At 40.0% G+C, this 144,179-nt stretch overlaps 3 protein-coding genes across 3 annotated transcripts; all 3 read left to right on the top strand.

Annotated features, from left to right (window-relative positions):
* The first annotated feature begins 3,392 nt into the window (after positions 1-3,392).
* On the top strand, positions 3,393-9,566 carry LOC136876869 (pro-resilin). Its single transcript, XM_067150629.2, has 3 exons — positions 3,393-3,447; positions 7,023-7,244; positions 8,940-9,566. The coding sequence occupies exons 1-3, from the start codon at positions 3,433-3,435 to the stop codon at positions 9,234-9,236; spliced, it is 534 nt and encodes a 177-aa protein (XP_067006730.1). The 5' UTR covers positions 3,393-3,432; the 3' UTR covers positions 9,237-9,566.
* Positions 9,567-52,953: 43,387 nt separating this feature from the next.
* On the top strand, positions 52,954-59,588 carry LOC136877670 (uncharacterized). The gene is made up of 3 exons (XM_067151883.2): positions 52,954-52,968; positions 58,153-58,326; positions 59,265-59,588. Exons 1-3 carry the CDS (start codon positions 52,954-52,956, stop codon positions 59,586-59,588), a joined length of 513 nt encoding a protein of 170 aa, XP_067007984.2.
* A 5,760-nt stretch (positions 59,589-65,348) lies between these two features.
* LOC136877669 (uncharacterized) lies at positions 65,349-88,703 on the top strand. The gene is made up of 4 exons (XM_068228697.1): positions 65,349-65,501; positions 73,684-73,836; positions 83,150-83,332; positions 88,256-88,703. The coding sequence occupies exons 1-4, from the start codon at positions 65,349-65,351 to the stop codon at positions 88,616-88,618; spliced, it is 852 nt and encodes a 283-aa protein (XP_068084798.1). The 3' UTR covers positions 88,619-88,703.
* Positions 88,704-144,179: the final 55,476 nt, after the last annotated feature.

Genomic DNA, 144,179 nt, shown 5'->3' with positions numbered 1-144,179 from the left:
TGAAATATATACAAGCACAAAGAAATAGTGGTATAGCATTTTACTTTTGAGAATGAGTATCATTTAATTCCACGTCTGGCAAATAACCTTGGTGACTCTTATATCACTGAAAGTGTGAAGTGTTTCAGTTAATATTTAAAAATTACTTACTCCTACAATACATGGCCAAATTTTATTAAATATGCGCAATTAGTTACATGAGTGCAGAGAGCAAATTCATTTACACTACTTGTAAGTTTTTTACGGAGGACTTTTATTTTACATTTCATGGCATCTTAACGTGGTTTTTCCTTAATTTTTTGACCAGTATTGCACGTTAATAATAATTATTTCTGTGTTGCACTTGGTAGCAGTTCACTTTATGGCACATGCAGGACCAAATTTTAGAATTAATGAAACCGTTGCTGCTATGGATATGGCATTTTAGAATTATTCCTAATAAACTGGGCCAATTTATTTCAGATCATGAACGTGATCGGTGCTATTAACGAGATAGGATTATCTGTAATCTGTAAGAGAAACCAGTCTGATGCGTTAAGATTCGAGGGCTATGGAAAAGAAGCAGCATTCCAGAAAGGAGTGAGGCAAGTCTGCAAATTGTCCCGAATCTTGTTCAATCGTTACATATAACAGACGGTAAAGAGTGGAAATCAGAACTCTGAAACTTGCCGTTGATATTGTTATTTTATCTGAGTCTACAGAAGATGGGAAGATATTGCTAAATTGTTTGAACATAGTCTTGGAGAAGGAGTAGAAGACGAAAATAAGAGAAGTAATGGAGTGCAGTCGAACGAAGTCAGGTGATTCAGAAAATACTAGATTAGGAAACGAAGAAGATGAATATTGTCACTTGTATAGTAGAATAAGTAGCGATGGCAGAAATAAGGAGGATATACAATCCAGACTAACACAAGTAAGGAAGAGAACAGAGCCTTTTGCAATTTGATGTTAGAAAGAATACAGAAGTTTAGATGATGGTGGTGGTGGTGATTATTGTTTTAAGAGGAAGTACAACTAGGTAACCATCCTCACAGAAGTTTGTAGATCGAATCACGAATGAAGAGATACGGATTGGTGAGAGAAAGATTGAGTGAAATTTGACCAGAAGAAGAGAGAAAATTATAGGGCACATCTTAAGACACCAGCACTTGTTCAGTTAGTTTTTGAGGGAAGTGTAGGCGGTAAGAACGGTAGAGGTAGACCAAGGCATGGATATGACAATAGATTAGAGCAGTAGTAGTTACGGAGAAATAATATGAACAGTTGCACCAAACGAGTCTATGGGCTGAAGACCCAAACAACAACAATTTCCGTTATAAGTTCACTTAAAAATAAGCGACTTTTACGAGCTACATAGAATGTTATATTATTGCACGTTAAAAATATCCAAGGAGAACAAACATGCACTCTTGACATAAATATATGTCTTACGGCTGGGGGCCATGCAAGTTGTGTGACGCGATGTTACCCAGCAACCGTGCAGGGATGGAGGGCCATGATTTAGAAACATAGAGAAGGCTCTTTTATGAGCTCTAGACAACTGATTATTAGTTGCGAATGGACTCGCGAAGACTCGAGTCTGGGATCGTAAAACTCGAGGTACTCGAGTCCGGACTCGAGGCCGAGGACGCTGGCAGCGTTATCTGCGAGCCGTGTATGGAAACAACACGATGCTTAATATTTTAGGTAGGGCAAGGACAAGTATTGGGTCCGTTTCCAAATAATGCACAGTGATATAATGTACAAACTGATGTACATTATGCCGTATTTACATGAATGTATAGGCCTACACAACAAAACCATATTGCAACGTAAACTAAGGAATGTATGGACACAGGTGCTTATGAGCTACAGTCCGGCTCTACGGCTAAATGGTTAGCGTGCTGGCCTTTGGTCACAGGGGTCGCGGGTTCGATACGCGGCAGGGTCACGAATTTTAACCATCATTGGTTAATTTTGCCGACGCGGAAGGCGTGTGTGTGGGTGTTGTCTTCATCATCATTTCATCCTCATTATGACGAGCAGGGCGCCTACCGGTGTCAAATCGAAAGACCTGAATCTGGCGAGCCGAACATGTCATCGGACACTCCCGGCACTACAAGCCATACGCCATTTCACTTTACCGGCGCACAGTGTGAAATTGTAGAGATCAGGCAGGACAAACGTACATTTTCGACTAATCTGTTTATATTATAAAGGGCATTATTGTACGCTCGTGACTATACAAAGAATACCTGACCGCAAAGCTTTTAAAGCTGTGTGTGGTATATCTGATCTCTACAATTGTGTGAACATTGCGCCCCTTACCGAACCTTGCGTCTCGCACTGCCAATTGTCTGCAGTGTGTTCAGATGAATCTACGTAACTAGCGACTGTGTTAAGATATTTTTAATGTGAAATAGGGATGGTCCGCCTCTGTGGTGTAGTTGTTAGCATGATTAGCTGCCACCCCCGGAGGTCCGGGTTCGATAGCCGGCTCTGCCACGAAATTTGAAAAGTGGTACGAGGGCTGGAACGGTGACCACTCAGCCTCGAGAGGTCAACTGAGTAGAGGTGGGTTCGATTCCCACCTCAGCCATCCTGGAAGTGGTTTTCCGTGATTTCCCAACTTCTTCTCCAGGCAAATGCCTGGATGGTACCTAACTTAAGGCCACGGCCGATTCCTTCCCTCTTCCTTGCCTATCCCTTCCGATCTTCCCATCCCCCGCCAAGGCCCCTGTTTAGCATAGCAGGTGAGACCGCCTGGGCGAGGTACTTGTCATCCTCCCCAGTTGTATCCCCCGACCCAGAGTCTGAAGCTCCAGGACACTGCCCTTGAGGCGGTAGAGGTGGGATCCCTCGCTGAGTCCGAGGGAAAAACCGAACCTGGAGGGTAAGCAGATTAAGAAGAAGAAGAAATAGGGATACAGCTAGATTGCTTTCTTTCTTAATCTATTAATAATAATAAAGTAATGATATTGGATTTAAGTGCCACAAAATTACTTTTTCGGTTTTCGGCAAGAAATTCCTATTATTTTCGGCCATTCTACTCAGTGCGCCACCAGTCACTTTATCCATGAGATATGTTCAACGTCTGCTGAAAGGAAGGAAAAGAGATACTGTAAAGTGACTCATGGTAAGTGCAGGGGCATTGTCTGCCCGCTACTGTTAAGTAACTCCTCGTGTCCGCAGAGTGGACCTCCCCAGAACAAGGATGAGGCGGTGTGAAGCAACCTCGAGTAGGTGAGAGGCCGCAACTTGCATCCATTCTTGACCTTTGATCCCTGACTTGGCGCTTTCGTTCCGGCCACGTTTTTCGATGTTACACTTGTCGCTCTTTGATAACAGGGAGGATGCTACAGTATATAAACATGAGAGGCTCTTCTGCCAAGCATCAGTTAGCTCCGGGCTTCACAGAGATCAGCTCCTCGAGAAGCTCAAGACATCAGCATCATGACAGGCATCAAGGTATCACATTCCATACAGAGTGGGAACATTCTTGTTAACAATCATTTCTAATATCAAATCGCAGGCATACATTTAAAAAATAGTTAGTCATAAAAATCTCCTGAGCTCTTTATAAAATTTACCGTACCATATCTAAATCAGTAAATGAACCAGAAATAATAGTAACAAGATTAATCAATATGTAGTTGTACTAGTTTGCTTTCGAAATTGTAGTAGCGTATACATTGGATATATTTTTAAAAATATTTCAATACTTCTAAGTTGTCTTCAGCATTTTTTCAAATGTAACAATTAGAATGAATATCACCATCATTCAACTCCATTAACTCCTCAACTCAAGTTGGCGTCAGGATGGGCATCCGACCGTAAAATATGCCATATAAATTAATTTCACCCCTTCCTCGAACTCGTATCAAGAAACGATACTAGGAAGTAGACAAGCAGCTAACAATTTTAATTAATATCTTACAAAAATATAGATCTTGTAAATCAAAATTATTTTATATCGACTCTAATATGATAGGATGAACCGTTTGGGTGATATATTTGTAGATTTACTTTTTATAATAATTTATCTAATCAGCCTCGCGGTCTACGAATGGTGTGTTGGCGTGTCTGCACCTCACCGGCAGGCCTCGGGTACGATACCCGGCCAGGGCAAGGATTTGTTTTAGCAGGATCTGAGGGTTAGTCCGAGGTGTAGTCAGCCTAGTGATTTCAGTTGAGGAGCTATCTGACGGTGATGTGGCAACCCCGATCTAGAAAACGAAGAATAAAGAGCGTGAGGATTCGACACACTGACCATGCGTTACCTCGTGATCTGAAGGCCTTCGAACTGAGCAGCGCTCGCTCCGTAGGCCAACGCCCACGTGTTTTCACCATAAGAGGAATATTAACGGAGATAGTTGCGATTATTATATCTCACATAAAATTACAAACATATTATATATTTATACAAAAAAAAATATGTCTGAACACTTCAAACATTTGGCTCAGAATTAGTTTATACCTCGGGGAAGGTATACAAAATCACTTCTGTGATTTTCTCTTAGACAGCTTGTTTGTTTGTTTGTTTGTTTATGTTTGTTTGTTTGTTTGTTTGTTTGTTTGTTTGTTTGTTTGATATGAGATCGCGTGAAAACGGCCAAGTTTTAACAGAATTTCTGGATGCTGGGTATTCTCGTTCAAAGATAGCTCGTTTGTTCCGTAGTATATATATATACATTATTTGATTAATATACAATGGCATAACAATATAAAGGGGGCCAATTCAGGGAATATAACATCTCTACGTGAATATTAGTTGATTCCTAATGAAAGCTGTACAAAATGTAATTTCCGGTCTTCTTCCAGTTCACTTCATTGTTAGCATGTTAAAGACTCTCCCTCAATAGCACCGTATTAAATTCAGTTCACTCAGTCATAGCAGCAGTCCCATTTTTTTTGTAGATATCAGGCCAGTGAGAATGAAATATATAAGCACTGGCCCTACGATTATTATTATTATTATTATTATTATTATTATTATTATTATTATTATTATTATTATTATTATTATTAAGTGCCGGTTATAATAAGAGTATTAGTCAAGAATTTGTGTAAAAGAATAACTTAGTTTAGAAATTAGAAATTAATGTCCTGTACGGAGTTGACGTTACTCGTTTTGCTTTTACTAATACGCTATGTTTAACTGAAACCTATTGGTACTGTCTAGCTCTTTGGATGAATGGTTAGCGTACTGGCCTTGAGTTAAAAATGATCCGGGTTTGATTACCGGTCAGGTCTGGGACTTGAATGACGTCTGATTAATTCCTCTGGATGGGACGCTATGTGTTTGTGTTCCCCTGAACACTTCTTCATCTACACACAACACAGTAAACCACCACAGGAACGCTCAGTAGTAAATACATCCTCAGCGTACAGTTGGTATCAAGATGGGCATCTGGCCCTAAAAATAGGATTAATCGACATATTGTACCGATAGATAATTGGACAAGAACCCAGGAAAGCATGTTAGGACTTTTCCGATAGTTGATCTCTTCTTGTCAGAGTAGTAAGGTAATTTAGTATCCCGCAGAATATGTTTACCATAAACTCGGGCGAGAGAAAACAATTGTTGTATAGTTTTCTTTCTGGAGCATTTTTTCAAAATCCGTATTCGTGTTTCTAAAAATTGTACAATTTCAGGATAAAATTTCTTAATAAACTTTCATTTACGGAGGATACGTGCACTGAATGGCGAATGCCTACTCCACAGTCCCACAAGAATTTCTGTTGAATACAATGATAATGATGTGTAAAGCACCGTGGTTGCATGGTTAGCATACTGGCCTTCGGTTCGGAGGTCCCGAATTCGATTGACAGTCGGGTTGGGGATTTTAATTCGTATAATAAATTCCCCTTACTCGAGGAATGGGTGCTTATATTCACATAACACAGTAAACTACCACAGGGCAAGCAGTAGTGAATACATCCCTCCTCAATGTGTTAGCGTCAGGAAGGGCATCCGGCCATAAAACGCGGCCAATTCTCAAACACTTTCGACCCAAAGAATTTAGGAAAACATCCTAGGAAAAGAAGAATAAAACGACCATGTAATGATGTTGGACGCACTTGTAGACGGTCGTTTCTTTAAAGAGATATTGTACTTAAAACTACACAGTATTGGAAATCGATCAGTCGAAACTCTCAGCAGAGTTGCTGTAGGTTTCTCAAATTTAGTAAATCTTCAAATGTGTAAATCACTCAACTGTTTGTAGGAACGACACAAAGTAACGTACTGCGACTTTCCTCATGGACGTTTCTGTTAAGACTTCTCCATTTGCTTCTATCCTAAACATCGTTCTCCGTTAACTGTTTCTCCCCCAGGCGTATAACTGTCTTCTTCCTGGCCTTCCACTTCTAAACCAGGCACTCTCCTTCCGTCTTTCCTGCACGTTACTTGATCACATCCGATCTGCCGCCTCTTTTCGAGTGTTCATTGTTATTTCAGTCACTTCATCAACTGCCGCTTGTGAACATGTTCTTGTTAAGCTCCATTCTCGAAACATTACACACACAGCGCAGCATTTTAACCTTGGTGACGTCCAACCTCTGGCATTACCACTTCCCTGTTACATGCATCTCTGCTCCATATATCATAGCACATCTCACAGTGTACTTATACGCCCGTACCTTCAGCTTTTCTTGAGCACTACTTTTTTTTTTTTTTTTTTTTTGCTAGTTGCTTTACGGCGCACCGACACAGATAGGTCTTATGGCGACGATGGGACAGGGAAGGGCTAGCAGTGGGAAGGAAGCGGCCGTGGCCTTAATTAAGGTACAGCCCCAGCATTTGCCTGGTGTGAAAATGGGAAACCACGGAAAACCATTTTCAGGACTGCCGACAGTGGGGTTCGAACCTACTATCTCCCGAATACTGGATACTGCAGCTATCGAGCTCGGTTTTCTTGAGCACTGTTCTATTTCCTATTCATAGTCTAAGGTTATGTCCACTCATCTACGTCTGTTGCTACATCAGTCACGCAAAATTCAAACGTTTAACAGAGAGCAATATTGTGACTTGTATGTTACAGGCTGTCGGTTTGACCCTGGTGGTAGCACTTATCGCCTCAGACATCGCTCAGGCTGATATTGGTATCAGTCTCGGTTACGGCAGAGGGCCTGCTGGTGGAGGCGGTGGTGCCGGTGCCGGCGGCTTCGGAGGTGGAGCTGGAGGCGGTGGTTTTGGAGGTGGAGCTGGCCGTGGTTTCGGAAGCGGCGGCGGTGGTGGAGCAGGCAGCGGAAACTACGGACCTGTAAGTTACTCACATAAGGTGCAGAGGCCACCTAGCTCTTAGATTTACGAGCTGAAAGATATGTTTAATTTTCTAGTCCTTCATGGCTCATTACTTGAATTTAACCTGAGATTTTTATGATGATTTTTAAGTAGGTTCTAAGAAGCAACATATTTTCGCAAAATTATTTATATTATTAATCATAACCAATTGTGTCATTGAGTTATTTCTAAAATTGAATTTGTTAAGGCGCTGGCTTTCTGTGCCCAACTTGGCAGGTTCAATCCTGGATCAGTCCGGTGGTATTTGAAGGTGCCCAAATACGACAGCCCCGTGTCGGTAGACTTAATACACGAAAAATAAGTCCGGCAGGACAAACTTCCCGCACCTCGGCGTCTCCGCAAACCATAAAAGTACTAAGCGGGACGTAGAAACAATAACATTAATAATATTATTAGAATTGAATTTCTCTCGCATCAAATTCTGTCCTCCTCCTATCGTTCCCTTAATTCTCAGGATTTCAATGCCGGATGTACTGCCATGTTATCCAAAAACTGCCGTGCGATCAAACAGAACTAGAACTCCATCGTGTATGAACCACGAATGGTGGAGTAGTACAGACAACGTGCCCCTCAAGAAGGACAGATACCCTGGTCCATTTACTCGTCAGTTGACCACGTTGTTGATGACGGCCGTGCCATGGGGATGTTCAACTGCCCACGTGTGTATGCAAGTTCTAATTGTGGTCATGTTGGTGAACAAAACTGACGAAACACGGCAGAGAAGTCAGTATGGTAGTGGTAATGTACAACGCCGGAAAGTCAATATCAAAGCACTGTAGGGCATATGTTCCTGGGAATATGTTTTCTTGTTTTGGTGCCAGATGTCACCACCCTCCAATTATTACAAATGACTAAATACAACCTGCAAATCATTATGCAGCTTACACCGTCATTTATGGGCTCGCGTTTACAGGATGTGAACTTGATTTACGTCGCTCCGACAAAGATACGTCTTATGGCGACGATGGGACTGGAAAGGGCTAGAAATGGATAGGAAGCAAGAGTGGCCTTAAATGAAGATACATTTGCCCGGTGTAAAATGGGAAACCACGGATAACCATCTTCAGGGCTGGCGACAGTGAGGTTCAAACCCACTATCTCCCGAATGCAAGCTGATAGCTACGTGACCCAATTCGCGCTGCCACTTGATCGGTACGATATGAACCAATCATGAATGCTCTGGAAATAACATCGCACTTGATTTTCCTGTCAGTTCTTTAAGAGAACACTTCATTGATGTCACCACTAAGATTGTCCGCCTCCGTAGCGGTAACGGGTCCGGGTTCGATTTCCAGCACTGTCAGAAATTTAAGAATTGCAACAGGGAGCGCTGGTATGTGTTCAAAATTGTACATGAAGCTCACGTCCTTTGGAGATGTGCGTGAAATGAACTGCACCATCTCGGGATAACAAGCTCAGTTTTACCACTGAGATTGTTCACTGGCTGAAGAATCTTCATTGTCAGCCCTGAGGGCTGCTATCATACAGTCCACTGAATTCTTTCTGAAGCTTTTTGTAGCTCATTTTCAATTCTACTGTGTCTGTAATCTACAGGCAATATGCTTTGTGTATTTTATGCGCTAAATAAATAAAATTGTTTCTTGAAATACAGTATTCGGTTAGGTTTTGACTTATTTAATGTTACTGATTTCAGCCCCAGCCATACAGCTTCCAGTACAACGTCGTGGACGGACCCAGCGGGAACAACTTCGGCCAGCAGGAGAGCAGCGATGGTGGCAACGTGCGCGGGGAGTACCATGTGCTCCTCCCTGACGGTCGCAACCAGGTCGTCACCTACACCGCCAATGACGCTACGGGGTACGTCGCAAACGTGCAGTACGATGGAGCGCCGCGCTTCCCCTCCGGAGGATCCGGCTTTCCTGGAGGCTCCGGCGGGTTCGGTGGCGGTCCAGGAGCACCTGGCACTTATCTGCCTCCCGCAGGAAAATAATCCGGAGACGTCACTATCCACCGCCCCCGTACAAACCCCCGTCCCAACGAGATTAACTGCTACTGCCTTTGTGAAGAAATACTTCCAAGCTAGAAATATTGAAATCATAAGTGTTCTTTCGTCGGTTACACTTTCATCACATTATTGGTAAATTTCGTCTCCTATAGGTGAAAAGAATTCAAGGTTTTACTTTTGGTATTCCTGTTCCGACGAAAACAAGGAAGACATTTCTAATTTGAAACGAAGGCAACGCAGAAAGTTAAGTTCCGTTTTATGGAAGTATTAACATATTCATAACCATCTTCGTACCATTCTCGTTGTTGTTGTTGATAATTGTGTGTGTTACAGTGCATTTACTTACATTATAATATTTGCATAATATAACGCTTCTTTTAGATTTTTTACTTTTTTATAGCAACATTATTTGATTAATAAATCGTTATAGAAAACAAATAACTCTAGTCTGCTCATTTTCTATTGGTATTGTGTTTTCTCCGATGTCCTATTTCCAGTGCTTGTGGCACATTCAGGTACGGCCTAGCTTTACGTCACTAGCACCCTCCCAAAAGTGTGTTATTGAACCATCTTCCCGTTCCATTTATAATCATTTAGTTCTCAACATTATCGTCGACCAAATCCAGTTGTCCGTGTGTGGTGCATGAATACCCTACACCTCTGTCTGCCCGTTAACCATTCTTCATTCACAACTCTCCCCTTATCTTGTCCATTCTCCTTTAAATCTTTTTTTTTCACTAAAACTGTCTCCTTTTCTCTAAGTCTGCCCACTGGCCATCTTCCCTTTCATATGTCCTTCTTGCAGTCTTCTTGGCACTCATCCCTTTACGTTGCTAGGCAACTTAAGTTTTGCCTTCCGGATCCTTTCCAGTAGAAAGTCTCCTATTTCCATCTCTTCTTGAATTATTAACAAATGCATCGCAATTGGGAAATATCTCGGTGCCAATGATCACTTACACTAGTGTGATAATAATGCAGAGTTGAAACAACAACAACAAACACAATAAGAGTACAACAAGCAATTCCATGCAAAGAAACTATTACAAGAAATACTACTAGTTTAATATTCTTAATCCAGCATCATCAATCACACACAACTTAAGTATTTCCAGTGCTTAAAACTGTGGCTTACAATACTATAGTTTGAGCTTACTACTAGCTTGCCGGCCCCGTGGTGTAGGGGTAACGTGCCTACCTCTTACCCGGAGGCCCAGGGTTCGATTACCTGTCAGGTGAGGTATCTTAACCTGGATCTGAGGGCTGGTTCGAGGTCCAATCAATTGAGGAGCTAATTTGCGGTGAAATAGCGGCCCCGGTCTAGAAAGCGAAAAATAACGGCCGAGAGAATTCGTCAAGTTGACCACCTGACACCTGGTAATCTGCAGGCGTTCGGGCTGAGAGCGGTCGCTTGGTAGGTCAAGGCCCTTGAGGGTTATAGTGCCATGGGGTTAGGTTTTTACTACTAGCTTAATATTACAACAGAGTCATGTACAAATTCACACGTACCTTAAGTATTTCAAAATTTTACACAATCACTTACAGTAGATAATTACTATCATCTCAGCATTGTAAATATAGCGCGTTCCTATACAATTCATACATACCTTCAATAATTCGTATGCCTTAACCCTTTGAGTCCCAAAAGTACAGAAAATGAAAAAAAAAATTCAATTTAGACCTTAAATGTTTTAAATACCATTCAAATAAGACACACAAGCAATATTTTCAAAATACAACAATTCCAAGTACCCAGTTTTTTCATGGTACTCTGAAGTACCTTCAGTCCACTAGTGACCGGGAACACAATCTATCACTTGAACCTTTAAGTACCGAGCTCGATAGCTGCAGTCGCTTAAATGCGGCCAGTATCCAGCATTCGGGAGATAGTAGGTTCGAACCCCACTGTCGGCAGCCCTGAAAATGGTTTTCCGTGGTTTCCCATTTTCACACCAGGCAAATGCTGGGGCTGTACCTTAATTAAAGCCATGGCCGTTTCCTTCCAACTCCTAGCCCTTTCCTGTCCCATCGTCGCCATAAGGCCTATCTGTGTCGGTGCGACGTAAAAGCAACTAGCAAAAAAAAAAAAAAAAAAGATCCTTTAAGTACCGTCAGTCCTCTAGTCACCCCTTACATATAAGTACATCAAAACTGCTGAAGGACAATTTTTTTTTAGTAACAATATTCTCATAATGAATGGGAATCAATACCAGTGATATAAAATTTGCAAATCATTATAAAATGAACATAATAAAGAAGTAAAATGAAAGTCAATCTGACTAACAAAAATGCCAAATGGGAATGTTCAAAGTGTTCTGCAAGTCTACTTGGTGGTATTCCACAAAGCAGTTCTTCTTCTCGTTGACACAGGTACCTCGTTGACACCTTTGCAGTGGCTGCATTGAGAATGTAGACGTGACTGGAACTGCTTCACACTGCACTCCTCATATTGCCCCCAAATCTCCACAAATTTAGGCGAATGAATACCCCTGTTTTCCATTCTGACATCTTTTGGGACAGAGTGCTCCATATTCTTTCTTTTTGCAGGCAGGGATGGAGGTGACCCAATTGTTGCCAAGGATTTCCTCTTTTTTGGGGGTTTTTTCATTGACAAAAGTCCTTTTGCCACCATCCTTCAAAACTGGAGTACCGTTGCCTTACCGAACATTTTACAGCAAATTACATAGATATTTTCACACATTATGTCAAGTAACCCCCAGAAGAGCCTCAGCCACCATTTCTTCGACTTCCTGCCAACATCACACAGGGTTCTAAAATGGTCGGCAAGGTCAACTCCTCCCATGTACAGATTGTAGATATATTACAACTACTATAAACTGCACCTGTCTGGATCCATTTTTCTGATTTTGTTGCATATGAATTTTTCTGACCCATGGTAATTGGATGCAAAGTGTACAGGTTTTTTGTCTTGCCACTTGAGAGTCCAAACCAGTATTCGAAAAGCTGTAATCGTACTCTCTTTTTATCGGGCTCTTCTCAGTTTTAGATTTTGTGGACAGCCTTGCCTGTTAGATCTTTCTGTGCCACATATCGAGGTCTTTTATAGTTTCAGGCTTTCCAAAAGTCGAAGATAGATAAAATAATTGTCAAAAAGTACAATTTTGTTCTTGCCCCACAGATGTTCTGTCAGAGACAAAACCACCCTCTCACCTAACCTGGCTCTCCGAACTCTTCAAGATACCCATTCTTCCCCTGATAGATTTGAAATGCGAGAATGAATCCCTTCTGGTCAGCTAAACACCAGAGTTTGTAAGCCCTCTTGATGGCCTTGGCAGGATTGTACCGTTTTAGAGAACTGCATCCTTTGAATCGCACAATAGATTTGTCCACACTTACCTCCCGAGTCCATTCATATACAAATTGAAACTTATTATTATTAAGATAGGTCTTACTTTGTGTACTCTATCTGACTTCTCAATTGACACTGCACTGTTATCATTCACATGCATATATGATATGACCTCTTGAAATCTTGCCCTCGTCATTGTATCCGCAACCAAATCCACACCAAGGTCTCTGACTGATGAACAAAATTTTTTGTAAGATGGTAATCTGTGGTAACCCATCGTAAAATTAAGACCTCACTGTCCTTATTTATTCTGTCTAGACCACGCGATTTACTTAGTCTTTTCATCACTATTGCAATCATATCAGATAATGCTCCATTATCCGTTATTCAAGCCAGTAAATCGCTAATGTCATCCACTGACCTTATGTTTACTCATGATATCCTGTTATACTGTTCATGTATAATTAACACAACACAAAACCATATTCTGCAACAATCACATCTGATCAACATAAACAAACCATGGTTACCAAAGAGAACAAGAAGCATGGAACGCCTTTAGTTCTGTCGGTACTTAGAAGTACCTACTACATTTCTAGGAATAAAAGATAGTCCAAGTGATTCTACAGCACGCTGACTGTTTAATTGTATACTTTACAATGTCTCACACAATAATATGAAAAATATTGACATATTTATGGCTTCCATCAACTAAAGGGAAACGAAATGTCAGTGCTTGGATATGAGATGAAAGTTTGAGTAACTCATGCTGATTTAGTGCTTCTCTCTAGTGTCATTATTACGAATCACACCACAAAAGACACTCTAATGTCTTCTGTAGGTACTAGAGAGTACCCACAGAATACAACACAACTATCCTTGGTTACTATAGTTTTATTCAGGACTAAATATGAACCGGTACTTGAAAGTACCGGAAGGACACAAAGGGTTAATACTAGACCTACAGTTTACACTGGGTTGAGGTTTGCATTAACATATGACACCATCACATACAAATTTACACACAGTTTACAGGATGCTGAAGTCTACTCTTGAAGCATCTTACATTTTCAGGAAAAAGGCTCTAAGACAGCTGCATCATCAATTCCCCGATTTACAAACGAATGTTTACCATAATTTTCAATCCTAATTTGGAGTTTCCTAGTCTTATGGATAGTGCGATGGAACTTGATTTCTGCAGCTAGCAATTCCGTGTGTCATTTTTTCTTAATGTGAATTTGGGGGGTAAATAGGATTTAGATAGTGTCACCTGGTTTTGAGCGGTACTTACGTATCCCACAGCTGCTGTCTAACTTGGTAGGAAGCTGGCCATGGTCCGACAACGTGGTTAGCTGGTTCGAGTCTCGTTTGCGGGAAAAACAAAATCACCAGAACGTTGGCCAGGAGGGGATTTCTAATCACTAGATTGCATGCCAAGAGCTTTGGCTCACTTCCATACCTCTGCGCAATGTTTATGTGGAATGCGGGCATATGACGATGTTGATAATGATTCATCAGTCCGATGGAGACGTTAAACCTTGAGCAGACTCCTCGGTTTTATTCGACAAGAGTAGGCTACGTGCCGACAACCGGTTTCTCCATCTCCCCACTCAATTATCATCATAATCACACATTCATTCGCTAGGTTCCCCATGGGCGACAACTTGAAAGATCTGCACCAGGCCTCTGCGGAGACCACACATTATCAATCAATCAATCAATCAATCAATCAATCAATCAATCAATCAATCAATCAATCAATCAATCAATCAATCAATCAATCAATCAATCAATCAATCAATCAATCAATCAATCATACATTAAAGTTTTTTGCAAGTGGTGTAACGTCACACTAGCGCGCGCAATGTTTTTCCGCGACACAAGGGTGTGAATTAGCTAGGGTTGGGAAGGTAGTGGCTGTGGCCTTCCTTAAGGTACATTTACCTGCTGTGAGAATGGTAAACCATCTTCAGGGCTATCGACAGTGGAATTGGAACCCGCCACCTCACAGTTACATCTCCATGTCTAATTCACTCCGTAATTTGTAAATGTATTAAAGGTATAAAGTAAAGTGTTTCCACGCTACTTTGCTTAGAAATAGGATTTGATTTCAGAACATCTCGGATTTTAGCCCAACTAAAGACTTTTTCTATAGGGCAGAACTAAAAATAGTTTTAGGCTACTTATTTTGTCTTTAATAATACCGTTAATATGTTTATTATCAGCTGTTAATATTTTTGACATTTGTGTGCAGAGCTGAGTGGCTCAGACGGTTGAGGAGCAGGCCTTCTGTCCCCAACTTGGCATGTTCGATCCTGGCTCAGTCCGGTGGTGTTTGAAGGTGCTGATATCCGTCAGCATCGTGTCGGTAGATTTACTGGCACGTAAAAGAACTCCTGCGGGACTAAATTCCGGCACCTCGGCGTCTCCGAAAAACCGTAAACGTAGTTAGTGCGACGTAAAGTCAATAACATTATTATTAAATTTGTGTGAATGTACGTATTTCAGATGTCTGAGTTTTGGAGAAAATACATATCCGGCTGTTGAGCTTATGAAAGCACAAACAGACCAAAAAACGAGTTGTACAATGTAAACTGAGAATTTATTCGTTTCGCCTTTTGTAGTAGCTGGAAGAAAGGACTATGAGAACAAAGTGGCGTAGGAATAGAAATTGACCGTGCGGTTAGGGGCGCGCCGCTGTGAGCTAGTATTCGGGAAATAGTGGATTCGAATCCCACCATCGGCATACCCGAAGATGGTTTTCCGTGGTTTCCCATTTTCGAACCAGGCAAATAGTGAGGCCGCGGTTACTGACTTCCCAACTTTAGCCTTTTCCCATTGTTCTGTCGCCGAAAACCTTGGATGTGTTTTGCGATTTTAACCCAATAGCCATATATTGCAAGCGATAGCCTAAAGGGTTCAATATATATGCTAAAGGGGTAAAAGAGGAAACATCACAGTTCTTCGTTAATATTACTTGTATGAAAAACCTGAGTATAACAAAATTTGTAGGAACGGCCACTTCGATCATTTATGCCTCATTCACATTCACTGTGTGAGCGATCATGGAGGTATCCAAGTGTCTCAACGCACCAGACTGTAAGTTCCGCCCGCCTTACATGCAATAGGGTTTTCCGATACATTAGAATGATAACAATGTAAGATAAAAATCTATAGTAATAAATAAAATGTTTGAAACACAGCGGATATCCACCAGTACTAATTAAAGTGGGATTCAAAATTAGTCGCACATCGCAGGGATCGAACCGTGGGTAGCATGTAACAGAGTACACAACACAAGGACCCGTGATACCTAACAACAGGCTGTGTTTTCCCGAACTACACTGCATAATGATAGGAATAATGAATTGTTCGTCGTGGGGATCGTTACACAGGTACCCGAAACCCCGACTATTGCTTGATCCACCACCATAGAGGAGCAGATTGTCACTGTATTAGTACCATTAGTGGATGATGCCCATCTCCATGTCTATATCGTTAGCATGCTGGCCTTTGTTCCAAGGGGTCCTGGCTACAATTCGCAGCGTTAATTGGTTACTTCGTCTGGCTCGGGAGCTGTGTATTTGTGACGTCTTCAAAATTAGAGATAGCGACCCCGGTCTAGAAAGCGAAAAGTAAGGGCCGAGAGGATTCGTCGAGATGAGTACATGACACCTCGTAATCTGCAGGGGTTCGGGCTGAGGAGCGGTCGCTTGGAAGACGAAGGCCCTTCAGGGTTGTAGTGCCATGTGGTTAGGTTTTATACTACAAGCTTAATACAACACCGTCATATACAAATTCAGACTTACTTTTTAATATTTCAAAATTTTACATTATGACTTACAAAAGCAACAAAAACAACAAGACCTGCACCAGGCCTCTCAGGAGGCCATTTGTCGTTATTATTATTATTATTATTATTATTATTATTATTATTATTATTATTATTATTATTATTATTATTATTATTATTATTATTATTATTAGTCCGCCTCTGCGGTGTAGTGGTTAGCGTGATTAGCTGCCACCCCCGGGGGCCCGGGTTCGATTCCCGGTTCTGCCACGAAATTTGAAAAGTGGTATGAGGGCTGGAACGAGGTCCACTCAGCCTCGGGAGGTCAACTGAGTAGAGGTGGGTTCGATTCCCACCTCAGCCATCCTGGAAGTGGTTTTCCGTGGCTTCCCACTTCTCCTCCAGGCGAATGCCGGTATGGTACCTAACATAAGGTCACGGCTGCTTCCTTCCCTCTCCCTTGCCTATCCCTTCCAATCATCCCATCCCTCCACAAGGCCCCTGTTCAGCATAGCAGGTGAGGCAGCCTGGGCGAGATACTGGTCACGCTCCCCAGTTGTATCCCCGACCAAAGTCTGAAGCTCCAGGACACTGCCCGTGAGGCGGTAGAAGTGGGATCCCTCGCTGTGTCTCCGAGGGAAAAGTCGACCCTGGAGGGTAAACAGATGATGATGATCATGATGATGATTATTATTATTATTATTATTATTATTATTATTATTATTATTATTATTATTATTATTATTATTATTATTATTATTATTATTATTATTATTATATTGGAATGATATATTACGCTACTGTAAATATCGATGTTAGTAATATCCTGCAATTTTTGTACCCATTGGTTGTTATTAGCAGTAGTATAATTGGATGGATCTGCCGCCACCACCACCAGAGGCTCCCAGAGGCCTCCTCCACCACCACCACAGCCAGAGGACTCCCAGAGGCCTCCTCCACCACCCGCGGGAAATTTGAATTGGTAAACAAAGCCACGTGCTTCTTGACAGCTATCATCGACAACAACGCATCGCTAACCTCACTGCTGCCATCTTGACGGGCCCAAACCTCAGTAGTACCAACTTAACCTAACTAGCGCGATTTGAATAGGTAAACAAATCCACGTGTTTTTTGACAGCCACGTGCTTTATGACAGACAACAACGTATCGCAAACCTCAGTACTGCCATCTTGACAGGCCTAAACCTTAGTGCTACCAATTTAACCTGACCAGCGCGAGATTTGAATCGGTAAACAAAGCCACGTGCAGCTGTCATCCGCCATCTTTAATCCAGAGAGCACCGTGCTGCCCTCTTTATCGTAGTAGTTGCAAATTCGTCACCTGTCATCCGCAGTGCTGCTATCTTAACGGGCCTTTAATCTTTAATCTATGGAACACAGTGCTGCACTCCTTAGCTACTTACCCTTGAAATGTGGTGGCGGATAATTTGAAAAATGCTTTTTGAAAGCAGCCATCTTTAATCCATAGAGCACCGTGCTGCCCTCTTCAGCTAGATACCTGTGGTGGCAAGCAATTCCACGTGACAGCAGCCATCTTTAATCAAGAGAGCACCGTGCTGCCCTCTTTGTGGCGGTGGCAAATTCCACGTGATTTAAAAACTCTCGTGCTTTTTTCTGACAGCTGTCATCCGCCATCTTGCATCACAAACCTCAGTGCTGCACTCTTTAGCTAGATACCTTTGAAATGTGGTGGTGGCAATTTGAAAAATTCTATGTGCTCTTGTTTGGAAACAAAGCCACGTGCTTTTTTGACAGCTGTCATCCGCAATCTTTAATCCACAGAGCACGGCGCTGCCCTCTTTATTACATGTAGTAGAGGGCAATTTGAAAAGTTCTGTTAGCTGTCATCCGCCATCTTTAATCAAGAGAGCACCGTGCTGCCATCTTTAGCTAGATACCTTTGAAATGTGGTGGCGGCAAATTGAAAAATTCCACGTGCTCTTGTTTAGTAAACAAACTCACGCGCTCTTTGTCAGCTGTCATCCGCCATCTTTAATCTATAGAGCTCAGTGCTACACTCTTTAGGTACATACCTTTGAAATATGGTGGCGGATAATTTAAAAAATTCTATATCAGCCATCTCTCGACGCTAATTGCACAAGATGGTGGATATACATGACCCCTTAAAGGTGCTTATGCAAGATGGCCGCTATACATAGGTTCCTATGAGACGACCTTGCGATGCTTGCGCAAGATTACGGTTATACAAGGCTCCTTATGAGACGCCCTACAGATGCTTGCGCAAGATGGCGGTTGCTCTTATGAGGCGGCTTAAGGGTCCTTTGCACAAGATGGCTAGAGATGCCCTAAGGATGCTTGCGCAAGATGGCGGACGCAAGATGGCGGCTATACACGACTCCTTATGAGACGCCTTAAGGGTGAATGCGCAAGATGGCTGCTGCTCTTATGAAGAAAGCTAGCTTAGAGGCTAACGTGTCGTGCTAGTTCGATTCATTAAATTTGGGGCTTAAATGCAAAATGTTAAATATCACTTTGGCATTAGCTCTGTTTCAGCTTGTAATGAAGCAAGTCTTCGCAACATGATCAAGTCTAGCTATGGTAGAGAGTATAACGTGCCGTGCAGGTTCGATTCATTAAATTTGGGGTTTAAATGCAAAATGTTAAATATTTCGAAAACGGTGCATCGTAGAGCAAAACGGACAAAATTTTTCTACCTAATACCTAGGTTTGCAGTATCAGGAACATGATAACATTAGAAAAACATAGTCTAATGATGAGATCGACGGTTCGATTCCTACTTAGGCTCTTTGGCATTGGCAGCTATCTATTTCTACAATATGGCGGCTATACACAGCTTCTTATGAGACTGCTTAAGAGCGCTTGCACAAGATGGCTGCTGCTCTTATGAGACTCCCTAGGGGTGCTTGCGGGAGGTAGCAGCGACAAGACGATGACTATACACAGCTGCTTATGATACGGCCTAGAGGTGCTCACACAAGATGGTGGCTGCTCTGATGAAGAAAGCTAGCTTTGCATCGTGCAGGTATTTTTACAGCACTAAACCTCATACCTTTGAAATGTGGTGGCGGGCAATTTGAAAAATTCGACGTGCTTTTTCTTCACAGCAGCTATCTTTAGACAATAGCGGCTATACATAAGCTGTTAAGGCCTCCTCTTATGTCAAGGCATAGCTCTATCGAACAAGTCTAAACCTGCATCGGAATAGCTAGAGTAAGCACGTGCTGCAGTGATGACGTCATTAAGCATGTTTAGACTTGCAAATCACAAAAGATACGTAACAAGACTAGAATCGAACACTGCACTCTATGCCGTGAACTTTATCATGTGATCGGAACATTGATTGAAGTGTTTAGAACACTAAATAAGTAATCAAGACTAAAATAGAACACTGTACTCGATACAACATGTGTTTAGAACATGTCAGGGGATACCTTTGTTCTAAGAAGATTAGATTACCGCACATTCCTTGTAGGGCTAATAAGCTAATTGGCAAAAGGGCTAATGGGCTAAAAGGCTAATATGCAAAAGGGCTAAAGTGCTAAAGGGCTAAAGGAGCAACAACCTCATCGATCGCTATCAGCAAGAACGCTTGTACTTTGTTAAGTGTAGAAAATTAATCTTTATTTGTAAATGGTTTCATGTTCAGAACAAGGAATGGAACCTAGGGGTTACGTCTGGTAAGACGAGGTGCGATGAGTTACGTTACGTTTTTCGAACTAGTGTTTGGAACACTGAACTTTTGAAGATGATAGCAGAGAGTTTAGCAATATTCTGTTGTTGGATCATAAATTCCGCGCTACAACATGCATAAGGTGGCAGTCTTGAGGTTTACCGCCGTAAAGACGACAAGAGTGAGGTTAGCAATGTTCCGTTGTTGGATTTTAAATTCCGCGCTAAAACATGAATAAGGTGGCAGCCTTGAGGTTTACCGCCGTAAAGATGGCCGGAGTGAGGTTAGCGACGCTCTATTGTCCTTCAAAGTGAGGTTAGGGTTCGTCAAGAAGACAGCTGTCAAAAAAGCACGTGGCTATGTTTACCAAACAAGAGCACATGGCTGTGACATCACGGTCACGTACCATGCTGTCTCAGCATGCAAAGTTCAATGTCTACACCTACGTAGTTAACATTCTGCTATGTTCACAAGATTTTTTACACATAAGTATTCTTTATGCTTTAAGTTCATGTACATAGGTTATGTTAAGATAGCAGCCGATACAAGCGATGGTCACATGCTCTAGTGGAAGATGCATGCATTATCGAAAGGTGGTGTGTACACGCTTTTAAACCTTGCTATTCTTACCGCTGCCATGTTCACAAGATTTTTAAACATCGCTATTCTTTGTACTTTAAGTTCATGTACATAGGCTATGCTAAGATAGCAGCACAAACACATGCGAACTTTGTACATTCTAGTGGAATAAGTTTAGTACTGCGTGCATCATGGATACATGATGTGTACACGCATTTAAACATGGCTGTACTTAATGCTGCTGCTTTGTTTACAAGATTTTTATACATTGCTATTCTTTATGCTTTAAGTTCGTGCACACACAAGCGATAGTCGTACGCTCTGGCAGGAGAAGATTAGTACGATATTGGATACACACATTATCGATAGGTGATGTGTACACGCTTTGGAACATAACTCTTCTTTGTGCTTTAAGTTCGTGCACATGGGTTAGGGATACACAAAAGCGATTGCTATATGCTCTAGCGGAACAAGCCTAGTACGATAGTCGATGCATGTAAAATCGATAGGTTATGCTAAGATAGCAGCACACTAACACGATTTTAGCACAATCTAGTGGAAAAAGTTTAGTATGATAGTCGTTTCGTGCAAAATGATTAGGTAATGTGTACACGGTTTGAAACAAGGCTACTCTTTGTACTTTACGTTCATGCGTACAGGTTATGCCAAGATAGCAGCACAATCTAGCGCAAGAAGTTTACTACGAGAGTCGATGAATGCAAAATCAATAGGTGATGTGTACACGCTTTGAAACGTAGCTATTCTTTGTACTTTAAGTTCATGCGTCTTAGTTATGCTAAGATAGCAGCACAATCTACCTGAAGACGTTTAGTACGAGAGTCGATGCATGCAAAATCGATAGTTGATGTGTACACTCTTTGAAACATGACTATTCATTTTACTTTTAGTTCATGGGTATAGGTTATGCTAAGATAGCTGCACAATCTACCTGAAGACGTTTAGTACGAGAGTCGATGCATGCAAAATCGATAGTTGATGTGTACACTCTTTGAAACATGACTATTTGTTGTACTTTAAGTTCATGGGTATAGGTTATGCTAAGATAGCAGCACAATCTAGCGGAGGAAATTTAGTACGATATTTCATGCATGCAAAATCAATAAGTAATGTGTACACGCTTTGAAACATGGCTATTCTTCGTACTTTAAGTTCATGTGTATATGTTATGCTAAGATAGCAGCACAATCTAGCGGAAGAAGTTTAGTACGATATTTGTTGCATGCAAAATCGATAGGTGATGTGAACACGCTTTGAAACATGGCTATTCTTTGTACTTTAAGGTCATGCGTATAGGTTATGCTAAGATAGCAGCACAATCTAGCGGAAGGAGTTTAGTACGAGAGTCGATGCAAGCAAAATCGATAGGTAATGTGTACACGCTTTGAAACATGGCTATTCTTTGTACTTTAAGTTCATATGTATAAATTATGCTAAGATACCAGCACAATCTAGCGGAAGAAGTTCAGTACGAAATTCGATGAATGCAAAATCAATAAGTAATGTGTACACGCTTTGAAACATGGCTATTCTTTGTACTTTAAGTTCATATGTATAAGTTATGCTAAGATAGCAGCACAATCTAGCGGAAGAAGTTTAGTACGAGAGTCGATGCATGCAAAATCGATAGGTAATGTGTACACGCTTTGAAACATGGCTATTCATTTTACTTTAATTTTATGGGTATAGGTTATGTTAAGATAGCAGCACGATCCAGCGGAAGAAGTTTAGTACGATTGTCGATGAATGTAAAATCGATAGGTGATGTGTACACGCTTTGAAACATGGCAATTCATACTGCTGCTCGGTTCCCAGGACTTTTAAGCATAGCTAAACCTAATGCTGCTCTTAACGACGTCGAGCTAAGGATTGATTACGTGACCGTGACGTCACAGCCACGTGCTCTTGTTTGGTAAACATAGCCACGTGCTTTTTTGACAGCTGTCTTCTTGACGAACCCTAACCTCACTTTGAAGGACAGTAGAGCGTCGCTAACCTCACTCCGGCCATCTTTACGGCGGTAAACCTCAAGGCTGCCACCTTATTCATGTTTTAGCGCGGAATTTAAAATCCAACAACGGAACATTGCTAACCTCACTCTTGTCGTCTTTACGGCGGTAAACCTCAAGACTGCCACCTTATGCATGTTGTAGCGCGGAATTTATGATCCAACAACAGAATATTGCTAAACTCTCTGCTATCATCTTCAAAAGTTCAGTGTTCCAAACACTAGTTCGAAAAACGTAACGTAACTCATCGCACCTCGTCTTACCAGACGTAACCCCTAGGTTCCATTCCTTGTTCTGAACATGAAACCATTTACAAATAAAGATTAATTTTCTACACTTAACAAAGTACAAGCGTTCTTGCTGATAGCGATCGATGAGGTTGTTGCTCCTTTAGCCCTTTAGCACTTTAGCCCTTTTGCATATTAGCCTTTTAGCCCATTAGCCCTTTTGCCAATTAGCTTATTAGCCCTACAAGGAATGTGCGGTAATCTAATCTTCTTAGAACAAAGGTATCCCCTGACATGTTTTAAACACATGTTGTATCGAGTACAGTGTTCTATTTTAGTCTTGATTACTTATTTAGTGTTCTAAACACTTCAATCAATGTTCTGATCACATGATAAAGTTCACGGCATAGAGTGCAGTGTTCGATTCTAGTCTTGTTACGTATCTTTTGTGATTTGCAAGTCTAAACATGCTTAATGACGTCATCACTGCAGCACGTGCTTACTCTAGCTATTCCGATGCAGGTTTAGACTTGTTCGATAGAGCTATGCCTTGACATAAGAGGAGGCCTTAACAGCTTAAATATAGCCGCTATTGTCTAAAGATAGCTGCTGTGAAGAAAAAAGCACGTCGAATTTTTCAAATTGCCCGCCACCACATTTCAAAGATATGAAGTTTAGTGCTGTAAAAATACCTGCACGATGCAAAGCTAGCTTTCTTCATCAGAGCAGCCACCATCTTGTGTGAGCACCTCTAGGCCGTATCATAAGCAGCTGTGTATAGTCATCGTCTTGTCGCTGCTACCTCCCGCAAGCACCCCTAGGGCGTCTCATAAGAGCAGCAGCCATCTTGTGCAAGCGCTCTTAAGCAGTCTCATAAGAAGCTATGTATAGCCGCCATCTTGTAGAAATAGATAGCTGCCAATGCCAAAGAGCCTAAGTAGGAATCGAACCGTCGATCTCATCATTAGACTATGTTTTTCTAATGTTATCATGTTCCTGATACTGCAAACCTAGGTATTAGGTAGAAAAATTTTGTCCGTTTTGCTCTACGATGCACCGTTTTCGAAATATTTAACATTTTGCATTTAAGCCCAAAATTTAATGAATCGAACCTGCACGGCACGTTATACTCTCTACCATAGCTAGACTTGATCATGTTGCGAAGACTTGCTTCATTACAAGCTGAAACAGAGCTAATGCCAAGGAGATATTTAACATTTTGCATGTAAGCCCCAAATTTAATGAATCGAACTAGCACGACTCGTTAGCCTCTAAGCTAGCTTTCTTCATAAGAGCAGCAGCCATCTTGCGCAAGCACCCTTAAGGCGTCTCATAAGGAGTCGTGTATAGCCGCCATCTTGCGTCCGCCATCTTGCGCAAGCATCCTTAGGGCATCTCTAGCCATCTTGTGCAAAGGACCCTTAAGCCGCCTCATAAGAGCAACCGCCATCTTGCGCAAGCATCTGTAGGGCGTCTCATAAGGAGCCTTGTATAACCGTCATCTTGCGCAAGCATCCCAAGGGCGTCTCATAAGAACCTATGTATAGCGGCCATCTTGCATAAGCACCTTTAAGGAGTCATGTATATCCACCATCTTGTGCAATTAGCGTCGAGAGATGGCTGATGAAGAACCTAAAGAGTGTAGCACTGATGTCTATAGATTAAAGATGGCGGATGACAGCTGACAAAGAGCGCGTGAGTTTGTTTACTAAGCAAGAGCACGTGGAATTTTTCAATTTGCCGCCACCAGATTTCGAAGGTATCTAGCTAAAGATGGCAGCACGGTGCTCTCTTGATTAAAGATGGCGGATGACGGCTAACAGAACTTTTCAAATTGCCCGCTACTACATGTCATAAAGAGGGCAGCGCCGTGCTCTGTGGATTAAAGATTGCGGATGACAGCTGTCAAAAAAGCACGTGGCTTTGTTTCCAAACAAGAGCACATAGAATTTTTCAAATTGCCACCACCACATTTCAAAGGTATCTAGCTAAAGAGTGCAGCACTGAGGTTTGTGATGCAAGATGGCGGATGACAGCTGTCAGAAAAAAGCACGAGAGTTTTTAAAGCACGTGGAATTTGCCATCGCCACAAAGAGGGCAGCACGGTGCTCTCTTGATTAAAGATGGCTGCTGTCACGTGGAATTGCTTGCCACCACAGGTATCTAGCTGAAGAGGGCAGCACGGTGCTCTCTGGATTAAAGATGGCTGCTTTCAAAAAGCATTTTTCAAATTATCCGCCACCACATTTCAAGGGTAAGTAGCTAAAGAGGGCAGCACTGTGTTCTATAGATTAAAGATGGCGGATAACAGCTGTCAAAAATCACGTGGATTTGTTTACCGATTCAAACCTCGCGCTAGTGAGGTTAAGTTGGTAGCACTAAGGTTTAGGCCCGTTAAGATAGCAGCACTGCGGATGACAGGTGACGAATTTGCAACTACTACGATAAAAAGGGCAGCACGTTGCTCTCTGGATTAAAGATGGCGGATGACAGCTGCACGTGGCTTTGTTTACCGATTCAAATATCGCGCTAGTCAGGTTAAGTTGGTAGCACTATGGTTTAGGCCCGTCAAGATGGCAGTACTGAGGTTTGCGATACGTTGTTGTCTGTCAAAAAGCACGTGGCTGTCAAAAAACACGTGGATTTGTTTACCTATTCAAATCTCGCGCTAGTTAGGTTAAGTTTGTACTACTGAGGTTTAGGCCCGTCAAGATGGCAGCAGTGAGGTTAGCGATGCGTTGTTGTCGATGATAGCTGTCAAAAAGCACGTGGCTTTGTTTACCAATTCAAATTTCCCGCGGGTGGTGGAGGAGGCCTCTGGGAGGCCTCTGGCTGTGGTGGTGGTGGAAGAGGCCTCTGGGAGCCTGTGGTGGTGGTGGCGGCAGAACCATCCAATTATACTACTATTAGCCTAACTGATTATACTTTCTGTGATCTGTAGGCCTATATGTTTAGATTCTATACCTACGTGTTTGTCATACGTAATAAGATGCATTTGATAATATTGCTTTGTATATTACTGATATGTAAAACCACGCAACCAGAAATATCATAATGTTACAATGTTTCGTAATACAGAAATCATAATTTGCTTAAATTTAACTTTAGCCACCACATATATTATTCAAGATAACGAGTATAGGCTGCTCCACGGCACATGTATCTACAGTATATATATATATAATCCCTATTCTGTCTGCCATTCACAGCGATACTGAGAAAACCGGAATACTTCAAGAGTTGACATTGTAGATTGTTACGTCTTCTTTAGAAGAAAAATGCAATGAACCTCTCACGACCAAGACTTTTATACTATTCTAAAACAAAATACGGTTCTGTAAGAGGACTTATTGTTTCATCGCCATAATGACGTAAGTTTGAACTACGTACATCCTGACTGCTGTTACCTTCCAAATGGTACAGGTTTGCTGCAATGCTGAACTTGATACTGTTTAGTGAAAATCTATCTTTTAGTAAAATAAAATAATCATTATTTTCATTGTGCGGTATCAAAACACAGTATCTCCATCGATAAGACCAAAAGCAGTACAGTGTATCTGTGGGCAAAGTTGTTAAGGCACTAACATTATCGTCTCACACAGTGGTTAGACGGTTCCAATCCCAGTGTTTGAAAAATTTCTTACCATCTGAAAGTTAGCCGGCAAGGTACTGTAGGTGGTGATATACAATCTCTAATCAGTAGAATGCGTGCCAAAAACCTGGTTTAAATTCCAAACCTGTCCGCATTGCTCATGTGGACCGAGGGCACCTAACGCTGTTGATGGTGATTCGTTTTGGACAGTTGTATGTTGCTTTATCAAGAGTACTCCATTCCAGTGTCGTATAAAACCTGGAAAGTGTAACTTTTAAGACATATTAGTCCATATAGAACTTCCAATTACTTTATAGATAGTAATTTGGACTATCGAAGACAGGCTTATATACTAGTTATAATATAAATATTATAATAGGCTAACCTATCAAAACAAACTTTCTAACCTCTTAAATAAATGACACTCTTTCTATGCCTTGTATACATCTGAATAATTATGAGAGATCTTATGTCAGGTAGTCACACTCTGAATATAACAAGTATTGATATATACTCTCACCGTAGGCCTAAGCGAAATAACTAACTCTTCGTTTCTTTATTGAAACAACGACCATACAACTCTCTTTCATCTACAGGGTCACCCAATTAACGCAGAACTAAGGGCTCTGCAGTTTAAAAGTACTCGCCCGTGCACTAGATGAGATAATGGAACTGCCTGCCTTCGTTTTCGACATATAACTGGCATCTTCACATGATACTACCAATTAGTTCTCTTAACTCACTTTAACGAATCGAACTGAACTGGCGAATTTTATCTTCAGTTCATATAAGGGGTGCGAGTTCGTTTTATACACTTTATACGAGGGGCGATCAAAAATAAACGGGATTTTATCTTTTATTTAAATTAATTTATTGAAAAACACAAAGCAATTACAATTTATTTTTCCACATAGTTTCCTGCTTCGGAAATGCGTTTGCCCCAGCGTATGGGCAGCTTTTTGATGCCCTCATCGTAAAAAGAACAGGGTCGTGTTGCTCACACTCTCGTCATCTTCAAATCGTTGCCCTCCTAGAGCTTCTCTGAGTGGTTCGAACAAATGGAAATCGCTGGGCGATACGTTCGAGCTGCAAGGAGGATGATCAAGTGTAGTCCAGTGCATTTCCTGTACCTTGGAGACAGTTAGAGCTGCAGTCTGGGGCCGTGCATTATCGTGGAGGACGAGGATCTATCGAATCGGCGATATGCAATCCTCGCCTTCTTCAACAGCTCGCAGTAGTAAGCAGCATTGATTGTGCATCGCTCACGCAAAAAATCAATCAGCAAAATGCCTTGTTAATCGAAAAAAAATCGGTTGCAAGAACCTTGCCAGCTGACAGGCGAGTCTAGGCTTTCACTGGTTCTGCCTCCCCTTTCCTCCACCGCTCCTTACTGGCTTGTTTGGTTTCGGGAATGTAGTGGTGGACCCATGTTTCGTCGCAGGTGACGATCCGACCCTAAAACGCATCACCTTCTTCCGCAAACCTTGCCTTTGACAGACTTCCAAACGTCTCAACTTCAGATTTTCGGTCAAAAGGAGAGGGACCCATCTGGAACACACTTTACGGAACTGTAGGTCGTTTTTGATCATTGCTTAACAGCTCCCATAACTGATTCCGACTTGTTCTGCAATTTCTGATGTTCTCGCCCATCGATCGTCGTCAATAATGTCTTTAATCGCACAAATGTTTTCATCTATAATGCTGGTTCGAGGATGGCGGTCGTGTTACTGATTTTCCACCCGTTTTCGTCCTTCCTTGAACTTTTCATGCCAGGCAAACACACGCATCCTTGACAATGTTTGATCACCGAACTGTGCAGTCAATCTTTGGAAAATGTATACCCCTGTAACTCCTTCACGAGCAAGATATTTTATAACTATGCTCTGCGCAATGGTGGGGTGCACATGTTGCTCCGACATCGTGAGCGTTACTGATGAAACGGCGGGAAATATCTAACAGCACGCTCTCCCCACTCCTAACGGTCCCGCCTAACCATAGAAGAAGAGGGGCCAGTCCTACCAACTGTTGATGTTCAGGAACAAAAATCCCGTTTACATTTGATCGACCTTCGTATTTTAATGTTCCCCAGAAATAATACTAGTAGGCTGTTAACTCAGAGAGTCGTAGGGGCCACATGTTGTTGCTGATAACTCTACCACTGAACACCTGTCGACGTTCCTTCAATGAAACATAGGCTCTATGAACCATCCCCGAGTTCTTCTAAACAAAACGTGCTAGTAAGTTCTCAGTTAATCCAGCAAAGAAAGTTCTCAAAACACTGTTCACAAGTTCGCCGGAAACTACACATCACACCCTTAATTTCTTGTCCTAAAGCGGTTATACCGGCACTCCAAAATCGGCTTGTAGCCGAAACCACACTTCGTCTGAGAAAATAGTGAGATTGGAAACAAACTTTCTCCGTCATGCACATTAACCTAAATCCGTTCACTAAATCTAATCCTACAACACAGGATCACCCGGTTTAAGATCTTGCACCACAGCACATTTACAGGGTTTTAACTTAAGGAAGTTCGTAGCCCGTTGTACGGAACCGTAAGGAATTCCTGTTTGCTAAGAGTGAGAGGCGGTGGTGGTGGTTTTTGTTTAAAGACAAGTACAACTAGGCAACCATCCACTATTGACACTAATCAGAGGGGAAAATGGAAGATATCCGACACTTCAAAAAATGAAGGTATCAGTCAAAGAAAAGACAAGGGCCACGATGGGCGTGTAAATGAAAACTTCCTAGGCCTCTAATGCTCTAATACCAATGGGGTAGGAATAGAACAAGAGCTGGCTAAGGGAGATCGGAATTGGGAGAAAGGTCAGGTCTTAGATAAGGGCCGAGTGGTCGTCAACCCACTTTCCCAAATGAAGAGCCCCTAGAGCTTTGCTGAAAGAGATTTCTAAGAGATTTCTTAGGAGAATTTTTCAGGTTATGTCCATTGTCTTCAAGGTTTTCTTTAGTTAGCATCGTACGTCGCCTTGTTCGCTTCATGTCATTAATATTTCCCGTTTCACGAAATGTATTAACTAATGTGTGAACCGTCGCTCGACTTGGAACTCGTACATCTGGGAATTTCTCTTCAAATTATTTGCTGATAGAACGATCAGATTCTGCACGGATATTCGAATCGCAAATAAACACTCGATGTAGAATAGACTTATTAGGCCTTTTATTATTATTTTCCATTTATTTCCACTTAACTTTGCGCAGAGGTGTTGATCCCGCTTAAGCACGAAATAAACTGCGTTGTGAGACAAAGGCTCAACCTGAAGTCCCCACAGGTTTCCCTCTGTCCCACGCAGCTGCAGGCTAAGTTACTCCCAGTCGCCGCTGCTGTTCCAAGATAATTGGATACTTGGCTAAAACATGGTGACTGAACCGGACTTGGCAACACTGTCCATGTACAGTCACTTTAGTTTGTAAGAGTGGTGGTGGTGGTAGTGGTGATTATTCTTTTAAGAGGAAGTATAACTAGGCAACCATCCTCTTAGTTTGTAGGAACCGTAGTAGAAGCGACTGTATACTTCCCATCAGTTGCACAGCGCGGCTCATTTATTTGGAGCGAGCTCTATGGAGAGAATTCCGAAAGTAATGAGGAGCGGAGGAATTCAGTGGACATACTGCAACATGGTCTGTAAGAATGGTCAGCAGAAAGGACAGGGACGAAATAGTTTCTAAAAAGCAAGAAACAGCAAGGAAGGCCTGGAACAAGGTATTTTCGTTAGTGCTTTTCTCCTTCGGACGGAAAGTATCTTGCTATGATGCTGAAGTCTGCCACGTTTATGTGCCTAGCGGTTAACAATGTTAAATGGCTAGATAGTAATTTTCTTCTGGATGAATAAGGACTAGATATAGGCTAGAGCAAATAGAGTTAGCAAAACCCCGTAGCAAGTCAAGGCAAATTATTATTGATATCATTTAGCGTTTCGTAGCAGATCAAATTGATACGTTTTAATAAGAAATGCCAAATGGAATACTATCTATATAAATAAAATCGTAACGCACGTGTGTCTGTACATTGACTATTTTGGCGAAATTTTCATTCAGTTTTCCTTTCCAGGAGCAACAATGACCATCTGCATACATTCTAGCCTCGGTGTTTGTTTGTCTGGGTGCTTATAACTTGAAAAATACTGGACATATTTCTGCCAAACTTTATATTTAGAATCCACCTGTCCTTGAGTAGGTTTTAGGGCCAATATTGTTTCTAAATTCCTGAGTTTACTGGGTTTTTATACGAAACCGAAACTGTGATTTTGCACTCTCACAAAATATACGCAAGCAAACTTAATGGAAATCTAAGTGCATTATTGGAAATCAATTTCTAGAACTTTTTTCTCATGTGCATCAGTTCGATACGGAGATTAATAAGGGAGATATCTTTAATAGACCGTTTTTGAGTCTAATTTCGAGCAGAATTTTTTTTTAAAGAATTTGTCGATTTATCTGTTCGTCCATTTCTTGAGTTGTTATAACTGGGAAACTGCTGTATATATTTCTACCAAACTTTATATCTGTCGTTGGGTAGGTATTAGAGTCAATATTATTTTTAAATCCGGGATTGCTTTGGAGGTTTATTGGAAGTCGAAATAGTGACTTTACTCTCGTACAAACTATACAGGTACCGAGCTCGATAGCTTCAGTCCCTTAAGTGCGGCCACCATCCAGTATTCGGTAGATAGTAGGTTCGAACCCCACTGTCGGCAGCCCTGAAAATGGTTTTCCGTGATTTCCTATTTTCACACCAGGTTGTACCTTAATTAAGGCCACGGCCGCTTCCTTCCCACTCCTAGCCCATCCCTGTCCCATTGTCGCCGTAAGACCTGTCTGTGTCGGTGCGACGTAAAGCAACTAGCAAAATATACATGACCAAACTTAACTGAGAACAACCTGCCTTAAAGGAAATCAATTTCTAAAAAGTTCTTTCTTATATGCACCTTTTCGATAGGAGGAAAACAAGGAAGTTTTCATTAATGGACTGTTTACAGGTTGTCATGTCATTTCAAGTTGGGTTAAATAGTTTAAGTAAACAGCCATTGTATTCATTTCGATAGAACAGATAATAAGAGAGGTTATCGTCAACGATTGGTTTCACGAGACTTCAGCCACAGTACCACAGCCGGTTTCAGATGAACAACAATATGTGACCGAGAAATAGGGAGAATTACACACAACTTCAGACCAGGAACTGTATCACTCTGTGATCTACCCCATTCTGTCTCCTCTTTGTTCAGCTTCACGTTACGGCCACGTGCTTCCGTGGAAGCATATCAGTTTAACATGCCGTATTAAACGTTTGAATACAGGTACGTAACTTCGCATAAATTCATGAAGAAATCGTGAAACCGATTTCAATTCCCGTGCGAAAGGAACGGGTAAATACGGTAGTACAAACATAAAGAAGTAGGAGTAATTGTGACTGTAAAATGCAAAGAAATTTAAGTGCTTCGTCGTGTGACTTCAGGAAATCGGCGGGGTTCGGCCGTAGCTTTTGAATTATCTGTCAAATGATTCCATGTCCACTCCAAAGCCACAATTCGGTGATGGTATTTTATTCCAATTGTTATCGAAGAGCTACCGTTTTGTTCAGGCCTGATCAGATCCTGCGCGGAAGATCGAAGGCAAGCGGTTTCCTTGAAAATTACGGCAGAATTTTTTGGTTTGGAAGGCAGGTAAAATTAGAAAAGAAAAGAATACATCCATCCCCTGCGGTTCCCCTGAAACTGGAGAGAAGAGCATTAATTTTTTACAATCGTATTGCAAACTTGTCTGTTACAAAGTTAAACAATATGCTTACACCTGGTAGTGTTTATATTCAATCCACTTATTATCACATTTATTTTATATTTTTCCCTGTATAGCATTCTGTGTTACATATTCTAAGACAAACATGTATCCTACGCTTCATTATTTTTGTTAGTGCTTTTTTATTTCTTCTTCTCTTCTCGATTTTGGCCATCTTAGAACTACGCAAAGTAACCTGCTGTATTAACTACCGTTCGTTTCCTGCTACTCGTCTTGCTTTCAATTGTTCTTCATTATTTCACTGTAGTTTTGATTCCTCCTCCCTTCTCTCCAGATCTTATTCCGCTCCTTTGCTGTTTTGTATCAATCTCCTAAAAGTTGTTCTGTCCTATGTTATCTCTCTTTATACTTTGTACCGACCGATTGCCATTCTTACTCTTGTAGACATGATTCAAATGTGCTTTATGAGTCTGGCATTATTTATCCTAATTATGCGACCGAAGAACTCAACTCTCCTCATCCTGATCTTATCAAGCATTCTTTAAGTTTCTTTATTTTTGTAGCGATATTTATTCTTCCTGTGTTTCAAGTCCCCATTTTCAGTCTTTAATAATCCGCAGATTTTCCTTAGAATCTTTCTCTAGATCTTCAATTGGGAACATGCATCAATTTCAAAAATATTTTTTTTGAAAAGTACACCAATGAAATAGTACGTAAACGTATTACATTGTGGTATGTTGCCTTGTTTTCTACCATTAAAAAAATATTTAATAGTGCCTTTCCGCAAGGCGAGTGAAACGGCTTCTGACGTAAGCGGCGCGCTGTGACGTCACGATCCAGTACCGCATGGAGCTCTACCAGCCGTTGTGCATCAGCCGTTGCTAAAAGCCGATTGTTTATTATTCATGATCGCGAATAACTTCAAAATGACAGAAGAAAGGTTCAAAACAGCACAATCAGACAATCTATCATGTGTAAATGTCATCATTCTTGAAAAATAGTGACTTTTGTGGCCGCAGAAATTCGCGGATAACAAGCAAGTTTGTAAGTGGCGTCTTTTATATACGTGCAATGTACTGTAACTCATAGTATTAGGATAACAACGAACCTGGATAGATATCACATCAATTTCAACATTTCCTTCTAGACTAATTCCCCTATTAAAGAATAACATTACATTTTCGGGCTTTCAGCATTAGTAAAGTAAGAAATCGGATTTCAGCACTAACATAAACATATAGGTAGCATTATAGTACTAGTCCGCTTCTGTGGTGTAGTGGTTAATGTGTGCCACTCCCGGAGGCCCGGTTTCGATTCCCGGCTCTGCCATAAAAGTTGAAAACAAATAGTACGAGGGCTGGAACGGGGTCTACTCAGCCTCGGGAGGTCAACTGAGTAGAAGGGTTTCGAATCCCACCTCAGCCATCCTCGAAGTGGTTTTTCGTATTTTCCTACTTCTTCTCCAGGCACCTAAGGCCACGGCCGTTTCCTTCCCTCTTCCTTGTCTATCCCTTCCGATCCTCCCATCCTCCAACAAGGCCCGCTGTTGAGCATAACAGGTGAGGCCGCCTGGGCGAGGTAATGGCCCTCCTCACCAGTTTCATCACCATACTCAAAGTCTCACGTTCCAGGACACTGCCCTTGAAGTGGTAGAGGTGAAATCCCTCGCTGAGTCCGAGAGAAAACGAACCCTGAAGGATAAACTGATTAAGAAAGAAAGAAAGAAGGAAAGGAAGAAAGATCATAGTACTATAGGGCTATAATCTATCATTCCCCAAAAAATATATATATATATATATATATATATTTATGGTTGGGACAACTGGCCTACCCACTTCCGGGGCCCATGAAAGAGAATTAAATATCTTTGTGGAGGGAAAAAGTTAAACATGATAAAGATAAATATGACTTCATCTAGTTTTCACAAGTCGGGCTGAGTGGTTCAGACTGTTGAGGTGCTGGCCTTCTGACCCCAACTTGGCAGGTTCGATCCTGATTCCGTCCGGTGGTAGTTGAAGGTGCTCAAATACGTCAGCCTCGTGTCGGTAGATTTACTGGCACGAAAAATAACTCCTGCAGGACTAAATTCCTGCACATCGGCGTCTCCGAAAATCGTAGAAGTATTTAGCGGGGCGTGAAGCCAGTAACATTAATTATATTTGGCTTTTAACAAGCTGAGCATATCAGGAAAGAAAAGTGTCCTGGTGACATTTTAGTCGTTCAATACAGGAATGTCTTTGGGTGCTGTGACTTTTACTTTTTTTTTTTTTTGCTGTTTGCTTTACGTCACACCGTCGCATATAGGTCTTATAGCGACGATGGGACAGGAAAGGCCTAGGAATGGGAACAAAGCGGCCGTGGCCTTAGGTACAGCCTCAGCATTTGCCTGGTATGAAAATGGGAAACCACGGAAAACCATCTTCAGGGCTGCCAGCAGTGGGGTTCAAAACCCACTATCTCCTGGATGCCAGCTCACAGCTGCGCGCTCCTAACCGCACGGCCAACTCGCGCGGTATTTTTACCCTTCGGTTTATTGACTTGGCTTGTATAACCTAAAACTTAGGCTAAGTTTGATAATATTTTAAACACCTACATCACTATTTTCACCTGTGTGCAATTATGTTATTTATTTCATTAATATTATGATAATTATTATAATTGAGCATTGTTAACTTATAAGACCCCAACAGACAAGCATTGGTTTTGTGTAGAGTTATACATTTGTTAAATTCACGTTGTTTCCTTTCATGATGTACACGCCTATTCTTTGTTACATTATAGAGTATTTAGATATAGCCTAAATTTCTTTACCAATTAAGCTCTTCAATAAAGACATACATAACTGCCCCATGCCAAGATATATTGGTAGAATTAGAGCTGTCCAAATGGTTCATCCCCTTTGATTTATTATCTTGACATGGATCACCCAAAACATAGGTTAGGTTTGGAGAATACTTTAATAATCAGCATTGTTTAATGCACTGTTTATTACTTTCATATTCCAAGATGTAATTGAAGCATTTAAATAAAGCATCATACATTAAAATTTAAAGTTTTACCACTAGAACAGCTGACATGGAAAAGTGATTTCAAAATTCAAACAAATTCATCTTACGTTAAAATCTTCAAAACAATAAACTGTAGACTTTTCCGATATATCACCAGCATTTCTCCACCTCGCCAAAATCGATTTCTCCCTAGTTTTAGCGTCTTTGGAACGTTTATAAACAATTTGTTTGGTATGGTATGCGATGTGCTATTGCACATCGGGACTCTACACCATTTATAAGTTTTCTGCCTCACTGTCTGCGCAGGATTCATTTGAAGTCTAAAATATACCACTCAGATTATTATCCAATGTATAAACCTCGAATTTAACCATACTAGACACTAACGTAAAGTAGAAATACGCGAAGTGTATCCTGCTTCTCACAGCACACTATGTGTTATTTCGTCAGCTAATTCAGTCAACCTGTACGATGACGTCAGGCCAATGAGATCGCGTACTTGCGTGACGTGACATTTTCGTAGATTTTTATCATGTTTGGAGTTATTATTTGTACATTCTGATCACATTTTTGAATTCTGCATGAAATTTTGAATCAGATTAGCATATTTTTAATTAAAACCCCGGATCATGCATGTTCCCTATTGCCCCTGTGTTCACGGAGAATATGCACTCTGTAGTAGTGACGGGACTATCGAATGAAAACTACTGAATTATTCTATAGTCGTCAATTCCGTTACAACCGATTGTTTCCGTTTTCATTCAGTTCTTCATTCGGATCGCAAATTGAAATTGCTTCCCCTTGTCGGCACTGAAATCGGACTCCTCTTTCGCCATGGAGTAAAATCAGTTGATAGCAAACTCTGTAGTCACTGGCATGAACCCATTGACTGGCGCGAATTATGATGTAAACAAAATATTAAAGCGAATAATATGTTCGAATTTATTTCAATCTTGCAGACTCTGAAATTTTATTATTACACACGTTATCAATAGGTAGTCATGTTATCGTTTTTTTAAGTACTTTCCATGTACTAACCATAAACCTCTAATGATTGAAAAATAACCTTAACTGAATGGAATGATTTTTAAATTAATAAATACAGTATTACTTGGTCCTAAGAAAATATGTTGTCTTTTCATTTAGTTTAAGTTGCTGTATTCACATTAGTTTAATAAGGGGTGTCATTACAACAAGGTGAAAACCTAACCTTCGTCCGAAATTACTCAATATTTGTTATTTTATGAACAGACGATCATACATTCATTAACTTGTGGTTAGGGAAGCATAATGACCACAGTTACTTTAAGCGGGAATTTTTATGTTATTTTATAGTCCGACGTATTTCAGTTTCCAAACGCTTCGTTCGAACGTTGTGCAACGTTTGTTACTAGTCTCTATATTTCCGCTTATATCACTATTAACAAAACAAATAAGCTGTAAAAATCGGTAGTATAATTCAACAATCCAAATTTTCAACATTCGATCTTTGCAGCAAATGACTTATTACTAGTTACTAGGAGTCAAGCACGGCAGTACAAAAGGCATTTAACTACTTTGTAACCAGTTTCAAACTGAATGAAAACTATCGAATGTCTTCATTCGATAGTCACGCTTCACAATCGGCAGTCTATCGATAGTTTTAAACATTTCATATTCCATTACTACTCTGTTGCATAGAGACATTCTGCTTTTTTAAATTTACAAAACTTCCCTCAGTTAAAAGTTGCCACAATTGACAAAGCATAATGAAACAAATGACGTTATAATTTTGGTTTACAATAATTTTGTTCATTACATTTTTCTCGTAATGTCTTTGAACTATAAGAGCAATGATTTTGGGGTATTGAAATGAAATGGAACCTCGTAAAGCTAATACAGATATAGACTGTAGTTCCGCAACCTCTAAATTAAACTGCTTCGAAAAAATTCACAATGGGGCCGATGACCTTCGATGTTAGGCCCCTTTAAACAACGAGCACAAACAAGCATCAAAATTCACAATGAATCGAGGAATAGTCCCTCGAGCTCCTATCACTTTAATATCCTTCAATCGAAATTTATCTTTATAATAAATTATTGTCAGTTCATAGATAAGCGTCTTTATTTATCCTATCAACGTCTTCTGGTTGGTATGTGGAGATTTAAATACGAACTGTGGGGTCTGTTATACAGATAACACTCTCAGATTCCTTGTAGGCTATGATGACAATTTTTCTACTGCTACCGTTATCGTCAAGTCCGGATACTTCTTCGGCCACCCTATAATTTTCCTTTCTGAGGGAATTTGCTATAAAGGACCGAATCTTATTGTGTCTGGCGTTCAGCAGAATCTCTCCATGAGGACACAATCCCAAAACATGAGGAAGTGTTTCTACCTCTCTTCGGCAATGCCAACAGAGGTTTTCGTTCTGGAAACTGCCAGGAATTAGTGTTATAGTGCCTGATTTCAGTTTTGAAGGATAGAATCTTCTCATTACAGGTACCCTTGGTCTGTTCGAAAGCTGGCCCCAGTTGTTTGCTCTCGATTTATTTATTTGCTTCTTTGTCTCGACTATTAATTTGAATTTGTTCCCCCAAGTACTTAAATTTTCTACTCTGTCGATAATCATTTACTGTATTTACATTGTAGGTGAACTTCCAGAATTAGCATAAATTTGGTCTTCTCAAAATATATATGAGGATTAACTTGCTCAGCAATTTATTTCAAAAGTTTTGCCTGGATTAGTGCTGTTTGTATATTCTCATAAAGAATTTCAATATCGATAGCGAAAGCCAAATAACTTATAACTACCCTTTAAATTTCGACCCTAGCCTTACCTCCTCGTGGATTCCTCTTTCTTTGAGCTCTGCTACTCATACTCTCATTACATTCTCCAAGGCATAGTTAAAAATAATCGGGGATAATCCATCCCCCTGTCACACACCAGTCGCCGCCGACCAGCGAACAAGAAATTTAGAAACATTTATTTGCCAGCTTCCAGCGCGTTGGTGCTTCTTTATCTCGATAAGAGACTGATGCTTGCCGTTTAAAGGGGCCTAACATGTAGATCATAAGACCGATCCTATGAAAATAATCCGCCCTGAAACTATATTAGCATTTTGTAGTAAGATTCAAGGGGTACTTGGAGTTTGCTTATCCACCCAGCTAGGATTCACTCGAGCCGTTCCACAACTCCGTATTCTTCTTCGTCAACGTCAACAGCCCACGCTGTGCCACTGGGAAACGACCTGCCTTTTATAAGAGGAACCTTCGACTATCTATCAGCACCTTCCAATGAAACAGTTTTTAGCGCCGATAGTCTTAGAAGTGTGAACAAATACGTGTACTTTATGGTGTGAAAATAATGTCTTCAGTATTTTACTCATACGTTAATTATGTTCGTATAATTTTATCTCATATTTTTTACAGATCAGTAACATATAATTGGCAGATCTCCGTGCCTCAGGCGGTAGCGCATCGACCTCTCGCAGCTGGGTTCCGTGGTTCTAGTGCGGGTTACTCCATGTAAGATTTTTGCTGAACAAAGCGGAGGCGCGACAGGTTTTTCTCCGGATACTCCCGTTTCCCCCGTCGTCTTTCATTCTAGCAGCACTCTCCAATATCATTTAACTTTATGTCAGTCATTATTCATTTCCCCAGGGGAATGCGGCAGCCGGCACAATTCCTATCCTGGCCGCTAGTCGGGGCTTCATCCATTCCATTCCTGGCCCGGTCGAATGAATACCGTATAATTCTGCGTTGCAAAGAAGGATAGTACAAATACTCACCTTAAGCAAATGACTAGTCGCTCTTCCGGAAGGATCGGCTGATTATTCCAGTTGATTCGCGTGTAATTAGAGAAGTCTTAAGGTCCTTTTTCAGTTGCGGGATAAGGTGATGGTACTCTCCAAATTCTCGACGTCCAAGATTACGGTAATTTCATAGACTCCTACTCTCCTTCTACAAGCAATTTTAAAATCAGTGTTGTCTAACAGAAACAGTTCCCCCTCACTCGAAGAAGACCTTTTTTTTTTTCTTTGCTATTTGTTTTACGTCGCACCGCCACAACAAAACGGCTGATATGATGAAAGACGAGCTAAGTGTTTACCATAAGTGATATAATTCTTAATTTAGCTAGGATATGCATTAGAATAGAATGTTCTAAGTGTGAAATATTTAAGAGTGCAAGTGAAACAGTGAAGTGAGGTGCATTACATTTAAGCTGCTAATATTATATTAAGTTAGTGTATAATTAGATGGATATCTCGTGGAGTATGACTATGTATGAAATAAGTGGATCACCGAAGTAGTTGAATATACGAGTAGGAAGAAAAGTTATCCAACAGCTGAATGCAAAGATTGTCATATGGTGAATAATATCTATGAAACTCGCGAAACCATTCAGTCAACGATTACGTCACAGGTGGATCGCATGTAAGAAGTGAAAGATATAGTCAAGTTATTCCTTGTAAAGTAATGTTGTTAAATGCACGAACGCAGTATTCAAGGTTAAGCATCGTAATTTTGGAAGAGAATTGATCAATGTAAAGGAGTATTTACATACAGAAGAATGTTATATCTTAGTAATTGCAATTATTATGAAAGAGGTTATGGATTATTAGAAATGGTATTGAGAGAGATGAAATGGAATTAATTGAAGGTTTTATAAGGTAGTAAGAAGATATATGAATTGATTTGAATAAGATAATGTGCGTTATTCTAGTTATGAGACATATACATGGATGGTAGATGCTAAATATGAATATATTGGATCAGTTAGGCGATTCAAGCACAAGGGATGAAATACACCGCGGGAATGACATGAAATAAGGTATGAATGGTGAATAGTCATATATAGTTGAGATTTGAGAGGTGGTGTAGCGTCAAATACAGCTGTTATTATGAAAATATATGTATCTTATGACGTAAACTCGTAACATATGTGAAGTGTAAGGTACGTTAAGCCAATATGAATAATAGAAGCGACGTATATGCATAGTACCGAGATATCATAACGTAGATACTTATTGAATTACTTTCACATATGATACGTTAGAGATAAATGTAACGAATGAATGCATATTGAGCCGTATAGCAGTAAATTGAGAATTATTTAAACAGAATAATGAGATAGATTATTTTATATTTTGAGTGTTGTTTTATAATTCATGTTACAATTTTTAATGAGAAGATAGTAAATTTGGAGCCGTGATTTAAGAGGCAATAGGGATGGGAACCTTAGCACGTCAGTCATCATAATACAGTTTTTCGCCAATGATGTGCTACATTAACGAAATCAGATTTCATGATTTCAGACTTTATAAATTATAAGAAGGAATTCCAATTTTTTAAAAATTATTATGTAATTGTGATACAGTGATGCATGTGAATGACTGTTTTTTTCAAAGATGATTATATATATGGAAACTTGAGTTCATTTCAGAAATACTGAATTCATTATATCATATTATTTTGTTAGTAAGTCAGCGCTGACTTAAATGTTGAATTTACGAATTATTATTGATTTTAAGCAATGATTCTGGAACATTATAATAACACGAGTTTCTAAATTCTTTCTTATTTTTCCTTAGTTTAATAAATATGTTTTCTTATTATTTTATAATACTGTGAGTGATAATTTGTAGTAGTTGTGAGTAGATTAACTTAGTTTGTAAGGTATTTATCATGCGATTTGCGTTAGAATTATGCGGCAAGTGATGAATTTACACTTCTATGCGATATTATGGAGACGTTAATCGGTGATTATCGCGTACGGTCCCTACGTTTTTCTCTGAATTCACGTAAAGCCTAACCTAGAAGAAAAATTAAATATTTTTCTTAAGTGAAGAGATACCTTGAGATTACATCTGACTGTCTGGATTTTATGGCTGTGTCGTACCTGGACGTGGGAAGGGCTCAGTTACATTATTATTATTATTATTATTATTATTATTATTATTATTATTATTATTATTGTTACGGAGTTATCCGTGGAAGTCAGAGGTGAAAGAAGGTGCGGGCTGGAATGGGTCTAACTACAAGTTAGAAAGATGAATTAAAATTTCAATAAAGGTTATATTTTCAAAACTTAACAATGGTGACATAGAATTTTGAGCGTACAACAAATAATAAGTTAAATCAGGTACACAATCAAGAAGTCCAAACTTAAACCAGTTTCCACTAGGGGAAATAATAAAATCGGGTACCAGAGTAGATTTACAAGAAAAGCCAGAGTTTCGGGTTCTTACAAGTTCTGGGCTTCGTGCCCCAAGTTACAATTCCTGAGCTCTCAGCTCATAACCACAAATTACCAAAGGGCAGAAAACCCCTAATTGCATGGAGCACTTGCTCCCAACTTTTAACCTCAAGCCTCCCAGAGGCACCTTTCACACACAAGAAAGAGCTGACCCGCTCTCAATATTTCAAGTCTATTTAAGAGGCCATAAACTGACTTTGCACTAACTGCCCTCAAGGCACACAAGGAAACAGGGGTATTTAATACCCAACCTACAGGGCCTTCGCATGACGAAAACAAAACATCAGGTTAAGTTAATGGCCCAAAGTACAGAAAGGACTGGAGGCGTGAACTTGCACTCCTAAATACACAATTTTAAAACCTAAGTGGCTCTAGGCCGATACACAGGGGCTAATCCCAAGCTAGGGAGGTGACTCGTATGAAAAAACTTTAATACATTAAGGAAGAGAAGAAACGCTCATGAAAACGTAGTCACCTCAATTTCAAAATGAAGGGGAGCTCGAGAGGGTAAAGCACTCTCTATCCCCGCTTTACGGTAAAAGAGATTTGTAGTTTTTACATAGACTGAAAAGGAATTTACATTTTAAAGAGATGGGTTACATATTAAAGGTTTCGAACCCTCCCCGAGAGTTAGACTGCTGAGCTAGCAAGAAATAAAGATGTTAAACGGCCATTACCTTGTTGAAGATCTGCTGTCTGAAGAACAAGGCGCTTCCCGCCCCCTGCTACATATCCACACACTAAGCTAAATGTTTTTGAAGTGGCCCGGAGACAAGAAAATTAGCAGTTTTTATACCCTCGTGGAAAATTCGAGACCTTTCAAGAATGAGTCGACACTCCCCCTCAATTTTATTGGTAGACTATGAATTACACATGTAAATTTGAAGAAGAAAGCTATGATTGGAGGAAAATTAATCACAGAAATTAGTGATTGGTTAAATTCAAAACAGGCGGAAAGAAAGGATTAATATTACCAACCCACAAACCACAGAACAAAATTTAGTAAAGACAAAACTTATGAATACAAAATTTCTTCAAGAGATTTCATTCCATTGCACCAGAGTGTATTACCATAGTTTTTGGTCGAGACATCTGTTAGAGAATGTCCACACTTCTTGATCAATGAAAACCAAAACCAAATCAAAAACACACAGTGACATCTTCTGATAACCAGTAGAGTTAGTTCAGTTTTTAAAGTTCAGAGCTTCTCCTGTAGAGGAGTTTCAATTGGCGCAAGATTTGAACTTGCGTCGTAGAGGTGTACCGCCCGGTACAATTATTGTTATTATTATTATTATTATTATTATTATTATTATTATTATTATTATTATTATTATTATTATTATTATTATTATTATTATTATTATTATTTGGAATTGGTGGCGTTGAAGTCAGTAGCGGTCATCACGGGTACATGCCCCTCGAAGGCAATTTTCTCTTTTGTGAGTCTATCATATCGCTGACTATGGAAGTTGGAAAAAAGAAAAACACAATGTTTCCTAAGCCAATACGTTGGTTTCGAGGGCTGAAATAAAAATCCACAGTTTTGGTAAGACCGACTCCAATCCTCAGACCGTAATATTAAATGAACATGGCGGCCGAAGTAGCCGGACTCCTGGTATTGGCTAACATAAAAATATCACATACATATTATACCAACGCCAACGGCCGCAGTCGTGTTGAAACACCGGATCTCGTGAGATCTCCGAAGTTAAGCAACATTGGGCGTGATCAGGAGTTGGATGGGTTGCCACGCGCTGTTGGTGGGGGGGGGGGGTAAGGGAATGGAGGAGCGGAATGGAACTGGCCACCCTACCGCACGTAACCTCCGGCTCAGGAACACCTCTGCGGAGGTTCGGACCTGCCTTCGGGCAGAATAACCCTTACCTACCTTACTATACCAACGGCGGTAATTTAAAATGAAACAGGGAACATCATAGGGAATATAACTTTTTCGCGTATGAAAACTCTCGCCAACAAGTACGCACCACATATAATCAACTAGAATCACATATATTCTGCTAGAAATTATAACAACAAACTGATTACTTAGAAATTTCATATATTCAAGTCACATTTTCTCACAGATTTCACTTGCTGGATAGATGAAAATACATGATAAAACTGGTAAAAATGATTTTTATAGAATCATTTAGAATGTTTAAAAATAAACTAAGGTGCGAAATTCCTCATTTTATTTGGTCATATGAGAACTATGAAACAAAATTTGTTGTCTTAGTTTTGATGTGGTGGACAATTTCTTATGATGAGCACCCAATGAAAGGGAAGTACAGTACACCCGAAATAATAATGTCATTGGCAGTACGTCCCACTAACTACATTTTTACGGTTTTTGGAGACTCCGAAGTGCCGAAATTTTGTCCCGCTGGAGTTCTTCTACGTGCCAGTAAATCTACCGACATGAGGCTGACGTATTTGAGCACCTTCAAATACCACCGGACTGAGCCAGGATCGAACCCGCCAACTTGGGGTCAGAAGGCCAGCGTCTTAACCGTCTGAGCCACTCAGCCCAAGTACACCCGAAATGATTATGTTAGCCCAATGAACGGCTAATGTTGACATATGGCATAGCAGCACTTCCCACAACGATGGTAATGAAACGTTCAGATGCTAAAGATATAATAGGTGTTTACCCAATAAAGAACATGAGCGTAAAAACTCTATTGACTCTAAAGATTGGTATTTAACCACATGGACGAGCTTCAGTTCGGTGTAGTCTGCTTGATAACAGATAACCACAGCATGAATCGGAAGGTGTTGGTAGTGTAAAACCCTGCGTTACAAACCCCGTTAATCCCTCCAAGTCACTATTTCTTCTGTGTAACAGTATACAGATTGCACCATCTGTCACACTTATAAGTGTTGTTCTACTCCAAGATCCAGCCAAACATTTCCGCAGGCAAACACAGATTATTGTAAAATACACAATATCGATTATATTCTATCTAAATTAATATTTTTCGAGGAAAACGAAGAGGTTCACCGTTTGTAATTAGAGAAAAGTCTTCCCTAACCTCAGACTTTTTCTCAAAATGACATATGCACACTACAGTTTTCTCATCGACTTCAAAATAATCACGATGTATATTCCTAATTAATTTCTCTATTAAATGTTTTATTCCGGAGGAAACTTAAGAATAGATGTAGTTAAGTGTAAGAGAGGGCCGTGTGCCCTAACTTCGCCACTCGAAAGAAGCCATAATAAATAAAATAAATAAAATGAGAGGCATTCTCACTTTACTGCGTATAATTACAGATCCTAGGTGTCAACTGACTCATATAAATCCACTCGCACACTTATATTATACAAAGAAACTACCATTTAGTCAACTGTCATGAAATTACACCGAGTACATACGATAACAACAAATCAAAACAAACCCACGTTTCCAACATATCCGGCTACTCGTTCCGCCATCTTTGGACGATCTAGGGTAGCATTAAGGTCTGAGGATTGGAGTGGGCCTTGGTTTTAAACCTTCAGGCAAGCAACTCATTGTTGAAAACATTCTAGGGATATGAGCTACGAAGTTTACGTAGGCCTAAATAAAATAACTTTTAAAAGTATGAGAGTATATTCTTTATTTATTCCTAGAAATTGCAATGCTATTCTTAATCGTCGTTATCCGGTCGATTAGATTAGAAGTTTGCCCATTTCTACCACTATGAGCGCTGTGAGTCTATGCAGAGTTTCATTTAAGCCCTTATAACTACATTTGGTTTGAACATTTTTCAAAACAATCAAATAATGCCTGAGAATATTGAACCAGGGAATACATTAGAGAAGGAGTTATGTAACTAACTTAATTTGGATAGGATTTAAATCAAAAAGAAAACAAGTAAAGAAACAAGCAATTTTAGGCTTTTTTTTTCAGAACTGCCTTTAGGCCGGAAGTGATTTTCGAAAGTTTTCTTTAGTTTTATAGAGCTATCCAAGACTCACAGTTTGAAACCTTTTATGACCCTTTACCCCTTCAACTTTCGGCACAATTGAGGCAACCGCTTAATTGTACGTTTTTTCGTAGTCTGGGGAACCCTACTTTGTCTGCTAAGGAATGTTTTTAACATTAAAATTTAGTCAGAGTACACAGCATCTGAACATTCTGTTGAATGTATATTTTTATCTCTACCGCACATTCGGTATTTATTTGGTATGACTGCTTGTTTACACCTCCATTGTAAAATGGCTATGTAGGAAGGAAATTTCAAGAATAGTTCCATATAGTCGATAAAATTCTGGCTTTTGTCTTTCACGTAATGCGAAAGACTTTATCATTCACCCTATAAAATAAAATATGTAAGCAACGTATGGTAATAAAGGTTTTATGAGATAATTTTATGTCCAAGTCACGAGAAAGGTGATCGTTATAATTATTGTTGTATTCAATAAAGTCGATCTCATCTTGACCCCGCGGCTAGCCATGCCGCTCACCCAACCATTAAAGAGAGGTCACTGCGTTAGGTGAGGCTCGGGCTAAAATTAAGTCATTCTTCCCACACCTCGTCACGAACACATAATATTTATGTTTCTCGCAATAAAATTTCACTTTCCTCTTCACTCTCCCGTGATTGATACAAGTGAGAAGTGAATACAAACTTCCGCAAGCCAATATCTCTGTCTACGAGCAGAAATCAATTTATTGAGGTTGAATCATGAAGGAATCAAATATTCTACTAGCTTGGTTGGAAAATGATTACCGTGTAAATATTGTGTTAAATTGTTTCTGAATTATTAGATGATAAAAAAGTTACTCGTATTATTTATTAACACATTCCCATTTATTTGCTGGACATTTAAATATCCCCGTATCTGCAGGATTTAAAGAAAATTGGTCATAGTGACAACAGTGTATTAAAACGCAGTAACTTCACATTTTTCACGATAATTTTCAATGGTTTCAAATGTTAAAATCTCGTACATGTAATACGAAAGATGTTTCCCTCATCGAACATTTCGAGACTTACCATGTAGTGAATAATTGGTAAAGGAGTACAGCTTCTCCAAATAGCTGCAACCATCAGATGACTTCACTTCAAATTCCAACAATCATCCACCGTATTACAATCCACTTTTTGGCTACACGTTTAACTCACATGCCCAGTCGTCGAGTTGTAGAACACTTGCTTTTATCGCTTAACACACTTCAATATAAATTGAAGGCGCGTGTGGGGATTCCAGAAGTATGCTGTTGACATACAGTACGTTTATGGCATTATAGGTCAGGCAGACAACATTGGGAGTGGTAAAAATCTGGATGGGTGACCCCTCAAGTCCACCAGATACCACATTCCGTAAAAGTAAATCTGTGCCAGTCATGTTACGAGCGAACATATTTGCGGCTCTATTTACATTTAACAGCATAGCAAAACGCACAAACACTACACAAATGTTAACACATTAAATTACCTTAAACTGAATCTCAATCGTAAACTTACAAACACACACAAAATGACCGACAGAGGAGCGCATAAGCGAACCGGCATCGGTACAACACACATCCTCCCCCCACCCCACGGTATTTCCTGCCTGTCGTAAGGGGGCGAATAAAAGGGGCTCCAGGGGCTCTTAACTTGGACCGTGGGTTGGCGACCACGGGACCTTTGGCTGAATCTTGGCATTGATTCCTCTTACTTGTGTCACGTTCCTCACTTTCATATATCCTGTCCGATCTCCTTTGGTCAACTCTTGTTCTTTTCCTACCCCGACGGTATTAGATGTCGAGGCGTAGGGAGTCTTTCATTTTCACGCCCTTCGTGACCCTTGTCTTCCTTTGGCCAATACCTTCATTTTTCGAAGTGTCGGATTCGTTTAATTTTTTTCTCTCTGGTATATGTTATATCGAGGATATTTGCCTAGTTGTACTTCCTCTTAAAACAATAATCACCACCACCACTCTTCCCCCTCACAGTTCAGATAGGGTCACTATATGCCAGACAGTACGCTAACGGATGGGAATGGGTCAACTAGGTCCATACAATATTAGAAGTTCAAGGACCAAAATACATTCACCAAGATATGCACATTATTTGTTTCCTATAGATTCATTTTTAAAAGTTTTTGTCCGCGGGTTTGCAAGCGTGGAAATAAACTTTGTGGCTATTTATAGAACTGGACGCTGTATCAAAATGAGCTCAATAAACTGCGCCATGTTAACTTATGTTGATGTTCAGAAAGAAGAGAGATGTGGGGAATATACTACATCAATCGATAGAAAAGTAAACGAGCGAGTTGGTCGCGCGGTTAGGGTCACGTACCCATCGTACCAACCCCACAACCCTGACGATGGTTTTCCGTGGTTTCCTATTTTCGCACAGTAAAAATGAAGAGAGAAGCATGATTGTTATGCTTTTCAGCGCTCAATTTGCTAGGCTCCTAATTGCACTGTATGTACATGTTGCTAGCTCTATGACCTCGTTTTGTTATTTCTAGTCCCGAGGCACCTATCTAAGTCCTAGCCCTAATAATTATAATACGCACGCTACTAGAGTCACCACATACTCAGTTACGCGGGAGAGATGGTCTACAATGGCACACATTATACTATCAATTGCGTATTCCCTCTCCGAGGCCACCCATCTCCGCTATATTACAGTATACCAGCATTATTACCGTTCGATGCATTCATGGCAGAAGTTGAAAAAATAATATTAAAAATAAATTAACAAGGTTCATACACAGCGGGCTAAGAAAACCCCACAAAACTTAAAATTCCGTATGTCCTGAAATTGTGCGAGTACTGTTGGAACTCAAAAATAATGACTTCTTTATTTTTTATTATTGCATTATTGTATTTCTAAATTTAATGGAGGTTAGCAGAAGTCTGTCTGCTAGAACAGCAGGCCGAAGGCTGGTTAGATCCTGAAACCAACAGCGGCGTACTAGGCAGGATGGGGAGTGAAGTAGTTAGCGATTGCTTTCCTCACGGGGCCACAAAGTGCTATTTCAGCGCAACTGACCCTTTTTGTAACACTCAGATGCAGCACAAGCCGTGTTCCCAGCCATGCCTCACCATCTGCCATTTTGTTACAGCCATTAATATGACTGGGACTTCGGTGGAAGGTCTGCGTCACGAGACACGTGAAAATAGACTACAGTAATCAAAAAATAGCGCAACAGACGGCGATAGCATAAATAAGGAGGACATAAACTGTAGACAAGCCAACCCGAGGATAGCTATTCTTAAGAAATTTACTCTCCTAAAAATAGCCGTGCGTATTAAAAATAAATATGCACCTCACCCACAACGCATTGAATATTGACTAATCCAATTTAGAGTTCTTGTCAGTTTCAACCAATCACGGTCGACTATAAAATATTATCGAAATAAGATTATCGCAACTGGTAGGCAACAGTTTCGAAAATATCGAAAGTGCTTCGCGATACTCTCCGATTTGTATCCTAATGCGGAGTATTTAGAAGGTAGTGAATACATCAAATACGGCCATCCACAAACTATCTACGGGTGAGGCTGAGGAGTTAAGACAGAAGTGTGTGAGACTCATAAGGTCCGCTGTTATACCCGCGTCCAATTTAACAAGAGGCGAAAGGAAAGCTCTGAAAGAACTTAGATATGATTCTGAACTGACCAATCTCTCAGCTGATAAGGGTAATGCGACAGTGGTTATGGACAGAGCCTGTCTACAGACTGAGCTCACGTAACCCCACCACTCGTGTGTCCAACGCCACCGTGAAGCTCTTAAGGCAATCTTCAATTCCAAAAGAGGAGTCTAAACATCTGTTCCCGGAGGATGCAGTGCCACCTAGATTATATGGACTGCCTAACATCCATAAAAGAGATTTTCCCCTCAGACCTTTTGTTAGTGCGATAGGTTCTCCTACGTATGCTCTGGCTAAATTGCTTCAGCCACACATAGGACGTACAGTACTTAAACATATACTAATAAACTCGTACTTTACCACAACGCTATGATTATGACCCTTATTAAAGTAACTGTTTAGAAGTTAGAATACAGTACATACATTCCGACTCATTGGCTGAATGGTCAGCGTTGAGGCCTTCGGTTCAGAGGGTCCCGGGTTCGATTCCCTGTTGGTTCGGGGATTTTAATCGCCTAGGATTAATTCTTGTGGCCCGATGACTGGGTGTTTGTGTTTGTCCCAACACTTTCCTCTTCATATTCACACAGCACACTACACTACCAACCACCACAGAAACACGCAATAGTGATTACATCCCTCCATATAGGGTTAACATCAAGAGGGGCATCCGGCCGTAAAACAGGGACAAATCCACATGTGCGACACAGTTCACACCCGTGACCCCAGAGGTGTGGGAAAAGCGATAGACAAAGAATACAGTACATAGAGTAGTGAAACAAGGTATATACACGTGAAGAGGTCAAAAGGCCAGGAAATTGAAGTTACTTCGAGATACTCCGTTAACTACTTCGGAAAAAATTCGTTAGTCTTTTCAGTTTTTTACTGTTAACCTCTTTTGCTTCCACATACTTTTCAACACTATGAGAAACACTATCATTTATATTCGACTGACTGTGTGTACGTTCGAAATATGCAGCCAAGGAGCTTGTCATTCACGACTGCTGGGGTTGCTTTCGTACGTGACCAGTAATGAATTCACACCCGAAAAACAACAAGGCTTTGCCGATTTTCCGATCACTAGAAGTGTGTTTTTCGGTAACCGTTGTATTAGCTCCCAGCATCACTGTGAACCTTTCCTTACTTGTTAACTCTTCTTCACAAACCACAAAGGCCGTATTGCACAGTCAATGTTGTACAAAATTCGAGTTACAGAGTAGTTTTTGCTTCGAGGGAGGAAACGTTTGCTTCGTGTAACCGAATTTCAAGTAATAGAGATGTAAATACACGTGAAGAGGACAAAAGGCCAGGAAATTGAGTTACTTCGAGATACTGAATATTCGAGTAACGGAGGTTCGAGATATCGACTGTAGTTCATGCAATATTGAAACTTAGATGATGAAATATTGTTATAAAGCTGTTTTTCTAGGCACAACGACGATGTGGTAGGCAGTGACGCGCTGTTTAACTGTAATCTGAAGAGAGAAGAGAAGTGATCTTCACCCTTTGAAGAATAAGTTTCGACAAACGAAAGACGTGAAAATGAAAGCCTCTAGTACGGTCGATGTGGGTGAAGTAGGGAGTTCCGATGGGAAAGATAAGTATCCAGGCTGCACATGTAAGTAATAGATACAGTGTCAGAAAAAGGTTTAAAACCACCCCTTCAAATAAATTTATTTACTGCCCGTACCTACCATACTGCTTTCTATTTCACTTTCTTGTTAATTAGGTAATAATCTGAATTACAGTACAATAACTTTGATACAAAGATACTTTAGCTGAAACGGCTCAAAAGTTATAAATGTGTAAGTTTTAAGAAATAACATCATCATCATCATCATCTGTTTACCCTCCAGGGTCGGCTTTTCCCTCGGACACAGCGAGGGATCCCACCTCTACCGCCTCAAGGGCAGTGTCCTGGAGTTTCAGACTCTTGGTCGGAGATACAACTGGGGAGAATGACCAGTACCTCGCCCAGGCGGCCTCACCTGCTATGCTTAACAGGGGCCTTATGGAGGGATGGGAAGATTGGAAGGGATGGGTAAGGAAGAGGGAAGGGAGTGGCCGTGGCCTTATGTTAGGTACCATCCCGGCATTCGCCTGGAGGAGAAGTGGGAAACCACGGAAAACCACTTCCAGGATGGCTGAGGTGGGAATCGAACCCACCTCTACTCAGTTGACCTCCCGAGGCTGAGTGGACCCCGTTCCAGCCCTTATATCACTTTTCAAATTTCGTGGCAGAGCCGGGAATCGAACCCGGGCCTCCGGGGGTGGCAGCTAATCACGCTAACCACTACACCACAGAGGCGGACAAGAAATAACATAAAATTGTATATTTCTTCTTGAAATAAACTTAATGGTTGAAAAATGGGATGAAATAAAACTACGATTTTTTGCTTTTCTAAGAAATCTTACAAGGGGTATTTCAACGCAAGCAATAGAAAAATACAAAAAAATACCAACTTAACTTATTTGGAGTTTAATGTTTTCGAAATTAGTACCAAAAGGGGCAATGTCGGAATTTTGCTTTCCGTGCATTTCAAAATCCCCGCCTTCCATATATGTTGGCGACATATGTTTCTTCTGATGTTAAATTTTGTAGGTAAGCCAATTGGAACCCCTGTTTGATCAATTATTACCATTTTGTAATGCATTGAAAGAAAATTACAACACTGCCCGCTTTAGGCCGAAATTTAAAAACATTATACGCACAAAAATTTAAGTGGATACTAATTTGCATTTTTCCATTGCTTGTATATTTACAAAGGTGGCCGAGCGTAGAGCTATCCAATCTACGCCATCAGTGCCGAGGTTACGGGTAGTGGAAGCCTTTACCTTCCACCCCTCCAAGTTATAAATGTGTAAGTTGAATCATTTACGCCCGTAATTATATTAATTTTGTGGTGTCGATGGTGATTATTATTTTAATATGAAGTACATATCGCATATCTACGCTGTGAAGACTTTTAGAGAAACAAAAGTCATAGTTTTATATTATCCCATGTTTGAACTATCAAGTTTATTTCAGGAAGAAATGTACAATTTTATATTATTTGTTAAATTTTTAAAAGTACATAACTTTTGAGCCGTTTCAGCTAGAGTATTTCTCCTTATACCAGACTCATTAAGTTATATTGTAGTGGAGATTACTTCCTAATTAACAGAACAGTAAAATAGAAGGAAGTATAAGACCGCCAGCAAATAAACTGATTTAACGAGGTGAATTTAAGTTGTTCCAGACACTGTAATATCGCGCTCAGCTACCGACCCCGTGGTCACCACTCTAGCTTCGGGATAGAGGAATTAAAATGCATGAGTGTATTTGATATTTTTGACGGAAAATGTGACTAGCGAAAGTTCAAGGATATATTTGGGTTTGATATTGCAGCCATTACTGGGAATTCCGACAAACTTTTCGTGCTCGACTTCGTAGGTGTATCATCTGAAATGACAAGGTCACTGTCTCCTCCTGCCAGACAGTATCCGGTCGTGGCCTCTTCACACCCTTGCGGTAACGGTAAGGTTATGCATTTGGCATTGGACTGACAGGGAGGGGTAGGGCTGATGGGTGGGTCCACATCCTGTCCCTTTTCTCACCCTTTATGATGCAACAATCAGGTTATGAAGCAACAGATCTGGGTGAGAGGCGTGACGTTATGGACGGTCCGCTATGCCTTATTCTTGACCCCTGACCCATCACACTATAGCCCTCCAAGCAATACTGCTCTGATTTTTAAAAAATAAAAAATTGAAACACTTTTTTTAGATACCATCGTTCCTGTCCAAACCACTTATTGACTAACACTTCAAGGATATTCCAAATTCCAGGAGCCAACAGAATGTAGTATAAAAGGTACCGTGCATGAAGGAATGGTATCAGTTGTCTCCAGGTGTTCAGCTCTCAAAGAACTCAGTCCACTGGCAAGAATGAGTAACATGAAGGTAAGTAGTAAAATTCCAATTATTATTGAGGGTAACAGTGGCTTTACAGCTATTATTATTATTTTCAGAAGATAGCATTGTTCATAGCTTTTATCATCTACATCTACGCAATGTAGTGTTAGTGTGCCTGACTCTCTTCCAGAGGCTCAGGGTTCCAATCTCGTCCAGTCCAAGAATGAATCATTTACGCCCGTAATTATATTAATTTTGTGGTGTCGATGGTGATTATTATTTTAATATGAAGTACACCTAGACAAACATTTTCTCTCAACACTAATTAGAGGGAAAATAGAAGATTCCCACATTTCGAAGAATGAAGGAATCGGGCAAAGAAAGAGAAAGGACACAAAGGGCATGACAATGAGACTCCATAGGCCTAGATAACGAATACCCTCGGGATTCGAAAGATATTTTTTAACAATCTATTTTATATTGCACCCACACAGATTTGTCTTACGACAAGAGTTGACCAATGGGGGTCAGATAGGAAAGTCGCCTGACGCCCGACACCGTGTTCACTAACTCATACTCTCAATTTCAGCCACCCGTGGGTCTCTTCTAGTTGACTTTTGGGACTGGCAGGGTATACCTTGGATGTTTTTCTACCCCCCCCCCACACACACACACGGAGGATTGCTTAAGGAGAGGCCTGGTGTAGGTCTTTCTAATGTAAGCTCATGGACGTCTGAATTTATGATGACGGTGAGGTAAGGAGAGGCTGAAGTGACGGCACGTAGCCTACTCCTGTCTAAGAACGCCAAGGTAGGGAGAGACTGAAACCCAGTGACGGCACATAGCCTACTTGTGTCTAAGACCACCAAGGTAGGGACAGGCTGAAACCCAGTGACGGCACTTAGCCTGCTCATGTCTAAGAACACCAAGGTAGGGAGAGGCTGAAACCCAGTAACGGCACATAGCCTACTTGTGTCTAAGAACGCCAAGGTAGGGAGAGGCTGAAACCCAGTGACGGCACATATCCTACTCGTATCTAAGAACACCAAGGTAGGGAGAGGCTGAAACCCAGTGACGGCACATAGCCTACTTGTGTCTAAGAACGCCAAGGTAGGGAGAGGCTGAAACCCAGTGACGGCACATAGCCTACTTGTGTCTAAGAACACCAAGGTCGGGACAGGCTGAAACCCAGTGACGGCACTTAGCCTGCTCATGTCTAAGAACACCAAGGTAGGGAGAGGCTGAAACCCAGTAACGGCACATATCCTACTCGTACCTAAGAACACCAAGGTAGGGAGAGGCTGAAACCCAGTGACGGCACATATCCTACTCGTATCTAAGAACACCAAGGGGCCTGCTCACACAAGTAACGAAATACGCTCACTTATATGGGTGTACATAGGAAAGAAGAATTTGAATCTCTTAATCGTTGAAACTCAAACCTTAAAGTCTCAGACTCTCAAAAGACGGCCATTCTCCTCTACTGCTTCAATGGTTTATTTTGCAGTGGATCATGGTCGCACTCATCCAGACGGGTCTTTAGGCGGATAATGGGATGAGGGGCTACGGCTGGCAAGGAATTGGCCGTCGCCTTAGTTAAGGTTCAGCCCCAGTATTTGTCTAGTACGAAAATAGGAAACCAGGGGAACTATCTTCAAGGCTGCTGATTATGGAATTCATACCCGCTAGCTCAGCAAGTTACAAGAGTCGATCCTGGTTCAGAACGGTAGTATTTGAAGGTGCTCTTATATGTCAGCCTCGTATCGGTAGATTTACTGGCACGTAAAGAAATTCCTCTAGGACTCGGGTCCTCGGCGGCTCCGAAAACCATAAAAGTAGTAGTTGGGACTTATACCCCAAGAATATCATTACACAGCCAACTCACTCTGTATCATAATTACCTTATTACACTCAATTGAGTATGTTCGGCCCCTTGGCTAACTGGTGAGCATAGCGGCCTTCGGTTCAGAGGGACCCGGGTTCGATTCCTGGCCTGGTTAATTGCTCTAGTTCGGAGGTTACACATCTCCACCACACTAGAAACCATCGTATAACTTATGAAATGGAAAACACATCCCTGCACATGTGGTTGGCGTCAGCATAGGCATCCGGCCGTAAAACTAGATTTAATTAAGATAAAATGCCGACCCTTATTTACTGGAAAATGGCGACGAAGGTGACGACAAATTTATATTCAGGGTTTCAGACGTTAGAGTAAAGCTGATGCTCATTGGTCAAATTTTGGGCAGCGTCTTGAAAATACAGTTGTAAGACGCTTGGACCGTCATGACGCCTCCTAGCCAGCAGATACTGGAGTAACGACTCACTAGGACTGGTGCCCAATCAAATAAGTGTCGTGGGAAATTGAAGCCATACAGGCGGCTGGCTGTGTAGATACAATTTTAATTTGTCCTTTGTTTTTATTCGTACACGAAAATATTTACTGCATTGTGGTTCTACTGACCCGTGTAAGGAAATAATGCCGAAAGAAAGAAAGATGTGGACAGTAGCAACTCGTGTAGTTATCACCATTTAGGTCTATGACTGATACAGATGGATGCGGACTTCAAAGAAGGTGTGTCTCGGACGGGCATGGAGATAACACTCAGTATAATGGCTGTTGTTTGAACGTCGCGTCTCCTAAGACTGGGGGTTCCCAGCCTTAAATTACTAACCCAGCTACTAACCGCACTATTTTATTAGTGTTACGATTAAGTCCAGTCAAACCATGAATCTGTATTCAGGTAACAATGGACTTTGAAAGAAATCCTCAACAAGTTCATTTTTCAAATGTTTTCTCCATTTCTTCAACATTGTTATGATGAAGCCATCACATATCCAGGTGGAGATGGACACTCTCAAAGTCGCGTTCAGGGTAATGTTTACAGCGATTTGCAGATTCATAGAGCCCTACATCCCAGAGAAAGGACCAAGCAAATCTCACAGAAGGAAGAAATGAAGGGAACTGCCTACTTGTCTTACATTCACTACACCACAGATCGAATTGCCAAGGTCCTCCACAAACACAATATAAAAACCGTGTTTGGCACCGCCACTAAAATTGCTCATAGTCTGAGTAAACCCAAGGACAAATTATCCCCCCTTTTACATCCTGGGGTATACGAAATTCCCTGTACGTGCCGTAAGGTATACATCGGCCAAACATGCCGGTTCATTGGTACCCGTAGCAAGGAACATGAACGTAATATTCCTCTCAACCAACCAGAAAAATCGGCAATAGCTGAGCACGCTCTATCGTCGGGTCATGATGCCATGTTCCAAGATGCTCGAGCTCTTACCCCCTCGTCGCCAGATGTTTCATTCCAGGGTTGTGTCTATATAATACACCTGTCTATACATTTGTGTTACTCAAACACGTTATGTGAACCGTTTAGTCTGATTGTGATGGTTCGGTCAGCTTCCGCTTCGAACGCTAGCGTTGTGCTACGTCCTGCGGACCATCTGGCGGCGAATGAACGTACCATTTCCACTTCTATTATAACATATAAATTTCAAAGTGTCATTGTTTAAGAAGCCTTTTTCGTGGTCTATCGAGATTTCTTCTGAGGACGCAGACTACAGTTTCCTGCGAAACGTTAAGAATTTCACCTTATTTCCTTGACATGGCGTAAGCCCAAAAGCCTATACAGTATCATATCTATATTGTTATGATCATTGACAAGTCTGCATTGTTTCTATTGTATCTTCCAGTCACAGCCAACTATATAGATGGTTGTATCCAAATTAATTCACATCAGAGTTTAAATACTAGAACTATGTAACTTGCTCTTCCTAATGATTATTGGAAGCTTTTCCTTGATCAATAGTGTTATATGGACTTTTTCAAGTTGTTAGGTAAAATCTTCCAAGACCACTGTTTCAATAAACGTTCTTCAACTGTGCTAGTTATTGGTGCAGTCACTGGAGCTAACCAGGCTCATTTGTTTGGCCGAGTGTTTAAGCCCGAATGTCCTTCCTGGCGGCACGTGATTTTGAGGTGAAAATCTCAATCCAGGATTGACCAGGATTCGAATCTCAGCCTCACGGGTGTGAAACCACCAGCTAAGCCACTGACCAATGTTTTATTATGGTAGATAAATAACAATGTTCTAAGTTCCAGCCAACTACTATTTTCTAACAGAAGAAAGTTTTAAATTTCAAACCTGTATTTGTTAACTGTTGTTTTTTCTTATCACATGATCATTCTGATCTCAGATACACGTCCGAAATTAAATACATGTGTTCTAACAAAACCATATCGTATTTCAGAAGTATTGCTGATTATTTATTTGGATTTCGTTGTCTAAAAGTTCATTATGTAACGATGAATTTAATGGTTTCAAAAACTGTACATGCAGAAAGTAAATATAGCTGTATCCGTCCAAAGATGTTTTCACAAATCGGATTTCATGTCAAGAATAATGCTATTTTTCATTTCTAATTCTTCCTGTAGCATTTTCAAGGTAACATGATTGCAAAGTGCACTTAGCACAAAAACCCAGTATGTTAAGGACACTAAAGTTTGTGTAATAATTTATAAATTAATTACCTTTAAATCCCATGAACACGACCCCTAAATGTAGGAATTTAAACTTCGAACACAGAGCTGCTGTACTGAAAATCTCATTGAATTCAAATGTTTTCTTGACTTCCAAAGTTAAGCAAATTACTTCATTGACTCGAAATGGTATTTTTCGCAAAAGCAAACGATAGTTGGCTGGTAGATGCACTCTCCATCCATCGATTTCCCCAGTATAACCCACGTGCGTCTCTAACCTTATCTCAATATTATTAGAGTTATTTCATTGAGGTATTTTTGAAGATTTTAGGAAATTATAAAAACTATTGAAATATTGTATCCAGATGTAAGTTCCTGTGTTCTTCAAGATAAAATAGTTTCTAAATACACACACTCCTCCGTCAATACACAAAATTTAACATTTTACTCCTGTAAATACACTATTTCGTTTTCTTTCAATTATTAGGAATGCACATTATTATTGGAACTACCTTCATTACGCTTAATAAGGCATTTAATAGTGCAGGAATGTCAGTAATGTAAGAATAAGTGTAATGTAATTTACGTGGTATTGCAGTGTATTGTCTTAGTGTCGTCACATTCAAAATAGGCAGCGGTTGTTTTCATTGGAATGACAATTAACGCAGATTTTCAGGCCTAGGTTTGGACTCTTAACTTCAACACATTCTGATAAATAACTTTTGTGTTCACAGGTATTGTGTATCGCTGTGATCGCCGCCTTCATGGCGACAGACCTGGTCACTGGAGGACTACTAGCAGGTTACGGCCGAGGCCCTGCTGGAGGATTTGGAGCCGGAGGATTTGGAGGTGGTGGCTTTGGAGGAGCTGGTGGATACGGTGGATATAATGGAGCTTATAACGGACCTGTAAGTAAACTTATTTAACCACTCAGATTAGAACGGGTAATCCTGCCGCTGCCAAGCTGAGACGATGAAAGTTGACTCAGTTTACCCGCAAGTAAGTGAGTTCGAGTCTTCAACAGAAAGTAAAAAGAATTAGAAACGATATTTCCACTTGTGGAGAGGCGTAAATAGAAAATGATTACCAGGTTAATTCCCGAGGTGGACGGGCATATTGGTAACTACACTATCTCACTTAGTGCTGTCGTTACGGATAGTGGTGGCCTTTATCGTCCGCTCATCCAGCACCCTTCGTGGCCTGTTTGGAGCTGGGAAGAAGAAAAATAATATTTTAATATAGTTTGGAGTAATTTGAAAGCACCATTTGTACAATGGATGAGGCTGTGGTGCCCGCTATGGGACATACCGCAGCTAGCACTTCCACGAAGACACCATTTCACAGCAATAAGTTTGTTAATCTGTAATTCATCAATGATGCAGGAAAGAACAGGCCTTGCTGTATGACTTGGGGTACAAGTACAAAACTAATAAATGGCAAGTTCTATGTTGTTTGGTGGCGCTTAACATTTTCAAATTTCTCCGTGATTAATTCCAGTTTCGACTCCATGCGAATGTTTTGAAAAAATTGTTAATGTGCTGCTTAAATATTCCCTCTGAATTGTACAAAATTTTGTGCAAAAGCAATTGCCACTGAAATAAATAGAACACGAAATCAATGAATTTTGTTGTTAAAATTCTTTAAATTCCAATGAAAATTAATTAAATGTATTTTAATTCCTATCATCTTCTTGTATTTATCATGACCCTTTGCTGTATTCCTCGCATAAGGGCAGCTATCCGTAGTGGATTATCTCTTTTATCCAGTTAGGAGTTTAATATTTCTTCAGTAAATGTTGGTTTTTCCCCTGCGAAAGAGTTAATCACTTTGTTGTACGATGTTTCAGCCCACTCCATACAACTTCCAGTACGCCGTAAGAGACGGTTTCAGTGGGAACGACTTCGGGCAGCACGAGAGTGGTGACGGTTCTGGTAATGTGAAGGGTGAATACCAGGTGCTGCTTCCTGACGGCCGCAACCAGGTGGTGACTTACACCGCAAGCGACGCTACCGGATACGTCGCTAATGTCCAGTACTCCGGCACTCCCCACTACGGAGGTGGTGGAGCTGGAGGTTTTGGTGGAGCCGGAGGATTTGGAGGAGCCGGAGGATTTGGAGGAGCTGCAGGTGGGCTTGTCACCGGAAGTTATTTGCCCCCACATGGCAAGTAATAATGCCAGCACAAATGGACTGATTTACGTAAATCCTGAAACTGATCATATCTCAAGGAAAAGAGCTTATAACTTATTTATTTATAACAAATATAGTGAACTGTAAGGAGTAATATTTAGTCATTAAACGTATAATTTGTAAGTGTTGAACTACTTTTATATGTAACTCTAAACGTATGAAGTGATCTCACTTTTCTGTGTAGAAAATAAAAACACCCGCAGTGTACTACCGCCACGGAAAATTTTGCAGAAGACGGAATTAGTGTAATGAATTGTAGATTTTGAAGCCATGTTTCATTTGTCGTACAACGATTGCCGGCTCGTTGTACCTTCATACTGGCGTGTAGTTGTCTTCTCAATAAGTGTCTAGTATTGCTGAGCTCAATTGCAAACTGTGAATTTTAGACTGTAGACGACTTTCGGAACATTTCTAACTTACGTATGACGTCAGTAGTAAATTAGAGGAAGCTGAAGGCATCAAGTTTTGACCTTAGACACAAAACAGTTCAAATCTTAATCTCTGATGCCTATTCCTCCTTTACGTACTTTACATTTTCCTTCCTTGTCAGCAAAAGTAGTGCACTGTAATTCAAAATGCACTTCACTTCTACCTACAAATTTGAGAATATTCTTCTTACGCAGTTTCAAAGCTATAAAATTAAAAGAATTAAAACATTCACAGTATGTTTAGAATAAACCTCTGAAAAAGAAAATAAACAGACAGAATCAAATCTCGGAATGAGTAACGTGAACGAAACTACAATGGAAGACTACAATGTCAAATCACGTTTCAGAATGGGTGGTAAGCATTAACACAGAAAGTGGCTCATAATACGTATTTTAGTTAACTACTATTGTTTACCTGTGCTACATTGTTGTAGGCTGTTATGTAATATAATTGTACAACCTGTGTATGTTAATGAGTATAATAAAGTGTTGAGAGCATTATAAATAAGCTGTGTCATTGGTTCCTTCTACACTCCTATCATTCATAGCTTTATCAACAGAGGATGTGTCCATTGTCAGTGTCACTCGATACAGAGGTACATAGGTATGGTCAGCGTGTATAAATAATTTACGAATCATTGATACGACACTGCCGTATGGCGCATTATACTAGATGTATGCATAAGTCTTTTCCGGTTTCACGAAGAGATGGCGCCAGCGGACATTATGCAGCGTATGAATTTGACACATACGTCAGTTTGTTCGTCTGACATTAACCTACCTACACACACAAGTTGAGTCCGCCGAACACTAGCGTCTGTGTTGTACCGTTCAGTGATCATGCCGACGTTTGTGCCTGAAAAAGAACATTCGCGGCACGCATTGCTTTTCTTATTTAATCAAAAGAAAAGAGCTGAGGAAAGTCATCGTTTGCTGGTAGAGACATATGGTGAATACGATCCATTGATTAGAACATGTGAGATATGGTTTCGACAATTTAAACGTGATGATATCAATGTGAAGACAGTGTGCGCTCTGGTAGACCACAAAAGTGCGAAGACGAAGAGTTGTAGGCGTCACTTGATGATGACCTAACTCAAACTCAACAGCAATTGGCATAAGCATTAAATGTGTCACAAGAAACAATCAGCAGACGTTTACGACCAATGGGGAAGATCAGTAAATTCGGTAAATGGGTCCCACACGATTTAAAGGAACGGCAAATGGAAAATGGCAAAGTCACCTGTGGAAAAAAAAAAGAAAAACATTTCTGTACCAAAGTTTGACAAGTGACGAAAAATTGATTTTGAAATCCCGAAGCGGAAAATATTGTGGCTGTGACATGTGACACCAAAGCCAAATCGCTTCCGCAAGAAGACCATGTTTTGTGTCTGGTGGGACCAGAGCGGTGTTGTGTATTATGAACTCTTGAAGCCCGGCGAAACCGTTAATGCACAACGCTATAGCCGACAAATGATTAATTTAAATCGCGCAGCGATCGAAAGACGACCGGAATGGGTCAGAAGACATGGCAAAGTAATTTTGTTACACGACAACGCGCCGTCTCTCACAGCAAAACCAGTGAAAGACACCTTGAAATCGCTTGGGTGGGACATCCTTCCGCACCCGCCGTACTGTCCCGACCTGGCGCCATCTGATTATCATCTCTTTGCATCAATGGGGCACGCGCTCGCAGAGAAGCACTTCAGCAATTTCGAGGAAGTTGGAAAAATGGCTCGACGAATGGTTTGCCGCAAAAGACAAACAGTTTTTCCGAGATGGTATTCATAACTTACCTGAAATATGGGCGAAGTGTGTAGAAGCCCACGACTTGGAAATTACGTGTTTTATTTACCACAAAACCCGGCAAAAACTTAAGCATACAGCTGGTACTACTTTCACTACCAAAGCTTGTTGTGTTGTCATAACGACAGGTGTACAGCGAGGGGCTCTGATAGTTCTGGGGGACGCTCAACACACTCCGATAACTTTTGAATGGATGAAGGGTTGGTATGACAGATGTCTTCTTTCTGGAGATTGCTTGCCCCTCAAACAGCACAATCAAAGGTGGTGTCGGTATAAGAAACCCGTAAAAACCGAAGGTTGCGTTGTAGTGTGCAGGCGTACAAGCAAGATGAGGAGTGAGATAGTTCTCCTCAGTGGGCCAGAAATTACTATTGAAGCACAATGGCTCTGTGACGAGCACCTATAATAACACTGGTCATGCTCTGAATGCCATTACTCAGCACCAGTCATACCACACTAGCTTCAGTACTGTCGCAGCTAAACAGTACATGAGACTGAGACTTCCGTGGAAGCTACATTTTACTCTAGCCTCTGCCAAGATGCAGATAGAATGTGGAGCATACAAGCATGATAGTGGCAAGAACACCATACCAGGAGAGACTATGAGGGTACGAACAGTAAAGTAATGTCCTGCACCTAGGGGTTGCCCGGAGTCAAAGGATAGGCAATACAATGAATATTGATGACATTTTGTAAAGAACTCGAAATAATTAAAAACCATTTGTGAAATTAGATCTATAATTTTAAGCATTTCTGAAAACAGTTAGTGAAATTAAAAACTATATTTTTATAAAGTTATAAGAACACTTGAGTTGTACAACCTGGGCCTCTTAATGAGTACAATAAACGGTGGAGACTATTTGAGATAAGCAGTGTCACTTATCATTCAAAGTACCCATAGAGGACGTGTCCAGTGTTAGCGCATACCGTCAATACATACCATGATTCGTACTTGAGGCCAATTAGTCTTATACCGATGAGTATATTTATTTATTTAATTATTAAATACAGCCCGTGGAGGGCCATTTTACACTAATAATAATAATAATAATAATAATAATAATAATAATAATAATAATAATAATAATAATAATAATAAGTTTAAATAAGTATAAAAGTTAACAAACGGTATAAACAACACTATTAATCATCAACAATAAATTATTAACGATTATTAAAAATAACAATGTTACAACAATGGTAAGGGTAACTGGCACGTGTTGGTTACACAATTAGGTCGAGGATTGGATGGACGGAACAAAATGGAAACCTGGAGAGGACTCCAAAGGAATCTTTTAATTTTTTTGTTTGAAGGATGCGAAAGGTATGAATATGTCAATATCGGGTAGTGAGTTACTTAGAGTAGGGAGAGGGTGGAAGATAGAGCGTTGTTGTACAGTTAGGCGCGGGCAGACCACATGATGAGTACGCCGGTAGGGTGTTGGGAGGGGAGGAACGTGTAAAGGGAAGTGTTTAGATGATATTTAGATTGATGTTTTCATGGCCCGTAATTAGTGATATGATAATAAGAATTTTTATTTTTTCCATGTCAAGAAAAGAAAGTGAAATTCTTTACATTTCGCAGAGAACTTTGCTCTGCGTCTTCAGAAGAAACCCCAGTCTGGCTCCACGGCTAAATGGTTAAAGTGCTGGCCTTTGGTCACAGGGGTCCCGGGTTCGATTCCCGGCAGAGTCGGGAATTTTAACCATCATTGGTTAATTTCGCTGGCATACGGGCTGGGTATGTGTGTCGTTTTCATAATTTCATCCTCTTAACGACGCGCAGGTCACCTAAGGGTGTCAACTCAAAAGACCTGCACCCGGCGAGGCGAACATGTCCTCGGACACTAAAAGCCATACGCCATTTCATTTCAGAAGAAAATCTTGACTGTTGACGAGGAAGACGGTCTGTGCTACTCTCACTGTGCGCTAACCTTCAGTGGGATGATGATGCCTCTCCACTGAGAGCTTCTAGTCCCTATCCACGAGTTCATCAGTGCTGGTCCCGAAGAATCTTATGATGTACACCTCCTTGCGTGTGTGTGTGTTGGAGGGCGGGGTTCATCCGCATGGCACCCATCACAAGACCGATCAACTGAAACTCCTCTAGCTGGTATTTTTCTGTGTAATACGGCACCGTATGGCCTAGTTCTAACACAACGTATCTTACAATGCTCTTCCTCTTCATTATTCTCCTTAATACTGGTCACGCCTCCCAACCACATAAGATATCCAGTCCATCAGAACAATTTTTCGTTGTGCTCATTTTCCTGTGCTAATATGAATGAATGAGTACACTTCTCTCCCAGTCACGGATGACCACCAACTGGGGAGAGCGTATTCCTTTATTGTAATCTAAAATATTAAATGTAGTTAAATTTGAACGTACTCTGTTTTCCTTACATTTTTTCCCAAATATCTCTAATAATATTAAATAATTTTGTTATTTTTCCCGGTTTCTTCCATTCTCTGTTTAATAGCCTTGAAAGTGTGGAATGTTCATGTTCATTTAAAATTTTATCCAACTCTTTCCTTTCTAAGTATTTCCCTCTAATATTTCTTGTTTCCTTACAGACCTTAATCAAATGTGCCACTTCCATATTTGAATTACATAAAATACATTTATTTTCGTTTTTTCCCTTAAAGCTTTATTGTTATGCACTCCCATCAACCACCAGATTATTCCTCTCATTTCCCTTTTTGTTAACATTTGTGCCCTTATAGTCATATTCTCACTTCTTTTACAAAACTCTATTAGTGTTCCCTTGCTGTTGCTTTCTGCCCTTATTGTTTGTCTTTCTATATCTTTTACTCTTTCAACTACTTTCTTATGTAATCTCCTGTCATCCCTAGATATATTACTTACCCAGTATGATCCCGTGTGCTAATATGTGAAGGAAGAGTAACCTTACCATACCGTACCGTACTGTATTTCCGCATCACGTACTCCTATAGTATAACATATTTAAGTTCATTTTCCTTTGCACACAAGCATAGGAAAATGAACACCGAACTATTGGGCATCATCATGGTTGTGGAATGGATAGAATTACATAAAAACTATACTTCAACTTATGCTATTCATGTTGATTCAAAAGCTGCAATTTTTGCCGTAGCTAATAAGAAAACTAACCATCCTCTCGCCACTCAAATCAGAGACAAACTTATTACCCTGAACAAAACGAGCAAGATTAAAACTGGATTAAAGGACACATAGGACTTCGGGGGAACGAGAGAGCTGACTATCTTGCCAGGATTGCTGCCAGCTATGAATCTACAATAGACTACAAATCATCACCTATAAATTATGCCAAACAAGTATTAACTGAATACTATACAACAATTTGGAATTGCATATATACCAGCTTCGAAGATTCCTTCCATACAACATTATTAATTCCTAATATACCACACAGACTGTACTCATCTATCTGGCCCAACTTCATAACCACCCAGTTTATTACAAATCGTGGTCGCTTTAAATCCTATCTCCATAAAATGAACATAATGGATTCACCACCCTGGAGCTGCCCGGAAAAATATCCACAGACTGTTCGACACCTGTTGACTGAATGCACCACAAACTCAAGAGAACGACCAGCTGTGCTACGATCAACTCCCCTGCCTACGATTGTGAAGTACCACTGGAACACTGTCGAAGTAAGAGAATTTCTCAGGAGAATCTTCCATTCATTTCAATAATTTACCCATATGTTGTTATCATAACTGTAAATATCCCGTGATATACCTGTAGGTGAAACACGGGTTATAAATATATTAGCTGATGGACTGCATGTCCATATGTGGCTGAGGCGAGATCAGTCTTAAGGAAAATAATGGATAGGAAGAGCATTGTATTATGGTATTAGAAGTATAATATGTTTCATTTCATCATCAACTTCGGCTCGTTGAGTTAGATGCGACTCGTATCTGATCGTGAGGTCTCGAATATAACCTGCTTTCCGGTAATGGTGATCATATCAGTTCCCCTTGTGCTGCCGTTTTTGCAAGGCCATGAACCTCCTCGTGTACATGAAAGTCTTTGACTCGGAAGGATTGCACAATAGATGACCTGATGGTGTTTCTAAGAGTTTCACCACAAAGAGACAGATACTCAAGACGTTAGCTAATGTTTCAGACTCACTGCAACTTCTGCGGTGGGTATCATAATGCGATCTTCCTGGTAAGGCTCTTACAAGCGCCAAGTTGCATGTCATTTTCAGAGCATTCCTCCAATAATACTACTGATAATAATAATTGTATCACCACAAATTAATACAAATACAATTAATTGTATTTATGTATGTAAGTGAGTATGTTTGACCACACCTCGTCTTAAACCACTGGTCCATTGTCAACAAAACTTCGGACAGTTATTAGTTAATAACTAGTTAGTTATCCCTATCGTCCCCCTCCTCGGTGCTGGAGGGGGAAGGGGATAGAACCAAAAACTTAATTTAAAAAATGATTGCAGGACCACCATACAATATTACAAAAGGTTAAATTTATGGAACATTTGAGTGGAAATTTGTTGATAACCAAAAACTTAATTTAAAAAATGATTGCAGGACCACCATACAATATTACAAAAGGTTAAATTTATGGAACATTTGAGTGGAAATTTGTTGATCTTCCTGAGTTTTATCTCCCGTATGCAGTTATCAGACTGTGCTTCATAAATAAGCTTCTGATAAGTTCACCTGCATACACCCCAGCGTCAGTGGGTAGGGTCTGACACATCCCACTCTGAAGAGTCTAGTGTCAGACCTAAGACGAAACGCTGGTTAATAGAGCAAACGCCGGAAAAGCCATCCATCTAATTTTTGATCTGATTTTTGATATGCTCTATTGGTGGAAAAGAATCTAAATCCCTCCATGGGAACTTAGAATTTCCATTTGGAATTGCTAGGCGGGCATTAATTCCATTGTGGAGTTTTATCTCCCGTATGCAGTTATCAGACTGTGCTTCATAAATAAGCTTCTGATAAGTTCACCTGCATACACCCCAGCGTCAGTGGGTAGGGTCTGACACATCCCACTCTGAAGAGTCTAGTGTCAGACCTAAGACGAAACGCTGGTTAATAGAGCAAACGCCGGAAAAGCCATCCATCTAATTTTTGATCTGATTTTTGATATTGGTGGAAAAGAATCTAAATCCCTCCATGGGAACTTAGAATTTCCAACATTTTCCCTACCACGAATTGCGGGATGGGTGAAGGGTGATAATCTTGAAACATTATAGAATATTTCAGGCACGCCACTAACCTTTAAATACGTACTTTTGTAAGTCTAACTTCTCCTGCCTCTACCACTTGCCATGTCTAACTTAGCGTTCATTCGTCCTAGAGAAGGAATGTGAAAGACATTTGTAGGGTGGAAGTTCTAAACGGGCTAAGTGCCAAAATCTGGAAAAATGGGATTTGTGTATCTAAATCGTTGCTTACGTTATTATACAAGGCTAGGAAACACATGGCCTCGCTGGTCGTGAAACTGGTTCCCGCTCAGGCTCGTGAAACGCATCGTTTTCCCGCTAGGTGCGCTCTTCTTAGTAAAAAAAAAAAAAGAAAAAAAATGCGCGGGCGAAGTTCTCATTCAAACATTCATGAGCATGCCAAGACGTATATTATTACTTTATGAGCTTTCTTATGTTAGTGTGGGTGATCATAATTTAGTGATAGAAATTAATAATCATATTTACATAATGCGAACATCGGATAATTCTTAAAAAAACATGGTCTACTCTAGCGTTCTTTACTGTACATCAAAGACCTCAAAAGGATGTGGTATTTCATTTCACAGATTTCCGAAAGACGAGAAACTTGAAACTAAATGGTGTTTGGAAAGTTCTCGTCAAGAAAATAGACTGGGATCTCTGTGGAAACCCAGTGTGCATTCCACTGTTTGCAGTACATTTTAAAGACTCAGCTTAGTGTAAACATAGCACTATAAATCGTACTTTCGAATGTCATTCAATTAAGTTTTCCTGGACACAAACAAACACAATCACACACAGGAATGCCACATAAGAGGAAGGCTACAGAAGTGAGAAATGAAGCTAAAATCTAAAAGAAAATTGAACTTCAAGTAGAACCAACCACAGCCAGCGAAAAGAAGGACCCTCCACCTGCAATCATCTGTGAACCATTATATAAAACCACAGGCACAGAGCGTTCTATTAATTTTAAACTATACCGCACTAAAGCAGGTTTGAAACTGAAAAGAATAGTTAGAAAATGTAGGAAACAAACAGGACTTACAATGAAGCAGACAAATAGTATTACCACATCAACTCAAAAATTGAAAAAAATCAACATGGACTTGAGAGTCAACTAAAAAGTACAGAACTAGCTGAACAAGGTGATTTGAAAGCATATTTATTGATTGACAGATTCAAGCTTTCTGTAAACAGAAGTGTAAATTCAGAGAGAATACTATAAAGGTCTGCATACTACTGCCCAACAGATTCCCCACAGGCTACAGGTTCCTAAGATCTCTTAATATTTTGCACCTATCATACAAAAATCTTTAAACACTTACGTTGGCCATTCAGGAGGAGAGATAGGATTTACTTATTTGGTACGAGCTCGTCTGATTGTAGAAACAAAATCTTTACAGCACGATAATGAAAAGGTTGCTTCTCTCATCGTAGATGAGATTGCAATAAAATCAAAGCTGGTCAATGACAGGAATTTGTATAAGCTCTTGGAATAACTGATGCACTGTAGAGAGAGATGCTGTCAGTATTGAAGACAAGCTCTGTAATAAATTGCTCTGCATTCTGTTCAAAGGTCTTTCCACATATTACAGAATTCGTGTATCATATTATGATACGCACAGAAAACCTTTGGACAGAAAAGTGTTAAGTCTAAGTTAGGCTAGGCAGTGATGTGAGATTCAAGTGGTGACTCTGAACTGTAGACCCACTACAAAGACTATTTTTTTAAGTATTGTGTATAAATTGACTATATATTCTCACAAACACTTCAAAACACTTCAAAAATACGTGTTGACTGAGCATACATACTGCGACGACTCAAAATACTGATGTAAACAACTTTACAAGAAGACAAACATAATATCATATTGACGGAATATTTGCACTTCAACAAAAATGGATCATAAGCAACATTCAGAATACGTGGATTCTCCACAAGTATCATAATAAGCTATACATTAGCGAATTTTCACAAGCACGTGTCACAAGATCCATGCTGAACATAAGAAGACATTCAAAACTTTTGTTTTAGAAAGGCAATCCTAGCGGGAGAACTGAAAACTAAATTCGGTGACCCACGGCCGACTGGGTCCCTCGCTGCGCTCCTCTAGCTAGCTAGAGAGACGTATCAAGTCGGCCGTGGGTGACCTGACTTCTCATAGCTCATTTCCCAGCCTTGTATAATAACCAATGATCTATCCGAGAGTCGACGACAGTGTAATGGGTCTTTCACTATTCCAGATTCGCCTGGAAAACACCACCCGGTATGTAAGAAAAACTTTATGGAAACTTTTGGTCTCACTCCAAAAGGGTAGAAACCGTGGTGAAGGAAAAGAAAGCAGGTGAAAAATGTGTACAGATAGGAGAGAGTGCAAACCTCATTCCACATTCCTACCATCTGATAGAGAAGAAGTCAAACACATCATGTCTTTTCCAAAGGATTCTAGTCATTACAACAGACACACAGGATCTAAGTTCTCATTAATCTGCACAGACTCTGGGGAGCATTTATGGAAAAACATACAAACTTTACCGCGAGGTTTTCCGCCATGATTTCTCGGATCTGTCATTTAGAAGAACCACACATAGATGCATGCAGAACCTGTGAATATCTCAATATATGCAGCAATGGTAAAGATAAACATGAAGCAGCTTCAGAAAAGCGGAACTGGAGATACACCATGGCAAGGCAGAAAGTGGCTTCCAAAATATGAAAAATTGCTGCCACTCGATCAGACAGTGTACCATAGCCAGTTTCCTCATTCCAATTTGTATTATTGTAGACAACTGGGATGTTATCATTTTTGAATTCATGTATGTGACACTGACGATGGGGTGATGTGCATCTGCTATGAGGGTGAATCAAATGTCTCCTTCAGCCTCTTAATAATGCCATCCCTTACAAAAAATAACCTGTGTATATGGAGCGACAACTGTGCCGGACAGTTAAAAAACCGTATGATGCTGTTCTTGTATATGCATTTAGTTGCTACAGGGCAATTTAAGAGGTATGATAACAAGTTTCTGACAGTTCGCCACATTTTCTCAGCTCTTATCGAGAAGCGATGGAAGGTCTCAAAATGTCAAGTTCCTGAAGGTGATATATCTGTCATCTGCAGTACTAGGCCTGCAAAACTATACAAATGGGAGGAGAGTTATTTAATTTTGACGAAGTATCTTCACGTGTTATCAACACTAAAAGACTGAATATTTCAGATGTGGTGCGGATGCGAGTAGAATCCCCGTGTTGTAAAATAGTCAGTGTATTGGAAGACTGGTCAGTGTGTAACGTTCCTTGAAAGGGCCGTAGTATCAATGATATATATATACTGTCTGGTTGGAAATGCTCTCTCATTAATTTGAACTCACTCCCGCTAAACAGAAAGACTTACTTTCAATGCTTAACTCCATTTATGAAAAGAATCTTTTATGCCTATTTTTGTGGTTAGGGGCGTTTAGTTCTTAAAGGAGTAACTGCCAGTTTTCTGTGTTATAAACTGAGTATTATTGTTTAAATGCCTTATAGTATGTGATTATTGAGATAACCTACGAATATTCCTTTGTTAATGTCAGTGTCTATCCAAATGGTTTTTTGATTTGTCATGTTAATAGTATAGGAGTTATAATACTGTATAAGCTTTGTATTCAGATCCGTGTGCTGACAGAACGTCAGACATAGCTCTCTAAGAAGAGAAATCAATGTGGCACGTAGCATTTTCTGTTTTTCACGATATTATATTTTTATCAATACTTTCACTGAGATAAGCTTCTGCTATTGTATTCATAACCTCAATGTGTATCCGAACGTTTTTTGTGAAAGGTATTCTGCCATTAAGATCACAGCTATGCCGTTTTTCTTGATTATCTCAAAACGACCTTTTTGGCATTTAGCCCATTTAGAATTTCCACCCTACATTTTTGTTTGTTGTGGAAAGTAAGCGGCAATTTTTATTTTTAAAAGTCACGGTAGTGTTACACAGGAAAAATAACCATGTCAATACGAGAAAATGAAATAGGTCTGGTACTGGTCCAGGGCATACGATTTTATGTCCAATAAATAATTTTCTCTTCCTTCCGCAGTGTTCAGGATTTTAATTAATGTTTTCCCTTTATTCCTCACGCTTTGTTTTCAGCCTCCCGTTATAGGTCTAATACGTCCAGCATCAACATCTTCCAAAACTTGTTTTTACGTCCACCAAAATGGCCTCATTCTACCACTGATATGACGAACACTGGTTACCGTGTCGGTTTCTCGAGACAAAGCTGTCGACGCTAAATTGCTTACACCAATCCGAGGTAGACGCCATTCCACAAATATATAGTCCGTGAAGAAGTTATCACTCCGAGCAACACCGCATGTATACATTACTAGCTCTAGTACAGATTTATTTATTCTGATCTTGACTAATACTTTGCGAACTCTTCTCCAGTTTTAGAGTTATTTTTATGTGTTTTATTTTAAGTTTTAGTTTGAAATTGTTTGGTTTCACGTCAAACTTTGTCCACTCAAATAACTAATAAAATAAGTGATGACTTAAAGTATTTACACGTCACGCTACAGACAGATGCACACTATTCCAACTGTCATTGAGACTGTCAGCAATCAGACTAGCGACCGTGAAAAATGACGATTCAATACTAATCTCAGCCATTTTGGACATTTTTCACCTCTTCTCAGCTGCCATGTCGATTGGGGCTGAACTCTGATTTAAACAGCATTCGAAGTGTCACTGTTCATCTCAGCGACTCTGAAAGCAATGGATTCAACATTAATACCGATCATTTTCGATTACTTCTACATGTCAACCCCCTGCCCTAGGGGTGTCAGAGGTGTCTTACCACCAGAGTATTCTTCCAGGTAGCAAATCATATGTATAGCAAGTTTGGGTGAGAGCTATGCTGGAACATACACCCATATATCAATACATAATCTCAGTCAACTTATACATTTTCTCTTTCGCCCCTTCTCACCCTCCATGTCGATCGCAGCTGAACTTTGACTTAAACGGCATTTATTCACATCAGAGACCCCGAAAACTGTATATTGGACACTAATATTGGTCATTTTCAGTTATTTTTACATGTCACATCGTCCCACCCCCGCTCAAAATCTCTCCACCACGTCGTACCCACCCACTTTTTTTCTTTTCAGATAGATCATATGTGAAACAATAATCACTGCCACCACCACCTTCATTTTTCTAAAAGTCGAACCCCTTTCATAATTTTCCCTCTGATTAGTGTTAAGAGATGGCGGTTGCCCAGTTGTACATCCTCTTAAAACAATAATCACCACCACCACCACCACCTTGGAATTGCTCATCTGCAATATGTTCCAATATGTTAGAATGCAGGCTTTCATCACAGTCCGCCATGAAGACCAAGTAGTAGTATAATAATAATAATAATAATAATAATAATAATAATAATAATAATAATAATAATAATAATAATAATAATAATAATAATAGAAGTCACAATATTAACTAAATAATCTAACTTAGTGACAGGATAAATATAATGGGATCACAAATAAGAATAAATTACAGTAAAGTTAAATATTATTTTATTTTCCAGTGTGCCTTATCCAAATCTGAATCTAGGCCACAGACCACGGATGAGACATCCTGATACGGAGTTTTTTTGCGGTACTGTGGGCAGTTACTTTCAGCTTCTCCTCTAGCCAACCTCACGTGACTCGCGACCCAAGTACTGACCACGCCTTATGTTGCCTAACTTCAGAGATGTGTCGAGATCCGTTACTTCAACGTGGCTACGCCAAGGGCGCACAAACAGTAGTAACGCTCAAGTGCCTCCATTCATTGATTCATACAATCATTGAGTATATATTTACCATAAACCTTTACAGAATCTATGGAAGGCCAGGGGAAAAGGACAGACCTTCTACACGTAGTGCCCTCTGACCTAACCTAACCTAATTGAACTCAATTTACTAATTAAAATAATGCAAGAAGTAGAAACGAATTGCAAAATGATGTATGCTGGCTACATACAAGTCCTATGGTCCCATGGTCTGACATCACTGTTAGCCGGTTGGTCCCGTTGGTCGGAAAAATGTTCGTCCGCCGGGTAGGAGAGGTGTGGTAGACAATTTCTAATCAATAGATATGGTACCAAATGCCTGGATTCTAGTGAAGTGAGGACATATGATGCTATTGGTGGTGATTCGTCCGTCGGATGGAGAAGCTGAGCAGACCTCTTGGTGCTATTCGTCAGGAGTAGGCTATGCATCCCTTCCTGCTAACATATATCACGTCAATTCACGTCACGCTATTAGTCCTCTGATGAGGTTGACGTTAGGAAGGGCATCTGTTTGTAACATATCTCCACGAAGATAATTTCATATCTGATCCCGTAAAGAAAAGAGACAAGTGCAGACTGAAATATCGTATCCAATAAAGAGTTGAAGAGAAGAAATACTGACGAAGAAAACAACGACGAAGATACGGGAAAAGGAGGAAAACATTCATTCACGTTTCTACACACGTAAAAGCTGAGTTGCTACACATTTCTCTCACGTCCGCTGATAAGAGTTACGATTACTCTATGATTTAGGCCCTGTACTACGACAGCCAGATAAAAGTGCAGTTTAAATTGATGTGACAGGTTGCACATTTATCTGTAATTTCGGTTGAAAACGCGGACTACGACTTTCGTTTATGTGCAGTCTGGGAGAATATTCTCGAGTTCAGCTATGCTGAAATTGGAGAGACAGTTAACGCTCTCATCTGGAACTTAGCTCCTATCGAGGACGCTACTGTAAGAATCAAGATGGCTATACATCAAGATGAATCTACATCTGCATGATGCTATACGAAAAATAAGTTGTTATAATGTTATCTATGTATATATTTATAAAACATATTTTGCTTCCTGTCCAACTATCACCGAATTTTGAAAGAATTCACAAGCTAGCAAGTTATTGCTACTGACTATATAAGCTGCACGCAAGCATTTCAACAGCAAATTTACTAGGTAGTCCTAATCCTTACGGCAACATCGGTTAGTGCTGCCACGCAGTTATTTATGGGTTCGAGTCCCTATAGTCCAACATTATTTTTTACTTTCTAAATGTTAGTCGGTAGGGTACCAGAGGTGAAGAACACATTTCCTAAACGCTATAGTGCATGTCAAAAGCTTGGGTTCTATTCAAAATCTATTCGCGACGCACATATGGAGTAAAGGTATACGACGTTGTTCATGGCGATTCGTTCGTCGAATGAGTACGTTAAGGAGGTTATATTTCTTTGACTTCACAAGTACTTGCTACTAAGTATTTACACTAAAGTGAGTGCTTGCCAGTCACCATTCTATCACTGTCTTGGAAAAAGAAACTAACTACTTATTAAATTATCAATTACATGTTACACAACTGAGTCTCCGTGGCTCAGGCGGCAGCGCGCAGGCCTCTCACCGCTGGATACCGTAGTTCAAATCCCAGTCACTCCATGCGAGGTTTGTGCTGGACAAAGCGGAAGCAGTACAGGATTTTCTCCGGGTACTCCGGTTTTCCCTGTCATAATTCATTCCAGCAACACTTTCCATTACAATTTCATTTCATCTATCAGTCATTTATCATTACCCGGAGGAGTGCGACAGGCTTCAGCAGCCGACACATTTCAGATACTCGCCGCTAGATGGGGCTTCACTCATTCCACTCCCGACCCGGTCGAATGACTGGAAAAATGCTGTGGATTTTTCATTTCATGTTATATAAATGTATACTCTTCTAGTGGTTAAGTGTAAGAGAGGCCCTTGAGCCCTAACTTCTCCACCAATAAAGGCATTATCTATCTACCTATCTATATAATAATACGTTGCATTAAATAGTAAAAATAAATTATCTTACGTCGTATCGCTGCCTACGATATATACAAAGCCGGGAAATGTGCGCTAGTTCCGAACCACTGCCTGCTCGATCTGCATCCGATGGCTGCTTATACTGCCTGCTCATTACAACATTTGAACATGGCATTAATTGAAACCACGGCCGACTGGATTCCTCGCTGCGCTCCTTAGCTAATCACGCTAATCAGGTATTTTTACCCAGGAATTTTATTTCATGGAATAATCCTTTAGGCGGTGTCGTATTTGCCATATGACAGCAACACAACACATTTTTATCCAAGATAATCTGAACTTTAACATTTAAATATTGACAAGTAAGAATCACTTTGTCCGCCTCTGTGGTGTAGTGGTTAGTGTGATTAGCTGCCACCCCCGGAGGCCCGGGTTAGATTCCCGGTTCTGCCACGAAATTTGAAAAGTGGTACGAGGGCTGGAACGGGGTCCACTCAGCCTCGGGAGGTCAACTGGGTAGAGGGGGGTTCGATTCCCTCCTCAGCCATCCTGGAAGTGGTTTTCCGTGGTTTCCCACTTCTCCTCCAGGTAAATGCCGGGATGGTACCTAACTTAAGGCCATGGCCGCTTCCTTCCCTCTCCCTTGTCTATCCCTTTCAATATTTCCATCCCCCACCAAGGCCCCTGTTCAGCATAGCAGGCGGGGCCGCCTGGGCGAGGCACTGGTCATCCTCCTCAGTTGTATCCACCGACCCAGAGTCTAAAGCTCCAGGACACTGTCCCAAAGCGGTAGAGGTAGGATCCCTCGCTGAGTCCGAGGGAAAAGCCAAACCTGGAGGGTAAACAGATTAAGAAAGAAAGGAAGGAAGAAAGAAAGAAAGAAAGAAAGAAAGAAAGAAAGAAAGAAAGAAAGAAAGAAAGAAAGAATCACTACTGCTATGACGGTAAGGCCAACGTATGAAGTGTTGTTACCTGAGCAATGGGGCCGATGACCTAGATGTTAGGCCCCTTTAGACAACAAGCATCATCATCATCGAGCAGAGAACAGTTTACAATTTATTTACTCAAACTTTTCTCTCACTGAATTTGTATTTAAATTCTTCTTCTTCTTCTTTTTCGCTAATTGTTTTACGTCGTACCGACACAGATAGATCTTATAACGCCGGTGGAATAGGAAAGGGCTAGCAGTGGGAAGGAATCGGCTGTGGCCTTAATTTAGGTACAGCCTGATGTGAAAATGGGAAACCACGGAAAACCATCTCCAGGGCTGTCGACGGTGGGGTTCGAACCCACTATCTCCCGGATGCAAGCTCACGGCTCACAGCTGCACAGCTGTTCCACCCTACTGCATTTTAAGTAAAAATTATTGTCTGAATTTAGCACGGCCAACTTGCCCGGTATTTAATATTCTAGTGAAATGTATGAATGAAATGTAATCTGAAACTATATTATATTGAAATTAAAATCACTTTAAGCACTACACCACAGAGGCGGAGAGTAGCATTAATTACGAATAAAAACTTTACTTTCGCCGTAACGCGCATCCTCGTAAATAGTATCAGACAAGAAACAAAATTATACCGTGTGGTAGTTTCGTTACATAGTTAATACTGTTGTTAACATTTCTTAGTATGTGTAGATTTCAGTCCTAATTCTGTTTCTGACCTGAACTTCCATATTGTAGCTTAATATGAGTCTGATATTGGACTCTAGTAATACAATGTCAAAAGGAATAACGCTAAACAAACGGGAACACGTACACCACCGCGCTAAATTTCACTACATTTTCAGTAACCCTATTAACAACGCAATAAAAATGTTACTACATCTTCCGCATAACAATACCGTCGGTAAAATCAGTTGGTAGTACGCAAGAAAAGAATTAACTTCTAGTTTACCAAACTGCAGCCTACGTATCTGACTGTTTATCTGACAGTCATAGTGTAAGTTGCTGTTCTGTAAACGAGGAGGATGCGGTAGAGCCCTTTTAGTTCGTCCAGGCACATTTGAGGCGACCAAGGAGTTCACTTAGTGGTTGAGACGTTTTCAGAATATTCTGCAAAAGGAAACATGTGGCGTTCTTTCAAGCGAAGTCAGCTGAGCCGCGCATATTGCGGTGTAACATGGTCAGCGTAACGAAGCCCACTCAAGCATTCTGAACACACTGCCATTTCCTCGCCGATGTTAATACAAACCATATCGTAATGATCAAAATGAATTAATGCAAGTGATTCGAATAGTTTTCTTCTTCTTCTCCTTTTTTACTAATGCATTAACGTCGCACCATCACAACCAACAAATGCTCCCGTTGATGGAAGGATAGAAAAGTACTGCGATTGGAAGGTAGCAGCCCTAGCCTCACTACAGGTACAATCCCAGCATTTGACTGGTGAGAACGTAGGAAAGCTCGGCAATCCATCCTCATGGCTGACGACGTTTTTATTCGAACCCACCGCCACCCGCTCTCAGCGACCATATCCGAGAAACGTTGTCAAATTGCTTGGCGAATTTTTTTTACGTTGGAAGTGGAAGTGAATTACTAATGCAATACTTCTGATCCTCCGTGGCTCAGGCGGCAGATCGCCAGTCTCTCACCGCTTGGTTCCGTGGTTCAAATCCCGCTCACTCCATGTGAGATTTGTGCTGGACAAAGCGGAGGCGTGACAGGTTTTTCTCCGGGTACTCCGACTTTCCCTGTCGTCTTAATTCCATCATTCTCCATTACCATTTCATTTCATTGCCCCAGAGGAGTGCGACAGGCTTCGACAGCCAACACATTTCCCATTCTGGCCGCTAGAAGGGGGCTTCATTCATTCCATTCTTGACCCGATCAAATGACTGGAAACATGCTGTGGATTTTCAATACATATATATTTCTAAATAAGGATACAGCATGGGCAGACCAAGACAGAAGTTCACCATATATAAAACCCAAATATCTTGCATTTGGCTACAGCGTATCGAAAGTCAAATTAACAAAGTGATCTAAAATAACCAATATTAGTTTTAAAATCTTTCCGCAACAGCCGCAGGTTGCCCAAGAACAAAGAGCAGGTTACCTGAAGAGCAATAGATACATGTGAATGGATGAAGCCTACATGAAGGTAAACAAGAAACGATGAGGCACAGGATGTAGATAGCTACAATAAAGCCCGTCACACATGTACATGAAGCCTATAAGTATGGTTCTTGAAGACCTTGATGGCATTTTTCAGGGGAGTAATAGCGATGTTATAGATGAAATCTCAACACACTTGGAAGGCATTGCTGAAATTGACAAACAGTTTAAGTGTGGTTCCTCGGGTAACTAAAATGATGGATGTGACCTCATATTTTTGCTTATAGTAGCCCATCGTTTCTTCATACATTTTTCTTTTGTTATCCCATCGACCTCTTCTGGCTGATTTTCGATATTCTTGAATCTAATTATGGGTCAGAATGGGATGGCTTAAGAACAATAACGTCATTGCGCTCGTTGTTGCAATTTTTGAGTGGTGGTGGTGGTAGTAGTGATTATTGGTTTTAAGAGGAAGTATATCTAAGCAACCAACCTGTATATAACACTAATCTGGGAGAAAAAAATGGAAGGGTCCGACACTTAAAATGAAGATATCCGCCAGAGAAAGACGAAGGCCACGGGTTCACCCGTATTTGTCATGATCACCATAATTAATGCAATTAGTATATTATGCATATGCACTGGTTATATAACGAAGCTGTAGGGTCATTCTTTTTGTTTGTTTGTTTGTTATTTAAATTAAATTAAATTAATTTACCTGCATATAATTCCTCTCCTGTACATTTACCTAACATTCCTTTAAGTAATAGTTTGTACCATATAACTAAATTAGTTTAAATAATCCAGACATTGTCTGAGTCGTACAGCAATGATACCCCTTCCCCCAGTTAATTCAGATTTAAGATTTTCACCTCAAAAATGGCAATCTTCGGCGATGTAACGGTTTGCGCTATGAGCTGTCGTCCTCAGGGACCTGGATTTGATTCCCAGTACTAACAAAAATTTAATATTGCGGTTAGAATGGTTCACATACCTCATCTCCATTGGATATGCTTGAAAAGACCTGTCTAAGGGGTGATGATTTAGATTACACAATGAATAAAAACAGATATGTCTTTTTTATTGTTGCTTTACGACGCACCAACACAGATAGGTCTTATGGCGACAATGGGATAGAAAAGAGCACGGAGTGTGAAGGAAGCGACCATCCTAAATGAAGTACAGCCTGGTGTGAAAATGGGAACTCACAGTAAACCCTGTTGAGGGCTGACCATCTCCCGTTGCAGATATGGTTTAATGAACTGTATGTAGCTGTATGTGTACAGAGCTACAGCAGTGTGTCACACACCCACTTTCTTCTAGTGGAGGGCTGTACTGTCAATGAGCCGCGGCAGCGGTGTTGCATCCATTTCTCACCTTTGACCCATCACTCTGCACTGCAGTTCCTGATCTCGTTCCACCAAAGAAAGAGAGCAGGGAGATTTCATCGTACCGGTTGTTGACTAACACCTCCAAGATTTATGCAGACTCCAGAAGCCGCAGACACGAGTATAAAAGATGAGCCGGGTGATGTAGGGGCATCAGTGTTCTCAGGTCCTTCAATCTTGAAGGACTGAAACAGGCGTCTCTGAGTATGGGGTGCAGGAAGGTAAGTGGTAGCTGTTCGCTGGGCTGAGTGTGGGGTTCGCTACCCAGTGGTATTTGAATGTGCTTAAATAACCCAGCTTAAGCCCGGGAAGACCTCCTACGGGACTAATTTTCGGCACCTGGGTAAAAGTAGTTAGGACGGCATAGGGTCAGGAACTGAATTCACAAGACTGCTGAAATAAATGAAAATATCTCGCAGTGCCGCCTGCTGGCCAAGATTATTAAGGCGTTGAAGTCTAAACGGTTCGACACCGAGGTTAGCAGTTGGTCAGAAAGTTTCACCATCAGAATTTTGGCCGGCAGGGTAGGTGAGGTTGTGACATACAATTTCTAACCACTAGATTCTGTGCCAAATTCGAGAACTCTCCGCAGTGCTCATATAGAGTGAGGCAATATGACGCTATTAATGGTGATTTGTCCGTCAAATGGAGACATTAAACTTTGAGTAGGCTCTTCCTACTGTCATATATCACATCATTCTCATTAACTCCGCTGATGAAGTTGGCGTCAGGAAAGGAAATCCGCCACGACAGATTCATCTCACCTCATACCCGACCCCGTAGAGAAACGGGACAAGGGTTGGACAAACAAACAAACAAACAAACAAACAAGCCTCTGTGGCTGAGGCGACAGTACATCGGTCTCTCGCCGTTAGGTGCCGTAGTTCAAATTCCGGTCACTCCACGTGAGATATGTGCTGGACAAAGCGGAAGCGGGACAGGTTTTATCCAGACATTCCGATTTTCCCTTTCGTCTTTCATTCGAACAACACTTCCCGATATCATTTCATTTCATCTGTCAGTCATTAATCATTGCCCCAGAGGAATGCGACAGGCTTCGGCAACCGGCACAATTCCTATCCTCGCCGCTAGATGGAGGCTTAATTCGTTCCATTCCTGACCGGATTTTTCATCCCACATTGCTGGGTAGGAATGGTATAACATGTCTTGCGAGGCGTCTAAGAGGAGTAACTCAAACTGGGAGCTTGGGTTATTGACCACGACACCGGGCGACTTGACTGTGCGTGGGTTCGAACCCCAGTATCGGCAGCCCTGAAGATGGTTTCCTATTTTCATACTAGGCAAATGCCGGGGCTGTGCGTTAATTAAGACTATGGTCACATTCCTCCTACTCCTAGACTTTTCTTATCCTGTGAGACCTATCTGTGTCGGTGAGACGCAAAGCAAAGGTGGTGTTGATCACTGAGTCTGGCGTTCTTTACACTGCCAGCATCATCGTTTTCATTTTAGCAATCTTTTTCTTTTATTATTGTGTATCTCGTATTATTTTTATATTAATTTTGTTTTTATGTTTTATGTTTATTTTTTAAGCCAACAAACCTAGTTCTCGTCACACTCGCACGGTGCTAGATTTCCGAAGTCGAGGGAGTTTATCATTTCCATACCCTTTTCTTTATCTGATACCCTCATTCTCTGAAGTCTTCCATTGTTTCTCCGTTCAGAATGCGCAATGAAGGTAGGACTATTTAAAACAGGCACATGAAGGAACACATAAAATTCGCCAGTAATGAAATGAAACTCTTTGACTACTTTTTCAGGCACAGTAACTTTCAACAAACGTGTTTGAAGAATAAGTTCTGGGGAACAGAGAGACTCGGTAAGAAACTGTTGAAAAATATGCTGGGAGTCTTTTTCAGAGATCAGAATTACCAAGAAATGATGAGGGTAGTAGAAAAATGAGAAGGGTGGTTGCAGCGACCAGACAAAACTTTTATCAATCAATCAATCAATCAATCAATCAATCAATCAATCAATCAATCAATCAATCAATCAATCAATCAATCAATCAATCAATCAATCAATCAATCAATCAATCAATCAATCAATCAATCAATCAATCAATCAATCAATCAATCAATCAATCAATCAATCAATCAATCAATCAATCAATCAATCAATCAATCAATCAATCAATCAATCAACACTAATGTGTATTTAGGGCTGTCATCCTGTTTGCTGTTTCCCTATCGGTTATGAATGTAATCTACTTAAATGATTTCAAAAAAGCTTACTGAATATTTCCATTGGTAAATTATTCCAGTCCTCAGCTTCTCTTTCCATAAATGAACATTTGACCCAATTTTTGCTCTTCAATTCCAACTTTTTCTTACAAAAGCTTCTTTTTTTCTTTTTTGCTAGTTGCTTTACGTCGCACCGACACAGATAGGTCTTATGGCGACGATGGGACAGGGAAGGGCTAGGAGTGGGAAGGAAGCGGCTGTGGCCTTAATTAAGGTACAACCCCAGCATTTGCCTGGTTTGAAAATGGGAAATCCACGGAAAACCATTTTCAGGGCTGCCGACAGTGGGGTTCGAACCTACTATCTCCCGAATACTGGATACTGGCCGCACTTAAGCGACTGCAGCTTTCGAGCTCGGTACAAAAGCTTCTATCAAGCTTATTAGTCTACTAACGTCTCTCCACTGAAAGCTTAAACAAGCCGCTTAATCCTGCGGCTCCTCTCCTTTATCTCAGGTCTACCCAGTCCAAATTTTCCTACCTTTCGATAACACTGCTCTTTTGTCAGAAATCACACCGAACAAATTACGCTCCTTTCCTCCAGATCTTTTTCCATTCTCGACTCAAGTAATTCTTGCGAGGAACCCATACACTGGAAACATACTGTAATTGGGGTCTTACCAGAGTCATATTTACCCTCTCGTTTACAGCGTTAGAAGATTACTATGATGAGATGATGATGAATAAAATGCAGCGGATGGGACAATATTATGTCCGCCTCTCTGGTGTAGTGATTAATGTGATTAATTGCCACCCCTGTAGGCCCGCGTTCGATTCTCGGCTCTGCCTCCTAATTTGAAAAGTGGTTCGGGTACACTCATCCTCGGGAGGTCAACTGAGTAGAGGGGGGTTCAGTTCCTCCCTCAGGCATCCTCGAAGACGTTTTCCGTGGTTTCCCACTTCTCATCCAGGCAAATGCCGTGATGGTACCTAACTTAAAACCACGACCGTTTCGTTGCCTCTTCCTTGCCTATCCCTTCCAGTCTTCCCATCACCCACAAGGCCCCTGTTCAGTGTACCAGGTGACGCCTTCTGGGTGAGGTACTGTCCCTCTTTCCCAGTCTCACGCTGCAAGATGCTGTCCTTGATGTGGTAGAGGTGGGATCCCTCGCTGAATCCAAGGGAAAAACCAACTCTGGAGGGTAAACGGATTAAGAAAGGGACAAAGACAAGAAACGAAAATTATTATTATTATTATTATTATTATTATTATTATTATTATTATTAATTAGTTGAAAGGACATGCATAACGTTTTTCTTGTTCGTTTTGTTATTTACTACGTTTGGTTTTTAAACTTTTACTATAAGAGAGAATATGCTTTTGTTTGAAGTCCTAATAGGGAAATCTTCACTAACTTTGTACTTTTGATACAGAAAATTCGCTGTATTCGCTTTAATAAATGTATATGTAGAACTAGTAGGTTTTCAATATGCACTGCGTCATTATATGAAGCTAAGATTGGAATTTAGGAGGTCTAACTGGGGCAAATATACTTTTATAATAAGAGAAATGCAAGGGTATGGTAACTCATATAATAGTTTTCACAACTTACCTCTGATCCCCAGATTTTGTGTCTACTGGCGGCCACCGCGCTGATGGTAACGAATAAGGTCAGCGGCGAAGGGGCTGCAGGGTACGGTCGAGGTCCTGCCGGAGGAGGTGGTGGACTTGGAGGAGGAGGTGGATTCTTCGGCGGAGGTGGCGGCGGCGGTGGTGGTGGAGGTGGTGGAGCAGGTTTCAATGGCCCGGTAAGCATTAACGTTGTTATTGTGTTTCGTCTTGCTAGAGACACGTTTACTCTGCAGAGTTCACTGAGGCTGTGCTGAGCAGGCTTAAGTCTCAATACAAAACAAGAATGACCTTTTCTGAACTACACTCCCGCTGGGCCTTCACAACAAAATTATTATTGATTTAAGCCCACTAAGAGTTACTTATGACTAGTTCTTCTTTGGAAGTTCACTTTCCTTTCCAACATATCTTGAGCCCCACCAATACTTTTTGTTTTCTCTCCTGTGAGAGTGGTTGTCGTGACTTAGTGCTGTTTGGTGGCGAGCAAGGTACGTAGAATACAAGGTAGGGATCACGAGAGAGGTGCGCAGTGGCAAAGCAGAGCTGTGACGTCACGCAGGACCCTCGCGTTGAATCTGCTCTGAGTGAGGTAGAGGTAGTTTGAGTAAGAATCGCTGTGCACGCAGAAGCTAGGTGCTAATAGTACACGATAGTAACATATCTATGGTGTATAAGAAACCGTGTGTGTTTATTTTATGAGATAAAACGTAAAAAGCAGTAATAGTGTACACTTTTCAGTATGCTTTGTCATGTCATTGCAGGCTGCACAAATCATAGCAGGCACGCGAAGGAACGAAACATACACTTTCATGTATTCCCTAAAACCACTGACGTAAATAAATGGTGACAGAAGTAATCAAGACATTATCGAAAGTTATCTTTCTCAGCTTCGAGGGTTCGGAAGGCTTTATGACGATCCTCTTCCGACAGCTGTGACGCGAAAGGTGAAATCGTTGCTTTTATCCTCAATGCTTCCCAGGCGATAAGAAATTCCAACTGTTCTCCGGAAGATTATGAAATATTACGCCCAAATATGTACTGATGAACTCGATCAAAACTCGGATATCGTGTGCCAGTCTAAGGCCAGCGTTGAGCCCACAACATCCTATTTTATATCGGAGGATGAGCAAGGGTTCGTTAAAGCCCTTGAAGATCTAGTAAAACAGCTCGAGGGGAGTCGTGAAACCAAGGAGCTGCTTGAAGACTTCACTGGCTATATAGCTTTTAGGATAAAGAAGAACCACCTCGATATAGAAAGTAATTACGGAGAGAAAACAGGTCAAACTACAAGGGGTGGAAATTAAATTTCAAAAATGGTCTTCTTTTTTTTTTTTTTTTGCAAGTTGCTTTACGTCGCACCGACACAGATAGGTCTTACGGCGACGATGGGACAGGAAAGGGCTAGGAGTGGGAAGGAAGCGCCCGTGGCCTTAATTAAGTTACAGCCCCAGCATTTGCTTGGTGTGAAAATGGGAAACCACGGAAAACCATCTTCAGGGCTGCCGACAGTGGGGTTCGAAGCCAATCTCCCGAATACCGGATACTGGCCGCACTCAAGCGACTACAGCTATCGAGCTCGGTAGTTTCAATTTTACCACGGGAAGGAACTGAAAGAGGGTTCTAACATCATCACAAACCTTACGGATATCCTGAAAAAGAAATTCTCCGAAATTTATGAGCTTGCAAGTTGCTTCGTGAGAAGCCGTTCTTTTATTCGAATGGACGCTTTAAAAAAAGTAAGACATTGAAGAGACCGGGTTTCTGTCAATACAACACCGATAAAGAAAGAAGAAAAGCAAATAAATTCCACTGATGCTATGGATAAGTGTGTTTGATATTCTTTTTTTTTAATATCAGCATTATTCTTTGTGTATAACATACCCGTTATGTTTTTATGAAAGGCAATTTATTATGTTGTATATGAAAGCAGTGCTAAGAATGTTAATATACAGACTCATTAATATGGCCTATGTAATATTAACGTGGAATTTGTCATTTCTTGGCACTTGCAGGAAATCATTTACTGTACTGTTTGTATTGTGGACAGTTTCCGAACATTTGCTGTTTGTGTTGTTGACAGTGTATATAGTTTCCCAATACTGCTTGTAACAACGGACGTATTTCTTTCAGTCATCAAGCTTTATGTTCGAGTCTGTTATTGTTGTCATAGGTGTTGAGAACATGAACATATGGAATGGCCATTCCACTGCTATCACAGTCTTAGCATTCTTACATCCTTTTATACTGATCGAAATACTTCAGAAACGCTGCTGGATTCACACTGTATTTCCTATTATTACTCTACTGTAATAGTGAAGTGGAATGCATTGTCTTAGGTGATGTTAAAATATCAATGAAGTTATCTCTAACTTGTGGCTAAAACAGAATAGCTTACAGCTGTGTATTAGTCTACCTCATATAGAGGACAAGGCGCTGAGGGTTCACGTGACGTCATCGACGGCCAAGCGTGGTGGGGAGACCTGCGCGTGATACCTACCTCTTACTCTAACTACCTTGGGTGGCGAGGACAAAGAATTAACCATATCCCATTATTTGGAGCGGTCTAGAACATAAAGTTCAGAAATCCCAGCGGAATACAGGTCAATTTTGGACTTATTTGAACCAACGTCTTCCAGTCTTATTGATTTTATTCGGGAGATCTTCTTGGTAAGTCTATTGTTGTCCATTCGTGGAAGATGCCTGTAGAATTTCAGTCGCAAAACTAATATACTGAGCGTGTAGTTCCTATCAACGATATTCTGTAAGAAAGAAGTCAGCATTGGGACGAAACTACCTTACATCGGTCTTACTCTGCTGCAGGGATAGGGAAGCACAGGGAGGACAATGGCAGGAGGTTAGGAATAATCTCGACTGTTGAAGCTATACGTATGGACTGACTTCAGTGGTGGCGTCCTGTGAGGGTAATGGAGGGGGATGGGTTTGCCTGGAGAACAATGGACTCGATCATGTAGGTAAGAGAGGTAGAGGTACACCAAGGTCACGATTATAAGACTCAGTTTTAGCATTTTTTATGATAAAGGTATGGAACTAAACGAGGCCACGGAGATGATTGTGAAAGCGTTTAGTGAATTCACAGAGGCATTCAGACTGAACGCTGAAAGGCATAAGAGTCTACATAGACACATTTTAAGTGTCGATGCACGTGTTTAGTTCTTAAGCATGTGGTTTCAGTGAACTTTGTGCTGTGTGACTAGTTTAAGTTAATTATCCGTAATACTTTCATTTGTAGGTCCGGGCAGCAGCAACCTTAATCGTAGTTAACAATGTCTTACTGTATATTGTATTCATAGCAGATTTCCTTCCGTACTACCAACAAACGGGTTAACTTCTATGGACCGTCTTTTGATGATGGTTTTATTTACTTACGTTGTCAATATCTCGAAAATATCCATGATATCAGCAATTAATTTAGATTTTCAGGAAAATTTTAAGCCAAAAATATCTATTGGTCATCCTTTGTAAAAAATTCTGAACCGTTTTCCTTTCGTACTTACATTATTTCGCTGTTGAGCCCTAACTTCGAACACTCCCCTCCAGTTCAGTGGCCTCGGGAAGGTTTTCTAATGATTTCCGGTCCCAGTTTTTAAATGTACAAGCCTGATAAGTCATGTCTGTTCCTATTTGTGACCCGTTGCGCTGAAAGGCACCTAAAGTCTGCAATGGAAATTTTACAACAAAGCTGATCAAAGTGTCTGGGGTGTAAAATTAGTATTTCTATGCTTTGACTTGTTAGCTACCTATGGTCTTCTTAACAAACTAAGTAACGCGGCAGTTCGAGTCTTAGTCACTCGATGCCATGAAAACTTTTGTAAAATTGATAAGAAAATTAGTGAAATCTGTAATTGCGTTCTTCTCAAAATATAGTTTCCGTAATAACGAAAGTCAATAATTAATATCCTCTGAATTATTGTACGTAAGAGCATGAGATCATTTTGCAAATATGCTCAGTATCATATGCTAATTTTAGAACCACAAAAATAAAATATCCGGGCAACGGGTCGTATTATCTAGAATATCCTTTGTACATCGAGAGACTTCGGCTTACGACTTGTAAGGACACGTTGCCATCTTTAAAAAAACATACAGGCCACAGCGAGAAGTTTCACTGGTTCAAATTACAAGACCAAACTCTCGCACAGTTCCACAAAAATGAAATTCGAACATTTCCAGTGTGCTTCACAGCGAAACATCCCACAACCAACGCCAAACGCAAAGAGCAAGTTTCCACTTCACAAGCCGCGTGATCCACAGATCAAGTCTCGCCTCCGTAGTGCTTTTGTATGTTCTGATTTCATAGACTCCGCTGTATACCTTACTTCTCTTGTCTACAACCTTGTACCATACTATGAAGGACAGAAAGCAAATATTTCGACGAAGATGTGTGAAAGAGATTTTGTGATTTTTTATTTTTGCTAGTGACTTTACGTCGCACCGACACAGATAGGTCTTACGGCGACGATGGGACAGGAAAGGGCTAGGAGTGGGAAGGAAGCTGCCGTAGCCTTAATTGAGGTATAGCCCCAGCATTTGCGTGGTGTGAAAATGGAAAACCACGGAAAACCATTTTCAGGGCTGCCGAAGGTGGGGTTCGAACCTACCATCTCCCGAATACTGGATACTGGCCGCACTTAAGCGACTGAAGCTATTGTGAATTCTTTGCTCACAAAACCATTGCCTAAACATACAAATAAAATAAAAAATAAAAAGCTCAAATGCTGAGTATTCCATAATGATACTACATCGTAATCGTCAATTACTACTACTGTACTGCCCTTGAGGTGGGATCCCTCGGACTCTGCGAGGGAATGACAGGTTTTGTTGTTGAAAGAACATCATCAGATTTAATCAACCTAACGTGCAAACACACTAGAGAGGCGAGATTCGGTCCGTGAACTTGCGAAACATTCTCAAAGTTCTCAAAATTCATTTCCCAGAAATTGAGTGGCAGATACACTTTGCAGTTTGATTCGGTGGATGTTCTCGGCATAACACATTAAAGGTGGATTAAATCGTTGAGGACAGCTTAGCAAGATCTCCTTGATAGCATATATGAATAATGTAATTTATTTTTATGCTTTCAGCCACAGCCCTACAGTTTCCAGTACGCCGTCCGAGATGCCTACAGCGGCGCCGACTTCAGTCAGTCCGAAAGTGGTAATGGTGCCGGGAACGTGGACGGGCAATATCAGGTTCTGCTTCCTGACGGCAGAAACCAGGTGGTGAAATACACGGCGAGTGACGCCACCGGTTACATAGCTGATGTCCAGTACTCCGGACAGGCCTACTACGGCGGCGGAGCTGGAGGTGGAGGTGGAACTGGAGGAGGAGGCGGATTCGGAGGTGGTGCAGGTGGAGGATTCGGGGGTGGTGCTGGAGGGGGAGGATTCGGTGGTGGAGCTGGAGGAGCAGGAGGTGCATCATATCTTCCTCCCGTCGGTAAATAAGAGCCTACCAGTGCATATATCCGGCAAATGAGTGATCTTATGATAACTAAGGCGTGTAGACGGACAAAACGTTAACGAAATCAATTCTTTCAAGACATATATTCTTCACGAATAGGAGGAAAGGTAATGGATATACCAGATTCGATCACCTTAAAATTTCGCAGGAAGAACATGAGTACTTACTTTCAAAATTCTAGAAGCAATTTGGAATGTTGATATTCAATAAGCGATGAAGTCAGATTATGAACATTTTCAACCATTAGATAACGGCTCAACAATTGTTAAAATATCTTCATCATTATTTGAAATTAAACTTGTTATCATTTAGGATTCTTTGTATCTGGATACTGTTTAATATAGAATACAGCGAGGTTAATTATGTAATAGTGAACGTGTATCTGTTGTTTTGTACCCGTCCTTTGTAATATATCTGTTATGTATTGTGAGATTATTCTGTTATAAAATAAAAATGTTATTTGCATGTTTATATGCATATTTTACTTGAAAATTCCTCGCCCTACATGATAACTTCAGTACCACTTGACCTTCGATGTTAGCTTTCGATAGGTAAATACTGGTCTAGTGTTACACGTTAACAACAATATTAAGTTGGTAAGTTCTGAGCTGAAGTTTTAAAATTAATACTTGTACTGGTGTTTGCACCAACCTAATCTGCAAAATATATTATTATTATAATGATCCTTTGTTTTTGACAGAACTGCTAATGCCAATCATTATATTCGTTAGAGTCAGCTATGGACCACGTTTACACAATCAACAGATCTTCTCTCTCTCATACTTATTCCTTTTTATTTGCACTCCTTTCAGATGTTCTTAAATCTTTGAGTTGTCATTTGTCGCCCTTCAACCGAAATGCTATGTGACTTGTCGAGTTTCTACGGTGCATTCCTCAATCCCGCAGTTTTCTTCCTAAAGTTTATTCTTTCCCGTATATCTCCCTCCAGCCCCCACTTCTTCCAAGTCCTTGCGAACCTAAGTAAGTCACAAAGGTTGTGCCTTCCATTTTTCTTGTAGACTTAGGGTCTGTTCGTTTATTGTGTTCACGCTCACAATCACCGGTTTTTACTGAGTTTCTTGTATTTTATATTTCATCAGTCTACCAATGAAGACATATCTTACAATTCTCTATTAATATCACAACAACACTTCAAAGAATATATAGCAGAGAATACTTATGTACAACAAAATGTATTTTACCTAAGTCTAACTAAGAATTGACAGTGTGTTTCAAATTCTATATTTCCCACATATCCTGTGTGCTACTCTCTTTGGATTCATCCTGTTAATGTGCCCATAAAATGATAAGTCTTCTTTCTCTCATGGTAGAATTTGTTATCATCTCAACATTTTCTTAAAGTTCTCGATTTGGTCTCAATCGGAAGATGGGTTGTGATTTAGTCAACTAACATTGTTTTAGCAGGGCGAATAGAAATGAATATTGTGACAACTCCCTCTGAATCACATGTTAACAGATACGGTGTGCATGTTCTCCGCCACCTGCAGCGCTGCTGTCGATAAAAAAGCCAGGTACGCGCGCTTTTTGGCGGCTAGTGCTAAAGTGTGTAAACAGTTTCTGGTCTTTTTCGGTAGTTTTGTACGTGCAAAATATCTGGTGTCATCTTCTTGTGGCTGAAAAGTGAAAAAAGATTAAGTATTCGAGAAGTGGCGCGTATACTTTGGCATATGCTTCAGTTTACTGCAGCATTTTAATTTTGTGTCGCTATTTCTAGCCGAGTGCAGCCCTTGTAAGGCAGACCCTCCGGTGAGGGTGGGCGGCATCTGCCATGTGTAGGAAACTGCATGTTATTGTGGTGGAGGATAGTGTTATTTGTGGGTTGTGAGTTGCAGGGATGTTAAGGACAGCACAAACACCCAGCCCCAGGGCCATTAACCAATGAAGGTTAAAATCCCCGGATTGGGGATTGCAACCGAGTTTGATTTCGTGGTTAATTAATGAAAGATTTCTTAGCTTAATAGACACATACACGTTTGAGCTATTCTTTACGATACTGACGAACTAATTTCAGAAGCAATGTCATTAAATCATCGCTAAATCTTAAATATGTTCTACGTATTCTTCACAGATTACTTTCAAAACAAGGAACACTTTATCTTAATTTGCATGAAACACAGATCACCCATAAACACAGTCATCGGTCAGTAAATAGGAGTTGTTTATCGGCCACCACGGGTAGGTCACCTCTCAGACATTGAAGACATCCTGCAGAGACTATCACCTGCTTATGAACATATTTTAATATTTGGAGACTTCACTAATTTACTGGAACAGACTGGAGATACAAAGCAACTCTTAAGTATTTTCCAGACGTGTGACATGACAATACTTCCACTAAAACCGACAAATCATACCTCATCTTCACATACACTAATTGACTTAATGGTCACTAACAACCCACAGAAAATAGTATCACATGGACAAATTCCTACCCCTAGTATATCGACACATGACTTAATATACTTATCATACTCGCTCAAAGTACCGAAGTATAAGTCCAGATACATCACATTCAGGGACATTAAACACATAAACTTAGATCATCTGAGAGTTGACGCCTTGAATAGTCCTTGGGATGACGTAAAAATATAAACGGTATCGATAAGAAAGTTGAAACTTTAAGTTCACTTATACTTGGTCTCCTTGATAAACATGCACCTAAGCGTAAGGCCAAAGTCTCCCGACCTCCTTCTCCATGGCTGACCGATGACATTAAACAAATGATGTCTCACCGTGACGCGTTACACCGGCTCTACAGACGCACACACTCTTCCAGAGCGCTTGAACAGTATCGACAACTTCGGAATAGAATTAAAGTAATAATTCGAAATAAGAAATTTTCTTTTTACAATCACCTGGCTGGAAATTTAAATGTGTCAAACACTTGGAAACAACTTCGTTCCATTGGAATTGGAAAAGCTTTGCCCCAGCCATGTAATCCAGACATCTCTCTGGAGAGATTGAATGCTCATTTTTCTGAAGTAAAAATTAAACCGGAAATACGCACAATATCACAGACTATAAAGTCTCTTCTGAACCAGCCACCACCAAATAGGCCATACTTTGAATTTCGCGAAATCACAGAGATTGACATTATTCTTCCTGCCATTACTCATATATACAACACGTGCCTCACAAGTGGCCTCTTTCCAAAAATCTGGAAAAATGCCATTATAAATCCTGTTCCCAAAACTTCCTCACCTGTACTTATAACAGATTATCGACCTGTTTGCATACTTTCATCTCTCTCCAAGCCTCTTGAACGCATAGTACACGTGCAATTAACAGACTATTTAAATAAATACAAACTACTTGACCCTTTACAATCGGGTTTCAAAAAGGGACACAGTACGGCCACTGCCCTGCTGAAAGTTACAGACGACATGAGACGCGCTATGGACGAAAGGCAGGTGACGTTACTTACACTTCTTGATTTTAGCAGCGCTTTTGACACAGTAAATATAGACGTACTGGTTGCTAAATTGAAATCGCTTCACCTTGGACAGACAGCCCTAGAATTCTTTATCTCATATCTTACGGAACGAAAACAACGCGTAATTATTCAGAATAGGTCATCCGAATGGGTAATGAAATTTTCAGGAGTACCACAAGGCTCTGTACTTGGACCACTTCTCTTTGTTATCTATATTAACGATATATCGACACGGCTAAGACACTGTAAATACCACTTGTATGCTGACGATCTGCAGAATTTCAGACATCAATCAAGCAATAGGTTATATGAACTCTGACTTAAATAATATCTGTGCATACGCTCATGAAAACTGTATTTTAATTAATCCATCAAAATCTAAAGCTATTATTGTTGGGCAGACGAAACAAATCAGTGCGGCAAAAAACCAAAACATTCCTCCACTAACTTTATCTGGTAAAATTATTCCGTACGAAAACTCGGTAAAAAATCTTGGTGTAATTATAAACGAGAATCTTAACTGGGGAGAGCACATTACAAATATCTGTAGAAAAGTGTACGCGTCCCTTCACCCACTAAAATATCATCAAAATATGCTGCCACTAAACATGAGAATTAGGCTTATAAATACTCTTATCCTCCCTATATTTTCCTACTGTGACGTAGTACTAATTGATGCCACGAGAGAACAACTAAACCGATTACAACGTGCTATGAATTCGTGTATTAGATTTATCTTTTCCTTACGCTATGATGTTCATGTTACCCCTTATTATCGACAACTTTCCCTTCTAAAATTTGAACAATATAGAAACCTCCACGTGGCAGTATTAATCTTTCGAGTATTAAAAGATAATATCCCATACTACTTATCTTCACAACTCAATTTCCTATCCTCTTTCCACCAGCATAACACACGCTCTGGCAGTACACTTGCTATCCCTCTCAGCAGGTCAGCAGCATTCAGCCGTTCCTTTGTTGCAAATGGAGCTAGAATATGGAATTCTCTCCCCCACAACATTAGAGCCATACAATCCTTAAATTCCTTCAAGTTGTCTTGCCGTGAGCATCTCCTCGATATGTGCCGCCAGGCTGAATGAATCTGGCAGAGTGAATGTGTGTATGAATGTGCGTTTACTGTGCTTAGGGTATTTAGTGTCAATCAACTTTTAATTTGTAACGATAGTTTAAGACATGACTAAGAATATTGATAGAGTTTATGTTATTTTGTTTCATATTTTGTTTCTAGTTTGTAATGGTAGTTTTAAGATAAGATTATGAATATTGCTCTCAGATGTACTATGTTAATGAAGTGTGGTTATGTGTAAGAGAGGACCATGAGTCCTAACTTCGCCACTACAAATAAAGGAAAATATAATAATAATAATAATAATAATAATAAAAATAATAATAATAATAATAATAATAATAATAATAATAATAATAATAATAATAATAATAATAATAATAATAATAATAAACAGAATACACAGTTCGGAAACATCACAATAATGAAAACACGGTTTTAAATCATCCCCTTTAAACGATAAATTCCAAATTAAGTCAAATCAGATCTCATTTTTTAATCACATGTTCAGAGACAGCCTGCGCCGCGTAGTGAAGGAACATATCAACCAGAGGAAGTCGTCACACTATGCATTTCTATTCGTCCTGGCTTTAGATTAGAAACAAGTAAGTAACAATGGATGCTCGGTACGATATGCATATGCTAATATTTTCAATTTAAGGCATCAGTAGCAGAAGTTGACGTTTTGCGAATCACTTTCCCTACTTTCTGGGAAGTAAACCACAACTATTCTAATAATACCGAAAGTTTCAAAATGAATTCTACTTTGTTCGAGACGTACCTTGATTTTTCGCTGTTGAATAGTAGTAGTAGTTGAAGTTACATCAGAATATAATTATCATTATTTTAATTGCCTCTGGTTCAGAGTGAACCGAATTCGATTTCCGGCTAGGCCCGGGATTTTAAATTCATATCATTTTGACTCTGGGATATGGTATTTTTCTTCGTCATAGCACACAACTTCACATACACACAACACATCATGCTATGCACCACCACAGAGACTTGCAATAGGAAATACTTCCCTTCGTGTAGGGAAGGGCATCCAGCCATTAAACTGAGACAACACACGATTTAGGGTCAACTGCAGGAGGAAGAAAAAAAAGATGTCATCTCGTATTTCATTTGGAAATTGAAGCAAACTAATCTACCGTGCTAGTTGGCCGTGCGGTTAGGGGCGCCCAGCTCGAGCTTGCATTCGGGAGATAGTGTGTTGGAACCCCACTGTATGCAGTGCTGAACGTGGCTTTCTATCACATCGTCACCGTAAGACCTATTTGTGTCGGTGCGAGGTAAAGGAATTGTAAAATAAGAAATCAATAGCAACAACATGTTGTTGTTTTGTTGTGATGGAACCACCACTCCGCTTCACACGTTGTATCTCTCGTGACAGAAATGTCTGCACTGGTATACACCCACAAATATGGCTGCCTTAGTACTCATTCATGTCTGCATTTTATTTTCCGAGATAACGAACAAACACCAAGACCGAATAAAAACACATCCACTAAATTTATGGAACAATATTTTACAAATGTATTAATACTGTGTGTCCCACGGAACTTTTCTTTGCACTTATAAGTTAAAGTAACGCCTTAACATCTCCAAAACTACTTTTCAGAGTTGCAAAAGGAGCACATCACCGAATTTGTCGCTTGATGCTTAGTTGTTCTATTGGGTGAAATTAGTATAGTCCTGTCCTAAGAAAGAAAGTTTACTACCGGCTTTTCGGTAATTACGTACGTGATGGAGACGGACGAATTGGGTAGTGTTTTATGACCCTCTTACCCGCAATTAAGAACAGAACGGATCAGAAAGTATTTGAGGTGGACAACTTAGCTGAATAACACTGTGTAATGCCAGAGTACTTGCAAAGCAGTAATCGGTAGAGAGGGATGGAATAAGGCTGGCTCATTTCTGCAGGATATATTTCTGAAACACTCGGCGAATGCTTAGAAGAATGGATCAATACACCAGAACTGCAAAGGGCTCGACTGGAATTAAAAAAAAAAAAAAGTTCCCATTTTTGAAACATTTAGGAGCAGATCTTTTCATTTTTTGCTAGTGGCTTTACGTCGCACCAACACAGATAGGTCTTATGGCGACGATGGGATAGGAAAGGCCTAGAAGTTTGAAGGAAGCGGCCGCTGCATTAATTAAGGTACGGGCACCAGCATCTGCCTGGTGTGAAAATGGGAAACCACGGAAAACCACCTTCAGGGCTGCCGACAGTGGGATTCTAACCCACTATTTCGCGGAAAGGAACAGGTCCGAAATTACTAGAGGACATAGTAAAGTGTTCTGTTACTCCGCACAAGTTATCTCGTCGACAAGAGAATAACGTTGAGGTGGCATATTATCAAAATGACGGTGATTAAGTGGAGGAAATCATAAGATTGAAGATGGATTTAATTTGGCAAGTGTGCAACGCGGAGAACGATTTAACAAACAATTTTTTTCTGGGCCAAGTGGCTCAGGCGGTTGAGGCGCTGGGCTTTTGACCCCAACTTGGCAGGTTCGATTCTGGCTCTGTCCGGTGGTATTTGAACTGCTCAAATACTTCTGCTTCCTGTCGGTAAATTTACTGCCAGGTAAAATAGGACTCCTGTGGGACTAAATATCGGCAACCTCGGCGTCTCAGGAAATCGTAAAAGTAGTTAGTGGGACGTAAAAGGAAAAACGGATTTGCTTGAGAACAAGTATATTTTATCAGTAGGCGTTTTCAGATACGTTTTCTTAAACATAACCATATATTTTTAAGGAAATACTCATTCGGGACAGTGAAATAATATTTCTTAAAAATAAAGTTGTAGGGAGTCTGCTGTATGTAATGCCATTTATTTCGCCATATTTTGATATATCAATTGGCATTTGAGCTTTCTTCCTATTCTCTGTCGACAAGGGACATCGTTAACACCACCTTTCTTCTTATAGTAATGCTTTAAAGATTTGCCATATAACGCTCGAAGCCTCCTTGCCGAGGTGCGAATGGACGAAATTAAAGCCTTAGTTTTTCCTCCCAGTTTTCATGCAATAATAATTTCCGAATCCTGGTTAAAATCACACCACGCAATAGAAGGACTGCAGCTGGCGGGTTATAATTGCTGAGATCTGACAGATTAAATAAGCCCTCTGGGGGTACCTTTCCATACGTTATGAGCAGTCTATGCCATAAAATAATCTGTAAGTCTTCAGGTCTTTACCAGCGAAAGCCTGAGTTCATGTTCCTGGAAATAACTGTGAGTGAAGTAAAATGTCTTCTGGGTAAATCTTTTAAAGCTTGCAACTTACAATTTTCTTCCTAAAGGTAATTCTTTCCTGTATATCTCCCTCCAGGTCCCCACTTCTTCCAAGTCCTTGCGACCCTAAGTAAGTCACAACATGTTGTTGCCATTGATTTCTTTTGTTTTACAATTCCTTTACCTCGCACCGTACAGATAGGTCTTACGGTGACGATGGGATAGAAAACCATCTTCAGCACTCTTACACAACTGATATTGTTAGTCCTTATGTGCTTTATAATCCTTAGACATAATAATTACAACACAAATTACAAGTGACAGTACATACATATAATAAAAAAGGGTAAAAATGTTCATGTGTTGAAGACTGAAAATAAAATTGAAACTGATGAAGACTTAAATAATGAGAACCTAAAATGAAACACTTCTAACAATCTTCATTAACCAATATCATTATTCTCACAGCTCACACATCTAATGCATCTTTTAGAGTGTGCTTTACACACAAAGTTATGACACTGATTACACTTCACTTTGGGGACTTTATTTTGTTTCCACTCACAGGGGCACTTCGATGGCACTTTTATTTATTTTGATGTTTCTTCCTAATGGTATGGGGATAACACTGCTAGGATATCCGGAGGGAGTGTTCCTATCTTAGCTCGCTCAACCAACCACTTCTTCATGAGTTGAAACGAAATATTCTTCAATCCTAGAGGTAGCCGTTGAAAAGTTAGTGGTGCACCACATTGTTTCGTATTTCCCAAAGAAAAAATTCCTCTCTAGTTCGTCGTGTTCGTAGCTATCAACTATGCCTACATCACCTTCTTGTTCACTCTCACTGTCATGATCAATGTCTGAATAATTTACCACTTCATCTTCACCATCAGAAAAATCACAAACTTCAGCTCCTTCGGATCCTTCCTCCTCATCAGATAATGCCTGTAACAGCGTTTGTATGTCTTCATCCTTCACAAACTTCGCCCTACAATAAAAAATAGGTAGTTACTTTCGTTTCCTCTATAGTCTATATTTTAAAATAATGAAACTCCAAGAATGTCTAAGGTACAATTTGACTTACATTTCCTGGCGCGTGGTGAAGAAATTTCCCCAAATGACGGCACGTGCGAGTCAAGGTCGAATAGCGTGACACGGGCAACTAACTTCCTGAACAGATACCACTACACTGAAAGTATCGATAAGACTTCGCCGGAAGGTACTAGCAGCGCGACGGCTGTACCACTTAGGAACTAGAAACTACAGATGAAATACGCAGGTTGGTGAACGAAATTCACCAGCGCGCCCAGTTTAGGGTTAAAATTCTTTAATCGTTTCCTTTTAAAAATATTGTAAAATTTTATGCACTTTATGCATTTTATTTATATGTCGGTTATTAGTTTTCAGAATTTTTCCTTTCATTATATCTAATTTAATTTCATCACTCATCACTTTTGAATTATTTATTAATCTAATTTAATCTGTATGTAATCTAATTATTGTAATGTAATATCCGTATTAGATGGAAGAGAAGACCTGAAGGCTTTAACCTTGCCAGGTAAAATAAGACAACTCAAGATCGTATCAATAGTTTTAGCTTTCATGTCTGTCTGTTTGTTTGTTCCACCATCACGAGTAAACGGCGGAATAGAACTCGACCAGTTTTCATATTTAGAGTCTACTCATCCAAGAGCAGGTTTCGATAAGTTATGCATATCATTTCAAAATCACTAAATATGTTGGGAGTTTATACGAAGAACGGGAGAGTTCCTTTTTTCAATTTTCTCTTACAATATTTATACAGTGTATCTCGTCCAAACTTCAGATTTAGAGTTTATGCATCAAAGATCAGGTTTCGATATAAATATCATTTAAGAATCACTGAGTAGACTAGGAGTTTATACGTAGATCCGAAGAGCTTCCTTTTCTAAATTTTCTCTTACACTATTGATTATACTGTTATCTCTATCAAACTTCATATTAAGAGTCTACTCATCCAGGAGCAGGTTTCGATATGCATTATCATTTAAAAGTCACTGAATAGACTGGGGGTTTATAGAAAGACCAAAAGAGATTTATTTTCAGTTTTCTCTTATAGTATTGATTATACCTCCATCAAACTTCATATTTAGAGTTTACTCAAAAGTTTTCTTATACTATTCATTATATCTCAACCAAACTTCATGTTTAGAGTCTACTCGAGTAGGTTTCGATATGGATGTCATTTAAAAATCACTGAATAGACCTGGGGTTCATTGGAAAGCTGTTTCTCAATTTTAAATTCTCTCATACACTATTGATTTTATGCAAAATTTGTAGACTATATACAAAATCCTCTTCATTCTAAAAAGAGAGAAAAAAAAGAATTTTTAATCCGAGGCCCGTGGGGCATATCCTATATGCCACTTCAAGGCAGGTAACGAGAAAATCTAAAGAGAGATTTTACTCTTTTCGATAGGGCAGATACTGAGGGAGGTATCATCCAAGCTACCGTGCTATCATCAACGTCAGAGCGCCACGCCAGTGGTCAGGGGTACAATATGCAACGTGAGAACATGAATTTTGCACAACTTCGGACCAGGAACTGTACTGTACAATAAGTTTGGAAATCGTCCTCATTCTTTCTCGACTTTGTTCAGCTTCATCGCATTTCACGTTACTGCCACGCGCTTTCATAGGAAAATTTCATTTTACCGTATCAAACGTGTGAATAGATCCTTGTTACTTCGCACAAATTCCACTGCAAATTGCCGTTCAAAAAACGGAGTGAAAATGGTAGTATAAAATAGTATAAAATTTTAAATGATTTATTTTGAAACGCGTTTCACAGATTTTGCACCGCTGTCAGGTGATGACAATGATGACATGTAATTGTTGCTCTATTTGATGCACAATCGCTTCCAAAGAATATTATAATATTGAATTTTAGTCTAGGAGTTACGGACATCTAAGTTACATATAGGCTATAAAATAAAAGTTTTGTCTGTACATTGCTCAGAATTTTAAAGAAAGTATGTTATTTTTTGTATCGGTCGTGTCCACAGTAACAAGAAATTCACTTTTTAATTTTCCGTAATTTTTGTCTGTCTATCTGTCTGTTTGTATGTATGTACACGCATCAGGTGAAAAAGGCAGACGATAATTTAATGAAAATCGGTATATAAAGTCCGGGAATAAGTTGCGACAATTTAGGCTATAAATAATCTTATTCAAGCTGAGAAAAATAGTAGTTTAGGGGAAGGCCTAAAATTCAATTCTGAAATATTTATGTTATTAGTGGTCCTCTCTTAATGAAAATCAGTATGCGAAGTGGGGAAATGATTCGCTACAATCTACGCTATAAATAAATAAATAAATAAATAAATAAATAAATAAATAAATAAATAAATAAATAAATAAATAAATGGTAGTTTAGGGGAAGGCCTAAAATGTAATTCTCAAATGTTTGTGTTATTAGTGGTCCTATAAATAAATACTACATAACTAAAGTTATATAGAACTACTGTCTGATTTTTTTATTATGGACACTCGAGTTTAGGCTTTAAATACAAACGAACCAATGGACCTATTGCAATGCGAGTTATACCAATATTTTCCTTGTTTAATTCTACATTAGTTTATATAACACATATTGTTTTCGACGTTCATTAAATATTTTTCATTTGTCGTTGTAATAAATATTGCCCGGGTTTTTGACTTCTTCTCTAGGAAGCGCTCACTTAGGAATATATACAGGGAAAACTACTTGTCTGATGGTAATGAAATGTTTACATATTATAACCACAGGTATTTGTAGTGTAATACTCAAGTTACAATTTTTTTCAACAATCCCGAAAAAAATTCTTATAATTTTTCTAAAGCAACTCTTTCTCAGCCCAGGATAAACGTACGGCAGCAAACCTGGGCTTGTTTTGAAGCACTCAGTCATGGTTTTCAGAAACTACAACAACTGTAACCATACAGTGCGGTACCGAATTTATGAAGAGTAATATTGAAAGGAGGTTTTGTGCCTCATTGTGCGAGTTCATTGTTTCTTACCTAGCACGCACGTATCAGCAAGACTGCACTAGCCAGTTGGAAGTATTTGCTGACACAGGGAATACAAAATTCATTGTTTGTACAAGTTTGCGACTTGATTGCATACACACACACAAGATCTTATCGTCATACTGAATACCAAATGTAGTGCCGGAATTTAGCCCGGCAGGATTTTCGCGTATTGTCTACCTGCACTTTACGTTCGATACCCTTGCACGCCTAACGTTGCGCTGACCACGCATTAACCTCCCAGGACTTGCTCTGCAGGATTTCGCGTGTTAACAGAATTCCTCGAATACAGAATAAAATCCCTATCTACACATCACGTTCGATACCCCTGCAGGCCTAACGTTTCGCTGACCACGCATTAATCCCCAGGACTTAGCGTGGTACTAGGGGGATGGTGTAAGGCGTAAAGGGGTACAAGATGGCGGCTATACTAGGTTATATGGAGAAAGCTAGCTTAGTGGCTACTGCGCAAGATAGCGGCTATACACAGCTCCTTATGAGACGGCCTAGGGACGCTTGCGCAAGATGGCGGCTATACATAGGCTCTTATGAGACGGCCTAGGAGTTCTTGCACAAGATGGAGGCTATACATGGGCTCTTATGACACGGCCTAGGGATGCTTGCGCAAGATAGCTGCTATACACAGGCTCTTATGAAGAAAGTTAGCTTAGAGGCTACTGCACAAGATAGCGGCTGCTGTTATGAAGATCCTCATGCATGCGGTGGAGGGAAATTTGAAATTCCACGTGTTCTTGTTTTGTAAAGAAAGCCACGTGCTTTTTGACAGCGGCCATTTTTAATCAACAGAGCATCGTGCTGCCATCTTTAGCTACTACCCTTGAAATGTGGTGGCGGACAACTTGAAAAATTCCACGTGCTTTCTTGACAGCGGTCAGCCGCCATCTTTAACTACATGCACATAGTTTACTACTACTATCTTGACGGAAGTAAAACATTATAGCGCGGGACTTAGCCACTCCGCAAGCAAGCTAGCTGCCCTTCTTATGATCATAGTTCTAAAGCAAGCTGCCCTTCTCAATATACTTACAGACATGCCCTTCTCAACATACTATTATCTTAGTTTATTAAAAAAGATGCTGTTAGAGATGTCGGCTATGGTGGCGATGGCCTAGTGGGCGATTGCGCAAGATGGCGGCTATACACAGGCTCTTATGGAGAAACCTAGCTTAGAGGCTACTGCACAAGATAGCGGCTGCTGTTATGAAGAAAGCTAGCTTAGAGCCTACTACACAAGATGGCGGCTATTCATAGGCTGTTAGGGCCTTCTCCTCTTCCTCCTCTGTCAAGGCATATCTCCATCGAACAAGTTTAAACATGCATCGCGAAGGCAAGAGTGTGCACGTGTTTTTAACCTGCAGCGATGACGTCATCATAGTTGTACATGTTTGGACTTGATCGTTTTCTCAAGAATGAGTAGGTTTAAGGAGGCAAAGGAATGCAATAAGTACAACATTTTGAATGCAATAAATATTTATTTACAATGTTATACAACAGTTTTCGTTTTGCTGCTGAAAAGGTTAATATGCTTCTTAACAGCTTTCTGCGAAGAGGTAGCATGCTTCCGAAATTGTAATGCCTCCTGCAACATTGAAATTAAACAAAACCTTTATATATATTGTACTAAGTATGTTATGATTTACAAAGAAGATAAATCACTTCTCACCTTGTTGTTATTCATGTGGTTTATTCCTTTTCTGAATCATCGTCATCAGGTACTGGCAAACGTTCATCCATACACTGTGTACAATGTTCAATCCTCGGATTTGGTCCATCCCAATCATCATCACCATTTTCCCCTCGATGCTTGTAATGACGTAGACATGTTCTGCATAAATCTACATCGATTGACATCTTACCATGGAGAGGAAGGATGTCTCGAAAATTATTTACGAAAGGAGCAGCGTATGTAGATATAAATCTAGTGGTAAACATTGAATCAGATGTTTCGGCATCTGAGGAAAGGTTCCATGTTTCTAGAACATCTTAATAGCCTTATTTACTCGTGTGAGATAAATAAGATGTTGCGAATGAGCATGCGAAATTGACATGCTGCATGTCTTTATCCGACAAGACAAAACATGTTGACTATTAAACAGACAATTTTTATCGCCACTGTGCTTCATCAAGACAAGTTACAATTAGCACACACTAGAACAAGACGAAGCATGTTGGCTATCAGTGTTCAGAACAGAAACATTATGAGATTAATCTCTCTGTTGATACAGTCGCACTCTTATGCAATCAGCGCGCACACATAAAATTGCAAATGTTGTACATCTCCATCCAACATTCTTCTTCTTAATCACTGCAGATAAAATTATTACTACATTGCAGAGGATACCTTTGTCCTAAGGAGATGGATTTTTGTGCGATTCGAACCAATGCAAAAGAAAAAAATCGGTTTGGTTACCGTGACAGATAAAATGATTTTACTACTTAGCAGGGGATACCTTTGTCCTATATCATATTGTGTTAGAGAGAAAAATTATGGATTCAAACCCTGTTCTAAAACAATAAAATAATCATAGGATTGAAACTTTGTTTTACAAGGGAGAGGAATGGAAGTGTACTTCCTCTTAAATCAATAATCACTACTATTATTGCGATAAAACGAGCTGTTCGAAAGGACACTTCCTCCTCCTTACCGCACCTTCCTCGTAGGCGTTCAGTCTGCAAACCTCTTTGAAATTACTAAACGCCGCGTCAATCCTCTATTTGCAACTAGTGCTGTGGCCTCATTTAGTTCTATACCTCTTATCTTTAAATCGTTAGAAACTGAGTCTAACCATCGTCGTCTTTGTCTCCCTCTACTTCTTTTACGCCCCATAACAGAGTCCATAATTCTCCTAGGTAACCTATCCTCCTCCATTCTACTCACATGACCCCACCACCTAAGCCGGTTTATGCGTACAGATCCATCCATCGAGTTCATTCCTAAATTAGCCTTTATTTCTAATTCCGAGTACCCTCCTGCCAGTGTTCCCACCTGTTTGTACCGGCAATCATTCTCGCTACTTTCATGTCTGTTACTTCTAATTTATGAATAAGATATCCTGAGTCCACCCAGCTTTCGCTCCCGTAAAGCAAAATTGGTCTGAAGACAGACCGATGTAAAGATAGTTTCGTCTGGGAGCTGACTTCCTTCTTACAGAATACCATTGATTGCAACTGCGAACTCACTGCATTAGCTTTACTACACCTTCATTCAATCTCACTTACTATTTTACAATCCTGGGAGAACATACAACCTAAATACTTGAAATTATCGACCTGTTCTAGCTTTGTATCACCAATGTGACATTCAGTTCTCTTGGATTTCTTCCCTACTGACATCAATTTAGTCTTCGAAAGGCTAATTTTCATACCATACTCATTGCACCTATTTTCAAGTTCCAAGATATTAGACTGCAGGCTTTCGGCACAGTCTGCCATTAAGTCCAACTCGTCGGCATAGGCCAGACTGCTTACTACATTTCCACCTAACTGAATCCCTCCCTGCCATTTTACGCCTTTCAGCAGATGATCCATGTAAACTACGAACAGCAAAGGTGAAAGATTACAACCTTGTCTAACGCCTGTAAGTACCCTGAACTAAGAACTCATTCTACCATCAATTCTCACTGAAGCCCAATTGTCAACATAAATGCCTTTGATTGATTTTAAAAATCTACCTTTAATTCCGTAGTCCCCCAGTATGGCTAACATCTTTTCCCTCGGTACCCTGTCATATGTTTTCCCTAAATCTAGGAAACATAAACACAACTGCTTATTCCTCTCGTAGCATTTTTCAGTTACCTGGCGCATAGTGAAAATCTGATTATATTCTTATTCTTATTATTGTTATTTTTATTGTTATTATTATCTTATTATTATAATTAGTATTATTTGATCATCATCACAGTGTGAACATGTATCGGGGCGAAACGCCTCTAATGTTCAATGTTCAATAAACTCTGAAACTATGAAACCACTTTTCAAATTTCGTGGCAGAGCAGGGAATTGAACGCGGGACTCCGGTGGTGGCAGCTAGAATATTCTAGCTTCATTTCGATGCGAAAACTTCGCATGTTAGATTTCTTCCCTCCAGTAACTCCAAGATTAACGTCAAGACCTTGTACTTTGTAGACAATAATTCGAATGATGGACAATAGACAAGAAGAGGATTACGAACGAATGTATTATAGGTAGGTTAGTGCATCGTAATATGAATAGCACAACACTGACATAACGAAACGTGTAAGTAAATAAATGTCCCTCAATAGGTACATTTTATCTAACAAACAGCTGGTTCCACTTGACATAGTAATAAAGTATATCTTTCCTTTTTTTAAGGTACACGATGGTGATAGATTTGAGGATGTCCATCAATGCAATCCTAACTGCGCAGTTATAGAAATATTAAGACAGAATTGCTACGGTAGGAAATTCAAAGTAATATAATCTATATAATCTCTATATATGAATTATATATAAAATCACATGTCCTAACTGACCGACTGACTGATTCATAATCGCTACTGGACATACAGAAATAAAATTTTGGGGACACATTTCTATCAGACAGCGGGTGCTCACTACGGGAGGATTTTTGTATATGCCGTTGCTAAAGGGTTAAAAGGGGGGTAAATTGTTAAAATGAGCATACCTATATCTCAAACACTTAAACGTTTACTGACGTAAAAACTGGTAGTTAGAATCTCCTTTAAAAGTGAAGAAACACGTATTCTTTGTTTTCGGAAAAATCCCTAAGATGGGTGAAAAAGCTGAAAAGGGACACTTACAGTATATAATAAACTGAAGATGTTACAGGCATGAATATTGATATTTGGAATCTCCCTTAAAAATAAAGAAGTAAGTATTTCTTTTGTTTTCGGAAAGTGCAATTAGTAAGGGGTGAACAGGAGTGACAAATGGCGTATATCTCAGAAACGTAAATTGTTACAGACGTGAAAACTGGTATTTGGAATCTCCTGTAAAAGTGAAGAAACATAGATAATTTATTTTCAGAAAATCCACTTAAGGGGAACTGAAAAATAGGGTGAATTTTTAAAATGAACTTATCTACAGAAATTCTCATAAATTAAGCATGTTACAGACGTTAACATTGGTATCTTTAACCTCTTAAAAAAAAAGTATTATTAGTTTTCGGAAAATCCACTTCAGGGGGTGAAAGAATATATTGAATAATTAGATCAATTACTATTATGAGGATACTTACAAACTAAAACATGTCGCGGATGTGAAAATTGGTATTTGGAATCTCCTTTAAAAATAAAGGAACATATATTCTCCTGTTTTTGAAAAATCCACTAAAGAGGGTGAAAGATTTGAAAAATTAGTTGAATTATTTGTAGGAGGATTTTTATACCTAAAGAAACTAAAGATGTTACAGACGTGAAAATTGGTATTTGCAATTTATTCAAAAATAAAGAAACACGCATTTTCTGAGGGAAATAAACTTGGGAGGGGAGGGGGTTGAAAAGGAGTTGACCGAGCGAGTTGGCCATGCAGTTAGGAGGGCGTGGCTATGAGCTTGAATCCGGGAGATAGTGGGTTCGAATCCCACTGTCCGTAGACCTGAAGATGGTTTTCCGTGGTTTCCCATTTTCACACCAGGGAAATGCTGGGGCTGTAACTTAATTAAGGCCACGACCGCTTCCTTCCCACTCCTAGGCATTTCCTATCCCATGGTCGCTACAAGTCCTACCTGTGTCGGTGCGACGTAAAGCCACTGGCAAAAAAAGAAAAGGAGTTGAATGTTTTATGAGGATACATAATTATACCTCAAAAAGTGAAGATTTTACAGTCATAATAATTAATTGGTATTGGAAGCTCCTTTATAAATAAACACGTATTTTTGTTTTTGGAAAATTCACTTAAGGGGGAGGGTGAAAGAAAGTGATATATGAATTACTTTTATGACTATACTTATATCTCAAAAACGAAAAATGTTATAGACGTGAAAATTGGTATTTGGAATCTCCTTTAAAAATGAAGAAATATATATTTTTTTGTTTTCGGAAAGTCCACTTAAAGGTGGGCAGAGGGGTGAAAATAATAAATGGAGTATAATTCCTTTTATGACAATAATTATATCACAGAAACTGAAACAGTTATAGACGCGAAATATAGTATTTTGAATCTCTTTTACAAATAAAGAAACACGCATTTATTGTTTTTGGAATCAATCAATCAATCAATACTGATCTGCATTTAAGGCAGTCGCCCAGGTGGCAGATTCCCTATTGCTGTTCTGTTGCGACTTCATCAAAGATCATAAGAGAATTAGGAAGCACATCGTCTGGTGATGGTACTTGCTCATGCGATTTAAATTTAAAATATCTTATTCCATCTTTGACTAGTTCGTGTATAACAGGTTGTAGAATAGTATATAGCGGTTGATAGAGTGACTGTGCAAAAACGTAAATATTCTCGAAGCGTACACCATTTACAGAAGAAATAAGTGTAAGTAAAAGATTTGTTTTCCCGCATCTCGACGGGCCTGATACAATACATCGAACAGTAAAAGGAAACAACGTTCCATGACGTTTTTTTGTAGTTGTACTAGAACTAGGTAAGATATGTGGTACAATGTCGATAACAGGCAGTGTGTCTTGCTGCTTTATAATCTTCATGATAACTGCATCATAAAGTACGTAATAGTAATATATATATATTAAACGAAACAAGAGGCAACGGTTAGTTTATGATTTGCTCTTGACTAGTAAAGTCGTGTACAGCATGGTGAAACAACGATATCAAACGACATGAAGAAGAAGAAGAAGAAGAAGAAGAAGAAGAAGAAGAAGAAGAAGAAGAAGAAGAAGAAGAAGAAGAAAGTAAAAACTGTTGGATGGAAAGATGTTATAAAGGTTGCGCAAAAAGCTATTCAAGGGGAATGCAATCCTCGTGTAGCTATTACTAAGGCATTACGCGCAGCAAGAGCGAGAATTTCTCCGAAGTGCAGAGCAATATTTAGTAAACGTGCACGAATTATTTCTGTACCAAAACGAGGAGGATTTCTTCCTGCGCTGTTTGCTGGCCTAGCAGCTTTAGGGTCATTGCTAGGTGGTGCTAGTGCTGTAGCGAGAACTGTCAAAGCTGTAGAAGAAGCGAAACAACAGTTGAAAGAGAGTGAACGTCATAACAAGACGATGGAGGCAATTGCGTTACGAGGCAAAGGTGTGAACGTGAAGCTAGCGCCGTACAAGAAAAAGCTTGGAATCTACATTTCTCCAAAAACGTCTACTGAATGCACTGCCACATCGATCTCTAACGCATGATGAAGTTTTTACGTTTGCTAAACAACTAGGAATTCATTATTTTCGAGGAGTGTATATGCGCGATCAACTACCAGCGCGCCCACGTGAACGTAAAAGTGCCTTAATTAACTTGGACAACAGTCGTGGACCTGTAACTCATTACGTTGCTTAAGTAAAACGTAAATCTAAAGTATGGTATTTTGATAGCTATGGAGACTTAATTCCCCCTTTTGAGCTCATACGTTATTTCGGAAGCAGTGCAGACATTGTTTACAATAAAAACCGTGTGCAAAACTTTAATACACGCATGTGCGGACGATTATGTCTTATGTTCTTATATCAAACCCAGACAGTAGAGAAAGGGCATTAGTGTCTACGTGATGACGAACAGTGAAAGAACGTTTGCTGTTCGTGGAGAAGGACCTGAAACAGCCGTCTATTTTAATCCGCCGATCGAACTTGGCTATCAGCCGCATAGTCTTGGACTAGTATCGTTTGAAAGCTACAATAAAATCTATAATGTGCGTGATGGTGTAAACAAGTTTTATTACGATGAGTATGTGCTAACACTACCCTCAGGTAGTTATTCAGTAGACGATATTCATGACTATATTGAAAGTACGTTAATTGATCAGTTTGGAGAAGATAGTTTTTGTAATCATAATTACGAGTTCTCAATCACTATAAGCAACATTACACATAAATGTGTTATTGAATCATCATTTAAGAATGACTTCAAATCACAACCTGATTCGATTGGACCATTGCTTGGATTTTCATCGAGGGAGCTCCTACCGAACGTACGTTACGAGTCTGATCAACCTATAACACTCTTCGATGATTATCATGTGAACATTACTTGTAATATTATTACAGACTTGAATAGTAATCTACAACCTTCACACGTCCTACACGACTTTATTGTTACAGAGGAACGTGGATATACTATTTGTGAGAAACCAGCAGTAGTTCTTTATCATCCTGTGTCTGTAAAACACATTAGCAACATTACTCTTAGACTTGTAAATAAACATAATCAGTTTACAATCACAGGAATAGAACCATCTTTTGGGTGGTTAGGCCGTGTGCAGTTTGCAGAGTTTCGCCCAGACGTGCCATTTGGGCTCATCAGCTGGAGGATTGGCACGCCCTCCAGTACTCTGCTTAGCAGTGGCAGACCAAGCGCATGGTCCCGCCGTGTTAGCAAATAGGGATTGCTAACCTGCTAAACGAGAAGTGAATTCTCCGTTTTCAAAAAATTTTACTCCCCTGGGAGTTAGAATATCAAAAATGTCTTTCATGCCGCAGATCTTACAATCACAGGAATAGAACCAGCTTTTGGGTGGTTAGGCCGTGTGCAGTTTGTAGAGTTTAACCCAGACGTGCCATTTGGGCTCATCAGCTGGATTGGCACGCCCCTCCAGGACTCTGCTTAGCAGTGGCAGTCCAAGTGTTGTTGTTTCAATGCTTTTATTCCCCACCCTGAAGGGGTGGGGCGGGCCACCTAGAGGGTGTCGCCCTCTCTGTGGCCAGGAGAGATGGCGGGGTGGAGAAGAAGTGAGAAAAGAGGGAGATGGGTAAAATGCGGTATGAGTAAGTAATGGAGATGAGAAGAAAGGACGTGTCGGTTATCGATTGCTTTAGTGACAGATTTACAAGGACAGATGGGCTATGTGCGAGGTGTGGAGGTTAGAGCGGTGTGCTTGGATTGAGATGAAAGGTTAGGAGATTGAGGGTAGCGGTGAGATTACAAAGGGAGGTAGTGAGGAGACGAGGAGTTCGTACGTCGGAAGGGGTGTAGCGAAGAAACTTGTCGGGGGAAGGGGCGGACAGACTGGTTGACGAGGTTCGAAGGGTGGAGGGGATGGCCGGGGGCGACGAGACGTGTTTGGAAGGGAATGACGAAGTTGTAGGGGCGATAGACCAAGTGCATGGTCCCGCCGTACTAGCAAATAGGGATTGCTAACCTGCTAAAGGAGACGTGAATTCTCCGTTTTCAAAAAATATTACTCCCCTCCAGGACGCTTGGCAGCAGAGTCCTGGAGGAGCGTGCCAATCCAGCTGATGAGCCCAAATGGCACGTCTGGGCGAAACTCTGCAAACTGCACACGGCCTAACCACCCAAAAGCTGGTTCTATTCCTGTGATTGTAAGTTCTGCGGCCGTGAAAGCCATTTTTGATAATCAGCTTATTCATTTAGATCAGCACGCGTACGTAGCTTACAAACTACATCTCAAACCAGTATGAAAAACATCTATAAAACACGGTGTACATTCCGAAGACATACTACATGTGTGCAGAGACTCATCGAGTTAACAGATACCCATAAGCAGATACTCCAAGATTTAGGATATACTCTACTACAACAGAATTGAAGAAATGCTAGACATTACGAATACAGTAGAAACTCGTGAAGTTGTAGTACGAAGTGATCTTCATTCCTATCAACCTTTTACGTTTGGATTAAATAACAATGATGAAATTCATTTTATTATTAATCAGCAAGATGTACACACCTTACCACATGAAAGCTACCTCTATATTGAAGGACGACTAGAAAAGTCGGATGGAAGTGGACCAAGCACATCACAACTAAACAACCATGCTCTAGCTTTTCTCTTTTCTGAAGCGCGATATGAAGTAAATAATGCTGAAATACAAGTGCAATGAAACTCTACCCTTCTTTCTGTGATGAAGAAAGTAACCTTTTGCGGATGGCAGGATGGTGTTCAAAAGCTTCTAACAACTGGATGATTAATGAGGATGGAACGTTTACGGGTATGTTATCACTGAAACATATTTTTGGATTCGCAGAAGACTTTACACGTATTATAATCAACGCAAAACAAGAGCTTATTCTAATCCGTGATCGAAGTGATTACAATTCTCTTAAAGCAGTAGAAACACCAGTAGAATCGAAAATTACACTTCATCGTATACTGTGGAGGATTCCACATGTAACCTTATCTGATCGTGAAAAACTTCGATTGCTCAAGATTGTAGAAAATAATACACCATTACCTATACGTTTTCGAAGTTGGGAACTGCATGAATATCCTGTGTTACCACCTACAAACAAGCATAGCTGGGCTGTTAAAACATCACGTTTTACTGAGAAGCCCTTGTATATTATTTTTGGATTTCAAACTAATCGTAAATTCAATCACGAAAAAGATAGCTCACTGTTTGATCACTGTAAATTAAGACACGTTAGACTATATCTCAACGGAATTTTCTCATTTATTCTCCTCGGCTAATGTTTTTTAATTATATTTTTTTGCAGGTGATCAGTACGTTTGATGAGGCGGACGGCAAGTACAAAACTCAAAACTCACGAATTACAGGAAGAGTATTAGTAAGAACAAGTTTCTCTGCCTGGGCCAGTCTCAAAACTCACGAATTCCTGGCAAAGGTTTAGAAAGGGTAAGTATCTCTACCTGTGTCAGTCTCAAAACACACGAGCAGGACCAGTTCTTTGAATGGGTAAATGTCCACCCTATTAGTAACAGGATAATCGAATACTTTTAATAATCAAGTAACTTCCAACCGATTATTTAAATAATCAAATGAATAATCAAATAAAGTAATCGAATGAGTTTCAAATATCATTCAGTTATATCGAGCTGAATAATAGAATCAGTCAAGGATATTTTTTTCGGTTTAAATGTGTCTGGTAGGTAACCGATTGAAGTAAGCGAATAGATGAACGCTTTCGAAAATTAGAAATACGCCTTTTTCCAAATGAATTTTCAAATGTTGAAAATAAATGAGCGAATTAACTGGCTTACCTCTAATATCTCTAAATAAAATTCCTTATTCAAGTAAATGCCGCCTTCAGGCCGCATAATGGAACTTAGCCCCAGTACTACCAACTGACAGTTTCCTTTAACTAGCAGCGGGCAATATACCTACTTTAATTTTATGTCGTCCGGCTGCATGCATAAATGGTTAGCATGCTGGCCTTTGGTACAAGGCGCCCAGGGGGTCCAGAGTTCGGTTTCCGGTTGGGTGCGTGATTTTAACTTTAATTAGTTTGTTCCTATGGCCACGTGTCGTTATTATAAATTTATATTAAACGGAAAAATGCATTATATTAACTTTAAGACAACAGCAAAATAGTTTTAAAATAATGATAATAATACACATAGGACTCTTTCATTCACTAACCATTATATTTCCACCGTCGATTGAGGTGGCAGAATAACATTCACAGTATCCCCTGCCTGTCGTAAGAAGGGACTAAAAAGGGGCCCCACGCGCTCTGAAATTATTTAAGAAAATTGATAAATAACTTATAGGCCATCTGCTACCTGGATGACTGCCCTAAGTAGGTGGAAAATCATGGGTTGAAGGGAAGCGTGAGTCACCGCGCACCTCAACCCTCCTGCAATCATCGCAAGCACCTGCTGTCCGGATTCGTGAATTTTGAGACTCGTTAGAATGTTTACTTTAGCTGTTTATTTTAGCTAGCAGATGGTAGTCGTGAGTTTTGGTGCTATTTGTTACTAATTATAGCCCGTGAGTTTTGAGACTCGTGAGTTTTGAGACGTAAATGACTCGTGGCCTGGAGAGACTGGGAAAACCATGAAACAAAAGTTGGAGTTCGTGCTGACTCGAAATCCCGGTTGGAGTGCAGCGTTGGACTGCGTGGCGAGTCTGCACCGTCAGAGGATTTTCCGAACTACTCTGCACAAGAAGCAGCATCATTCAGTATGTACCTCTCGTGTCAGTTGACGTCGAAAGATCGTACTCATCATTGGAACTTTTATTGACTGATTTAAGAAAATCATTTAAAACTAAAAACATAATAGAAGAATTTCTTGTTGTACAGACCAATGCAGATCTATTTCATTGACTCGCTAATTCTGAACATTTTGTAAATGAACTTTTAAATTGTAACTTTTATCAGAAAACTTCTCATATATATATACTTGAAACTTGAATGCGAGTATATAGCAGTGTATAATACATACAATAAAAAATAAAGCTCGTATATATATATATATATATATATATATATATATATATATATATGTTACTGGTTTTTACGTTTCACTTTCCTTTCTATAGTTTTTAACGGTGTTTTTCGAGCATATTCTGCATATTTATCCGCATATTATGGGCTGTTCGGGCGTACCTATGGAGCATATAATGGGTTTCTCGAGCATATCTATCGAGCATATAACCAAGACCGACTACAATATATCAGACCGTAATATCAAATAATATCAAAACCAAGATGGTGGACGTCGTGGGCGCAGTAGCTGCCGACTGATGAAGGTTAGGATAGCACGCAATAGCTTCATTTCGACGATAAACCAACTCACGATTTTCGGAGACGTCGGAATTTAGTCCCAAAGGAGTTCTTTTACCTGCCAGTAAATTTACCGACACGAGGCTGACGTATTTGAGCACCTTCAAATACTACCGGACTGAGCCGGGATCAAACCCGCCAAGTTGGGGTCAGAAGGCCAGAGCTTCACCCGCCTGAGCCACTCAGCCCGGCGTCACATTAAATTACTTGTGTTGATGCCACTGAAAGAGCTACACAATATCTGGTTCAATCCGCCAGAAATTAAGAAGAGATCACGTACATATTTTGAAAACGGTGGTAGGTAATTTAACATGATAATTGTAACATCATAAGGAAAATCACTGTTGCACCTATGAAAACGCTTCGCGAACAAGTACTCGTCACACAATCAACAAGAATCACGCATATTCTGCTAGAATATATGGACAGCCTCACAGCAAAAGAGAACAACAAGCTGATTATTTCGAAATTTCACTTAGTCAAGTAACGTTTTCTCTTAGATTACACTTCGCTGGATAGATGGAAATACATTATAGAACTGTTAAAATGATATTTATAACATCATTTTGAATGTTTAAAAAATTTAAGGTGCGAAATTCCTCAATTTATTCACTCTCATATGAACTACATGAAACATAACGTGTTGTCTTAGTTTCGAAGTGGTGGACAATTTCTAATGTTCAGCACTCGATGAAAATGAAATACACCCGAAATGATTATGTCAGCCCAATGAACAGCCCAGGTGATGTTAAGCCTTCCTTACTGGAAACTCTTAGATCATATGTTGACATATGATATAGTAGCACTTCCAACCATGGTGGTAAACTTAGCAATGAAGCGTTCAGACACTAAATATATAATACGATATTCCCCATTGAAGGACATGAGTAAAACAACTCTATTGGCTCTAAACAATGATATCTTTAACCTACATGGACGAGGTTCAATTTGGTATAGACTGCTTGATAACAGATATCTACAGCATGAATCGGAAGGTGTTGGTACAATAAAACCCCTGAGTTACAAACAAAGCTAATCCCTGCAAATCCTCCCACTGTATCCCCTGCCTGTCGTAAGAGGCGACTAAAAGGGGCCCCAGGGGCTCTGAACGTTGGAGCGACCACGGACCCCTTCCATTCTTTCTCTCTGATTAGTGTTATATAGACGATGGTTGCCTAGTTGTACTTCCTCTTAAAACAATAATCACCACCACCACCATCCCTGCAAGTCACTATTTCTTCTGTATAATAGTGTACAGTTTGTTCCATCTGTAACACTATACGTTTTGTTATACACCAAGATCTAGCCAAATGTTCCCGCAGGCAAGCACATATTCTTTCAAAATACAATTGCATCTAAATCACACGACACTTTGAAGCATACAGACACTGAAAGAACATCACCATATCAATTATCATCTATCTAAATGAATTGTTTTTTCGAGGAATACGAATAGGTCTAACATTTAGAGTTAGAAAAAATAGTCTTCCCTAATCTCAGACTTACTCTCAGATGACATATGCACACTACTGTTTTGTAGAAATTTTCACGATGTATGTTCCTAATCTACTTCTCTCTTAATGTTTTATTCCTCAGAGATCTATGACAGGCATTGCCATAGTTCGATTTAAATCCGGTTCACAACACGATCAAAACTGACATATTCTCACATGACTGTGTATAATTCCAGATCCTAGTGACCAGTGACCCATATAAATACACTCACACACTTATATTCTACATAGAAACTAATACTTATCGTCAACTTACATGAAATTACTTCAACTGAATGAGAAAACTAAAACGAATAGGCTCACCGTTATCGGTTGGAAAGAGATCTTCCCTAACCACAAATTTTGGTTACACACATAGCCTACGATAGTTTGGTCTTTGACTTCCAAATTTTCTCAATGAATATTCCTTATCCATTTCTCCTGTAGAGATCTATCTTCAGGGAATTTAAAAGCTTCAGCAACGGTAGAATTAGATCTACAACCACGAACGCAGCAGGAACGACCCATTTTGTGCTATGTTACAGCACGATAATATAAACACTATTATACATCAAAAATACTATCATATAAATTTCTAACAAAACACCATACTGATAAACCGTTATAGATTACTATTTTTACCAAACATATACTTTATACTTCAATAACTCGATCAAAATAACACTCTTTAACAGAATGTAAACACAGATATGAACCAACTACATGTCTCAAACGCTCGCCCACGAAGTCGCCATTTTCCTCCTAATCGATAGTAACATTAAGGTCTGATATATTGTAGTCGGTCTTATATATATAATTTCCATTTATTTTGGAAAGACCTCCTGTATTTACAGGCTGCCGCTAAGAACAAGGTAAAACATATCAATTTTATGTACATATGCATTAATAAAAGAACATTCAAAATTAGCTGTAGATGTGGTGCCTTATGATCTTGATGGAGGCTCGGAGGACGAGGGTCGCGATTTCCGGGATGAGCTTCATTGGGAGTTGGAAGCGCTTCCATGTGGCGACGAAGTGACGAGGTATGGTACCGCGTGCTCCGACCATTATCCCTATTATTTCAATTTCCTGAAGGTGGTATTTGGATTTGTAGTAAGGGATGGTTGGTTTGTATTTGTTAATCTTTTCTAGATTAACCTCTTCTGGCTTACCGCTATGGTGCTCGAACCTGACCGTCGGATCTAATATGAATCCTTGAGAGCTGTTTTCTTTAAAGGCTATGATGTCAATTCTTTGCGAACTACCATTTACGGCCAGTCTATGTACCTCCTCATGTACACTGAATCCCTTCTTTCTCAGTTCTGCGGCAATGAAGGATCTGATCTGGTGGTGCCGCGTGTTTCTAAGGAGCTCCCCGCGTGTGCAGAATCCCAGGACATGACCAAGAGTTTCTTTCTCTCCGTGGCAATTTCGACAGAGGTTGTTGTCCAGGGATCTGCCTGGCACCGAGCGTACCGCAGAAACATTAGCAGTCATCTTTATAGCCTCTCTCCACTCATTACAAGACAGTCCGGTATGATCTCGCACCCAAGAGTTTGCTGGTGTATACTCTTTGTAAAGTTGTACTCCCTTTTGCGGTAGTGAACACCAGGAGGTGAATTCACTTTCTCGTAGCTCTTGACGGATCTTCTTAGTATCGTACAGGCCGTTCTTGGCGGTTATTTTCTGGGTATCAGCGTTTGTTAGTTTTAGGCGTTCTATACATTCCTGACTCTCCGCGTGACAATCCCTCGAAGCGAAACCAAGTGGATGTTTAGTCTTCAGCAAGATATTGCAGGCATTAATGCCTTGTAGGTAAACTTCCCACGAGGTTTTAAACAGAGCGAGTCCTTTGTATTTCTTTCCGGTGTACATCATGCCCTCTGGGGTATCCGTCGGCAACTGCAATATCTCCTTTGTTGCACTTTTAATCATTTTATCGCTATCGGATAAAAATTTCTGTGCAATTTTCTTGAAACTGCATGTCAGGAAAGGGTATATCAGGGTGGGACAGATTGAGAAATTTAGTACTATGAGCTTTTGGTCTTCCTTAAGCAGTGGCGACGATGTTAGAAGTTGGAGTTTATTGTGAAGGTCTTTCATTACAGCAGTCTCGTCGAACACTAGAGTATCCCTGAAGGTAGTTCCAAGGTAACGAATTTGTTCGCCGTCTCCGATTAAGTCAATGCTACAGTCTTCTTCCACGGATAGCGACCCTTGCTTCAACTCACCTTGGATTACACATATCCCTGTACACTTCTGTGGATTGATATCAAGATCAATTTCTTCGAACCTCCTGCGGGCTAATCGAGTAAGATCTAAGGCGGCTTCTTTGTTCTTCCCGATGACGACGGTGTCATCGGCAAAGCCCATTACGGTTATGGATGGTAGTTCGGGTGACAGAGATGCCCCGTAATGCCGCGAGAGACTATCTTCGCTTAGCTCGTCTAAGATATGATCTACGGCTAAGTTATAGAGGGCTGGTGATAATGGAGATCCCTGCTGTAACCGTCCAGGCTTCTCCAGCCCTACTAAATTAATATGATATCATGTTACGCGATATCATTTGATATCAAGTTTATCCGCCATCGGCAATTATTTGTAATAACATATTTATTCAACGTCAATCATTGGTAATCAAGGCTTTTTGGAATCATATTGTATATATGATAACATCGTTTTATTATTTAAATTATTATATTATGTAGGATAAGAATTCATTATGTTGTAAATACGGTCAATATGTTGAGACATAGTTGTTTTCATTTCATCTCATGTTTGTGTATACGGAGGGTTATTCTTGAAGCTTGGGATTTTGCGTTAGTCATGGGTTTATTTTATGACCAAGGCTAGTAAACAGCAACCCGTGCGCGAGGCTTGCAAGCTAGTCAGCAATATCATCGCCACGTCTTCTGGTCTTGTCGAGGAAGAAGAGAAGGGGAGTTGATGCTTCGATCTATCGAATCAGATACTTCGTTGTGTATGAGTTTTGAGATTGAACTGTTACCAAGAGTGGGGGTGAGCCCGGATATATACTGATTCTCAATACGAGAACGGCACCTAACTAAGTACAACTTGTGCTGTGAAGCTAACAACCTAACGAGTTACTCCATCACTAGTACTTCTACTGTGAACATCTACTTTGAACGACGTGATGTGATTTTTGAAACAGTGTGTGGTCGCTCCGCGACATAAGTATTTTTGTACAATGTATTATCGCTTCGATACAGTACTTAGTTGCGGTAATGTTATAGGATCTGCGTGAGACGAAACAAGCTTACGGCTTGTGTTATATTCAGTAAATATTGTGGACGAAGAACTATGTTTAGTTCAAGTCTACGGAATTTTGGTACAAGTCTGTACCGTATAAATAGTATAGCTCAGTTGGTTTGAGATTTCTACTAATATGGAAAAATTCATATCTCTGAATTTTCTCCTCATACGATCAAAGCTGATCAGTTTTTACAAGTATAGGGCCAATGTCTAATTTGAAGACTAGGCAAGTAAGGAGTGTTAGTCCAGATAGCCCGTACCATATCAGAGAAGGAAGGAAGGATGTCCATGGAGCAAAGTCTACATCGAGAAGAAGAGAACGAGTAACCTCGGAAACCAGATGACGTCAACGAAAGCTGCAATTGGTGAACTTCAATTAGATAAAGCAAGCAATAAGTAAATTCAGTAAATTCTAAATTCCTCCACGCTTTAAGGAAACTTTTTCGATTCACCTCATTTTTTTTGTATAATAAATTCATTTGTATTTTATATTGCGTTAATTTTCTTTCTTAAGCGATACTTAATGGTTAATTATTTAAAATCCTACCCCTGTGATTTAAGTATAAGTCTCTATGCTAGTAAATATAAATTTTGGTTTACAGTTTTATTTAAAACTGTAACCATGGCGCCCCAACATTACATAGAGAAATGGGGAACCATGGAATGTTAATTGTTTCTATTTGCGTGGCAATTTGCGGGCAAGCCACAAATAGTTTATTTAATATTCATGTGTCCCAAGAAAATAACTTTATCTCCCCAAGAGTTTTGACGAGGTGGAACAGTTACACTGCATCACACCTCTCTTTATAGGGATAGGTTTTGTTCTACCCTTCTGCGTTTCGATTTGAGTGACGTTCCCGGTCTGAAGGTTGAAAATTATGTCTCTGAGTTTTGAAGGTATTCCTTCGGACTGTGGAGTTTTTAGAAGGTGGCTGTGACCGATATTGTCAAATGCCTTTCGAATGTCCAAGAAAATTACCGTGATGTCTTCTTTCCTCTGTTTAGCAGATTTTAACAATGCGCCGAGAATGGAAGTATTTATAATGGTGCCTGGAGTTGAACAGAATCCTCGCTGGTGTTCATTATAGTGGATGTACTCACATAGGCGACTGTTAAGTACTCTTTCTATTACCCTCCTAATGACTGAACAGATAGTGATGGGTCGCCAGTTCGATACGGCCTTCGGATCGCCTTTCTTATATAGCAAAATTGTTCGTGCCTTCCGCAGACATTCGGGAATTTCGCCAGTTTGTACCATTCTGGTTGCTATTTTTGCGATGATAGCCTGCACGTCCTCGTCTCTAAGGGCTCTCATCAAAACACGATCCGGGCCCGGTGCAGTATCCACTGCGATATGATGGACGGCAGCGGTAATTTCCTCTTTCGACACGGTGGGCACGAACGTTTCATTAATTTCTACACGCTCCGCTTCAGTGATTTTTGAAGGGTAAGTTTCCCTTTCGTGTAAATTTTCATTGGAAAATGTATCGGAAAAGGAGCTATGGATGTTTCCAAGGTCGATTTTACACACCTCGGACTTGTTTTCCAACACCTGCCTCACTGCTTTCCGTCTCTGATTGTAGACCTGGTATTGGGTCAGTTCGTAGTTATATTTGTTTCGCCTTTTTTCGCGGGCACGTTTGTCGGCACGCTGTGGATTTGACGAGTGACTGTGGTGTTTTTCGTTAAGAGCTAGACGGCGTTTCTTCCTAGCCTCATAAAATTTGATTGCTGGGTGTTTGGGGCCAGGCAGGAGGTTAATCGATGTGAAGAGGAATGTTGCGAAATCTTGAACCAATTTATTATAGCCATGATCGTCGTTGAATTGTTCAAATTTTGATTTCCAAACGCGAATTTCTTGTTTGTACTTTAGAGATGAATTATCTGATACACCCCTGTCGTCGTTAGGATTGGGATCTTCACTAGGGACTGGACCGGATGTATCTGTTTGAGATACTTTGGCTGTATGATTCTGAAGCAATCTTTCGCGATGTCGGTCGGGATGAGAGCGACTAATATCGATGGATACGCCCCTCTCACCACAAAAATACCGGATACAGTATTGACATTTGACTTCCCGAGGCTCTTGTGAATTGTTTTTGTTTCCGTACGAATTTGCGTTCCTGATTTCCTGGGTATCAAGGCGTTCGTTCGGTGTTAATATCGAATGATCTTCGGTTGCGTAAGACACGATGTGCGTGCTTGATATCACGCTGTGATCGGGATGTGTGCATCTTAAATGTACAGAAATGTCAGTCTTCATTTCCCCTTCATATGTATTATTTACGTCTCCGCGTTTATCCGGTTCTTGTAAATGGGGCGATGATAAAGATGAGTCGACATCTTCCAACCCTACATTTGGGTCAGGTGTAGGAGTCAAAGAGGTCGTATTTACAAGTGAATCACGATATTCTTCTGGATGGGCTTTGATAATATGAATTTTAAGTCTTTTGTACTGTTTACCACAATATTGATAAGGAATTTTCTGATCTTTATAACTGTCACAAGTAATATCAGTCATATTGATGGTAATATATAACGGAAAACTCAGGATGAAATTAAAGGTCTGGGAACTAATGATGTGTCAAACGAGCGTTGTGGGTAATGAGAGGTTATGTGTTGCTTTATGGTTAGTTGTCATTTCTATATCAAATATTCGTTCCTAAGCTCATTGGAGTTGATGCGAAATGAACCTAAAAAATGTGTATATAAATCCTGTACTGATCTTATGTAGAATGTTACTTCCGTTCTAGCAGCTATTGAAGAAAAAGAATATAAAATACGTGTATAACTTCCGCGCCAGATATATTTCCGATTCTTCCGTATCGATCTATACCTAGCTGAGCTTTATTATTCTATGCAAAAATGGGATACGCAAAAATATATACAGGACAACTAAAAACTGTCGAATCGATGAATCTCAATATAAAATATATATAAAATGATGTAAATTTCTGTTTCACGGTAAGAAAAATATAGATAACACTCACGAACTTTCTTCAGATGACTGGCACGCCTTAAATGACAAAATATTTAAAAAATTACCAACTTTATCCTTATATCATCTCAAATATAGGAAGCATCATCACTTTCCATCTGGTCAGTTCCAAGGCCAATTTCTTATAGGTTTTCGAGCATATCTGGAGACATTATCGAGCATATCGATCCGAGCCCTACTTATAACCCATGCCAACAGATTCAAATATCATATTTTCGAACCGAAATTTCAAGTTACATATCTATCCGAAAATTTATTTATTTCTTATGGCACTAGGCGTTCTGTTTAATTTCGCTCCTGCATAAGCTACAAACTTATAACCTATGCCAACAGACTGAGATAATATGTTTCCGAACCGGTATTTCATGTTACATGTTTATGCGATAATTTGCTCGACTGCTAGGGGCTTAAATGTAACCAAGGAATTTCTTGCAGCACTGGACGTTCTGTTTAATTTCATTTTCCGCATGTGATACATGCTTATAACCCATGCCAACAGATTCAAATGGTATATTTCCGAACCGAAATTTCTTGTCCATGCTTATCCGATAATTTGTTAGACTGCTAGAGCCTTAAATGTAACCAATGCATTTCTTATGGCACTAAGCCTTGTGTTTAATTTCACTTTCCGCATGAGCTACATGTTTATAACCCACGCCAACAGATTCAAATACTGTATTTCCGAACCGAAATTTCAAAATACTTCTTAATCCGATAATTTGTTCGACTGCTAAGGGATTAAATGTAACCTATGTGTTTCTTATGGCACTAGGCATTCTGTAAGGGCCCATGTATATAGCCGAGCCTATGTATAGCCGCATTCCTGCGCAATCGCCCATAGCCGTCATCTTTCTCCATAAGAGCCCATGTATAGCCACCATCTTGTGCAATCGGCCATGACCTGCGTCTTTCGCCATAAGAAACTTTGTATAGCCGCCATCTTGCGCAATCGCCCATGGCCATCATCTTTCTCAATAAGCGGCCATGTATAGCCGCCATCTTGTACAATCGCCCATAAGAAGTCGTAAAACCACGTCCTGTGATGTTAGGCCCCTCCAAGATAGCGGTTGTGAGGTTAGGTTTCCTCTCTTATGCACAATCTGCAAATCGACATTGCACACCTACTGTACGTGGGGTCAATGACCTTGCATTGGAACGTGCTTTGCTACACTACTAGACGTTGTGTGCTGACGCGGCAAAAGAAGTGCCTACTCACCTTATTTAGAACTCTCATAGCCCTACTACCAGTAGAAAGGCAACATGTGTGTGGAAATAATTACAGATTCTGCTAGGGGAATTGTGGTCGCCAACCAACGCTTAGCTCTTGGGAGTTGCATTTTTACAACAGACAGGGTATACCGTAGTTGTATTCTACTACTAACAGCTAGAGGTATTGAATTGGGACAAACTATACTCGCATTAGAGAATCTTAATCTGGAACCTTTCAGTGAATGAGAGGATCGTTTCAGGTTTTTAACGTGCCATTCCACAAACTCACGAATATATTTTTATTGACGCACATTCTCAGGAGGCTGAATATTTCCCATCACACTTAACAGAGTTATGCTATAATAACAAGATTGAAGACGTAAAGCTCTCCCTGCTTTATAAAGGAACGTTGAAGGGTCGTCGAATAGAACAGCTGAGGGATTCATCGTTTACAGATATTTTATGTTCTAAACATAATTATGGTACTTTCATTAGCCTCGTCAGATGTAAGCAAAAACCAAATATCCCATTATCTAAAATGGAAATTAAGTGGAATCAATCAAGATGTTTGTTCCGCTGAAAGCACTCGCCTATTTCGCAAGCGCAGTGTTAACAGCCGCTTGTCCGCAGGAGAACGATGAAAACGTTCCTCTGCGTGCTGCATGAAACATCCGTCTCGTATTAGGAAGAACATTTCTAGGGTAGGTATCGTCAGAGTTCACGAAATGATAAAAGTAGGCATTGAACCTGTTCTAAGACATGAGCAACTACTCTGGTCACTAAAATTCACAACATCTAAATTAGAGTCAACTCATTCGGTGTGGTAAAACATTCAAAAAGAGCATACCTAGGAATTTGTGTATCCTGGTGATCAACATAATTTCTTTCGAGTGATTGTGTTTTAGACGGATGTAATCAGTTTAGAAACTTGTTCTTCATTCCCTGCTCGTGGTAAAAATGTTCTACAAATTGAACTTCCTCTTGGATAATATTGTGTTAATATTATTTGCTTTACGTCCCATTAATTACTTTTTAGGATTTCGGAGACCCCGAGGTCCCGGAATTTAGTCCCGCGGGAGTTCTTTTACGTGCCAGTAAGTCTAGCGACACGAGGGTGACGTATTTGAGCACCTTAAAATACCACCGGACTGAGCCAGGATCGAAAATGCCACGTTTGGGTCGAAGGCCAGCGCCTCAACTGTCTGAGTCACTCAGCCCGGCGGATCATATTGTGAACTCCGATGAAATTTTCTATGTAGAGTGTAATATTCAGATACTTTTCTCACCGTCCAAAACTTAATTTTCTAATACAGGAAGTTTTCCTTTAGCACTTAAGATTTTGAATGTGAACCAGCTGTTGTGTTGCCGACAACACTGTGGTTTCACGTTTTCACACATTATGAACAACATTGTAAGATCGTGCTTCTAACTCTCCACCGTGTGCACTTTGGTCCCAGATGTTAAGTCTTTTGGCGACCTCCCTCCTCATTTTGACACATGAAGTCAGTGGTGATGCAGCTGCCGGGCATGTTCGAGGACCACCTGCAGGAGGTGGAAGAAGACCCCTTGGAGCAAGATTCATCGGTGGCTTCGATGGACCGGTGAGTATTGAGGGCATACAAATTTACAATACTGGGACATTTAATTTAGGGTTTTGATGTTAAAAAATGATTCTTCTCAAATGGTTTTGTTCATTATTAAATGTACCTTCTTCTCTCCTTTGTTGAAAATTCAATTATGTTTGTTCCTTCAAAAGATAATTTCTCCGCACTTCTTATGAAGATAAACAACGTATTTATTCAAACAAAGTAAAATATATTCGTCCATGCTATTAATGGGGACGGTAGTAAGTGGCTGGTGATGTTTAAAGGAAAGGCCTTCATTAGCTTAGTCGAAGTTGTAAATAAATATTAGAAATCGCTTTATAGTGCTATGGGGATATTTAGTGTTTGTAGTAAGGAGGTATAGGTCACTAGTAAAACTGCAGTTAGAATGGGATACTGCTGTATGGGACCATGGCCACGATTATGTGATTCGAGAAATGAAAAGGATCCAAAGAAAGCAGCATGATTTGTTCTGGGTGATTTGCGACAAGGAACTAGTGTCAAGACTTTGGTCTGGGACTGAAGATATGACCTGCTGGTCTGCATGTTCGGTGTTATCACTGGAGAGACTGTGTGAATAGACATTAGTGGAGGATTACGCTTAAATGGAGTTTTTGAAAGTAGGAAGTGTCAGGAAGAGGAAAAGGATTCCAATGTGTTACGAAGGTAGATACTTCCATCATTAGGGGATAGTAATGAAACATGCCTGCATGCAATGACATTACTAAGGATGAAAATCACATATATCAGCATATTAATGAAAGTGTTGGTCGCTTAGCAACCCGCTAAGTACAGAATGTATTGCGGACTAGGAAAAGCCTTTGCCTGCAATTATTGGAATGATAACTTAATGATTCGACTTTATGATTACTCAAAGTTGGCTGAACTTAGCGACCTATGAATACCTCATGATTCACCGGCAGGTATCTCCGGAGACAATAAAACAGGAACGGACGACGGATTTGCCAAAGCTGTTTGAAGCAAACTCTTTTAATGTATAGATCGTGTTATTAAGCGGAGAATGAGAAACCAAGAAGAGGCGCAACATTTTGCAATATTATCAGCGAAATGTAGGAAGATGGAAACAAAGAAAATACGCGTAGCCTGTTGTGAGGACACTTATGCATGAAGTGAAGACCAACTACAGACACTTATGCATGAAGTGAAGACCAACTACAGTACCTCAGACCTTAATGCAGCTATCGATAGTAACTAACATGGCTCCGCGTTCGGTTTGCACAAATGTAAACAGGTATGCATGGTTTGATTAGGATGTTTTCCTTGACATTTGGTTTTAAAATTAAGATGATATGTTAGGGCGGTTTCGTTCGTGCTGTGTGTCTGGATGTAAATCACATTGAAGTCGATGCACTCATATTCAGATAAAGTGTACTCATCGTACAGGTTTCGTAAATTTATTACGGTGCATAAAAATATTCAAGGACACTTTTTCATTAGAGAGGATTTTCTGTGTGTACAAGTTACTTTTTATGGACAAGGCTAAAGCTCTGAGTTGGTGTCTATCCTAGTACATTTCCAAACTACTATACCTTTGAGGTTATAACGAGTGATAAAGCTATCTATTTTATCTGTTAAATTAGAGGACTAGTTATCAAGTAAGTATTTACTGATGTTTACTAATGTTTTATACTGGTACGAAAATGCACTTCAAATCGATTCTACTATTGAGAGACAAAGTTTATCGGACTTTAACGGTTAGGTGAATCATTATCAGAATCAATGTTATGAGAGAATTTAAATTCGTGACAGGGTTACGTTTCTAACAAATTTCTGGAACGAGATAGGGTAACATTTAAAAGCGTATGGTAAGAGAAATTTCAGTCATATAAATTTATTTCTAAACCAAATATTGGTTTATAGGGAGAAGAATTACGGAGTGAAATAATTTACCAAGGGTGCCTTCTACTATACCATAATCATAATAAAATTGGAAGCCATTGTCAATAGTGCTGATGACTTCATGCACTTCTTAAAATCAAAGAAAATTTATATCTACTATACGGTATTTACAACAATGCTATAAATTTCTAACTTCTTTGAAACCTTAAGAAAAGACTGGGTGAACAACTGATTGATTTAAAACTGCTGCTCTCTGAAACGCATCAGATATTCCCACAGGACTTTTATTTTAGAATACAATCCTATCTTACCCATTTCCTGGATTTTACAAGTTCATAGAAAATATTTAACGGTACGCTTAGAAATTTCCATATATTGCTTACGTCATTATGTGTCTAGATAGGATTGGTTCTATTGCCCCTAGTAAAACATTCATGAATGAAAAATAGTAAACTGTTTCGAGAATCAGGAATGTAGTGTGATATAACGTACAGATGATGGAAATTATCGTGTATCTTTCCTGCTAAAATATTTTCAATATGATAAATCATATAACCTCATAATCCATATTTAACATCTAATACGTGGGATGGAGAGATTTCTAGTGATGCTATTAGTGTTGAATATCGCTGATGTATCATCAGAGTAGTGCACAAATATGTTTCTTACAAATAGGCCTCCACGTTACAAGATTCGAAATTGGGTGTCACATGAACAATTGTAATGTGGAACTTTCAAAGCCATTATACCATCTGTTTAGTAAATCCTGCTGCTACAAACATTTCCTTAAGTTCATTCACCACATCTTGAATAATTTAATTTCCTAATTTTGTGTCAAAGACCAATAATTGAAAGAACTGATCAAAACTCTAACCCTAATATACTAATATAATATATTATATATAATATATAGGGTTAAAACTGTCAGGATATTTAATAAATAAGGTACATGTGTCTAGTGTTGACATTTTATTTAAAATGCTCTACATTTCCAGATGGATCTCCTTATTTTATGGTTTCAACTTAATATGATCTGTTTAAGTTTGTATTATTGACAAATCAATACGATAATCAGAAGGTTACGTTTATGTATCACAGGCTTCTTTACATTCAACCCACAGACATATAGATTTAGACTGGCAATGAGCAGCAGGATTCTGAAGCCGGAGACGTGCGGCAACCGCTATCTTACGTCACTACACTACTCCGATGCATAATTGTAAAATCGTTTCGAAACGGGAATATTGGACATGAGATAATAAATAATAATTAAAAGCACATCGAAATAATAACAATAAATTTGATAAATTAGACCTATTAAGTCCTTTATTCTACTGGTAAGGAAGGGAAGACTTGTATATCAATTTACCAATGCTTCAAAATAGCCAACCAGTTTTAGACCGATCGTTGGCCAAATCTGTTTTCATTCAACTCTACGTACAGCGTGATTCACACATAGTTTAGGATTTTTTTGTTTGTCCAATCCTTGTTCCGTTTCTCTACGGCTTCGGGTATGAGTTTAGATGAATCTGCCGTGGCGAGTTTTTATGACCGGATGCCCTTCCTGACGTCAACCGCATCAGAGGAGATAATGAGATGAAATGAATCACGTGATATATGATACTAGGAAGGCAGAGGGTGAAACCCGGAGCCGGCCTACTCCTGTCGAATAGTACAAATGGGTCTTCTCATGGCTTAACGTCGCCATCCGACGGACGAATAACCATCAACAGAGTCATATGCTCTCACTCCATATGAGTATTGCGAAGAGATTTGGAATTTAATGCAGGCTTTCGTCACTCAATTTAGTGATTAGAAATTGTATACCACTACCTTCCCTATCCTGCCGGCCAACATTCCGATCGTAAAAATCTTTCCGACCAACGGGACTCGAACCTGCTAACCGCGGCATCACACCGTTTAGACTTCAACACCTTAACAGTGTTACATACAAGTGAGCTGTGACTTCATTTTGTATGTTCCTTTTCATGACTGAGCTTAAACCGTTACATGTATTCTCTCCGAAATACATTTCAGTACGTTTGCACACGTGGACATATTTCGTACGAACATACAGATTATTTCTATTCTGGAAAGAAATGAATGGATAAGGATTTTATAATAATAATGTTTGATGTTATTTATTTTACGTCCTGCAAACTACTTTTAGGGTTTTCGGAGACGCCGAGGTGCCAGAATGTTTTCCCGCAAAAGTTTTACTTGTCAGTAAATGCACCGACACGAGGCTGACATATTTGAATACCGGTAACTGTAAATACCACGGGACTGAGCAGGAATCGAAGCTGTGAACATGGGCTCAGAAGGTCAGCGCCTCAACCGTCCGAGCCACGCAGACCGGCTAAGGATTTTCTTTTTTTAACAACAGCTTCATTACAAGTGTCACATTGTGCGGAATTGGATAACACCTTTACTATAAAACCTGAGATATGTTCAATAATATTCTGTGGTATAAACACTATTTCGATTGATTCAAGCTCACCAATCCTTCCACTCTAATTTTAAAAGTTATTTTGACATTCTTATAATCTATATTTAAGGATTAGAAGAGACCGAGACCACTGTTATTCATTTACTAACATCAGAAAATTCAAAAATTTAACCCGTAACCAAATGCTGTAGTAACATAATTATTATTAGGCCCTAAGCCGCACTCCATCACAAGGGGATGACCGCCAACGAATATACACCGAAAGGAACTGAATTAGGCATCTTTAATCGTAAATTTAATTTAATTAATAAGTAGGCAACAAGTGTACATGAGCACAAGTACGCCACTTACCGGTGTATTGAAACTCCTATACCTTACTCATTCTTTCTTCGTGAATAGGAAAACCCCACACCCAAACACTACACGGGTATTCATCATTTTGCCACACAGTAGTTTTCCGAAAAATGTACGTGAAATGTACATAAAAACAATATAAAACTTACCTGCACATTAGTAACCTGCATGTTTGCAGTGAATATGTAGTGATGTAAGATGGCGGCGCCCGCAACTTTTCGGCTTCACTAGCACCAATACTACGAGATAAGGCGCTGCCTGTCTGTCTCTATATATTAAAAAAACTAGCAGTTACCCGCGGCTTCGCTCGCGTCGATTTCGTAATTTGATAGAAGTAATCGTTCCTCGGCTCTGTACTAAGACATTATCTGAAAATCCCTACGTACAAAAACTTACTGAGAAATAGAGTTTAATTTACCCCAGAAACTCTTTGTAAATCAAGTTTGAGGTATTGCCTTTTGGGGTTAAGACGATGATCTGACACAGAAATGTACATGTGAGAAACAGTCTTGTCTCAAGTCAAAAAAATACCCGTTTCTTTATTTTTAAAGGGGATTCCAAATACCAATTTCCATGTCAGTAACATTGTAACTTTTTGAGATATATTGTAAATATTGTCATAAAAATAATTCAACTCACTTTTCAACTTCCTTTCACCCCCGTTAAGTGCCTTTTCCGGAAACAAAAAACGTACCTGTTCCTGTATTTTTAAAGGACTTTCCAAATACCAAGTTTCTTGTCTCTCACATGTTAAGTTCTTGACATATATTGTAGACATACCGGTAATAATTTTGAAAATTTACCCGCTTTTTCAATTCATTTCAGCCCCTTAAATGGATTTTCCGAAAGGAAGAACAAACGTGTTTCGTTATTTTTAAAGGAGATTCCAAATACCAGTTTTCACGTCTGTACGTCTGTGACACCTTCAGGTTTTGAGATATAAGTATTCTCATAAAAATAATTGACATTCTTCTTCACTTCTTTCCACCCATCTCCTACCTTAACTTCCTAAAAACCAAAAGTACGTGTTCCTTTATTTTGTAAGGAAATTCAAAATACCAACTATCATGGCTGTGACAGCTTCATTTTAAAGACATATGTATCCTCATGCACGGAATTCAACTCCTTCTTTACTTATTTTCAAACCTCCTTAAGTCGATTTTCCAAAACAAAAAAGCCGTATTACTTTATTTTTGAAGGAGATTCCAAATACCAGTTTTCACGTCTGAAACGTCGTTAGTTTTGAGATATAAGTATCCTCATAAAAAGAATGCAATTCATTTATCACCTCACCCCCGTCCGTTAACTTCATTAACCTGCCCCCCAAAAATACGTATTTATTTTTAAAGGAGATTCCAAATACCAATTATTTTCACATCTGTACTTTTTTGAGATATAAGTTTCTAAATAAAAAGAATTCAACGTTTTTAACTTCCTTTCTCATTCCCCCATTAAATGAATTTTCCGAAAACAAAAACGCCTGTTTCTTTATTTATAAAGGATGTTCCAAATACCATTCAACACGAGTCTAGCATCCTCAGTTTTGAGATATTCTTATCCTCATAAAAATAATTCAACTCCTCCCCTCTAAGTTGATTTTCACCCCAAAATGCGTGATTCTTTATATTTAAAAGATATTCCCTTTTTCAGTCCTCTTTACCCCTACCCCCTTATGCTGCTTCTTCCGAATATATATATATATATATATTGAACCCATGACCTTTGTGCCCTAAGAACATTATGCATAATGTAACAATTAAATTAAAAGTTGGATTCTTGATAGCATGGATTTGACACGTGACGAGGGGGTGATTACCTTCGGTCCCACGCTCTGGGGTACATGACGTCAACCACACGTGTCGACGGCGGAAGAATCTCAAGTCATTTTTATGAACTATTTCAAAGCGCTTGTACATGGCGTGACCACGCCAAGTCAAAAAAATATAGTGCCTATCAAAGGAGGTCAATCATCTCACAAATCGAACCCGTAAAAATTTTAAATGTCCATGAACACTACCGCCAGAAATGTAGCAAGCATGTAGTCACTTTCAAAACTCTTGAAATTACAGTTTAGGTAAGTCAGAAAATTTATAGAAATTTTCTTGGCGGCAAAGGGAGAGATCCGAACTGCTATAAATATGAAGGGACGCCATGACGAACCTTCCTTCTCCGGCATTTGTGATACAAAGCGGACGAAAATTTGTTGAGCTGCTCTGCGAAAGCAAACCAACGAAAGTAGACTGAGTTCAACTGCAGAATTTAGCCATTGCGGCTAAATCTTGACTCCATGAGGAGATAGTTTTCTTGAGTGAAATAATTATACCAGATAGGACGGTCAAAGTACTGAATAAATTCTAATGTGATTAAGTAATTCGTGTGCGGAAATAATTATAGTCCATCGTGTGCGTTCAAGCAAACAAGTGAAGGGTATTTTCTTTTTTTTATGCTTTATTCCAGGAAACCTGAAGAAATAATAAATTGTGAAGCCATGAATGTAAAAATGGCTAAATAAAATGCCAGGGTCGCAGGTGAGCCCTAAGACGAATACTGGCATGAAGACATGAGGTAGGTGACTTTCCATCTTACTACCTCTTATATCCTGTCTCGTGATTTCTTAAAGTGTATTTGAATGGGGATATACGACGCAGTGGTCACCCTACTAAGTTTTGTAAATGTGAGAGTACGGCTAAAAGAGTCATTTGTTTTATTTTCCACTTGGATAAATTTTTGAAGTCTTGCGAGTGCCGTATAGTGTTGTAAAAAGTTATTGAATAGGGTTCCGAAGTGATATCACGTCCAATGTAGATCGTCATCCGTGTGAGTGTACTGCCTATATTTTGTGATGTCAAATTAAGATGTTCATTCGACGTAAAATTCTTCTGTCTGCAATTTGACGTTAATAATAATAATCCATGGTCACTCATTTTCAATCGAGTGGAAGCGCGCTGTCGGGTGAGAGCCAAGGGTGATGAATTTGGTCACGGAGAGAAACGTTTTTATTTAATGCCCATTTTAAACTGTGTCTGACTGACAATAAAAGATCTAGTAGAATGTTTCAGTCATTTCTCGTAAAAATCAAGTTATTAAATACGATATCATTTATGCGAAGTTATTCATGATTAATGCATTGTGCGATATTAGACGTCGGGATTTCTAGTGGGGATTTTATTCCAGTTCTTGGTCGATGATAATTGTGGAGCTGAGAAACAGAGGTTAGTTTTGTGAATCAGGTTGGACCTGTCATTAAAGCCGGGACATGGAAGCCCGAGGAATGTTTTATATGAGTTGAGATGAGAGGTGCGAATCAGGTTAGAGTCCTGTCATTTGAAGCCGGGACATGATAGCCCGAGGAATATTTTATAATGTTGGGAATGCAAAGAAATTCATAGAAATCCATAGCGGTATCAATTGGCGACGCGTATAATTAGTATGGGCATCTTGAAGCATAATCTGTGCATTTTGTTGGTTAGAATATCGTATTTGTTTAATCATGTCGGCAGAGCTTAAAGGGAGCATTTTGAGAAGTCAGTCAACTGTGAATAAACCAGGTGGTTCCTGTAACTGCCAAGCGAGCTTGGGGGGATGAGAGAGCTCAGCTATGATAGCGGGAAAGGAGTGGACTTGAGATTGTACTGTAATTCTCGGCCAGGGGAAACGTTAAAATGCTGGATTTAGTTGAAATTCATAGCCGGTAATGATCTAAGTATTGTGAAATACTGTAATTGGGGATGTAATGAACTTTTGAAATCACGAACTTTGAGTATAAGGAACAGAGTAACCCAATTTCAGGGTTGTCCAGAATATAGAGCGATGGTCGTTGATGATCGGTTTGTCTGTGAGGGGTGTGCAAAATTCATAATGGTAATGACGAGATATGACATCGTAATTATATGGCGAGTTGTTTGGTTTGTGCGTAGATTATTAGGATATCCAAGTGTTAATAACGGTTAGGACTAGATTAGATTTTTAAGCATGATATCACGAGATACGATATATACAGCTGGACATGAATTATGTAAAATTCTTTTCCAGCCAGATAAACATCGCAATATTGAACTCACATCACAGCTGCGTAGAAATTTGTGAAGAAACCAGAGTCCGCGGAGATAAAATTTGTTGATCTTTAACATTTCGTTAAATCATTTAAATTTATTTAATTATTAAATTCAGTGAAACCGCATTTTGAAATAACTTTAATCAAGCGAATAACTTGGAGATGCATTCTGGAAATTTTAGTTTGTTTTCTGGGGAATATTAACATGTAAAGTAACGATTAAGGGGACATATCCGAAGGAAATGGATTTTACTGCCACAAAGTTTGTGAGCATTGCTATTGTTGTAATTATTGAACTTTGATTGATTGAGCAGTGAATGTGCTGGGGATAGTAAAGTGGAACTTTGGTCATCAACCGATGTAACTTAATTGTGTTTAGCCTTCAGCCTAGAAACTTGGATGGTCAGGGGGTCATCAACCTCAGTGACTTAGATTAGGGCCATATGCCATTGTAGCATCATTTCCTTGCGGTCATCATCCACAATGACTTTAAAGTAACTTAGAAGAGTAGATGTCGGTCCATGACATAGACGCAGGTCACATCGATTCAATTAAGGGTCCATGCCGTAGAACCACTGTGTGGCACACACCGATTGGACGGCCTTAATTATACTCAGAGTCCAGAGTTCGTGTTACGAGGGCTGGACCATAACGAATCACTATGATGGTACATGTGGTCTCACATGGAAGCCGAATTTAAGGATTTCCAGACTTTCCTTTCTTAAATGATTAATAATTGAGACAATGGTTTCTAGTAAGAATGCCCATCAGGCAATTACGTTAAAATCTCACACCAGTGTTCTGACATTTATGTAAAAATGATTGTGGTGCCCAGTGGACACAATTGACTTCAATGATACCATTGACATGCTTCAGAATTTTCCTGAATAAATAGGAATCTTTTAAACAGACCTTTCATTCCGGTAGATAGATTAGAATTAATGAACCCTACCTTTACCTCAGCAAGTGACGAAGAACCCGAAACGACCCAAGAGACAAATCTCATGAACTTTGCTGATAGGTAAGGAAGGTAGGTATCCCTCAATATGGACCTAAAGGGTTCATTAAAATGGCTTTCAACGTGGTGGCTTCAGTCACTTAAGAGAGGGCCTAAGTACATCGAGAGAAGAACTACAAGTTAGGTTGGTTGACATCAGTGAAACGATGACCAATTGTAGGATTGTTATACGTTGGTCGACATTAAAATGTCGCACCAATGATGGGGCATAAGTCACGATAACGATGAGGGAACCTAAGTCACGATAACGATAAGGATATTTTGGAAAAATCGTGTACTAGAGGAAAAGAGAAATAATGTTGAGGCTATGCCACATTATGGATGATAAAATCGTGCGCCAGAGTTGATAGTGAACTCGAAGAAATAGATAAACGCCCGATGAGTAAGCCTAGGAGATACCACTATGAGAATAATTTATCTACTGAATGAAAGGTATAATTTAAGTGTGTTAGAGTAATTTCCCAAATTTTTGAATACTGGTTTGAGTGTTTTGGCTGATCACTTTGATCGAGTGAACATTGAATTTCACGTTTTATAAAATAAATTTTTTAGAGAATGTTGCATTAACAGTGTGATGTGTTAGATAGGAGGATGTTGTGATGTTTATCGTTGTAGTCTTATTATACGCCGTTGAAGTCTCGGGCTCACCGATGACCTATCGTTTCTGTTAAATACAGTATGTTTATGCAGGAGGGAGAATTGGCCCAAGGGCAGGTGGCCCAAATGATCAAGGACTTAATGGAGAGGATGGAAAATAATAAGAAGGACTTTATGGAGAGAATGGATGCCGATAGGAAGGTTGCGGAAGCCGATAGGAAGGTTGCGGAAGCCGATAGAAAGGACTTAAATGAGAATATTAAATCTATGAGTGTAAGGTTGGAAACAGTGGACAATAAATTAGATAGTGCAGATGTAGAATTAAAAGGTATGAAGGAAGTTGTTCAAAATGTTGACATTAAAGTGCAGGACACTCAGGATAGTTGTAAGGAAGCTAGCGTTGATATTAGGAAGGACATTGGTGACTTTAAACATGAAATAAATCAGCAGTTTATAGAAACTCGCGAGCTACATCGTGTTCTTAGTGAAAATCAGGACATAATTAGAGGAGACCTCGATAGGCACGTCAACGAAAGTAGGGAACTACATCAGCTTAAGGCCGATCTGAAGACAGAGGTAGAGAAGTTCAACATCATGCGTGAAGACGATAAGTCAAAGGTCCTTACAGCAATGAATGAACATAAGGAAATGTTGTGTAAAGAGATAGCCGTCGTAAATGACAAAGTAGACCAGGTAGCCGAAGACGTCAAGGCAACTGTAGACCAGCGTATTGAGGCCATTGACTTTAAATTAATCCAGATGAATAAAGAGGATATGAGAAAATTAGGTACAACTCAGGAAGAAACGGCTAGGAGTATTGAGGAGGTACAAGCAGATATTGAGGAACTAGGAAAAGATCTAGGCGATACAAGGGTAGACCTATCGAAACAACTTAAAGACACCCAAGATAAGGTCATAACACTGAGCGACGAGTTGACATCTGTTCATGAGGCTCTTAAGGGGGAAGTTAGTGCCCGGAAATTGGAACTGGATGGGTTAGTGAACAATATCGAAGGAGTCCAGGCCAAGATAGAGGAAGTGGTTAGTAAATCTCGCCGTACCTCAGTTATGTCGTTCAGTTGCCCTAACAACGCTAGTAGTCCCATACATCCTACAGGGAACGGACACTTTGACAATTCTACCCATTCTCAGGGGCAAAACGTCACTAATGTTATAAACATGATTCGTCTTAAGGAAGATCAGCCTAAGAAATTCGATGGCAGTGGTACCCAGACGCCAAAGGGTTTTCTTAGAGAACTTAGGGAGTATATTCGCGATAATAGGATACCTGAAGAGAGGCAACTAAGGACTGTGGAACGGTACCTAGACGGAGTTGCGTCGTTGTGGTTCAAAGGTTTCCGATATAGCTTTGACACGTTCGAGGAATTTCAGACGGCATTTTTGGGCAAATTTTGGAATTCTGAGATTCAGCAGAACCTAAGGCTAGAGTTATATAGTCGCCGGTATAACACAGCAGGACCGCCGAAATTTTCGTTATACTTTACCGAACAATTAGTTAAGTTCAAGGAACTGGAATCAGCCCCAAGTCAGCAAGAACTGGTTCAGGCTATCCAGAAACAGTTCCCACCGGATATCCAGAGAATATTAATTGCTGCGAAGGTCGAAACCCCGATGCAGGCAGAATTGATATTGCGACAGCTGGACCAGACCCATTCGCATCAATCAGCCCCGCGAATAGTCAGGCATTCAGAGCCCCAGGTGAATGTCGTAAATCACAGCCAGGAGAGCGCGCCAGATAGGGAAGTTTCACGAGCACCGAGATATGAGAATGAGGGGCGGCGGTTCGACACCAGGCCATACCAAGGTAGGAAGAACTGGGAACAGCCCAGATACCATCACGAAGAGTGGGACAGACGCCGAGAACAGTGGAGAAGAAACCAGGGTCGATACCAGGGGAACTCAGATCTAAGACGAAGGAACCCACGCGGGAATGAAGGCAACAGAAGAGGGGACGGTTACGAAAATTCCAGACGTTCTGACCGTTGGCACGGGCCTGAAGAGAGAAGGAGAGAAGGGGACCAGTATTTGAGAGAGCTGAGGTCAGGTACCGGACAGGACAAATGGAAGGAGAGCATCCAACGAAGGGAAGTCAACACTGACTGTGTAGGAGCTCAAGACATGTCCCATACTGGAGCTATCCGAAAGACCTACCACCAGGATAGGGAATTAAACCCTAACGCGCCTCATTTCGACGAAAGTCTGAACTCGTCAAATGAGCGGAAAAAAAACCCTCCAAATTTCCAGTAGTGGTTACGAGACAGGATTCCCACACACAGCCTGAATATATTTCTCGCGACGGCTGGATAGTAGCCCAGGTTGACTCCTGGATTATACAACCAGATGAATTAGTGGAAGACCACCTCAGACAGGAGGTTAGGAAAATAAGAGAGCTACCAATCATTAATGTCAGGATATGCAACTTTAAGGTGAGCTGTTTATTGGATACAGGCGCCAGCATCAGCTTAATTTCACAAAATGTTTTTAACGAATTGTCTACTCGGAAGAAATTGCCAGAAATTCCTGTAGCAAATATCAAAATTAGAGGAGTCATTCCCGACAAAACTGCCATTTGTAAAACGCAGACATTTTTGGATTTGCAGATAGGAGACATGACATTTTCGCATCCTTTTGTCATAATTTCAAAGCTGCACTATAATGTTATTCTGGGAGCAGACTTCATTTGTGAAAGTAATGCCGTCATCGATTTAGGAAGGAGAGAGGTGAAATTTAGGAAGGATGACGGACCGGAATTAGTAGCTCTAAATGAAGAATCATTGGGTCAGACTGGGAGAAGAATGTGTGAGGAAGAAGTCCATTTCACTACCGTTTCTAAGGAGGCAGAAGAGGAGATAGAACAGAGAACAGAAGAGGTCAACCAGGAAGAGTGGGATGTCCTCGAGACTGAATTGGGAAAGGCGGTAGAAGATTTGATAAATCATAAAGTATCAGAATGCCCAGGGACGGCGGAAGAGAAGATGAAGTTGAGGGAACTACTTCTCAAATATCAGGATGTATTCGATTCAAAGCCAGGATGCATTCCAAATTTCAAATATGTGTTGGCTGTAAACAGTTGGGAGCCGTTCAAACGTAGGCCGTATCCCATTCCGGAGAAACATCGCCAGGAGGCTGGAAAAATTATTAAAGAGATGGAAGAAAGTGGGTTGATTTCCAAGGCAAATACACCATTCGTTAATTCCTTAGTTACCGTTCAGAAACCCGACGGGTCCCTGAGGGTATTCTTGGATGCGAGGGTCGTAAATGACAGGATAATCCCTGAAAATGATAGAGCTCCTCCCATCAAAGAAGTTATTAGGAGGTTCAGGGGCAAGCGCCGCTTCACTAATATTGATCTGACCTCGTCGTATCATCATATAATGCTCGATGAGAAGTCAAGATTGTTTACTGGATTCCTGTATGACCAGCACACGTATGTTTTTAACCGTCTCGCGTTTGGAATAAAAAACGCCGGTGCAGCTCTCATACGCGCCCTAGATCGCAACCTCACCGAACAAGTTAAGGCCATAACTACGCGATATGTCGATGACATATTGCTTTCGTCAAAGGATTTCGAGGAAAATCTTCATCATCTCGAGTTGCTACTCGAAAATCTCAGGGTGGCTGGTTTTAAGATCAACTTAAAAAAATCAAATTTCGGACAGGAGGAAGTTCTCTTCTTAGGACACATCATTGATGGTGAAGGAGTACGCCCTAACCCAGTGAAATTGCAGGCAATTGACAACTTTCCAAGGCCTATCAAGGTAAAGAACGTCCGACAGTTCTTGGGTATGAGTCAATTTTTCAGTGATCACTGTCCAAATTATACGGAGGTTGTGGCTCCATTGCAAGATTTGCTAGTAAAGAACAATCGATGGAAATGGTCTAGGGAACATGAGATTTCTTTTCGGGATACTAAGGAGATGTTAGCTAGAAGTGTGAAGCTAGGGTACCCGAATTTTGATAAGGCCTTTATCTTGCAAACTGATGCTTCCACCGTAGGGATTGGTGCAGTTTTATACCAAGAGGAAGGAGAAGAACCCAAGAAGAAGAACTACTTGGCATTCTTTAGCCGTAAACTTAGGAAACACGAGCTAAAATACAGTGTCACTGAATTAGAAATGCTTGCAATTGTTCAATCACTACAGCACTGGAGAAAGATGATTTTTGGATTCCCTATAACCATTAGGACGGATCACAAGGCCTTGACCTTTGTGATGAAGACGGTAGTTGCTAGCGAGAGAGTAGCTAGGTGGGCACTGTTTATCCAGCAGTTTGATCTGACCATCGAGCACTGTCCAGGAATGTCAAATGTCCTGGCGGATGCCCTAAGTCGAAACCCAAACGATAACGAACATGAGGTGAACTTCGTGGAGTTAACTGACGAAGATAGAACCTTTCTAAATGAGCTGACACGATTACCAGAATGTCAACGACAGGACCAGTTCTGTGGCAGGTTAATTTCGTTGTTGAAGGGAGAACTTCCACATGACGACCCAGGACGTGGAGAAGTTGAGAAGCTAGCTGAGAGCTATTTGTTTATCGACAACACCTTGTTGAAATTCATAGACAAGGATCACACTAAATCTCGAATTGTGGTACCACCACCACTTAGGAAGGGTCTTATATGGCATGCCCATAGGATAACCGGTCATGGTGGGATTGACAAGGTCACCGCCACCCTTCAGGAAACGTTCACTTGGGTTCATCTACGAGAAGACGTGAGAAGCCTTGTAATTACATGTGACACATGCCAGAGGGTTAAGGCGAACCCGTACCTCATTCGACAGGCACCGATACCTCTCTTACCAGCTAAACCTCGTGAATTGTTCGCGATGGATATTTACGGAGTCCTTCCCAAGTCACGTAGAGGGAATAGATACGTCTTGGTAACCGTGGACGTATTCTCTAAGTTCACATCGTTATGTCCATTACAGAAAGCAAACACTAAATTGGTATTAAGAGCTATAAATAGGACCATAATTCCAACTATGGGGAAGCCCATGTTTTTATTAACGGACCACGGCACACAATTTACCTCAGCTCAGTTTAAACAAAGGCTTGAAATTCGACATATTCTTAGTTCAGTTCGCCATCCGGAGAACCCGTCAGAGCGAATTATGCAGGTCATCGCGAAGTTCTGTCGGATCTTCTGTGCTCAAGAGCATTGGAGATGGATGGATGTGTTACCTATCATAGAAGATTGCGTGAATAACACAATCCACGAATCTATAGGATGCGTCCCAAATGTGGTTCATTCCGATATTTATCCTTTGAGACCATGGCACGCAGTGGTGAAGTGTCCGAGCGACCCACGGCCGACTCAAGCGATGCGCATTGAAGAGACAGCTAGGCATCTTCGTCAGCAAGCTGACCGACGCTTGAGGCGCGTCAAAAATAAGAGATTTCATCGGCCCTTGAAAGAAGGCGAATATGTGCTTGTTCGTAAACCCGCTCTCTCAAAACCTGAGGACAAGTATTACGCGAAGTTTGCACCGTTGTATATGGGTCCATTTAAAGTCATCCAGAGTTTCCGAAATAATTCCTATAAAATCCAGTCGTTAGATGGACTCTCTGAGGCTATTTTCAATGCAGCCAACTTGAAGGTTTATCGCAAACCTGAAGATATGGCGGACCAGGAAGTTAACCTCATTGAATCAGTGGTGGATCAAGATGTGGAACCGCTCGAAGAAAATCAGGATGACCCACTGAAACGATGTAGGGAATGCAGGCAAGTCCCAGACTCTGTGATATTGAGAGCATTTGAGGAGTATTGGAATCTTACAGAGAAAATCTCGATAGAACAGGGAGAATTTGAGGAAGGTTCTGAGGAAGGAGACTTTGACAGCGAGGAAGACTTTGACGGCGAGGAAGGGATAAATAGCTCAGTCGAAAATTCAGTGGAGAACTACCAGGAAGCGGAAGGCATCAACCAGTATCCGCACACCAGAAGATGACCGACTGCATAAGAGAGAGGAAAGGAATTTACATTCAAAGGTCATGTTTCATCAGACGTCAAAATTAGAAATTTCGCCATCTGGAGTATTTAAAGGAAATTCCTTGTCACTGTGCGAAAGGAATTCGTGTCTTGGGGGAAATATGAACCCATGACCTTTGTGCCCTAAGAACATTATGCATAATGTAACAATTAAATTAAAAGTTGGATTCTTGATAGCATGGATTTGACACGTGACGAGGGGGTGATTACCTTCGGTCCCACGCTCTGGGGTACGTGACGTCAACCACACGTGTCGACGGCGGAAGAATCTCAAGTCATTTTTATGAACTATTTCAAAGCGCGTGTACATGGCGTGACCACGCCAAGTCAAAAAAATATAGTGCCTATCAGAGGAGGTCAATCATCTCACAAATCGAACCCGTAAAAATTTTAAATGTCCATGAACACTACCGCCAGAAATGTAGCAAGCATGTAGTCACTTTCAAAACTCTTGAAATTACAGTTTAGGTAAGTCAGAAAATTTATAGAAATTTTCTTGGCGGCAAAGGGAGAGATCCGAACTGCTATAAATATGAAGGGACGCCATGACGAACCTTCCTTCTCCGGCATTTGTGATACAAAGCGGACGAAAATTTGTTGAGCTGCTCTGCGAAAGCAAACCAACGAAAGTAGACTGAGTTCAACTGCAGAATTTAGCCATTGCGGCTAAATCTTGACTCCATGAGGAGATAGTTTTCTTGAGTGAAATAATTATACCAGATAGGACGGTCAAAGTACTGAATAAATTCTAATGTGATTAAGTAATTCGTGTCCGGAAATAATTATAGTCCATCGTGTGCGTTCAAGCAAACAAGTGAAGGGTATTTTCTTTTTTTTAATGCTTTATTCCAGGAAACCTGAAGAAATAATAAATTGTGAAGCCATGAATGTAAAAATGGCTAAATAAAATGCCAGGGTCGCAGGTGAGCCCTAAGACGAATACTGGCATGAAGACATGAGGTAGGTGACTTTCCATCTTACTACCTCTTATATCCTGTCTCGTGATTTCTTAAAGTGTATTTGAATGGGGATATACGACGCAGTGGTCACCCTACTAAGTTTTGTAAATGTGAGAGTACGGCTAAAAGAGTCATTTGTTTTATTTTCCACTTGGATAAATTTTTGAAGTCTTGCGAGTGCCGTATAGTGTTGTAAAAAGTTATTGAATAGGGTTCCGAAGTGATATCACGTAAAATGTAGATCGTCATCCGTGTGAGTGTACTGCCTATATTTTGTGATGTCAAATTAAGATGTTCATTCGACGTAAAATTATTCTGTCTGCAATTTGACGTTAATAATAATAATAATCCATGGTCGCTCATTTTCAATCGAGTGGAAGCGCGCTGTCGGGTGAGAGCCACGGGTGATGAATTTGGTCACGGAGAGAAACGTTTTTATTTAATGCCCATTTTAAACTGTGTCTGACTGACAATAAAAGATCTAGTAGAATGTTTCAGTCATTTCTCGTAAAAATCAAGTTATTAAATACGATATCATTTATGCGAAGTTATTCATGATTAATGCATTGTGCGATATTAGACGTCGGGATTTCTAGTGGGGATTTTATTCCAGTTCTTGGTCGATGATAATTGTGGAGCTGGGAAACAGAGGTTAGTTTTGTGAATCAGGTTGGACCTGTCATTGAAGCCGGGACATGGAAGCCCGAGGAATGTTTTATATGAGTTGAGATGAGAGGTGCGAATCAGGTTAGAGTCCTGTCATTTGAAGCCGGGACATGATAGCCCGAGGAATATTTTATAATGTTGGGAATGGAAAGAAATTCATAGAAATCCATAGCGGTATCAATTGGCGACGCGTATAATTAGTATGGGCATCTTGAAGCATAATCTGTGCATTTTGTTGGTTAGAATATCGTATTTGTTTAATCATGTCGGCAGAGTTTAAAGGGAGCATTTTGAGAAGTCAGTCAACTGTGAATAAACCAGGTGGTTTCTGTAACTGCCAAGCGAGCTTGGGGGGATGAGAGAGCTCAGCTATGATAGCGGGAAAGGAGTGGACTTGAGATTGTACTGTAATTCTCGGCCAGGGGAAACGTTAAAATGCTGGATTTAGTTGAAATTCATAGCCGGTAATGATCTAAGTATTGTGAAATACTGTAATTGGGGATGTAATGAACTTTTGAAATCACGAACTTTGAGTATAAGGAACAGAGTAACCCAATTTCAGGGTTGTCCAGAATATAGAGCGATGGTCGTTGATGATCGGTTTGTCTGTGAGGTGTGTGCAAAATTCATAATGGTAATGACGAGTTATGACATCGTAATTATATGGCGAGTTGTTTGGTTTGTGCGTAGATTATTAGGATATCCAAGTGTTAATAACGGTTAGGACTAGATTAGATTTTTAAGCATGATATCACGAGATAGGATATATACAGCTGGACATGAATTATGTAAAATTCTTTTCCAGCCAGATAAACATCGCAATATTGAACTCACATCACAGCTGCGTAGAAATTTGTGAAGAAACCAGAGTCCGCGGAGATAAAATTTGTTGATCTTTAACATTTCGTTAAATCATTTAAATTTATTTAATTATTAAATTCAGTGAAACCGCATTTTGAAATAACTTTAATCAAGCGAATAACTTGGAGATGCATTCTGGAAATTTTAGTTTGTTTTCTGGGGAATATTAACATGTAAAGTAACGATTAAGGGGACATATCCGAAGGAAATGGATTTTACTGCCACAAAGTTTGTGAGCATTGCTATTGTTGTAATTATTGAACTTTGATTGATTGAGCAGTGAATGTGCTGGGGATAGTAAAGTGGAACTTTGGTCATCAACCGATGTAACTTAATTGTGTTTAGCCTTCAGCCTAGAAACTTGGATGGTCAGGGGGTCATCAACCTCAGTGACTTAGATTAGGGCCATATGCCATTGTAGCATCATTTCCTTGCGGTCATCATCCACAATGACTTTAAAGTAACTTAGAAGAGTAGATGTCGGTCCATGACATAGACGCAGGTCACATCGATTCAATTAAGGGTCCATGCCGTAGAACCACTGTGTGGCACACACCGATTGGACGGCCTTAATTATACTCAGAGTCCAGAGTTCGTGTTACGAGGGCTGGACCATAACGAATCACTATGATGGTACATGTGGTCTCACATGGAAGCCGAATTTAAGGATTTCCAGACTTTCCTTTCTTAAATGATTAATAATTGAGACAATGGTTTCTAGTAAGAATGCCCATCAGGCAATTACGTTAAAATCTCACACCAGTGTTCTGACATTTATGTAAAAATGATTGTGGTGTCCAGTGGACACAATTGACTTCAATGATACCATTGACATGCTTCAGAATTTTCCTGAATAAATAGGAATCTTTTAAACAGACCTTTCATTCCGGTAGATAGATTAGAATTAATAAACCCTACCTTTACCTCAGCAAGTGACGAAGAACCCGAAACGACCCAAGAGACAGATCTCATGGACTTTGCTGATAGGTTCAAGGGTTCAATATATATATATATATATATATATTTAAAACGTTAAAAATACCAATTCTAGCATCATTAACATGTTAAGTTTTTGAGATGTTCTGTAGATATGCCCAGTTTAAACATTCACTCCCTTTTTCACTTTCCCGTAACTGGATTTTTCGAAAACAAATTATCTATGTTTCTTTACATTTACAGGAGATTCCAAGTACCAGTTTTCAACTCTGTAACATGTTAAGTGTCTGAGATATATTGTAGGCCAAGATCTATTCTTTTTCAAATTCCACCCCGTTTGTCACTCCCGTTCAACCCTATTCATTGGATTTTTCAAAAACAAGAAATAAGCATTTCTTTATTTTTGAAAGAGATTCCAAATACCATTTTTGATATCTGTAACATCTTCAGTTATTGAGGTATGAGTATCCTCTTAAAAGTTACTCAACCAATTTTCCCCCTTTTTTCACCCCCTTAATGGGATATTGCGAAAACAAAAAAACACGTGTTTCTATATTATTATTAAAGGAGATTCCAAATACCAATGTTTACATCTGTAAACTTTTAAGTTTTTGAGATATAGATATTTTCATTTAAAAATGTCATCCCCTTTTCGCCCTTCCTTAGTGAGCACCTACACCCTAATATAAATGTATCCTCAGAATTTAATTTCTTTATGTCCAGTAGTTTTTGCTCGGCGATGATGAATTCTGTCAGTCAGTAAGGACATAAGAGTTC

This window comes from Anabrus simplex, chromosome 7, assembly GCF_040414725.1.
Source record: "Anabrus simplex isolate iqAnaSimp1 chromosome 7, ASM4041472v1, whole genome shotgun sequence".
Taxonomy (NCBI): domain Eukaryota; kingdom Metazoa; phylum Arthropoda; class Insecta; order Orthoptera; family Tettigoniidae; genus Anabrus; species Anabrus simplex.
The sequence above is the reverse complement of the archived record's forward strand: the minus strand, read 5'-3'. Positions and strand labels throughout refer to the sequence as shown.

Excerpts from the sequence above, each read along its gene's own strand:
- LOC136876869 (XM_067150629.2), top strand. Across the intron at positions 7,245-8,939 it reads GCAGCGGAAACTACGGACCT|CCCCAGCCATACAGCTTCCA; the intron begins GTAAGTTACTCA and ends TACTGATTTCAG.
- LOC136877670 (XM_067151883.2), top strand. Across the intron at positions 58,327-59,264 it reads ATGGAGCTTATAACGGACCT|CCCACTCCATACAACTTCCA; the intron begins GTAAGTAAACTT and ends ACGATGTTTCAG.
- LOC136877669 (XM_068228697.1), top strand. The coding sequence starts at position 65,349 with ATGGATTCACCACCCTGGAGCTGCCCGGAAAAATATCCACAGACTGTT. Across the intron at positions 65,502-73,683 it reads ACCACTGGAACACTGTCGAA|GTTGCACATTTATCTGTAAT; the intron begins GTAAGAGAATTT and ends TTGATGTGACAG. Across the intron at positions 73,837-83,149 it reads CTCCTATCGAGGACGCTACT|ATTTTGTGTCTACTGGCGGC; the intron begins GTAAGAATCAAG and ends TCTGATCCCCAG.